Genomic DNA, 144179 nt, shown 5'->3' with positions numbered 1-144179 from the left:
TAGCTGCTAGGAAGCTCCAGGTCAGATTTGTGAATCAAGACATGCTATTACCCTAACTACATTCCATTCTTTCTTGCTCCAGTTTAACATTTAGTTATGTTTTTTCTTTTTTTAAATTTATTTATTTATTTTATTTTTGGCTGCGTTGGGTCTTCGTTGCTGCGCGCGGGCTTTCTCTAGTTGCAGTGAGCAGGGGCTACTCTTCGTTGCAGTGCGCAGGCTTCTCACTGCAGTGGCTTCTCTTGTTGCGGAGCACGGGCTCTAGGCACGCGGGCTTCAGTAGTTGAGCATGAGGGCTCGGTAGTTGTGGCTCGCGGGCTCTAACGCATAGCCTCAGTAGTTGTGGCGTACGGGCTTAGTTGCTCCGTGGCATGTGGGATCTTCCCGGACCAGGGCTCGAACCTGTGTCTCCTGCATTGGCAGGCGGATTCTTATCCACTGCACCACCAAGGAAGTCCTAGTTATGTTTTATCTTATTTATTTATTTATTTATTTATTTATTTATTTATTTATTTATTTATTTACTTTTGGCTGTGTTGGGTCTTCGTTTCTGTGCGAGGGCTTTCTCTAGTTGCGGCAAGCGGGGGCCACTCTTCATCGCGGTGCGCGGGCCTCTCACTATTGCGGCCTTTCTTGTTGCGAAGCACAGGCTCCAGACGCGCAGGCTCAGTAGTTGTGGCTCACGGGCCTAGTTGCTCCGCAGCATGTGGGATCTTCCCAGACCAGGGCTCGAACCCGTGTCCCATGCATTGGCAGGCGGATTCTCAACCACTGTGCCACCAGGGAAGCCCCATGTTTTATCTTTTTTATCCTATAAAATTGTGTACATTGCTAAAAATCCTTTATGTACGAGAGCATTTTGTACAAAATAAACATAGACATACACATATTCATATGTACAGATCTAAAAGTGCTATGGCCAAGTTGTAAAAACAGTGCAGGTACTAAGGGTTTCATGTAGCTATAATTGAAATTAGTGAAATTCCTGTCCCCTGTTAAAATTATTTATTATTAATATTATTGAAATTCCTGTCCCCTGTTAAAATTATTTATTATTAATATTACTGAAATTCCTGTCCCCTGTTAAAATTATTTATTATTAATATTTATAAGTAACCCACTTTCCCTGTTTCACATTTTTATTGAGGAAATCTATTTTCCACTTGCCAGAAACCTGGATTTCTTTAGTCTTCATGGAGAAACCAAGCATTCTGTTTTGTATGGAACAACTTCTCCGTCTATTGGTACAATTTAATATTGCAAATAATACCTTGAAATCAGATGCTCCCTTGTTATGTTATGGAAAGTTTTCCCCCACTAAGAATCTCAAGAAGTTTCCACTGTCAGTAATTAAATACATCTCCCCTGCTTTAAGCTTTTTGCTTTTAGGTGCTAATAAACCTATAGAAATTAAATTCATGGCACTATCGTTGGGCTGAGAGGCTTCCTGGATCACAATCCTCACCTCCTAAAGGAAGTCAAGCCAAATTTTCCAAAATAAGATGAAGAAGTATTATGCATAGACTTAGTCTAAACCAACATAGGATGTGACAATTATTTTTATATTTTTATTTATTTTTTTAAAATAAATTTATTTATTTCATTTATTTATTATTTTTGGCTGCGTTGGGTCTTCGTTGCTGCGTGCGGGATTTCCCTATTTGTGGCGAGCAGGGACTACTCTTCGTTGTGGTGCGCAGGCTTCTCATTGCAGTGGCTTCTCTTGTTGTGGAGCACGGGCTCTAGGTGCACGGGCTTCAGTAGTTGTGGCTCGCGGGCTTCAGTAGTTGTGGCTTGTGGGTTTAGTTGCTCTGTGCCATGTGGGATCTTCCCAGACCAGGGCTCGAACCCATGTTCCCTGCATTGGCAGGTGGATTCTTAACCACTGAGCCACGAGGGAAGTCCAACAATTATTTTTAAATCACGTTTAAAGGCTGAGTGAAATCTGGACATGACAACATTTCAATCCTCATTTGTTACACCTTATAAGTGACAAAGCACATGGGCATCCAAAAGGGCCAATCAATTTTGTAAGCATGTATCATAAACTAATACTAAAAATTGAGACAGAACCAGTATTACCATTCCTCACCCACCAACAGATCTCTACCTTTGAATAAGTCATTCCCTTCATCTGACAAAGCAATGCCACTTTCTCATAAACAAAAGTTTCCCTTAAAAATTTTTAAAGCATAAGATGTTTTCAAAATCCCTGTGATGTTGCAACATCTATATGACTATATATCTGCAGTGAATTTATCTATATGTACAGCTATTATATTATTATTCTACAGATCTCAGTTTAAAATCCAACTCTTCCACTTATACAAAGTGTGCAGCCTTGAGTAAGTTATTTTACCTCTGGAACCTTCTTTCCTCATGTATACATGAAACTAATACTAATTACCTTGTAGGACTGTTTTGAAGATTAAATAAGATATCTTTTTAAATACCTAGCACTTAGTAAATACTCAATAAATGGTAGATTTTAGTAATAGTTGCAGTTGTTGTAGGAAGAAGAAAAGGCTTTGTTAGATTTTTCCCACAAGTCCCTTGACCTCTCAATCCTTCACAAATTGAATCTCTGACCTGAAGAAACAACTTAAGAGGACCTAAAATCAGGGAGGTTCATAAACAGCAAGAAGTAAGAGCCTTAATGAAAACTATGAAGTTTCAGACAGGAAGAAGCAAATGGGAACAGAAGAAAAAATAAGAATTAGAACAGAAATCAATGAAATTGAAAATAGGAAATCAATAGAGAAAATCAACAAAAAGCAAAGTTAGCTCTTTGAAAAAAATCAGTAATATTGATAAGCCTCTAGCCAGGGTAACTAAGCAAAAAAGAGAGAAGACACAAATTACTAATATTAGAAGTGGAAGAGGGAACATTACTATAGATCTCACGGACATCAAAATGATAATAAAGGAATACTATGAACCTCTATGCCCACAAATATGATAACCTAGATGACATCAACCAATTCCTTGAATGACACAATATGCCAAAACTCACACAAAAAGAAGTGGAAAATCTGAATAGGCCTATAGCTATTAAGGAAAGTAAATCAGTAATTAATAACCTTCCAAAACAGAAAGCATAAAGCTCAGATGGGTTCACTGGTGAATTTTACTAAACATTTAAGGAAGAAATATTACCAGTTGTTCACGGTCTCTTTCAGAAGATAAAAGCAGAAGAAATACATCCTAACTCATTCTATGAAGCCAGCATTACCCTAATACCAAAACTAGACAAAGACATTCGAGAAAACCACAGATGAATATCTCTGATGAACATAGATGAAAAAATCCTTGAGAAAATATTAGCAAATCAAGCCTGACAATGTATTAAAAAAAATGTGGTAGGGACTTCCCTGGTGGTCCAGTGGGCAAGACTCCACGCTCCCAATGCAGGGGGCCCGGGTTTGATCCCTGATCGGGGAACTAGATCACGCATGCTGCAACTAAGAGTCCACATGCCTCAACTAAGAAGCCAGCAAGCCACAACTAAGACCTGGCATAGCCTAAATTAATTAATTAATTAATTAATTAATTAATTTAAAAAATCTTTACTCACACTGCAACTAGAGAGCCCATGCACTGCAACTACTGAGCCTGCACGCCACAACTACAGAGAAGCCTGCGTGCTGCAACGGAAGATCCCACATGCTGCGATGAAGATCCTGCATGCTGCAACTAAGACCCGATGCAGCCAAATAAATAAATAAATATTTTTAAAATAAATAAATTTTTATAAATAAAAAATTAAAAAAAAAATTTTTTAATGTGGTACACCGCAACCAAAAGGGATTTATCCCAGGTATGCACAACTGGTTCAACATTTGAAAATCATTTAATATGATCCATCACATCAACAGGCTAAAGAAGAAAAATCACATGATCATATCAATAGATGGAGACACAGCATTTCACAAAATCCAACACCGATTTATGATTAAAAAAAAAAACCTCTCAGCAAATGAGGAGTAGAGGGGAACTTCCTCAATTTGATAAAGAACATCTACAGAAAAACCTATTGCTAACATCAAACTTAATAACAAAAACCTTGAAGCCTTCCCCCTAAGATTAGGAACAGGTAAGAATGTCCCCTCTCACTACTGCTATTAACATATTATTGGAATTTTTTTTTCATTGAAGTATAGCTGATTTACAATGTTGTGTTAGTTTCAGGTGTACCACAAACTGATTCAGATATATATTTTATATATATATATGTTCTTTTTCAAATTCTTTTCCCATATATAGGTTATTACAAAATACTGATTATAGTTCCCTGTGCTATATAGTAGGTCCTTGTTGTTTGTCTATTTTATATACAGTAGTGTGTATATGTTACTCCCAAATTCCTAACTGGAAGCTTAAATAATTCAATAAGACAAGAGAAGTAAATAAAAGGTATACAGATTGGGAAGGAGGAAGTAAAACTTTGTTTACAGATGACAGGATGGTCTATGCCGAAAATTCAAAAGAATCAACAAAAAAACTCCTGAAACTAATAAGCTATTATATAATAAGCTTATATAAGCATATAATAAGCTATTATAGCAAGGTTGCAGGATACAAAAATAAAATATGAAAGTCAATCACTTTCCTACATACCAGCAATGAACAAGTGGAATGTGAAATTAAAAACACATTACCGGGCTTCCCTGGTGGTGCAGTGGTTGAGAATCTGCCTGCTAATGCAGGGAACACGGGTTCGAGCCCTGGTCTGGGAAGATCCCACATGCCGTGGAGCAACTAGCCCGTGAGCCACAATTACTGAGCCTGCGCGTCTGGAGCCTGTGCTCCGCAACGAGAGGCCGCGATAGTGAGAGGCCAGCGCACCGCGATGAAGGGTGGCACCCCGCTTGCCACAACTGGAGAAAGCCCTCTCACAGAAATGAAAACCCAACACAGCCATAAATAAAAAAAACAAACAAAAAAAAAAAAAACACATTACCATTTATACTAACACCCCCCCACGAAAATGAAATGTCTAGGTATAAATCTAACAAAATATGTACAATGATGAGAGAAATCAAAGAAGAACTGAATAAAATGGAGAGATATAAATGGACAGATTCAATATTGTCAAGGTGTCAATTCTTCCCAACTTGATCTATAGAATCAACACAATCCCAATCAAAATCTCAGCAAGTTATTTTATGGATATCAACAAGCTGATTTTAAAGTTTATATAGAAAGGTAAAAGACTCAAAATAGCCAACTCAATACTAAAGGACAGACTACCTGAATGCCTGACTTCAAGACTTACTATGAAGCTACAGTAATCAAGACCGTGATATTAGTGAAAGAATAGTCAAATAGATCAATGGAACAGAATAGAGAGCCCAGAAATAGACCCATATAAATATAGTCAACTGATCTCTGACAAAGGAGCAAAGGCAATACAATGGAGCAAAGAGAGTCTTTTCAACAAATGGTGCTGAAACAGCTAGACATCCACATGCAAAAAAAAAAAAAAAAAAAATCGAAACACAGACTTTACACCCTTCAGAAAAATTAACTCAAAATGGATCACAGACCTAAATGCAAAATCAAAACTAGACAACTAGAAGATAATGTAGGAGAAAATCTAGATGACCTTAGGTATGGCAGTGACTTTAAAAAAAATTTTTTTTTTATTTATTTATTTATATTTTTTATTTTTGGCTGCGTTAGGTCTTCGTTGCTGCACGCAGGCTTTCTCTAGTTGCGGTGAGTGGGGGCTACTTTTCATTGCGGTGCACAGGCTTCTCATTGCAGTGGTTTCTCTTGTTGGGAGCACAGGCTCTAGGCATGCGGGCTTCAGTAGTTGTGGCATGGGAGATCAGTAGTTGTGGCTCGCAGGCTCTAGAGTGCAGGCTCAGTAGTTGCGGCGCACAGGCTTAGTTGCTCCGCGGCATGTGGGATCTTCCCAGACCAGGGCTTGAACCCGTGTCCCCTGCATTGGCAGGTGGATTCTTAACCACTGCATCACCAGGGATGCCCTCCTCTAGAACTTTTATAGTTTTAGATTTTAGATTTAAGAATATGCTCTATTTTGAGTAATTCTTGAATATAATATGAGGTATGGGTTGAAACAGATTTTCTTACATATGGATATATAATTGTTCCTGCCTTTTATTCCATTGACTTACATTTGCACCTTTGTTGATAATCAATTTTCTTTGAAAAAGATACATATATATATGCATGTCTATTTCCAGACTCTGTATTCTCCTGCATTGATCTACATGTCTATTCTTTTGCCAATACTACACTATCTTAATTAAAATAGTTTTACAATAAATCTTGAAATCAGGTACAGTGAATGCTTCAGCTTGATTCTTCTTTTTCAAAATTGTTATGCATATTCTATTTCATTTGCCTTTCCATCATAGGAAATTTTAGAATTAGCTTATCAACTTCTACAAAAACAATCCTGCTGGATTTGATTGGTATTGCATTGAATCTACAGTTCAACTTGGAAAGAACTGATATCCCAACAATATTATGGCTTGAAATCCATGAACACTGTATGGCTCTCTATTTACTTAGCTCTTCTTTGATTTCATTCATCAGTGTTTTGTAGTTCCACATACAGATCCCTCACATATTTTTTGAGATTTATACCTAAGTACTGTATAATTTTCATATTATTATAAATAGTACTGGTCTTTAATTTTAATTTCCAACTGTTTATTGCTAATTTATAAAAACACAATTGAACTTTATATATTGACCTTGTACCCTAAAATCCTGCTAAACTTAATATTAGTTTTAGTAATCTTTTTGTAAATTATTTGGGATTTTCCTCATAGTCATTCATGTCAGCTACGAATAGAATACAGCTCTTTCTTTCCAGATTGTATACCTTTTATCCTTTTTCCTGGCTTATTTCACTGGCTTGTATCTGGAACAAAATCGAATAGAAGTGATAACAGTAGACATCCTTGCCTTGTTTCTGATCTTACAGAGAAAGCAGTCAGTCCTTTGCCATTAAGTATGACATTAGCTGTAAGTTTATCATAGATGCCCTTTATCAGGTTGAGGAAGTTCCCTTCTATTCCTAGTTTGCTGAAGTTTTTATTATGAATGGATGCTGAATTTTGTCAGATGATTTTTCTCCATCTATTGAGGTAGTTATAGTTCTTCTTAGTCTGTTGATACTGTGAATTACAGTGGTTAATTTTTGAATATTGTACCACTCCTGCTTTCCTGAGATAAATCTCTTTTTCATGATATACTATCCTATTTATTTAGTTGATAAACTTGATTGGTTAATATTTTGTTGAGGATTTGTCTGTTCTGGACATTTCATACAAATGTAATCATACAATATGTGGTCTTTTATGACTGACTTCTTTCATTTAGCATGATGTTTTCAACATTCATCCATGGTGTAGCATGTATCAATACTTCATTCCTTTTTATTGCCAAATAATATTCCATTATATGGATATACCACTTTTGTTTATACATTCTTTAGTTGACAGACGTTTGGGTTGTTTCTACTTTTGGCCATCATAAATAATGCTTCCATAAACATTCATGTATAAATTTTTATATGGACATATGTTTTCATATCTCTTGGGTTTATACCTAGAAGCAGAATTGCTGGGACATATGGTAAATATGTCTAAACTTTGAAAAATTTCCAAACTGTTTTCAAAGTGGCTGCACTGTTTTATATTCTCACCAGTAATGTATGAAGGTTCCAGTTTCTCCACATCCTCATCAATACTTGTTATTGTAATTTTCTAACTGTGTTTGGTTTTTAAATGTTTCTGCTTTAAATGCCATATATTTCTACCATATAGCCCATGTATTTCCAAGAGAATCTTTTATATTGTTTGTTTAATTATAACAAGGTCAATAAAGCCATAATCAGTGAGCGAAACAGTATAAAATCCAAATATAAATGTCTATAACCTGTGTTAAATAAATAAAATATTCTACTCAAAAATAGTTTTTTAAAATAGTCTCAAAGTTAAAGATCAGTGTGTCACTGGAGAACATCTTGCTGATAAACTAGCCAGATCCAAATTCATGATGACAAAAATATATTTATACATATATATATATATATAAAATTTGACTAGAACTTTATGCTCCAACCTAATTAATATTTATACTTCTTTTTCCCAAAGGGCTAAACCATTTTTTCCAGATGTACTGAGGTATAATTAACAAATAAAAATTGTATATATTTAAGGTATACAACGTGATAATTTGATATATGTATATACTGAGAAACTATTACCACAATCAAGCTAATGAGTACATCCAACACCTCACATTGTTGCCCTTTTTTTGTGTGTGGTGAAACACTTAAGATCTACTCAGTTAATCAATAAAACTATATGACATTAATGAAAGAAATTGAAGAAGACACAAATAAATGGAAAGATAGCCCATGTTTATGAACTGGAAGAATTAACATTGTTAAAATGTCCATACTACTAAAAGCAATCTAGAGATTCAATGCAATCCCTACCAAAATTCCAATGGCATTTTTCACAGAAATGGAAAAAGCAATCCTAAAATTCATATGGAACCACAAAAGACTCCAAATAGCCAAAGCAATCTTGAAAATAACAATGCTGAAGGTATCACACGTCCTGGTTTCAAACTATATTACAAAGCTATAGTAACCAAAACAGTGTGGTTCTGGCTAATATTACACTTTAAAAACATCAAGTTTTCAGCTTTTGCCCTCGTCTCCTTAATAGCATAAAATGACTCTCTCAGTGCTTTACACCTTCAAACCATCCTTGTCAACAATTATTTTTCTTCTCAAGATTCCTGCTACTGAAATGTGTGTCCTCTGGTTTCAACTATAATTTTGATCAAAGCTAAATCAGGAATATTTTGATCTTATAATTTTATTTATAAATTAATATTCAAGAAATAGAAATTTTTAACAAGTACAAATTATCAATTTCTCTCGTCAAATTAAAAAAAAATTAATATCCAGCATTATGAAGGATCCCAAAAGACAGTTATTCTGCCTCAGAAGGTGGAAATTTAAACTAATACAAGTTTTCTGGAGGATAATTTATAAACATAATTTAAAAGTTTTAAGAATGTACAAACCTTTGACCCAGCAATTCTTCTAGGAATTTTTTTTCCTATTTTTTGGCCATGCTGTGCGGCATGCAGGATCTTAGTTCCTCAACCAGGAATCGAACCTGTGCCCCCTGAAGTAGAAAGCATGGTGTCTTAACCAGTGGACTGCCAGGGAAGACCCTCTTCTTCTAGGAATTTGTGCAAAGGAAATAATTAGAAATGTGGTCAGAATTTTATGCATAAAAATGTTCATCTTTATAATGGAAAAATAAGGAAATTTTTACATAGATAAAAATGTAGAATGGTCAATGGTTAAATATTGGGTTGGCCAAAAAGTTCGTTCGGGGTTTTCTGTAACATCTTAATGGAAAAACACGAACTAACTTTTTGGCCAACCCAATGAAATACAGTCTATTTGTGTGATGCAATATTATGCAGCAATACAAAAATCATGGTTTCAATTAACTTTCAATGGCCTGAGAAAAGTTTTTGATGTTATGTTTTGACAAAAATGCAACATACAAAACTACCTGTTGTGTGTTCCCCACTACTGAGATAAGACAGAGACCAATAGAACTAAACATACTGCCAGTGATAAGTCATTCATGGTTGGTAGGATTATGGGCAGTTTTTAATGGAGAGTGTGTGTGTGTGTGTGTGTGCATGTGCACGTGGGTATATTTTCAAAGTTTTCTGCAGTGTACGTGTTTTACTTTTACAATGATAATGAAAGTGATGTACAGAACTCTTCTTAATTTCACCTCTATTTAAAACCAGTTTTTTATTTCACTGCACAGCCATAAATGTCTCCTTCAGGAATACCTCATTTTGCTTTCTCCAAAAGTTGCAAAAACAGCTTAGATAATGAGCAGTTTATTTGCAGTAATAATATATTGGCTCCACTTAGGGAACAAGCTCACAGAACTTTTCCCTATGGCAAAACAAAAATGTCACACACAGAGGCATTACAATGTTTATGCTAACTCTGGCATTTTACACGCTTGAGCTCATTATTATTCTCATTAATTTTGTGATTATTAATAGCACTGCTATTTATATGATGACTTAACCTTTACAGATTTCAATCAAAGATTTCAAAACTTAATGGAGAATGTGTCTAGAATGTAAGAGGATGTATCTCTGAGTGATTTTCCCCAGCAGGAGGCATATTTTGATCCTCAGTATACTTAAAAGACTGTGATGCCTAGCTAGGGAGAAGTCAAGAAACAATTATTTTATCAGTAAAGGTATAAAAATTGTAGATGAGAAATTGGCCTTCATAAAAATATGTATGAATGTCAAAATATACATGAAATGAAAACAAACTACCGGGGTAGTTTCTAAATGGTCCCTTTTATGTAGATAATCTTAAAATAAGCAAGGAGTAAAAACGTTTTTTAACAAAAAGCCTTCATTTATAGCAAAAGCTGTTCTAGGCTTAAATCTGAGCAGGATAAACTAACATTTCCAAGGGATAAAAATACAGAAGAGGGCTTCCCTGGTGGCACAGTGGTTGAGAATCTGCCTGCCAATGCAGGGGACACGGGTTCGAGCCCTGGTCTGGGAGGATCCCACATGCCGCGGAGCAACTGGGCCTGTGAGCCGCAACTGCTGAGCCTGCGCGTCTGGAGCCTGTGCTCCGCAAATAGAGAGGCTGCGATAGTGAGAGGCCCACGCACCGCCATGAAGAGTGGCCCCCGCTCGCCGCAACTAGAGAAAGCCCTCGCACAGAAACGAAGACCCAACACAGCCAAAAATAAAAATTAATTAATTAAAAAAAAATTAAAAAGCTTAAAAAAAAAAATACAGAAGATTCCACTGTTTGCTTTTGCCAACAGATGGTTTAGGCCATCTTGCACAATCATTTTATCCTTGGTCACAGACTTGTCCATTGTCCATTAGTCTGTGTCAGCTGTGTTTCTGTAAGTTGTGTAGTGTTTTACAAGCATTGTTAAATCCATTATACATGATAAACATAAAAGCAGTAAGAACTATTATATCTTCCATCTTTTTCTCTACTTTAAAACAGTTTATATGGCAGATAATTACCTGTTGTTTAAAAGAACCATATGACGGCAAAAATCTGCAAGTCTGACGAAATATTCTGTTGCTAAGGCTGTGGTGAAAAGGCACTGGTTAATTCAAATGCTTAACAGTTCTACCACACCTGTGGAGATCATGAAATTGCTGCCTCTCAGCTCCAAATCTAACCTTTCATATTCTGCTTTTTGATCCTGGGGCCAGGACTCTCCAACCACCTTTCTGCTTGGTCAGGTGGCTCTAAGTTAGGATGTGTCAGTGGGAGCCTGAGAGGCTACAGGAGGACAAAGGGACTTGCCTCTTCCTGTCTGCTTCCTGGGAGCTTCCTGTTTGTTTGCTGTTCCCAGGAGCCGGCCCTGCAGTGCCTTCACTCTGCAGCAGCAGGTACCTTTGCAGAGCAGCAGCCAAATTCAGTTTTCAGTTTTCCCCATACTTGCAAACCCCCATCTCCCACAGAGGCATCAGAATCAGCTGGCCCTCTCCTCCTGCAAGGTCTGGGTCCCAGGCCCATAAGGCTCCCCGTATCAGACTCAGAACCTCCCACCAGTCCAGCAGTACCATCTCCTCGGAGTTCTGAGTTGCAGCTCCATAGGACCTCTCCTCTAAGTTTCCTCAGCTGAGGGTTGGGAGCAGCTGCCTACAGTTGCTGCCTTTTGATACCTTAAAGTTCTCTTTTTACCTTCAGCTATTAATAACATTATACCTAGTGAACAAGCCTTTATATTAAATTCTTTTGGTTCACATAACTGGTGTGGTCTCTGTTTCCAAATGTGACCTTGTCTTAGTCAGTTTGGGCTGCTATTACAAGTTACCATAGATTGGGTGGCTAAAACAGCAAATATTTATTTCTCATGGTTCTGAAAGCTAAAGTCCAAGATGAAGGTGCTGGCCTGGTCGGGTCCTGGTGAGAGTCCTCTTCTGGGTTGCAGAAGAAGTTACAACTGCTAACATTGTATGTTCACATGGCAGAAAGAGACCTAGCTAGCTCTCTAGACTCTTTCTAAGGGCACTAACCCCATTCATGAGGGCTGCACCCTCATGATCTAATCATTTCCCAAAGGGCCCACTTTCAAATACCATCACATTAGGGGAGTCAGGATTTCAACATATAAATTTTGGAAGGACACAAACATTCAGTCCATTGTAGAACCTAACTAATACAGAAAAGAATTTGGCAATATCTAGCAAAAATGACATGGATTTACCCTTTGACCCATCAATACCACTGCTAGTACTCTATGCAGAAAGATATATGGTTTTTCTTTGAAATGCTATTCATAATAGCAAAGATTGGAGACAAAAATGTCTACCAATGGTACATGCACATAATAGGATATTATAAAGTCATAAAAAGGAATGGGAAAAGGCACTATATACAGCCATGGAGTGATCTCCATCATACGTGGTTAGGCAAAAAAAAAAAAAAAGGCAAGAGGGAGAAAATGTGTGTAGGATGCTGCTGTTTGTCTAAGAAAGGAAAGAATAAGAACACAGTCACATATTTATTTTTATTAAATTAAGTTGAAGGATAAACCAAAAAAAAAAAACAAGATACCCATTGGAGGTAGGAAAGAATAGGGTGAAGAAGATTGGGACTGAAGCTAGACTTCTCTACATTTACCTTGTTTTACAGATTTGACTTTAAGAGGTTCTGGTGAACAATTCCACCATGTAGGTGTGTATGTGGAGTGGGGGTCCCCACACCAACAAGCAATTCTTCAACACCAGCTAGGTGTCCTACAAATCAACTGAACACTGATAGTACCTGGAGATGGCATCAGATCCCACAGGTTAAGGGCTCCATGCTATAAGACTGTCCCCCTGACACCCCCAACTTTAGACACCAATCACAAGCCCAGGTTATCACCTGTGCTTCTGACCAACCAACAGTAGATTGGAGGCTCCAATGACCTTCAAATTCAATTAACTTGCTAGAATGACTCACAGAACTCAGAGGAACATTTTACTTATGAGACCCATCAGCCAGATGGAATAGACACACAGGGCAAAGTATGGGGAAAGGGCATGGAGCTTCTATGCCCTCTCCAGGCACACCAGTCTTCCCAAATCTCCACATGTTCACCAGTTTGGAACCCTCCAAACCCTGTCCTTTTGGGGTTTATGGAGGCTTCATTACATATACTGGGTTGATTAAATCATTGGCTATGACTGATTCAACCTCCAGCCCCTCTCCCCTCCCTAGAGGCCAGGGGGTTGGACTAAAAGTTCCAACCCTAATCACAGGTTAGCTCCTCTGGCAAAGAGGTCCCATCCTTAGGTGCTTCCCAAAAGCCACTTCATTAACATAACAAAAGACACCTTTATGCTCTTATCACTCAGGAAATCCCAAGGGTTTTAGGAGCTCTGTGCCCGAATCAGGGACAAAAACCAAACATATATTTCTTACTACAAATCACAATATCATAACTTTGCAACCATAAATATCATTTAAATAATCATAAATAATATTAAAATTTTTAAAATGATGTATTATATAAACAAATAAAAACTCTATCCACTGAAAAGACAGTGTTTCTACAAAGACCAATCCAACAGCAATGAGGACCCCTAGCGCCCAGGTTATGACTCTAAATACCATTTCCCACTAAGAGGAACCAGGGTTCCTTTGAGAAATGGCAGATTCTAGGTCAGGAGCAGAAAATGTACAAAGCAAGTAAGGAAGCTCTTGTTATACCAGAAAGCAAGAACAGTATCAAGGGACTTCCCTGGCGGTGCAGTGGTTAAGAATCCACCTGCCAATGCAGGGGACACGGGTTCGATCCCTGGTCAGGGAAGATCCCACACACCGTGGAGCTACTGAGCTCACGTGCCACAACTGCCGCAACTACTGAGCCCATGTGCCACAACTACTGAAGCCCACATGCCTAGAGCCCGTGCTCCACAACAAGAGAAGCCACCGCAATGAGAAGCCTGCGCACCGCAACAAAGAGTAGGCTCCACTCGCCGCAACTAGAGAATGCCTGTGCGTAGCAACAAAGACCCAACACAGCCAAAAATAAATTTAAAAAAATTTTTTTAATAATATGTTTTAAAAAAAAAAAGAACAGTATCAAGTATGACTGGGTTCTGTCAAAAGGACTCAGGAGTCAACTTGAAGAGATTCTATTAGAATATCTTCATTTGCAATCCCTAATGATTAATGAGTCTAAGCATTGATCATCAATGCCTACTCACATTCACAAAAAAAGAGAGACAGTCAGATACAGTAAGTCCTCTACATACGGACATTTTCTGTTCTGAGAGCAAGTTTGTAAGTCCAATTTGTTCCTAGGTCCAACAAAGTTAGCCTAGGTACCCAACTAACACAATCGGCTATATAGTGCTGTACTGTAATAGGTTTATAACACTTTTCACACAAATAATACATAAAAAACAAACACAAAAAATAGAGAAAACATTTTTAATCTTACAGTACAGTACTTTGAAAAGTATAGTGGTACAGTACAATAGCTGGCATACAGGAGCTGGCATCGAGTGAACAGGCAAGAAGAGTTACTGACTGGAGGAGGGAGAGGAGGTGGGAGAGGGTAAAGCTGAAGGATGGTCGGCAATAGGAGATGCAGGGCAAGCTGCAATTTCACTCACGCCTGACTTTGATGGAATGCATCTTTGAAATTTTGCAACTTGAAATTTCACAACTTGAAGGTTTGTATGTAGTGGATTTACTGTATTATATACCTCCTGATAAAAGTACACAATATCATCTTGAAGTATTGTGCAAAACATGGGAACCATAATCTAATCAAGCTTCAAGATACATGTATCTATTTGCAGGGGACAGAAGAACATATTAATGACATCGTGGAGATGCAATTAGCAAAATCCAGGTGGTAGAACACAATTATTTCTTCAACAAATAAGCTACAAGAAAAAAAATAGAGTGTAAATCTGTAAATTAACAGAGAAAAGATATGGGCCTGATTTAAACAAACAAATTGTTTCAAAAACTTTATAAGACAGGGAAATTTGAACATGGGATATTTTATGATTTTTGGAATTATTTTTAACTTTGTTATGTGATGATACTATAGTTACATTTTTAAAACAAAATATATAATACATGAAATTGCATAAAGACAGGTATTTACTTCAAAACTGTCAGGTTGGGCTTCCCTGGTGGCGCAGTGGTTAAGAATCTGCCTGCTAATGCAGGGGACACGGGTTCGAGCCCTGGTCCAGGAAGATCCCACATGTCGCGGTGCAATTAGGCCCATGCATCACAACTACTGAGCCTGTGCTCTAGAGCCCGCAAGCCACAAGTACTGAGCCCACACACCACAAGTACTGAAGCCCGTGTGCCTAGAGACCATGTATAGCAATGAGAGAAGCCACCGCAATGAGAAGCCCGCATACAGCAACAAAGAGTAGCCCCTCTCGCTGCAACTAGAGAAAGACTGTGCGGAGCAGCAAAGACCCAATGCAGCCAAAAATAAAAAATAAATTAAAAAAAATAAAAATTTAAAAATTAAAAAGAAAAACTAAAACTGTCAGGTGTGAGGAAGAATTGAGTGAGGATATAGAAGAAACAAAATTGTCCAAGAATTTATAATTGTAGAGTCTGAGTCATGGGTATGTTGACCAAAAAAAAACATATGATGTAAAAGTAGTAAGTTTCAGTTTTATTTGGAGACCTAACTGAGGACAATAGCCCAGAAGACAGCCTCTCAGGTAGCTCTGAGGAGCTGCTCTGAAGAGGTAGGGGAGGAGTTAGTTTATATATGAATTTTTTGGCTGGAAAATACATGTAGTCAAGCATACATCTTGGCGAAAGGTTACTGCTAATTACAAAAAAGATATCTCAAGCTAATGACTTCAGTGTTTTTCTATGAATGGGAAGATGCAAGAATCTGGGGTCGTTGAAATTCTTCCTTAGATATGCATCTTAACTATCCAGTGGCCCTATACCCAAAACACAGAATGTCATTTTCCCATTTTTCTCCATCTTGAATTCCCCTCAGGCGTGCTGTTGGTGGGAGACTGCAGTGGGTTTCCATTTGACCATTTGTATCAGGGTGACACTCTTTGTTCTTTTTGTTTACAGGTACATGGGGGTTCATTATAAAGTTTTTTATGCTTTTTTTTATACATTTATATTTTCCATAATAAAAAGTCCATTTAAAAGGCAAAATCATCTCACTTAAGAACATTTTTTTTTTTTTAATTTTTACACTTCATTTATTTATTTATTTATTTTTGGCTGTGTTGGGTCTTAGTTTCTGTGCGTGGGCTTTCTCAGGTTGCGGCGAGTGGGGGCCACTCTTCACCGCAGCGCGTGGGCCTCTCACTGTCGCGGGCTCTCTTGTTGCGGAGCACAGGCTCCAAATGCACAGGCTCAGTACTTGTGGCTCACGGGCCCAGCCGCTCTGCGGCATGTGGGATCTTCCCAGACCAGGGCTCGAACCCGTGTCCCCTGCATTGGCAGGCAGATTCTCAACCACTGCGCCACCAGGGAAGCCCAAGAACATTTTTGAATGTATCTGTTTGATAACTTTTCCTATTACTTGAGTGATTATTGTACTAGCCAAGTTTTTCATTTCTTCTAGAGTCAACTTTGGTAATACAATAATGTCAACTTCATGTGTATTTATGTAGATTTATTAAAATAACTAAAAAGCTTAAGCCAATACACTTACCACTATGTACAGCTTTGGTTACCTCCAAAATATTTCAAGTGTCAGGGAGAAGGAGAATTGTGATGCTTTTCTTATAATTATTATTAGTGGAGCAATATATCCTATGTTCACAAAATAGCTCTTGAGAAATTCAAAGAATACAGATACTTTAAAACAAAGCAAATTCCAGTCAATGATTTTAAAATAAAATATATTACAAATGAAATTATATGATTTTATAAACATGCTTCAAAATTATCAGGGATGGGAAGCAGATATACAAGTAAGAAAACTGGTTATGAGCTGAAAATTGTTGAACTGAGTCATGTCCATATGGGTGCTCATAATACTAATATCTCTACTTTTGTAAATGGCTGAGATTTTTCATTATTTTAAATCTTTTAAATAAAGCTGAAAAAGTGACGAAATTAAAAAGTTCCAAATTTCCAGCTTTGCAGCATTTGGCACAGCTGCAAGACAAGTTTAATAAACTGAATTTTTTTCCCTCAATGTAAAAACAAAATTACACAACTAAGTTTGTGTCTGGTGATTTCAAGCAAACACCAGAGCATCCCTTCACCCTCCCAAAAAACACAGATATCTGTCAGGGTTTGGGATTTTACCCTACTTACAAGCTAATAAGAGCCTGTTACTATTTTGTGAATATTGGCAGGAGACAGGAGACTCCTAAGTCAAAGAAAAATGTTATTACTCAAGGCACAGCGAGCAGCATGAGCGTCAAGTCCTTGCCTCGGGTCCCATGGGAGAGATGTGGAGGGTCCAGAAGGATGTAATACATACAATGGGTTCGTGCTGCAGAAGAGGAGCACTGAGCTTGGGAATTCACTGCTTTTATGGTGATAACAAAGTCTGCACTTTGAACCCACATGTAACCATGACCCAGACTCAACAATCATAAATTCTTAGACAATATTGTTTCATCTATACCCTCATTCAATTCTTCCCCCCACCTAGTAATTTTGAAGCAAATGCCTGACTTTATATAATTTCAGTGCTCAAAGCTGCTCTCTGTAATCACCACCCTAAGGAACGGCCTAGGTAAAGAGTAGTCAGGGGAGAGAGGAGAAGATGGCGGAAGAGTAAGACGCGGAGATCACCTTCCTCCCCACAGATACATCAGAAATACATCTACACGTGGAACTGCTCGTATAGAACACCCACTGAACGCTGGCAGAAGACCTCAGACCTCCCAAAAGGCAAGAAACTCCCCACGTACCTGGGTAGGGCAAAAGAAAAAAGAAACAACAGACAAAAGAATAGGGACGGACCTGCACCAGTGGGAGGGAGCTGTGAAGGAGGAAAGGTTTCCACACACTAGGAAGCCCCTTCGCGGGCGGAGACTGCGGGTGGCGGAGGGGGGAAGCTTTGGAGCCACGGAGGAGAGCGCAGCAACAGGGGTGCGGAGGGCAAAGCGGAGAGATTCCCGCACGGAGGCTCGGCGCCGAGCAGCACTCACCAGCCCGAGAGGCTTGTCTGCTCAGCCGCCGGGGCGGGCGGGGGCTGGGAGCTGAGGCTCGGGCTTCGGCCGGCCGGATCGCAGGGAGAGGACTGGGGTTGGCGGAGTGAACACAGCCTGAAGGGGTTAGTGCGCCACAGCTAACCGGGAGGGAGTCCGGGGGAAAAAGTCTGCAGCTGCCGAAGAGGCAAGAGACTTTTTCTTGCCTCTTTGTTTCCTGGTGCGCGAGGAGAGGGGATTCAGAGCGCTGCTTAAAGGAGCTCCAGAGATGGGCGCGAGCCACGGCTATCAGCGCGGACCCCAGAGACGTGCATGAGACGCTAAGGCTGCTGCTGCCGCCACCAAGAAGCCTGTGTGCGAGCACAGGTCACTCTCCACACCGCCCCTCCCGGGAGCCTGTGCAGCCCGCCACTGCCAGCGTCCCGTGATCCAGGGACAACTTCCCCGGGAGAACGCACGGCGGGCCTCAGGCTGGTGCAATGTCACGCCGGCCTCTGCTGCTGCAGGCTCGCCCCGCATCCGTTCCCCTCCCTCCCCCCGGCCTGAGTGAGCCAGAGCTCCCGAAGCAGCTACTCCTTTAACCCCGTCCTGTCTGAGTGAAGAACAGACGCCCTCAGGCGACCTACACGCAGAGGCGGGGCCAAATCCAAAGCTGAACCTGGGGAGCTGTGCGAACAAAGAAGAGAAAGGGAAATTTCTCCCAGCAGCCTCAGAAGCAGCGGATTAAAGCGCTCCACAATCAACTTGAGGTACCTGCATCTGTGGAATACCTGAATAGACAACGAATCATCCCAAATTGAGGAGGTGGACTTTGGGAGCAAGATATATTATTTTTTCCCCTTTTCCTCTTTTTGTGAGTGTGTATGTGTATGCTTCTGTGTGAGATTTTGTCTGTATAGCTTTGCTTTCACCATTTGTCCTAAGGTTCTGTCCATCCATTTTTTTTGTTTGTTTTTTTTTTTTACTTAAAAAATTTTTTTTTCTTAATAATTATTTTTTATTTTAATAACTTTATTTTATTTTATCTTACTTTATTTTATTTTATTTTATCCTCTTTCTTTCTTTCTATTTTTTCTCCCTTTTATTCTGATCCGTGTGGATGAAAGGCTCTTGGTGCTCCAGCCAGGCGTCAGGGCTGTGCCGCTGAGGTGGGAGAGCCAACTTCAGGACACTGGTCCACAAGACACCTCCCAGCTCCACGTAATACCAAATGGTGAAAATCTCCCAGAGATCTCCATCTCAACACCAAGACCCAGCTTCACTCAACCACCAGCAAGCTACACTGCTGGACACCCTATGCCAAACAACTAGCGAGACAGGAACACAGCCCCATCCATTAGCAGAGAGGCTGCCTAAAATCATAATAAGGCCACAGACACCCCAAAACACACCACCAGACGTGGATGTGCCCACCAGAAAAACAACATCCAGCCTCATCCACCAGAACACAGGAACCAGTTCCCTCCACCAGGAAGCCTACACAACCCACTGAACCAACCTTAGCCACTGGGGACAGACACCAAAAACAATGGGAACTACAAACCTGCAGCCTGCGAAAAGGAGACCCAAACACAGTAAGATAAGCAAAATGAGAAGACAGAAAAAACACACAGCAGGTGAAGGAGCAAGGTAAAAACACACCAGACCTAACAAATGAAGAGGAAATAGGCAGTCTACATGAAAAAGAATTCAGAATAATGATAGTAAAGATGATCCAAAATCTTGGAAATAGAATAGACAAAATGCAAGAAACATTTAACAAGAACCTAGAAGAACTAAAGAGGAAACAAGCAATGATGAACAACACAATAAATTAAATTAAAAATACTCTAGAAGGGATCAATAGCAGAATAACTGAGGCAGAAGAACGGATAAGTGACCTGGAAGATAAAATAGTGGAAATAACTACTGCAGAGCAGAATAAAGAAAAAAGAACGAAAAGAACTGAGGACAGTCTCAGAGACCTCTGGGGCAACATTAAACGCACCAACATTCGAATTATAGGGGTCCCAGAAGAAGAAGAGAAAAAGAAAGGGACTGAGAAAATATTTGAAGAGATTATAGTGGAAAACTTCCCTAATATGGGAAAGGAAATAGTTAATCAAGTCCTGGAAGCACAGAGAGTCCCATACAGGATAAATCCAAGGAGAAACATGCCAAGACACATATTAATCAAACTATCAAAAATTAAATATAAAGAAAACATATTAAAAGCAGCAAGGGAAAAACAACAAATAACACACAAGGGAATCCCCGTAAGGTTAACAGCTGACCTTTCAGCAGAAACTCTGCAAGCCAGAAGGGAGTGGCAGGACATATTTAAAGTGATGAAGGAGAAAAACCTACAACCAAGATTTCTCTACCCAGCAAGGATCTCATTCAGATTTGATGGTGAAATTAAAACCTTTACAGACAAGCTAAAGCTGAGAGAGTTCAGCACCACCAAACCAGCTTTACAACAAATGCTAAAGGAACTTCTCTAGGCAAGAAACACAAGAGAAGGAAAACACCTACAATAACAAACCCAAAACATTTAAGAAAATGGGAATAGGAACATACATATCAATAATTACCTTAAATGTAAATGGATTAAATGCTCCCACCAAAAGACACAGACTGGCTGAATGGATACAAAAACAAGACCCGTATATATGCTGTCTACAAGAGACCCACTTCAGACCTAGGGACACATACAGACTGAAAGTGAGGGGATGGAAAAAGATATTCCATGCAAATGGAAATCAAAAGAAAGCTGGAGTAGCAATTCTCATATCAGACAAAATAGACTTTAAAATAAAGACTATTACAAGAGACAAAGAAGAATACTACATAATGATCAAGGGATCAATCCAAGAAGAAGATATAACAATTGTAAATATTGATGCACCCAACATAGGAGCACCTCAATACATAAGGCAAATACTAACAGCCATAAAAGGGGAAATTGACAGTAACACAATCATAGTAGGGGACTTTAACACCCCACTTTCACCAATGGACAGATCATCCAAAATGAAAATAAATAAGGAAATACAAGCTTTAAATGATACATTAAACAAGATGGACTTAATTGATATTTATAGGATATTCCACCCAAAAACAACAGAATACACATTTTTCTCAAGTGCTCATGGAACATTCTCCAGGATAGATCATATCTTGGGTCACAAATCAAGCCTTGGTAAATTTAAGAAAATTGAAATCGTATCAAGTATCTTTTCCGACCACAACACTATGAGACTAGATATCAATTACAGGAAAAGATCTGTAAAAAATACAAACACACGGAGACTACACAATACACTACTTAATAACGAAGTGATCACTGAAGAAATCAAAGGGGAAATCAAAAAATACCTAGAAACAAATGACAATGGACACATGACGACCCAAAACCTATGCGATGCAGCAAAAGCAGTTCTAAGAGGGAAGTTTATAGCAATACAATCCTACCTTAAGAAACAGGAAACATCTCAAATAAAAAACCTAACTTTGCACCTAAAGCAATTGGAGAAAGAAGAACAAAAAAAACCCCCAAAGTTAGCAGAAGGAAAGAAATCATAAAGATCAGATCAGAAATAAATGAAAAAGAAATGAAGGAAATGATAGCAAAGATCAATAAAACTAAAAGCTGGTTCTTTGAGAAGATAAACAAAATTAATAAACCATGAGCCAGACTCATCAAGAAATAAAGGGAGAAGACTCAAATCAATAGAATTAGAAATGAAAAAGGAGAAGTAACAACTGACACTGCAAAAATATAAACGATCATGAGAGATTACTACAAGCAACTCTATGCCAATAAAATGGACAACCTGGAAGAAATGGACAGATTCTTAGAAATGCACAACCTGCCGAGACTGAACCAGGAAGAAATAGAAAATATGAACAGACCAATCACAAGCACTGAAATTGAAACTGTGATTAAACATCTTCCAAAAAACAAAAGCCCAGGACCAGATGGCTTCACAGGCAAATTCTATCAAACATTTAGAGAAGAGCTAACACCTATCCTTCTCAAACTCTTCCAAAATATTGCAGAGGGAGGAACACTCCCCAACTCATTCTACGAGGCCACCATCACCCTGATCCCAAAACCAGGCAAAGATGTCACAAAGAAGGAAAACTACAGGCCAATATCACTGATGAACATAGATGCAAAAATCCTCAACAAAATAGTAGCAAACAGAATCCAACAGCACATTAAAAGGATCATACACCATGATCAAGTGGGGTTTATTCCAGGAATGCAAGGATTCTTCAATATATGCAAATCAATCAATGTGATACACCATATTAACAAATTGAAGGAGAAAAACCATATGATCATCTCAATAGATGCAGAGAAAGCTTTTGACAAAATTCAACACCAATTTATGATAAAAGCCCTCCAGAAAGTAGGCATAGAGGGAACTTTCCTCAACATAATAAATGTCATATATGACAAACCCACAGCCAACATCGTCCTCAATGGTGAAAAACTAAAACCATTTCCACTAAGATCAGGAACAAGACAAGGTTGCCCACTCTCACCACTATTATTCAACATAGTTCCGGAAGTGTTAGCCACAGCAATCAGAGAAGAAAAAGAAATAAAAGGAATCCAAATCAGAAAAGAAGAAGTAAAGCTGTCACTGTTTGCAGATGACATGATAGTATACATAGAGAATCCTAAAGATGCTACCAGAAAACTACTAGAGCTAATCAATGAATTTGGTAAAGTAGCAGGATACAAAATTAATGCACAGAAATCTCTTGCATTCCTATACACTAATGATGAAAAATCTGAAAGTGAAATTAAGAAAACACTCCCATTTACCATTGCAACAAAAAGAATAAAATATCTAGGAATAAACCTACCTAAGGAGACAAAAGACCTGTATGCAGAAAATTATAAGACACTGATGAAAGAAATTAAAGATGATACATATAGATGGAGAGATATACCATGTTCTTGGATTGGAAGAATCCACATTGTGAAAATGACTCTACTACCCAAAGCAATCTACAGATTCAATGCATTCCCTATCAAACTACCACTGGCATTTTTCACTGAACTAGAACAAAAAATTTCACAATTTGTATGGAAACACAAAAGACCCCGAATAGCCAAGCAATCTTGAGAACGAACAATGGAGCTGGAGGAATCAGGCTCCCTGACTTCAGACTATACTACAAAGCTACAGTAATCAAGACACTATGGTACTGGCACAAAAACAGAAATATAGATCAATGGAACAGGATAGAAAGCCCAGAGATAAACCCATGCACATATGGTCACCTTATCTTTGATAAAGGAGGCAAGCATATACAGTGGAGAAAAGACAGCCTCTTCAATAAGTGGTGCTGGGAAAACTGGACAGATACATGTAAAAGTATGAAATTAGAACACATCCTAACACCATACACAAAAATAAACTCAAAATGGATTAAAGACCTAAATGTAAAGCCAGACACTATCAAACTCTTAGAGGAAAACATACGCAGAGCACTCTATGACATAAATCACAGCGAGATCCTTTTTGACCCAGCTCCTAGAGAAATGGAAATAAAAACAAAAATAAACAAATGGAACCTAATGAAACTTAAAATCTTTTGCACAGCAAAGGAAACCATAAACAAGACCAAAAGACAACCCTCAGAATGGGAGAAAATATTTGCAAATGAAGCATCTGACAAAGGATTAATCTCCAAAATTTACAAGCAGCTCATGCAGCTCAATAACAAAAATACAAACAACCCAATCCAAAAATGGGCAGAAGACCTAAATAGACATTTATCCAAAGAAGATATACAGATTGCCAACAAACACGTGAAAGAATGCTCAACAACGTTAATCATTAGAGAAATGCAAATCAAAACTACAATGAGATATCATCTCATACCGGTCAGAATGGCCATCATCAAAAAATCTAGAAACAATAAATGCTGGAGAGGGTGTGGAGAAAAGAGAACACTCTTGCACTGTTGGTGGGAATGTAAATTGATACAGCCACTGTAGAGAACAGTATGGAGGTTCCTTAAAAAACTAAAAATAGAACTACCATACGACCCAGCAATCCCACTACTGGGCATATACCCTGAGAAAACCATAATTCAAAAAGAGTCATGTACCAAAATGTTCATTGCAGCTCTATTTACAATAGCCAGGACATGGAAGCAACCTAAGTGTCCATCATCGGATGAATGGATAAAGAAGATGTGGCACATATATACAATGGAATATTACTCAGCCATAAAAAGAAATGAAATGGAGGTATTTGTAGTGAGGTGGATGGAGTTAGAGTCTGTCATACAGAGTGAAGTAAGTCAGAAAGAGAAAAACAAATACAGTATGCTAACACATATATATGGAATCTAAGGAAAAAAAAAAAAGGTCATGAAGAACCTAGTGGTAAGACGGGAATAAAGACACAGACCTACTAGAGAATGGACTTGAGGATATGGGGAGGGGGAATGGTAAGTTGTGACAAAGTGACAGAGTGTCATGGACATATATACACTACCGAATGTAAAATAGATAGCTAGTGTGAAGCAGCCGCATAGCACAGGGAGATCAGCTTGGTGCTTTGTGACCACCTAGAGAGGTGGGATAGGGAGGGTGAGAGGGAGGGAGACGCAAGAGGGAAGAGATATGGGAACATATGTATATGTATAACTGATTCACTTTGTTATAAAGCAGAAACTAACACACATTTGTAAAGCAATTATACTCCAATAAAGATGTTTATAAAAAAAATGAAAGAGTCAAATTGCAAAAAAAAAAAAAAAAAAGAGTAGTCAGGACCTTGCATACTTGGCATACCCAGCAAAAATGCGCAGGGCTGCTCAGGGCCCATGAAAGTTTGCCTTCCCCATCAATCTACCTGTTGTCCCTCCATGTCTTGGCTTCTGGCAAAAATCACAAATGTATGCTACTCTGTTGACCACTCTGATTAATTTAACCAACAGAGGCTAGAACTAAATCTGTTCAAATGGCTTCATACAGCATTTAATTAAGGTTACTATCAATAGGACTCCAAACAAGCAAGACAAAGTTAGCCTGCAGTATTGACCTCAAATATGCCTTTGGGGGTCCTGGAGTCAGACAACTGTCCCGGGGAGACCAGAGGATTTTATTTCAGACAGTCAGGATGTAGTCTAGTGTAATGCCAGTCCATTATCCATTACAAGCCATGAAACAGAGTTTACACGGACCTGGTGATCTTTGGTGTCATTGCCAATAATTACAGAAGGCAACAGATAATCCAAAAAAAAAAAAAAAACCCAAAACAAAACAAACAAAAAAAACATCCATCCCCAATGGACAGATATTCTATGGCCCATTTCCAGCCATACGCAAACCCAAACAGGCACAGGTAATTCTGATCAGGTTTTTCATTAAACTTGATTTGGATCAGCCTTAACATTGGTTAAGTCAGACGGGCAGTGTCACTGAGTGGTTGTAGCTGGCATAACCTAAAACCTCTCAAGCATCAGAAAAGCATGTGAATTTATAACAGTCAGAATGAAACAAGGTTGTGCCAGCCCGTGTGTTTGTACCTGCTTAAAGGGGGTCTATGTTGAGAGCTGCTGTTGATGGCATCAGGCACAGCAGAAGAATTAAGAATCAGCCATGTCCACAGAATGTCAGCTGCAGCTGCTATTTGACTCAAGTGGCAGTGGTGGATCTAGGGGACAAAGAGATTATTAATTGCCCCCACCCTTACACATTTTGGGTCTAAAGTGTTCCCATCAGAGGTGCCAGGGCTGTTTAATCTATGAGTCTATAGTATTCCAATTGGCAGACCAGATAGCAGACCAGGCAGCTAACTCATTGGCAATATCCCAAGAGTCAATTAAAAAATATCTTTCATCAAAAGGAGTATTGGCCAGAGTTATGAGAATGGCCTTGAGTTCTGCCCACTATGTGGACAAGCACACCAGTTTTCAAGATGGCATATACTGAGCAGCACTTGAACAGCTGAAGCAGCCCGGTGGACACTAACAGGCTCCAACTTAGCCAAACCATCAGTGAACAAGGGTTAGGATTTAAGGAGAACCTCTGTGAATCAAGGGCCCCACTGAACCAATGGATTTATTTCAGGTTGTATACGTAATGGAGAAGAAAGTTTCTCCAAAACAATGGCTGCCACTTTTTCATATGAACTGAGATGCTGTTGGGGCCAGGTCACTGTGTCCTTAAATATACAATCTCCAGTTGACAAGTAAGTAGACTGGACCTTTTCCTTATGAGTTGTCAAGTCTGAATTGACCCACCCAAAAATGGGGACAGCAGGCTGCAGAGTCCTAAGCCCTCTATGCATGGATCAGGCGTTCAGCTCGGCAGCACATCAATAGCCAACCCGCTTTTTAAAAGGGGTGTACTTAGCGCCTGCATCCGGCAGGTGGCGATGTTGTACTGGGAAAGTGTCTCTCCGAGCTGCCACCATTTAAGTCTTTAAAGCTGTGATTTCCATTTCTTCTCAGATTTTATATTCTTTTGGGAGACCGCCGGGAAGAGGACAGAGATTACCTCTCTACATGCCACAGAGCAGATCCTGAATGAAAGAATCCCTTCTGGACTTCATGAGCATTTACAATACAAGCATGTACAACATAAATATCAAGTAGATGTTCAGCAGTGAAAGACTCATTACCAAATCATTTTCCGGAAAAAAATATTAAATAAGTCAGTAGGAGCAGCCTCAGAACAGTAAAATTACTGCTCCTGATTTCCAACACCTCCGTCCCCAGGATGGGGAGTTTCTTTACCTGTGGGCACCTAAATCACAGGGCGGCAGCAGGGATCTCCATACTACCATAAAGGAGAAGCAGCCCTGCAAATTTGTGAATAAGAAATTCTAGACCATATGGGAACAGACCAAAGTTCCCTCCTAGAACACTTAAGCTCCTCTTCCTTTCTGCAAAGAATTAATAACTTATAATCTCACGGTATCCAACGATTTCATTTAAATAAAATTATATTTGCTTGCACAGGGTTTCAAGCACAAGCTCTGGAATTAGACCAGGCTTTGTTCAAATCCCAGCATCACCATTTACAAGTTATGTGACCTGAAGCAAATTACATAATCATTCTGAATCTCAGTTTCCTCCATCTGTGAAATGGTAACATGCCACCAGATACAAAGTGTTCTTGTAAAGATTCAATGGGACATTTAATCACATTTGGTTTTTATTATTAGCTTTGTTGAGCGGAATGTGCTTAATTGTAAAGCCGATGGCCAGAGGACCCTGGTTCCCCGGGAAGGCAGCTCAGGAATTCAGGCATTTAGGCAGTAAGAAAGCACAAAAATTAAGACTATGAGAGGCATGGAAGGGGATAGCAGTTGGATATCTGTGGGGGGCCAAGATAAGCCTAAGAACTGCCTTTCCTTTTTATGAATGTAGCATTTTTTTAATAGAAGAACAGAAAACATTTATCTCAAATTTCCTCTGGTATGAGGAAGAAATACATTCAGTGATGAACTTAGGCATTCTTGAGTCATATCAAACAGGAATTTCAGAAGGGACCACTTTATACTTCATTCATTGCCATACAGATATCTCCCCTCTACTATGCTAGAGAACACTGAATGTTTCTACTATGCTAGAGAACACTGAACACCAATGGAGAGCACAGAATAGAAGGCAGTAATTAGTCAGCAAACTTGTACCGAGCACCTTCTATGTGCCAGGCTCTGTGTTAGGGGTGATGAGCAAACTGACATTACCCCACCTTCATGGAGGGTACATTTCCGGCTTGCAGCTCCCTGGGGGCAATCTGCGGAACATGCGAGAGAAGAATCATCTGTAGTATTTAGAGTGCTCAGACTCTGAGCACAGATCCTACTCCTGAACTAATTCTAGGAGGTCGGGGCACAGGAGGCTGTATTTTTAATAAATTCTAACACCCAGTTTGGGAACCACCACTGGTGTTACTCAAAGGGGGGTCAGACCCTCACACTCAGTCTGTCTAAGAGTGCAGTATAGGAATGTGTTTTTTCAATGAACCTCAAGGTTTGAGAACTGCCATGCTAGAATGCCTTTCTCTCTCTCTCTCTCTCTTTTTTTTTTCCTTTTCAGCCACGCATGGCATGTGGGATCTTAGTTCCCCTGACCAGGGATCGAACCCATGCCCCCTGCAGTGGAAGAGCAGAGTCTTAAGCACTGGACCACCAGGGAAATCCCTAGACTGCCTTTCTCTTACACCACTTCCTTTCTATTAGATAGTATGTGTGAAAATGCATTATGAACAGCAAAGCATGATGCCAAGTTAGTGGGGTCCAGTTTATACAAGCAACTGAAGTCAATGTGGAGTATAATGAGGCATTCCTCAGAGCTTAACAGGTCTCTGACCAAAACCTAATGATTCTCTCCCTTTTTTTTTTTTAATTAATTAATTTTATTTATTTATTATATTTGGCTGCCTTGGGTCTTTGTTGCTGTGCGCGGGCTTTCTCTAGTTGCAGCGAGTAGGGGCTACTCTTCGTTGCAGTGCGCAGGCTTCTCATTGTGGTGGCTTCTTTTGTTGCGGAGCATGGGCTCTAGGCGTGCAGGCTTCAGTAGTTGTGGCACGTGGGCTCAGTAGTTGTGGCTCGCAGGCTCAGTAGTTGTGGCACATGGGCTTAGCTGCTCCACAGCATGTGGGATCTTCCCGGGCCAGGGCTTGAACCTGTGTCTCCTGGATTGGCAGGTGGATTCTTAACCACTGTGCCACCAGAGAAGTCCTCATGATTCTCTTTGTAAGGCTGATAGAACAGTGCTGTTACCTCACTGAAGGCCCTTCTGCCACTGGCCCCTGGAGCAGATCCATGGTACCTGAGCAGTTACCACACCTGGATGGCTTCCTCTCAGAAGGCCCTTAAAGTCTACACATTCCTCTGGGCCACTTGCAGAATCTTTTGTATCATGACAGAAATATTTATTAGGCGAAACTTGTATGAGCATAGTGATATGGTTCTAACCCCCTTAAATGCTTTCTCAATACACCATGAAATCCAAACTCAGGATGTGGGATTCAGGATGAGGAAGAAACTGGATGGGTTGGAGGGAACAGGCAGATGGCTAGAGAAGACACTGAACTGCCACTTTAGATGTGAAGAATGGCAAGTGCCTTGGGAATACCCAGGTGGTGATGCCCCACAAATGGCTGCTGACAAAGAGCATGGAGATCTGAAGAGGGTTAAGGTCAATGACAGAGGCACAGGGGACTTCAGATGGAAGTTTGCATAGAGAGAAAGTAAATGAAGAAGAATTCATCAGTGTATGGAGTCACATGTGAAGTGACAGGAGAAAGGGCAGTGAAAGAGCCTCAGAAAGAGGGACCAAATTAAGAAGAAGTGAATCATGAGAGCAGAAGGTTCTAAAGCCAAAAGGAGGTTAACATTTCAAGGAAAGACCTGTCACCAGTGTCAGATACCACAGAGCAGTCAGCAAGGGCAAGGACAGAAGAGAGGTCACTGGATTTGCAATCCGCATATCACTGGTGACATTCCCCAGAGCAAAAGAGCAGAGTGATGTGGGAACTATTTCCTTCATGGTTTTGGCCAGAGTGTTTACTAATAAATCTCAATTCCTTTTATAGTTCTGATTTAATTATTTCCTGTCAAGGATGACCAGTTCTCATATTATATGTATGTTATCACTGAACACTAAGAAACTTTGCTTTTTGAAGGGCTGCCTCAGTAAGAAACAAAATGTAGCTGGATGTCTTTTCTCCCTACCCCTCAGCTTTCCCTACACTCTAACTTCCAAGGAGACCCCAGTATTATTTTTCGGGGTTTGTGGTAAGCCTCTGGTATATGGTGGCCACTCAAGGAAAGTTTGCTCAATGAATGTGAATGCAAGGACTTTAGGAAGTGGGTGGGAAGAAGGTCTTCTCCCATACAGTAAATACGTAATATTTACTGTAGTAATATGAAATATAGTAAATATGTTCTCTTTCAAAATTAAATATAACCCTTTATATTTAAATATTAAATATAACCAGGGAATAGCTGTACCCTGCAGTGCAACATGATGAAGCGTGGGCTTAGGAGTCAGACAGAGCTGAGGACTGAATCCCAGCTATGGATGTCTGTAAGACGGGGTCACATTCCTCACTTCATGGGGCAACTGGAGGAACTGAACTAAATAACATATGTAAAGACCCCATCATCGAACCCTGCAAAGAGTGGGAGTGTGGTAACTAGTAGGGGTCAGTATCAGTATCAGCTATTAGTTAGTCATCTTATAAGCTGTTTATTCAGATAAGATAGAAAACGACAATAACTCTCTATATAAGTTGGGCAGGAAAACCTCACCTTTCATCTAGAAAGATCTAATCACCCACATTTACCTGAGCGGGCGCAACTCCAACCAACCTATGGAAAGTAGGTGCGGTGAAGAAGGCCCTCTCAGTGTCTGCTGAGCCATTTCTCTGACTTCTGACAGGTGAACAGCCTGCATTAGGAAGAGTTGTTACACGTTAAAAATAAGTAAGCTGATTAAACATTGAAACTTTGCACTCCTAGCCACGGAAACGTTGAAGTCCCGCCAGGTCACTCGGCACGCTTTGCAAGGCATTAAGGGGGGGATGGGGTGAGGGCAAAAGGGAGAGAGCGGAGGTGACCACACGTACCGGGGTGCCAGATACGGAAGCCTCCACCTTGACGGCCAAGTCATTTTAAAAAGCGGCATTTTCCCCTCGCCCCTTCGGCTCCCCTCCTAGAGAGCTGGACAGTCACACTCTACGCCCCAGAGTGAGCGAGTCCCAGGCCTGGGCCCGCAGGGGAGGAGCCGGGTCCCGAGCGGCTTCCTGCCGCTGGCCCCTAGCAACCCTGCCTCCCGCGGGGGGCGAGGTCTCCTCCGCCCGCAGACCCCGCCCCGCCCCGGCTCCGCCCCTCGGCCGGTGGCCCCGGGGCGATAAGGGGAGGAGCTCGGCGGCTGGAATCGCGCCGCACGGGATCGCGCCCCGCAGCCTGGTGCCCGGCAGCCGGTCGGAGCCTGCCGTGAAGTTCGCGGTGAGTGAGTACGTCGTGGCCCGACCGACGTCCGGCCCCGGGCGGGAGCGCCGGCCGCCCTGGCCCCGGCAGGGTGGGCGCGAGTCCGCGGCGCCCCGGGCACCTTCCCCGAGCCCGGACTGCCCGCACTGCAGCGCGCCGGGCGGCCCGGGGCGGGGATCCGGGGAAGGCCGAGGGGAGAATCGGGGACTAGTTCCTGGGGACTGACCCCTTCGCCCTGTCCCCAGCCTGTGCTGCGCCGAGGACAGGTCTCGGGGACTGGAAATGGCTCTCCTAGGCCTTCTTTGTCTGCGCTGTGCGGGCCGCCCAGAGTCCACGCTGAGGCTGTTCCGGCCGACTGAACTGGGGAGTCCTAACCTCAGGGAGGGAGTGCGGGCCTCACCGGGGAGTCCTCGCCGAGCTGGGGGTGGCGGGATAGGGAAATCCTCAGAGGTTCTGACAGATCGGGGAAAACACACCAAGTGGTAAGGGGAAAACGGAGTGTGGGGGAAGAGACCCTCGGTGGATGGGGTGGGGATAGAGCCCATCCTAATAGATTCAGAGATCCAGGAAGGAGCACGGGCTGCTTTTCCTAATTCAGCCAGCACACCAGAATGGCACATCTTCCTTCCTGCCACATACATAACCCTCCTTACAGCGGTGTGTGTGTGCGCTTGTGTGTGTGTTTGTCTTGCGGGGATGGGGGTAGGGAGTCGGGGACAGCCTCTAGGATAGCAGTTCTCAAACTTTTCTGGGGGGGGTGCTCAAAAACCCCTTTACACTCTTAAAAATTAGTCTACTAAGGAGCTTTTATATGGGTTATATATTTCAATATTTGCCAAATATAACTAAAACTGAGAATTTTTTACTATATTTAGTAATGCATTTAGACATAATAGTGGACCTATTATATGTTGACATAACATATCTTTATGAAAATAACCATACTTTTCAAAGCAGAACATTACTGAGAAGAGTGGCATTGTATTAATTATATTTTTGCAAATCTCTTTAATGTCAGGTTTAATAGACAGCAGCTAGATTTTATTTTGTTTTTCATTTGCTTTTTCATCAGCTAGATTCTTATATCTACTTCTGCATTCAGTCTGTTGCAGTATTACATGTCATATAGCCTCTGGAAAACTCCACTATGTACTCGGGAAAATGTGAGAGTGAAAATGTCAAATAGCATCTTGGCATTGTTAACGAAAGTGGTTTTGACCTTGTGGATCCCTAGAGTCCCCTGCACCACACTTTGAGAGCCACCGGTGTAGGAAATGCTTCAGAGGCTTAAATCATTGGGCCTGCTTCTTGTCTGTGATCCTTCCTCTGAATGGGAACACACACCACACCATGCATGGATGGTTAACCTCTGGTAGTTGCAACGTAGCTTGACCTCACTCTGGAAACCAAGAACTAGGTCCCCACATAAGGGATGATGAGCCCTGCTGGCTTCCTGAAAACTGGCAAGGCTCTCAGATGCCTTTGGTTATTTCTGTCCCTGCAGAGGTGACCTGTGCATGAGTCCAGACTGTAGCAGTGATGTGGCACACAGGACCCACACGTTCGGAGACGTGCCCATGGGGACCCCGTGCCAAGTGTGGAGGGGTTTGTGCGAGAGTTTGCAAGCATTTGAGAAGTGATTTGCAAAAGAACAGGGAGGCGTGTTGTTGCCTTCCTGTCTTCCATGATCATTTCTGTTTGTGGTTGAGCAGCCTTGAGTTTATTGGAATATGACTGGTGAATAAGAGCACCCAGTCTTGGTGCTCTTTTACTTTCCACTTTGAGAGGGGTGTCCCTGTGAGTGGCCCTTCCTCAGCCTCTGCCAGAGCCCAGTGTCCTGCATGCTGCTGTGTGGTAGGTGGGATCACTCACTGGGTTACTTCCGTGGCTCCTTGTTCTGTCAGCACAAATTCCAGATAGAAATTACATACATATTTAGCCTTATAAATGTTTGGAAGACAGACATAACAAACTATCAACAGTAGCCAGTTCTGGACAGTGGAGTCAGAAGGAAGGCAGGGAACTTATCTTTGTTACTCTTTGTGGTAACATATGTCGGCCTGCCTTGCAGCATTCATGTATTGCTTTTACAACCTGAAAACAAAACAAAAAACTAAAATCCCAACAACCTATACTTTTTCAAGGAAGATAGGATTATTTCTGTTAGACTGTTACCATCACTCCCTCTCTCCTGATAAAGCAAATTACTGCATCCCATTTCTAAACTAGTATATATGATACTAGTATATATTAACTCAAAATAATATTGAGAGAGAGAGCCCTCTCAGATCAAAGCATTTTACTGAACAATATTTGTTTTACGTAAGCCCCTGTCCAAGGTTAGAAGCACTGGATCAGACTGTTTTCTTTTCGAATTTTTGAATTTTATTTTATTTATTTTTTTATACAGCAGGTTCTTACTAGTCATCCATTTCATACACATCAGTGTATACATGTCAATCCCAATCGCCCAATTCATCCCACCACCACCACCCCGCCGCTTTTCCCCCTTGGTGTCCATACGTTTGTTCTCTACATCTGGGTCTCTATTTCTGCCCTGCAAACCGGTTCATCTGTACCATTTTTCTAGGTTCCACATATATGCGTTAATATACGATATTTGTTTTTCTCTTTCTGACTTACTTCACTCTGTGTGACAGTCTCTAGGTCCATCCACGCAGATCAGACTGTTTTTTAATGGACTATTGTGCAGCCCTTAAACTGATGTAAAACGCTGTTTCATGAAATGTCATGAAGCACAGTTTTAAAATCGAAAAACATGTTACCCAAGACTGTTTCTCTGTGATCCTACCATGACGAGGAGAGAAAGCATGTGCGTGTATGTACAGATGTGCACACGCATGGACAGAGGCAAAGGATGTGCCAAACGCTGGGTGGTTTTTCTCTTGGTGGTGGGGTACAGTGGGTTTTTAATTCTCTTCACTTTGCTTATTAATATTTTCTAGCAAGTACTAAACAAGTATTAAAATTGACTTGACCGGACTTCCCTGGTGACGCAGTGGTTAAGAAACCACCTGCCAAGGCAGGGGACACGGGTTTGAGCCCTGGTCTGGGAAGATCCCACATGCCGCGGAGCAACTAAGCCTGCGCACCACAACTACCGAGCCTGTGCTCTAGAGCACGCGAGCCACAACTACTGAGCCCGCGTGCCACAACTACTGAAGCCCTCGCACCTAGAGCCTGTGCTCCACAACAAGAGAAGCCACCCCAATGAGAAGCCCGCGCGCAGCAACGAAGACCCAACGCAGCCAAATATAAATAAATAAAATAAATTTTTAAAAAAATTGACTTGACCAAAAATAACCCCTACAGTTATTTGTACATTGAGGGCAACATAGTTGGCTTCGTTTTTCTTAGACTGACTTAACCACCGACTCGGCCAGTAGCAGACCCCTGCTACTCCCTTCCTCCCAGTGGGAAATGGAGAAAGAAGCATGGAGCGAGAGGCATGGGGAACCGAAAACAGCCCTCAGTTATGTTGTGCAGTGTCTACTTCCGCCTGTGGAGTCAGCTCCAGCCTCAGCCCTGCCCGCTCCCTCCAACTGACCTAGAGGTTAGAATGTTCTTATCTGATCAGCCCCATCACCTGAGAAGCCGTCAGCTGACCATCTCCACAGACTGAATGGCCTTCATTTCTTTTTTAGCCATTTTTAATGGAAAATTGCAGACATCCAAAGAAGTGGAGAGTATAAACCCCCCGCTTCAACAATTATGAACATTAGCATTTGACCAATCTTGTTTCATCTGGACCTTTCCTCAAACTCACTTCTTTTTTTCCCCTCTTCCAGGAGTTAGCATCTTCATTTTCAACTGTATAAACTAAGAAAGTATCTTTGTTGTGTCTTTTAGTAACAAGCATGTACTAACTGCTGTAACAAAATCTTAAAACTCTTCTGTCCTAATGTCAGCACAACTGAACCCCCGGACGGACTTTGAACACTTGCTGTGTGGTCCCCCTTCTCTGCTTCTGCATTTGCTCTCCTCTCTGCCTTCTGGGCTAAATCAGTCTTCCCTCTTTCCTTCTCCCAATTCTCCTCTGTTAAGCCTTTCTCAACTCCCTTAGTTATAGCTGTCACTTTCCTCTGACCTCTCTTATGACCCTTAGCATATTATAGTTCTTTGCGAGCTTATCTCAGTCTCCTTAGATCATAATCTTCATGTAAAACAAGATTTTCCTTATCTCCCTTTCTCCTATGCTACTTAAAAATGCTTAATGCAAAGAAGATGCTCAAGAAATAGATGCTAAATTAATTTAAATTGATTAAGTTCATTGGAGAAAAATTTTGATTACAAAAGAAATGCATTATGTTCAAAGGAAAAATTTCAGATATTGCCTAGGACCACGAACATTTTATCTCACCTGCAAGATTTTTAAAGATTTTAAAGTACTGCAACAAAAAGAATCTTCAATTTGAGCCAGTATAAAGAAGACTTTTTTTTTTTTTTTTTTTTTTTTTGAGGAAAATGGTCTTTCTTTATGGTCTGTTGTCATTTTTTTCACATATATCTGGAGCGTTTAGGTCTTCTCTTATTCTAGAATGCTTTTTTTCCCTTGGTAGGGAAGAGTGACTCTGACAACATTTTAGAATATCTATTATGTTTTAAGATGTAGGTTTAAATCTTCAGTAGAAGAAATTGGCTGCATTTAGGGTCCGCACGCCCCATGAAGTAAGTTGCTATCAATCTCATGAATAACGGCAGCTCACAGATATAGAGTTGCTCCCAGTGTACACCATCTCTTCATCTATTGCCTCCTTTAATTATCACAGTGGCCCTTGTGAGCTGGGCAGGGCAGTGCAGTGCAGCTCTTGTTGCCTTAAATCTGCAAAGAAGTAAACTGAGGCTTAGGCAGATAGAGTGAATCTTGTCTACGGCAGAAAGTGGCAGAGTCTGATTTTAAGTGTAGATTGGAAACCAAAGGGCTTTGGGATTGGATGTTGGGAACATGCAAAGACGGGAAACTCCCTCTCTCTAAGCACTACATATATTTGGGAGCCAGACCAGGTTCTTGAAGTAAGTGTGTATATCCTACTGCGTAGAACTATCAAAGTGATATCACACTCTCTGAACCAATCACTTCCCAGATTCCCCAGGTTCTGCTTTAGTCTTTGTCGTGGAAGTTAATCCACTTTCTGATGAATTGGCAAGGCTGCTGTGCGTGTGTGCTGCTGGGGTTCTCTCTCATTCTCTTTTCGTGACTTAAGGAGAACTCTGCGGAAGCCCATCTTTGAACAGTGTGAATTGCCTGAGCTGTTGCTCAGACTGACGTGTATGGAACACTTAATTATTCCTTAACCTCGTCATCCTTTCATGGCCATTACTGTAAAAGTACAAAGCAAATTATACACATTGTGGCCTAGTTCATGAAGAAGGCGTGTCGGTCGAAGAAAGTGTCCTTCTACAGGATTGCCAGGTTTGAATTTTTGGTTGAGAAGCGGAGAAGTGAACGAATCATTGTGGACAGTCGGTTACATGCAAGAGCTACGCAGACATGCGCAGGACAGTTCTATAATAGTGGTGGGATCAAGACCAGCCTCCAGACTGGTCTTAAGAATTGCTGTGTTTCATAAAAGCCTTATTTGCCTAGATAAGGAATCAGTTACATATTAAGGGTTGGTGAAGCCTGGTGATGGGTTTTTGACATCAACCCATACTTTAAAAGTTATCTGTCATACAAATTTTGCCAAAATCAAGGATATTTTAGGGGAAATTAGAGGTTGACTATCTAGTCCTCGCATATGTACCTTAGAGTTTGAAGATTGTTTTAAAGTGAGACTTAACTTTTTTAATCCATTTGGTTAATGTGGGTTTTTGGATGAGGAGTGGCTATAAGATGCTATGCCTGTTTGGAAGCAGCAGGGTGTGAGGAAGTTGGCCCTGACATCAGGGGCCCTGGGTTTCACTCCCAATCTGGCCACTGACCAGCCACAGGGCATTGGTAAGTTACCCTCTCTGATCCTCAGTCTTCTCATCTGTATAATGGGATGGTAGTCCCTATCTCACAGTTGCTGAGGGACCATATTAGACAATGTGGATAAGGTATCTGGCCCTCCACGGGCACTCAGCACATGTCAGCAGGCTGCAGTGCCCATGGAGTGATATAGCACTCACGGCAGAATGCCTGTCCAAACTTCTCTCAGCCCAGACCTCCTGAGCTCCTGGCGCATATATGCTGCTTCTTGCTGTTCCTCTTCATCCCAAATTCCCCATGTCTAAAACCGACATCCCGGTTCCCATTGTGGTCATTGGCTCTGCCAGTTTGCCCAAATAAGGAACACAGGAGCTATCCCAGATCTCTCTTTCTTCCTCACCCACCCTCAGTCCATTCTCCTTTCTTAACTCTCCCTGGGATCTATTGCCCCTGCCCCCTTCTTCCGACTTGATGACTGTAGTAGCACCATAACCTGCCTCCCTGACACCAATCTAGCATCCTTCCCCCAAGTCAGCTCTTACCACTACCAGAATGATCTCTGAAAATCAAATCAGGTCTTGAAGATTCCAGCTTACAATCTTTTAATGTGCCTCCTTGTCTTCAGGATAAATCCGAGCCTTTCTGCGAGGTCCCTCATGATGTGGGCCCCGCCCCTCCCTTTCCCTCTCCTCTTAGCCCTGCCTGTCGTGAACCCTGTCCTTCGTCCACATGGAACTGCTTTATGCCTCCCACAGGGTCACACTTCCGCACCTTTACATGTGCTGTTGCTGTTTTCTCTGCCTGGAATATTTTTTCCCTGACTCCCTCCCTCACTGTAGTTCTGGAAGGCTCGTGCATGGCGTGCCTGTCCCTGGAGGTCTTCCTGACCCCCTCCCATGCTGGATTAGGTGCTATCCCTAGATGCTTCTTTTTTTTTTTTTTTTTTTTTTGGCTGCACTGTGCAACGTGCAGGCTCTTAGTTTCCCAACCAGGGATCAAACCCGTGCCCCCTGCAGTGGAAGCTCGGAGCCCTAACCACTGGACCGCCAAGGAATTCCAGCACCCCTAGGTGCTTCTTTATCGCTCTCCATCCACTGCTGCAGTAGCACGGACTGCTTGATAGTCTAATAAACTCCTGACCGGTCTGTGTGTGTGACTGAAGAGCAAGGGGACTCATCTCTTTATCCCATCAATGTCAAATCAGTGTCTATCAATGTCAAATGTATGAATGAATCTGGGTCAGTCCCTTTCCTTAGACAAGCCAGCGAGGCCCAGGTAGTGGATGTGTCAGGTCGAACGCTGCTCTGTTACTTGTCACATCTTTGACCCCATGAAATGGCCATTGCGTGTAGATGCCATGCCACTCTGTGGGCCACTGAGATGGGACTAGAGCATCATTGCTTAAGAGCTGGGCTTAAGGCCAGATGGACGTTCCCTCCATCTGGGTTGAGTTCCCTCTCAGCACGCCTGCAGCCTGGCTGCAGCCTCCCAGCTCCTAACCACATGGCTATACCACTGCGGGCAAAGAACGTGCTGGTCAGAAAACAGGAGCTTCGCTTTTTTCTAACCTCCCCTTGCTTTTGGACTGTATGGCGGCGAGGGTTTGGACGGTCCCGGGCCTGTGGCCGCCTGGCCTCCGACGGCTGGGGCGCAGGGCAGGAGCGCGCGGCCGCCCTTAGTCTAGTGAGGCTGGCCCCGCGGCCGGGCCGGGTCCGAGGCTCCCGGTCCTTGAACGCGTGGAGGGCAGCGGCCTGGTCTGGCCTCCGCCACGTTGTCGGTTTTAATTTTCGTTCAGGTGAAAGATGGACGCTTGAAGCATAGACTGCTGCTAGCTGACTACTTACTATCTGGGAGCACAAAGATGACCTAAGGATGTCCTCGATGAGGAACTTGACAACTTGATCTTCGGGTGTTGCTTAGAGTATTTAAAATTTCCAGGATTGCTAAAAAAAAATATTGCTTTTGGATAGTCCATAAATGTACATCTAAAACAGTGGGTCTATAAATAAAATAATTTAATGTGCTTAAAAAAAAAAAAAAAAAAAAAAAGAAAACAGGAGCTTCAGGTCCTCCCGGCCCCTGCCTTTCTTCTCGAAAACCAAGAAACATAGGCTTATACCTCAAGCTTCTGGGAACTTTATTAGTACGAGTCATCATTCTTGGGTCTGAGCAGTGCTGAAGTGGGTTGGGGCAGATGACCTCAGAAACATGGTGAATTCATGGAGAGAAATGCTGCCCTGTGAGACCTCCGGCAGCCTGACACCCAGCCTTTCGTGGTGACACTCTTTCTAATTCCTAAAATTTGAGTTAGAAAAGTGTGTTATCAAGGATCTACGAAATGAGTTCGGAGCTTGAGGAAATCACGCCACTCTTAAAGGATGGCTATCGACCAGGCCTGCTCTGTAATGCTAGTAACAACTACAGTTGCTGCCCCCTCGCGCCCCCTACTCTCAGGACTTAGATGCAGTAGGACTTCCGGTCTCTGCAGGCATCATTTTTGAAGCCCTGCTGGCGATGGTGGGTTGCTGCAGGGTAGGGGACCCACAGTCTGAGAAGGGGCTGAGGACTGGCCTTAACGAGGAGAGGATGAGGTCAGGAACTGAGGACTGGCCAGGACACCTGCTTCTGAGGGGGTCCTGCCCTGCTTCTTCCTTTACTTTCTGGACAAATGTTTCATGACCCCACAATGACTTTCCTTTCTCAGTGTATCTCCGGAATAATAAATCTGAAGTTCACCAAGACTTTTTGTGAAACTCTGTTTATATTAGCCCATAGTGATACCAGAAAATAAAGGTAACTATTTCTGTTCTTTGGAGTTTGTGCTACTGCAGTTAATTTAAAATGAGCTTAAAGGATGTGTCAGGCAAGTTTTCTCTTTTGGGAATTTCATATGATGTTGTGCTGTCTTGGCCACTGAGCCTGGAATAGGGGAGCCCCAAAAGGGCAGGGGCTGCTTGATCAGTGCCGTGGTCACGGCTCTGGTCCCCCAAATCCTGACCATTAACTTTGGCAGTGGTTATGCACATCTGCTGAGTGAGTCATGATCATTTTTATGATACATCCTGAAAATTTCCAGTGTTACTTAATGAAGTTCAGAGAAACAGAAGGGTTAGATTTCAGGAAGTAGCTACTTTTTAAATGACAACCTAATGTTTTCATATTATGAGTTAATATCTTACCAAATCTAAATTCTGATGTTGGAAATGTACAATTTAAACCAAGTGTAAAGTTAGGAGAGTACTTTGTAGTTTGTCCTTAGTCAGAGTTCCTACAGTGGCTGACTCTGCTACTCCCCACCTCAATCTTTTCCTTTTCTGCCCTCGCTCACCCTGCTCTGGCCTCCTTGCCTTCCCTCAGACCCACCTCAGGACCTTTGCACATGATCTGACCCCTCCTCAAGATTGCACTGAGCTTGCCCCCTCACTTCCTTCAAGCTTGTTCTCAAGTGGCTCCATATCAGTGAGGCCTTCTTTGATCTCCTGATACCCTTCATGGCCGACACTCCTTAGTGCCCTGTCCTGCTTTATCCACAGAACTGGTCGCAGTCTGACGTTCTGCTTCTATGTTTGTTTATTGTTTAGTCTATCTCCCTCCACTGAAATGGAAGCACCGTGAGGGGGCTTTGTCAATTTTGTTCCCGGGTGCATCCCTGGTGCCTAAAACAGTTCCCGGCACATACTATGCAGTTAACATAAATATGTGTTGAACAAATGAATGAATGAAACATAGAATTTTTTCACCCAGAAGGGACTTTTTAGATCATCAAGTAACCTTATGTTACAGACTGGGAAACTGAGGCACAGAAAGGTTATGTGGCTTATTCAGAATGAAACTGAATCATTTAGGTTATAGCTCTTTTTAGAACTCTAGGAATATATGTGGAGCATTCTGGTCAGTGGTCCAGGATGAGACAAAAGAGTTAGTGAAAACAGACTGATAACTTAAATTTTAGCAAAAAGTGACAAATTATTGTGTGATGGCAAAGCTTTTTGAAAGCAGAGTCTTGTTGACTTTTGTGGTGTAAAGTGCACTTTGCATTAATTAGTGCCCAAGAAAAATGTGTTGATGGATTTGGTTATACTGTTATAAAGTCATTCTTTCTCTAAGACCCTCCTTCTGCACTGAGACAGGAGGGACAGAGGCAAGGCACAACCTTTAAAAGAATGACATATCCTGAGGATACGACAACAACTGGTTAGAACCAACTGGGTCCTAGATGGCAGAAGATTTAACTTCCCGTAGACCTTGAGCCTCATTGTACACTCATTGTAATATATTAGCATATGCTAAACAACACACCGCCAGGCACCATGACAGTTCTGAGGCCAACCATGAAAGGCCAAAAAGTGGGTGGTGCCCCAATTCCTGGAAATCCCCGCCCCCTCTCCAAGATAGAATATTCCACTCGTTAGCGTATGGAATTGCCCAGCCCGTAGAAACTAATCAGCCCCACACTTCAGGGGCTGCTCTCACTTTCCAAGAGGACCCCATCCCCTGGGGCTGCTTCTTTCTATGGAATGTGTACCTCTGTAAATAAACCCACTTTCACTTTACTATGGCTCACTCACTTGGCCAGCCATCCCAAGGACTCTAGGCCTGGGACATGACCGTTCTCTCATGCCCCATTTTTCCTACAACAGTACTACCCTTTTTCCTTTTTTTTTTTTTTTTTTTTTTTTTTTCATTCTCTCCCAAAATAGACAATTGCACTTATGGCTTTAAAATTCTTTTGGTTACAAGTATCACATTTAAGAGATTTTTGTGTGTTTTTGGTGTGTGTGTATTTTTTTTTTTTTTCAATACTTTTATGAACAGCTAAGAAGATCAAAGAAGTGACTTGGTCTCTGGGCTATTCAGAGCTATTCAGAGCTATTCAGCTATTCCATTTTTCCAGATGCGTCTGCATCAAATAAAGCAAAGAACTAATATTTCTAGCTCTCCGCTTCGTAAAAGAACCGAGTTGACAAGCCATGGTGGTTTGCTGGCCTGAATGGTTCTGACCTCAATCTTGTTTATAGACATCCTTGGAATCTCACTTTTGACAAGAAGTTGTTTATAAGTAGCATGATGTTTAGATACACAACAGTCAGTTTGGGGGTGCGGCCAATTAATTTCTCTTTAAACAGAAAAAAATGAAGCACAGCTAATCTTTTTAGTGAACTGAAGTAAACCCTAAAAGATGCAGTGATACTGCTTTAACTTTGGAGTTGGAAGCCATGAAAATTCAGGGAAGGTATATTTAGGAAAATGTGAGAAGAGAGGAAGAGAGGTGGGTAAACCACATGAATACAGAAGAAACCTCTTTCTGCTGTTAGCATAGATTTAAAAAATCTACTCTTGTGTGTCTTTAGATATCCTAAATAAACAATTCTGAGGGCGTGTCGTCTGTACATTAGACCACAGAGCAGTGATTCTCAACTAATCACCTGAAGGCTCTTTCAAACTATCCTAACTCTCCAGGAAACTGATTGCACACAATCTCCACCCCACCCCCTTAACTTTATTCTCCCCATCCCATTACTGACGGGAATTCTGCTGCTCACGGTTACGCCTCTGCTCTGCTCTTTCCCACTGATGCGTGGAAATCCTGTGGTTGGTGGCAGGGCCCATTCATATGCATGCCTCTTTCTCTATCATAAGACAACCTAAGAGGATTCAACACCAACAGCATAAGCAGCTAAATCTTAGATTTATATACTCCAAAGGCTGGAAAAAGACCCGAAAACGTGACTCTTATTTTATCTGATCGTTGGCATTTAGCTAAAATCAGTCGACTCTTCCAAACATCTCTACAAATCTGGCTGTACCAAACAGGCATCATGACTGTCAGCTGGGGTATAGTCCCAGGCGATCCTCTAGCAAGAGCAGTGGTTTAGCGTTGTACTATCCATATGCTGTACTCGGGCTCCCTCACAAAACCCATTTGCAAGACTGCTGCCTGGGCTTGGAAATGGTCTGGGTTACAGGTAGCAAAGCTCACTGACCCCAGTGGGGATTTTGCCTGTGAGGTAAGCTAATTGGTCACTTACTTTGCTATAACCAACTAGGTTCACAGTGCACCTGAGCATGGGGTCAAACTGTGCGTTAGATTTTAGGGCTCCCTTCAGGTAAAGGGGAATCTTACAGACTGCAAGTCTCAAGATCAGGTAGAGGCCACAGGCAGTCCTTGCCTCTCCAGGACTACAGAGCTGAGTCTCATCCGCAGGAATAGTTCAGTGAAAGATGAGAACATTTGGTCACCAGAGGCCATCTTAGTGACCCTCGGTTTGCCCTTTCTGGCAGACAGGGAGTTTACAAAAGAAGAAATTCAGATTCTAACAGAGGGATGGAAAGGTATTCACCTTCACTAGCAATTAGAGAAATGCTCAAGGTTAGCTTTTTAATCTCTCAATTTGGCAAAAGGTAAAAACCAATTATATTGCCTGGTTTAGGCACCTTCATTTACTCACTGCTTCAGAGAAGGGTCATAAAATTGGTACAGCCTTTCCCTGGCAACCTGGTGATGTGCAACCCAATGGAGATATCAAATCCTTTCACCCAGCTGTCCTACTTCTAGGAACTGAAAGGTACGAGTTTATTTTAGGGAAATGGATTAAGGACCTATTTGAAGAAATGTATACGAAAGTTGCAAGCGTTATTTGAATGTTAATACTTGGAAACAACCTACCTATTTTAATAATAAGAGATTTAAATAAACTATATATCTGAATGATAGATTTTTATGGGGTAGTTAAATGTGATATAAAATATCACATGATGGCTCTATAAAGATGTTTGTGGTCTACTGCTGAGTGGAAAAAAAAGCAACTTACAAAACAATGTGAGGTCTAATCATTTTTTTAAAATCCAAGTACATTTAAAAGTCATGTTAAATGAAACTCCAAACCATGGTATTACAGATGACTTTCATTTTCTTCTTTTTGTTCACTTGCATTTTCTTTTTCTTTTCTTTTTTTTTGTGAGTTGTGTGTGTTTTTTTTAAATTAGGTTCTACTTCTATACATAAGTGCGATCTAATCATACAGTATTTGTCTTTCTCAGACTCATTTCACTTAGCATAATGTCTTCAAAGTCCATGTTGTCACAAATGGTAGGATTACCTCATTTTTTTTTTAAGTTTTTTTTCTTTTAATTAATTAATTGTTTTATTTTTGGCGGCATTGGGTCTTCGTTTCTGTGCGAGGGCTTTTTCTACTTGCGGCGTGCGGGGGCCACTCTTCATCACGGTGCGCGGGCCTCTCAGTGTCGCGGCCTCTCTTGTTGCGGAGCACAAGCTCCAGATGCGCAGGCTCAGTAGTTGTGGCTCACGGGCCTAGTTGCTCCGCGGCATGTGGGATCTTCCCAGACCAGGGCTCGAACCCGTGTGCCCTGCATTGGCAGGCAGATTCTCAACCACTGTGCCACCAGGGAAGCCCCTTACCTCATTTTTTATAGCTGATTAATAGTGTTTCCACAATGAGCATCTATTTTTAAAATTTTCTTTTAGGGACCTCCCTGATGGTCCAGTGGCTAAGACTCTGTGCTCCCAATGCAGGGGGCCCAGGTTTGATCCCGAGTCAGGGAACTAGATCCCACATGCATGCTGCAACTAAGAGTTTGCATGACACAACTAAAGATCACACATGCCACAACGGAGATCCCAGGTGCCCCAACTAAGACCCAGTGCAGCCTAAATAAATAAATAAATACATAAAAATTTTGTTTTTAAAATTTTCTTTTAATGTATTTTTCTGATCTTTTTTCTAAGTATTTTTTTAAATTGAAGTGTAGATGATTTATAACATTATATAAGTTTCAGGTGTACAGTATAGTGATTCACAATTTCTAAAGATTATATTCCATTTATAGTTATTATAAAATATTGGCTATATTCCCTGCGCTGTACAATATATCCTTGTAGCTTGTTTATTTTATACATAGTAGTTTATACCTCGAAGTCCCCTACCCCTGTCTTGCCCTCCTCCCTTCCCTCTCCCCACTGGTAACCACTAGTTTGTACTCTATATCTGTGAGTCTTTTTTTATACTCACTAATTGGTTTTATTTTTTAGATTCCACATAGGTTATAACAGGTCTCATATTTTAATTGAGTTGTTCGTTTTTTTGGTATTGAATTGTATGAACTGTTTATATATTTTGGACATTAACTAACCCCTTATTGGTCATATCATTTGCAAATATTTTCTTCCATTCTATAGGTTGTCATTTTGTTTTGTTCATGTTTTCCTTTGCTGTGCAAAAGCTTTTAAGATTAATTAGGTCCCATTTGTTTATTTTTGCTTTTGTTCCCTTTGCTTTAGGAGACAGGTCCAAAAAAATATTGCTATGACTTATGTCAAAGAGTGTTCCATCTACGTTTTCTTCTAGGAGTTTTTTGGTTTCTGGTCTTACATTTAGGTCTTTAATCGATTTTGAGTTTATTTTTGTATATGGTGTTAGAAAATGTTCTAATGTCATTCTTTTACATGTAGCTGTCCAGTTTTCCCAGCGCCACTTTTTGAAGAGACTGTCTTTTCTCCATTGCATATTCTTGCCTCTTTTGTTGTAGATTAATTGAACATAAGTATGTGAGTTTATTTCTGGGCTCTATAGTCTGTCCCATTGATCTATGTGCCTGTTCTGTGCTGTTTCTGTTTTGTTATATTCATTCATTTGTTTTATTCTTTAGATTCCACAGGTAAGTGATAACCTTTCTCTGTCTGATTTATTTCACTAAGCATCATACCCCCCAAGTCCAGTTGTTACAAACGGCAAAATTTCATTCTTTCTTATGGCTGAGTACTATTTCATTGTATATATATACACCACATCTTCTTTATCCATTCATCTGCTGATGGACACTTAGGTTGCTTCCATATCTTGGCTACTGTAAAGAATGCTGCTTTGAACATCGGGATGCATGTATCTCTTCAGATAAGTGTTTTCGTTTTCTTCGGATATATACACAGCAGTGGAATTGCTGGATCATGTGGTAGTTCTGTTTATAGTTTTCTGAGAACCTCCGTACTGTTTTCCACAGTCATTGCATCAATTGACATTCCCACCAATAGCGTACGAGGGTTCCCTTTTCTCCACATCCTCGCCAACATTTGTTTTTTGTGGTCTTTTTCATGGTAGCCATTCTGACAGGTGTGAGACTGTGGTTTTGATTTGCAAAACTACTGACATTGTGGTTTGCATTTCTCTGACGATTAGCGATGTTGAACATCTTTTCATGTGCCTGTTGGCAATCTATATATCTTAACTTTACTGTGTATCTTTCTTTTTGTATTCATTTGCATATGAATGGTATGTGGGTCTGATATTTATATCAACAGAATTGATTTGTCATTCCTCTGCCTCTCTTGGAATAAACGAGTCATCAAGAGCAGACAGTTAAAAACTTAACCACAAGTTGTTTTCCCAAAGTTTAGCTGTCAGTCAGTTCTCTGGAATTTTGAACCACGGAAGGTTCAGTGAATGATTATAGAACTAACTCACAAAAGTGCCAGAAGACTGTGATATGCCTAAGTAGTACTTTTTTCAACTCTACTTACGAAGGATTTTAAGGTGTTTTTGTTTGTTTGTTTTCCCTGCCAGCAATTTGCTTTTTTACTGGAGGGAAAGTCAGCTATATTTTCTCCTCATTCTACCACTTATAATCCTGTGACCCCAGGCCGTCAACTTCTTTTTAGGGCCTCTATTTCCTCATCAGGGGAATGTTGGTCCCCTGATGTAGTCCTAGATAAGGTTCTTTAAGGTAGGCTCACCATTCTCTGATTTATCTCATTACCTCCTTAACATCTAACATCAAAGTGTCCCTAGCCTGTGGTGATGGATCAATGCCAAGCCACACATGTACAAGTGAAGGTGCCTCTCCAAGTCACATGCCAGTGTCCTAAATTGAGGCCAAAGGTCAGTTGGCAGCAACACTGTCTGTGGCTGGAGAGGATCCCCAGCACTGAACTCCCTCAACTTTTTTTACTGGGAGCGTAGTTCATGTGTTAAGTGTCTCAGATCTGCCTGCCTGTGCCTACTATTTAGTATTTTTAGTAATTTACTTTAAAAATCTGGTGTCCAGCACTCCCTTCCCCACCCTTACTCTTTGATGCACAAAATGTATCTGTAAGGATCATGCCAAGTCACCCAGCTGGTATTTCAGGATGGGTTAGCTTTGAGAGACACCGTTTCTCTACCAAATAATTATCTTTTCTTTGATAATTTTATAAAATAATCTTTTCTGTTCGAATGTGAACAGATGTAGTGAAGGGTTTCAGAGATGGAGCAAGTGTCTCTTTTTGGATTCCTTTTCTTTGAGAACTGTCCGTGGGTCCCACTTGATTCAGAGGCCAGGCAGATATCAGCAGTCCTAGCCTTCTCAACACAAGTGTTCAGGAAGGGCAAGTTCTGAATGAGCTGTAAACTCGCTGCTTAAAAGATATCGTTTCCCCTTCTTTCCTTTTCTTTTTTCTCTTTCTCTTTTTTATTTCCTTTGCCTCCATGCAGTACCACCTTATTCTGTGGAACACAAGAGGCAGCAACCCGAACATATTTCCATGCCTACTAATTCTTCCCTCTTCCAAAAGAGAAAAAACCTAGGATGACACTCCACCCTCTCCCCCCAGATCCTCTCTGTTTGCTCATTCCTCTCTTTTATTAGTGTTGAATGGGGATTAGACAAAACAGAAAAAAAGGCAGGAACAATGCAGATAAGAAAGGAATTGAAACAGTGGGGTCTGTGCTTTCTGTGGTTGTGGAAGTTGAAAGGATTCCCTGACCAGTTGGTGGCGTTTCTAGCAAAATCACAGATCTTGGGATAATTTGGGGTAATACTCAAGGTTTGGGGATGGGCTAGGATTCTGGCCAGGGTAAGGCAGACCTAGGTACATTCACAATGCCTAGATTCTACTTTGGATCTGGATTGTTTCCAAACCAGAGATCTTTCCCCTCACACCCTCCTTGGCATGTGGTTGTTTTGGCTCCCTCTTGGGATTACTAAAGCACTGGGAACTCCTATAAGGTCATTTGAAACAAGAGTGATAGAATGAGTGAAACTGTGGAGTGGCTCTGATTTCCAGAACCCTCCAGGCTTATAAGGGGGTGGTGGTGCGGGGGTGGGGTGGGGGGGGGAAGGTCCATTTCCCAACTTCCAAGCAAAACCAGTTTGGGGTTGCAAAAACACAGCTGCTGTTGCTTTCCACTGACCTGTGGCTCAGAGTGGCAAGGGACATGTGACAATCAATGCCTGGCTCAGGCCATTGTGCTGGGTGACCCCTAGAAAGAAGGAAAGGCAACTCTAGTATTCAAAACTGCCTCTTGTAGGAGGATTTCTCAGGCCCATGCGTCTCCTGGCTTTTTTCAGCGCTGGGGGTTGGTTGGTGACCTCCAGCCAGCACCATCTTCAAACCAGGAATTGCCACACCTGGAGAGGCAGCCCCAAGGGGCTGGTGGAAAAAGCCAGAGTTCAAAACCTAGCTCTGCCTCTTACTGGATGTTTGCCCCGAGGCGAGTTTTTCCATCTCTCCGAGCTGCACTTTTCTCAGCTGTAAAATGGGAGTAATGATAGGCTGGAATTTACAGAGATGTTGCCAGAGTTATAGAAGATGGTATGAAGCACTTGGCACGTGCTGACACTTAGTAATTAGTCATTGGCTCTTCTCTCTCCTAACTTCGGCAAGTAAAATTTCCTTCATTTATATAGTGAAACTACACAATTATCTAGCCTCTAAGGAAAAAAGGAGGCAGATGGAGAGTGCGTTATACGACACATTTTCTACAAGAGCCATACCGGTCACTATATCCATCCTGAAATACCAGCTGGCTTTGTAGGGTGGTAGGAACAGCAGGAGTCGTGTAAGGCTTCCAAAGTTCTGCCAGGGCATTTATAAGCTACGGGGAAGCAAACTGACACGTTGTGTCCTGTGTCCTCACTGCACCATGGCAAATATGGGTACAATTTGGCAACTGGTTTAACCACAGAATTTTGGCAGACTGAGCCCCTTTAGGGATGATTCAGTGACTTCAGGCTTTTGAAAGATATGAACAGCCCACCGTGCCCAGTTCAGCGAGGGGTTCCCACCACTTCCAGAGTTTCCCGCCTGAGTTTTCTCTCTGTGGTTACCTCCCATTCCTCCAAAACATCTGCCAGGCTAAGTTAGAACACAGGTCAGGTAGTGCCCTCAGGCGTGTTTGGTTTGGCCATTGTGCTGCAGGCCCACTCAGCAGTTTAGAAAAATCTAGTTACCAACATTTATAAATCAAGAATGTTCGTGTAGAGATCCAGATTGCCAGCCTCGCTTGAAAACTTGGCTCTGTCCACACTGGGCTGGCATATTCCTGCATGCAGCCTGCGGCTGGAGCCAAGTGGCTGCCACTCCCTTAGCCGGGCACACGTTGCCCCGGCTGCCAGGCCCCTGCGCTGCCTGCTTCACTTGTTCAGGCCCCCTTCCTGAACCGTGTGGTATTTTGCTTGCGATTCACTCCCCCTCTCAAACATATACTTTCCACGGTACCTCCCTGCTTTCTGAATCCAGTGTACCTTCCTCACCTGGCCCTCCACGGTGTCCAGCAATGATTCTCAAACTGGACACGTGCTAGAGACACCTGGGAGACTGTCGAATTCCTGCCGCCTCCCGCAGCCCCTTCTGATTCAGTAGCTCAGCGGCGGGACTCGGGAGCCTATTTTTAACAAGAAAGAGCCCCAGGTAATTCTACTGCAGATGATCTAGGGCACGCCCCAGCATCCCGTGCTAGGCTTTCTTTAATTTCAGTTCCGGAATTCCTAGAGAAGTCAGTTGGCCTTCCCTCTCCCCCACCAAATGGCAGCTCCTGCAAAAACCACGTGGGACTAGGGGAAAGAGGCGATTCCTAGTAAAAAGGCGCTCGGCAGACCACCGCACCCTTCCTTCTCATTCTCTCACGCCTGTTGCCGGTCCGTGCCCGGCTCACCCCATTGTCTCTGCACTCGCAGCTCCAGGAAGGCAGGGGTTGCTTCTCACTCAACTGCCTCTCCCCCGAACTGCCTGGCACTGGACTTTTAGACACGGTGGGTGTGCTCATCGTCTATCTCTTTTAAGTTTTTAACTAGTTTTCAAACAGTTATATTTGTACAGTTAAAAATGCAAATAATACCAAAGGATATACAACGAAGCTGAGTCTTTCTCCCAATCCTGACTTCTAGGCCTCTGTCCCTCTTAAAGGAACCAGTCTCTTTTGTGTCTGAACGAAGACATGGGCCTGTCTATGGAGACAAGGCCCACTTGTCACTTTTTATCCCCACAAACAGTTGTTTTCTGTACAAACGGTCCTCAACTTACAATGGGTTGACTTACAATTTTTTGACCACTTTGGTGCAAAAGCGATAGGCATTCAGTAGAAACACACTTTGAATTTTGAATTTTGATCTTTCCCCGGGCTGGTGGTATGCGGTACAATATGCGGTATGTGGTACAATACTCTCTTGTGATGAGTCCCAGTCAGCCACACGATCAGGAGGATGAACAACCGATACCCTTACAACCATTCTGTACCCAGACAACCACCCTGTTTTTCATTTTCAGTACAGTATTCAATAAATTACATGAGATATTCAGCACTTCGTTATAAAAGAGGCTCTTTGTTAGATGATCTTGCCCAACTGTAAGCTAACGTAAGTGTTCTGAGAATATTTGAGGTAGGCTAGGCTAAGCTGTGATGTTCAGTAGCTTAGTATATTAAATACATTTCAACTTACGATGTTTTCAGTTTACAATGGGTTTATCAGGGTGTTACCCAATCATAAGTTGAATAAGATATTGTACTTTGTTTTCATTTCATAGTAATATGTTGATCATTCCATATCAGTCATCCCAAAAATAGGTTTTATGAATATTTATTCATAAAAACCTTGGATTAGATAGGGGAATGTTACTATTATTATCTTAAAATTAAGACTGTTGGAGAATGGATCGATTAAAGGATTTTTGCCCAAGGGGTAGGACTAGAAAGCAAGTCTTCCAACTCCCACCCCGGAGTGTTTTGCTCTAAGTTATATAGTTAAGTTATTTGAAATCGCCGTTTATCTGTGTGGTGGAGGCCAGGAACAGTGTCCTTTCTTGTTCACCACTTATAATTTATAAAAAGATAAGGAGAAATTCTGCCCAGAGCTGGGGTAGAGGGTCCTCTCCAAACATATCTCGGGAGTTTGGGCCTTTATGCCACCACAGTGTATCTTAAAGATTACCTGATGTGAACTCACTCTTGCTACCAACTCAAAAGTGAGTGGGGAAGACTTCCAACTAACAGGTTTATTTAAAACGCTGCAGAGACAGTTACAACAGAAGACAGCTGCTTTCAAGTCCGCTCTTCCAGAGCTCAAGTTTTATACAGTTGCACTATGTTACCTGCTCCGGACCTCTTAACCTCCTATCAAGCAAAACATGAGTCCAGCTCAGAGGTCTGTTCATATATTCGAGATTTACCATGCAACACATCCTTCATTTCCCTTTTTCCTCATGACTTACCAGTGCAAGAAATTTGGAAAGTTGTATACAGATAAGGCAAAAGAAGTTTGGAATTGTATGTACTCTTGAGAGGTGAATCCTAGCTTTCACAAATAGCTTCACAGAGCCCACTTTCTTTGCTAAGGATATCATTTTTTTATTCATTTTTGTCCCACCTTTCCCCTACTCTGAGAAGATAATAAGTGATTTCTTGAAGTGAATGTGTATCAAAATTGTTAAAGAGGGCAAACACTCATTGAATAAATAAGGTCCAGCCTTGAGAGTAGAAATTAAATGTTCTCTGTCCTTTTCAGGGACACGTGGCCATCAGGAATCATGAGCAACCCATTTGCACACCTCGCTGAGCCTTTGGATCCTGCACAACCAGGAAAGAAGTTCTTCAATTTGAATAAATTGGAAGATTCAAGATATGGTAGGTACATGGCTCTATGATGTAAGTGCTCTGATAGTAATTGGAATATCATTTGCATAATAAGTTAGCTACTTAATAAATTAGCCTTTAGGAGAGTTGGAAGAGGGAGTAGCAGAGATGGCTGAATGGTCTTGGGTTAACCACACAAATACACACCTTTCTTACATTGCTCATTTTCAAGTAGATAATAATGATTATATATATGTAACATGTACATAACATTTAGTATAGAGAGTGTTTGTACATATATATTGTTTAATCTGAATAACAACCCTATCATGTTATGTTTAAAAACATAAGAAGTCCTGAGGAAGCTGAGGCCCAGAGAGAGTAAATGATATGATTAAATAACAATTATGTAGGTAGCAGAAGAGGATGAAAACACAAGCCTTTTTTATTCCAACTCCTGTGCTTCTCTACCTTTGTAGTCTTGCCTTTTCTGGATAATACTGGTAAATAATTCTCATGTATCCGGATGGACCATTTCTTTTATAAACAAAATAACTTTTCTTATGAATTACCATTGTTTTATTCTAGAAAACACAGTTACCAATGACCATACTATGTGGTGTTTAGGGGTTTATTTCCTTTGAAAGATGTATCTGACTATTCTTTAGTCTTATTATAATAATTGTAAAGGGGTTATTTTCTCATTTCTTAAACACTAGGTTTCATAAGAAATACTACTTGTGTATGTGTGTGTTACTTGCTAACAGTAATACAGTAAATTATCTAGACTGATGTCTTTCGCGATGACTTAAGGGAAATTCTGTTACTGGGTTCCAAGGCTAGGCAACCATTTATTATGAAAGATTTAACTGTAATATTTTCTTTTTGCCTAGGCTGTTGGTATTTTCTAGTACTGAATGTCTCCTAAATCCATTCAATAGTCTTGTATTTTAAACTGTTGAGATCAGTTTAAATTTACTCTCTTCCCCTGCTGCAAGAATAGTGTGATGCCTTGTATCAAGTTTGTATGGAGTTCGGCTTTAGAGAGCTCTTATAATAAGATGTCTCATGGGTTTTGTTTTGTTTTACTTTCTCTTTTACTCCTAGGACGACTACCATTTTCTATCAGAGTTCTCCTGGAGGCAGCCATTCGGAACTGTGATCAATTTTTGGTGAAGAAAAATGATGTTGAAAATATCCTAAATTGGAATGTCATGCAGCATAAGAACATAGAAGTGCCATTTAAGCCTGCCCGCGTCATCCTGCAGGACTTCACGTGAGCCTCATGTCACTTCACTCTTTCTCTGCATCCCTTGTCAGCCTTTAAAGAAAGCTTCTTAAAATCAAAAATAAAAAACACAGTGACTGTATAATTTTTCACTCAACATTCAGAGACGGTTGGAAGCAAAAGGGGGCAGTCATCCCAGACGGGAAGAGATAATCTCAGGCAAATCAGGATGCATACTCACTCCACCTTTTCCAGTGGCAAAGGTCTTTGTCCTTGGTCTTCAATATCCTAGTCCTAAGTGTACTAGCAAAAGCTGAAAGAAACAGCATGGAGTGGAGCTATCTCGGAATCTTTTCGCCCCTGTGTCCTATCACCCAAGGAGCCAGGTTTCAAACAGCTGTCCTTGGAATGTTGATATGTTTCGCCTGAGGGGAGATACGTAGTTCACAAGGCCTGTTGTGTTGCTGTTAAGCCTCTGCTCACATCCTGCTATTCCCAGGAATTGCTCCCCATCACAGCTTCATTTTGAGACATTACCGTTTCATTTTGAAATGATGTTATTTTATTCCTTCTGGAGAGCAAATTTCATTTTTTTTAGAGGAAGATCACCCAAATTTTATTCTCTAATAAAAAGGAAGCATTCACTTAGTATAAATTTGATTCACAGCCTACTTTTCTGAATTATATCCATTCCTTTAAATTTGGTCTGAAGTTGAAGGGCGTGATCCGTATATCTTGTCCAGGTCTTTGTCAGCCCACCATATGAATAGGGAACAGTGATGGCAGAAAAAGTTCCAGAGTTTTTAATTGCCAGCTTTCCCACAGTTTCTCTGTTTAGACCATATTGGCTGTGAACTTCAATGCAGGGATAAAATTGCATATAGAGGTACCACTCAATCGTGGCGCTTATTACTGATGTGATTTCTGCTGAAGGGAATGTGTTTAGACACTTTCACTTTTCTAACACATCCATTGTTAGCACCACTGATGAGACAGCCCCATTGCCAATATTATCAGCAGAGGCAAAAGCTGAAAAATCCCATGGCACTTGTTTAACAGATTTGTTTTCTGCTTAATCTCCCTTTTCTTAGGGGTGTGCCAGCTGTGGTTGACTTTGCTGCCATGCGTGATGCTGTGAAAAAGTTAGGAGGAAATCCAGAGAAAATAAACCCTATCTGTCCCGCTGACCTTGTCATTGATCATTCCATCCAGGTTGATTTCAACAGAAGGTGAGAGACTAGGATGAATACTTGGGTTTTCTGCTTTGTGCAAAATCGCAGAGTGTGAGTCTTTTTTGTGTGTAAAAGGAACCCTCCTGCACTGTTGGTGGGAATGTAAATTGATACAACCACTATGGAAAACAGTATAGAGTTTCCTTAAAAAACTAAAAATAGAACTATCATATGACCAAGCAATCCCACTACTGGGCATATACCCTGAGAAAACCGTAATTCAATAAGAGTCACGTACCAAAATGTTCATTGCAGCTCTATTTACAATAGCCAGGACATGGAACCAACCTAAATGTCCATCGACAGATGAATGGATAAAGAAGATGTGGCACATATATACGGTGGAATATTACTCAGCCATAAAAAGAAACGAAATTGAGTTATCTGTAGTGAGGTGGATGGACCTAGAGTCTGTCATACAGAGTGAAGTAAGTCAGAAAGAGAAAAACAAATACCGTATGCTAACGCATATATATGGAATCTAAAAAGAAAAAAAATGGTACTGATGAACCTAGTTGCAGGGCAGGAATAAAGATGTGGACATAGAGAATGGACTTGAGGACACGGGGTGGGAGGGCGAAGCTGGGGCGAAGTGAGAGTAGCATCGACATATATACACTACTGAATGTAAAATAGTTGGCTGGTGGGAAGCAGCAGCATAGCACACGGAGATCCGCTCGGTGCTTTGCGATGACCTTAGAGGGGTGGGATAGGGAGGATGGGAGGGAGGCTCAAGAGGGAGGGGATATGGGGACATGTGTATGCATATGGCTGATTTGCTTTGTTGTACAACAGAAACTAACACAGTATTGTGAAGCAATTATACTCCAATAAAGATCTATTAAAAAATAAAAATAAATTTAAAAAAGAAGAAAAATCTTTAAAAAGTATATTCAGGAAAACTCAAACTTAATAAATATTTTCCCCTGAAGTTTTTTTTTTTTCAGGGTTGGGGCAGGGGGGATTAAATCGTTTTTTTTTTTTTTCTATTTACTTCTTGGGTGGGAACAGCCTGTGTTTAAGCTTGAAGTCTGGGTGAAAAACACATACAAATTCTGCCATGAGAGCTTGTCAATACAAGTATGTGTCTGACTTTAAAAGAGTTTGGCTTTTTTTATTTTCAACCACTGGAGTCTTATTCCTTTTTGATTCCAAGTAACTATTTCATATCTGGCCATCTCTGCCTCTCCACGTGGGTGTCCATAAAGTCTATCCCTTTCTTTTCCTTTTTTCCTTCTATTGTTCAGGATATCCACTTCTCTCTTCCTGCTAAAATCCTATCAACAACCTACCAATCCTACCAATAAAATCTCAGTAGCAGAAGACAATAAGAATTTATTTCTTACACATCTACAAGTTGGGTGGGAGCTCAGCTGATCTCAGCTGAGTGCAGTTCGGCAGCTGTGCCTCACCCAGCCTTGGCACATCGGTAGGGCAGCTGGGACAGCTCCATTCTATGTGTGCTTCTTGGGGACCCAGGCTAAAGGAGAAGGCAGTTATGTGGTGATCACAGAGGCTCAAGAAGGCAAGCGGGAACCTGCAGCATCTCTTGAGGCCTAGATGAGGACTGACATAGGATCACTTCTATTCACAATCACATGAATCAAAGCAAGTTGCACAGTTGAGCCCAAAGTCAGGGGTGAAGGAGTACACTCCAGTAACTGCAAGATTATACAACGAGGATCTGGATACAAGGAGGGCAGCCAGGTACTACTAGAAGGCTGATATCTTAACCTAGAAGTATAACTAAATAAAATTATTTCCAACTTTAGATAGAACATTAGTTAGAAAGAAATAACTGTTCTGCATACAATGCTGGGAAAATTAATTATTTGGTAGAGAGAACAGTTCATATGATTTAAAGCATTAATATTTTAAAAATTAAATCATCAAAGATTTTGAAGAAAATTTAATTATATAGTGTCAAATGTCTTGATGAGAAAGACCTTTCTAAATTTAGAAGCAATGAATGAAACAAAGAAAAAAAAAACCTATAGATTTAATGACTTCAAAGTTACCAGGAGATAACTTGAAAAATATTTTCAATAAAGAGTTAATATCCCTAATATATAAAGAATATGTATAATCTATTAAAAAATAGTAAAACCCAGCAAATAAATGGGCAAAGGAAAGTAGACATTTCACAATAAAAGGAAATACAAATGGTAAACAGTATATAAAGCCTTTTCAACTTTACAAGTAATAAAAAGGTAAATTAAATCCTTGAGATACCATTTTCTCTTATCAACATAGTTTAGAAAATAAATGTTATTAATTATAAATGTGTCAGGAGGGAGACACTTTTATACACTGCTGATAGCACTACAAATCAGAAATGATGAAAGCAATGTGCCATATCCTTTGTCCTGGAATTTCCACTTCTAAACATACACTTTATAGATATCTGAAATTCAGCAAAAGCTTAATGACTAAATAGTGCTTATTAAAGTATTATTTATAATAGTGAAAACTTAAAAGCATTCTAGGTGTCCAACAAAGGAGAGTGATTTATTAAATTATGGTACATCCTTAAAGTGAATTATTAAGTAACCTTTACGGTTATATTTTAATCCTTAATAACATTTGGAACATGCTCATGTCTTGGCTCAATGAGCTAGATAAAAATTGCATGTATAGAGTGATCTCAGGTCGATGAAACTCTAGGCAAAGATTAAAAAATTGGAAAGCGAAGTGCCAAACTGCTAAGCAATTGTAACTGTTCTTTATTTTTACAATAAAAAGCTATTGTTTTTATAATAGAAAGTCATTTAAGAATATGAAACCAACCACTCAAAGGAAAAAAAAAGCAAAAACATTTATTTGCTTCCTTGGGGATTTAAGTGGGTTCCATACAGCCTCAAGAGAAATGTAGAAACAGGTCATTCTCAAATTAGTATTGCCAATATCCAAATCAGAGAAATTCAGGAATAGAGAGAAAACTGCTTTGTCCCCTGAATTGATGGTTCTTGGAACAAACAGACTGGATACTTGCTAGCTCTTCCCTTTTCTTTGGACTCTAAACCCATCCTTGGGCAACATGTCTTTTTTTTTTTTTTCCTTAAATCACATGAGCTCAATTTAATGTTTTGATTTTAAAGGGAAGAGTGAAAAATACACAAACTATTATCCTATTGGAGAGTAAGTATGTTTCCTAAAGTCCCACTTCAGAAATTATTAAAAGTAGCCTCACAAAATCATGGGCAACTTTTTCTTGAAGTCTCATTGGTGTTGACAGATTTATCTTCATTTCCCTGGCCTGGAAGGTGAAAGTACTGGTGGAGACAGAATTGTAATTGTTTTAATGTCTAAAGTTATTTGACTCAAAACTCAAAAGAGCTCCTGACAATTAAGCAGGTAAAGAATCTGAGTCAGCACCAACTTCATTGTGACTTGGTTTTCTCCTTAAACCTTGACATCCATCAACTCTGGTTTCAATTTTTTATGGACCTTTTTCATTTATATTGTAATACTGAAAACATTGTGATGAAAATAGCAAAGTCTAGGGGTGAACTTTGATCCAAAATGATATCCAAATCTAGCAAACACTTTTTTTTTAAATTAAAGAGAAACACTTCTATGAGAAGTATTTTCTTTTTTTTATAAATTTATTTATTTATTTATTTTTGGCTGTATTGGGTCTTCGTTGCTGTGCACAGCTTTCTCTGGTTGCGGTGAGCGGGGGCTACTCCTCGTTGCGGTGTGCGGGCTTCTCATTGCGGTGGCTTCTCTTGTTGCGGAGCACAGGCTCTAGGCGCGCAGACTTCAGTAGTTGTGGCACGCGGGCTCAGTAGTTGTGGCTCGCGGGTTCTAGAGTGCAAGCTCAGTAGTTGTGGCGCATGGGCTTAGTTGCTCTGTGGCATGTGGGATCTTCCCGGACCAGGGCTCGAACCCGTATCCCCTGCATGGGCAGGTGGATTCTTAACCACTGCACCACCAGAGAAGCCCGAGAAGTATTTTCATTGCTAGTGTTTTGTTTTTATTTCTTGAGTTTGGTTTTGCAATTTGACCTCCCAGTCTCTTTCCTCATTTTTGTAAGGAATTAAGTGTGATGTCTCAGCTTTTGTGGAACTGTGTGCTGTGGGCTTATTTCCAGCTACTTCCAGAATGAAGTAAGGAGTGGTGGGATGGTGAATTTTCTCAGTTAAGTATTTCTAAGCTCTTTCCCTGCTGTGAATAATAGTAATTGGCTTCACACCATCTTTAGGAATCGAGGATCTAACTAATGCATTATTGTAATGTTTTACAAAGTTATCTCAGAAATAACCTTTTTTAAAATCCCAAGAAGAATATCATAGCAATTTCTGACCAGATTTCATGAGTGTCAAAACTATCTTCTCTATAAATACTGTCTGTGAATTTCTGGAGTACCATTAAATGTAATACTCAGAAACTTTGAACTACATCCAAATCTGATTTCAACTTATGTAAATAAGGAGAAATTTCCTCTTTAGTGTGTGAGGCCATTCACATTCAGAGATCTTATTGAAAGTTCACCAGATTGGGTAAATCTAGGAAAGTTCTGAGTGGTGGAAAAATCTGAATTCTAGGTCTGTTTATTCATTCGAATAACTAGAACTAAGTTAAAGAGCCAAGGTTAGCATGAAAGATTTTTTGTTTTAGTGAGTAAATAGGGTTGTTTTTTTAATTTTATTTTTAATTTTTTTTTAATTTTAACTTTTTTTTACCTAGAATTTAACATATCTTAAAGCAGCCTAAGCATTTCTGGCTTCTGCTTGTCCTGTGACTATGTCATGTATATCGAACTGACGGTCCCAGCATTCTCTGGGGTAAATGGTCCTCTTCCAACCTTGCTTCTGTTGTGAGAAACTCTGAAATCCTTCTGGAGACAAGAGGACAAGGCATAATGACTGGGAGTCCACATGTGCTCAGAGCTCAGCAGAAGAGATGGGGCAGGGCCATACATGATTAAGAATAATATTCCAATATGCCTTCCCTTTTTTTGGTAAAATTAAATCCATTTAACAGACCTATTGTGTGCCAGTATTTATTCAAGAAGCAGGTTAGTCTAGAATAGTAGAGAGATTAGAGAATGCACAGCTTGAATGCAGTTAGTAAGTGTAGGAACCAAAGCACTAACTTGGAGAGTCAGGGGGGCTCTTCCAGGAGTGTCACTTAATCTGGGTCTCCAGGCATGTTTACCAAAGAGCGAAGAGCTGGAAAGGCATTCTACACAGAGAGAACAGAGCATGCAAAGGCATGAGGAAAGTGAGGTTTGAGAGAGTATGAGGGCCACAGTGCAGCTGAAACTGAAAGTTTGGACTGGAGGATGGGAGAGGGCTCTTAAAGGAAGTCTGAGGTCAGACTGAAGGACCTTGTTTTTTAAGGCAAGGGATTTGTACTTTATTTAGAAAATGGGATCCATTGACAGATTCAAGATGGGTTGTGATGATCTGTAGTTTGGAAAACTGATTCTGGTGACAGTACAAAAGATAGGTTGACTAGACTGACAGAGAAACTAGAGAGGAAGCTGTCTCTGAATTAATACTCTGATATCTGTAGGTACTAAGTGGGAGAAGAGGAGGTCATTAGATGAGAGATGGACAGGCAGAGATGAGGAAGAAATGTAGGAAAGAAGGTCACACATTAGGGTTTGACCTGCTGTGTTTGTGGTGCCCGAGGTGTTCCTGATGCAGGTGCCCAGGATACATTGGGACTGTGGATCTGGACCTGAAGAGACAGGTGGGGACCGGAGGGATGGAGCCCTTAGTGTACTAGTGCGAAGGTGGAGATGCGTACCTTCAAGAATAGCTGCATCGGGTCCAGAGGGTCCACAGGGGCTGCTGATCAGGGGTCAGGGCGGGGATCAGAACAACTGCCTTGTTCCACTACACTAGGATCTCTCCTTCTCCATTTCTTCTACTTTTCTCTAACACGTACACACATTCACAGACATTCATTCTTCATGTCAGAGATCAGCAAACTTTTACTGTAAAGGGCCAATAGTAAATACTTTAGGTTTTGCTGGCCACATACTGTCTCCGTTTATTTTTTTTCCAGCCTTTAAAAATATAAAAATTATTCGTTGCTTGACAGCCAAACATATACAGGTATTGGGCCAGATTTGACTCATGAACCGTAGTTTGTGGACCAACCCCTGCTCTAAGATACTCTCAGCAATTGATTCCATCAAAGCAACTGACACTTATATGGAAGAATATTCACATCAAGAGAAAAAGAAAAAAAATCCGCATGGTAACTGAATGTGTATTTGTAGAGTAAATAATAAGTGCCTCCAGTCTTTTTTTTTTTTTTTTTTTTTATTAATTAATTAATTTATTTATGGCTGTGTTGGGTCTTCGTTTCTGTGCGAGGGCTCTCTCTAGTTGCGGCAAGCGGGGGCCACTCTTCATCGCGGTGCGCGGGCCTCACACTATCGCGGCCTCTCTTGTTGCGGAGCACAGGCTCCAGACGCGCAGGCTCAGTAGTTGTGGCTCACGGGCTTAGTTGCTTCGCGGCATGTGGGATCTTCTCGGACCAGGGCTCGAACCCGTGTCCCCTGCATTGGCAGGCAGATTCCCAACCACTGCGCCACCAGGGAAGCCCAGAGTCTTTTTCTTCTCAGGGAGTGCCTGCCTACCCGTGTTCATCTGGCAGACTCCCCCTCGCCCTCCAGACTACATCGATGTCACTGCCTTCTGGAAGGCATCCCTGGCTCCCTGGTCTGAGTTGATGGCCCTTTCTGGGCGCTCCCCTGGCACCCTGTACTTCCCGTATCATGACATTGATAATCACACTCTCATGGTTGCCTGGTTGCTTCTCCGTGTCTCTCGCTAGGCTCTGAGCTCCAGCTGGGCAGCACACGTGCCCCTTCTGCACCTTTGTACGCCCAGCATGTGGCACCAGGTAGGCTCTGTAGATCATTAATAAATGACAGAAGAAAGTGGGTATAGTGGTTCAGGTAGAGGCTCCGGGACCGGTCAGACCTGGGTTCAGGTGACCACTCTGTAATTTACAAGCATCTGACCTTGGAGAAGTTAACTAATCTTTCTATGCCTCAGCTTCCTCTTCCATACATTGGGGTAATGGTAGTACCTACGTGAGGGGTTGTTATGATGACTGAATGAGTTCATGTGTGTAAAGCACCTGGAGCCTATGACGCATCGTGCAGTCTTGCACTTTGGCTCCTGCTGTTATTATTATTATGGTAGTTGTTGCTATTACCACTACCACCATTGCTGCTACAGCTTCTGCAACTACTACTACAGGGAGGCGGCGTAGGGATTCAGAGCATCATTCCTGAGTCAGACTGCCTGGGCTTCAATACCAATTCCATCATTTACTAGCTGTGAGGTCCTGAACAAGTTTCTTACTCTCTGTGTCTGTTTCCTCTTTTGAAAAATGTGGATATTAGTTGCCCCTAGCTCAAAGGGCTATTTTGAAGACTAAATTAGAAAATAAATGTAAAGCACTTTAGAGCCTAGTTCCTAGTAACGTCAGTAAGTGTTGACTATCAATTAGTGAAGTCTGACTTGGGTCTTAGCTATTAATTTCACTATCCTTTCCTATGTTCACTCAACCCATGACAGTTTGTAAGCGCTTCCTGCGTGCTAACCATGCCGAGTTGTCACTATGACGTACTCTACCTTGACTCAAAACAATGTAGTTTGATAATAAAAATTCTGGAAAAGCTTCCTGATGCCCTGAATTGTCCATGTCAGTCCTGATGAACTGAATGACTTTGAGCAAACCTCGGTATATAATCTGGGCTTTACAGATGTTCTTGAGTGGCACCATCCTCCTCATAAACCTCCTTTTGAAAGATAGGAGATTGTGATTCTATAAATTCCTGTGCCTCCTGGCATCACTGGTTCCCTACCTCCCAACATAAAACAGATGAAAATGCCAGCCCAGATATGGCTCAGCTCAGAGAGGTGTTGTAACAAGGTCATAGGTAAGAAAGGAGTACAGAAAGAAAGCTTCTTTAAATATCTAAGCTGCTGTTGTCATCATAAATGTCTTGAGTCTGTTCCTAAGAGTCAGACTTTATGATTAGAATAGTTTTAACTTAAATTCACTTAATGTTTTCTACCCACCATGTTTAAAGGCATTATAAAAATCACCTGAACCAAAAATAATTATTCTTTTTACTTTCTTTAATTACCTCTTTCCCCTGTGAATGAATGCATAATACCACCCAGCAAGCCTGCAGATGAAACTGCCATTTTCTTTCTTATCACCTATAAATTTGACCAGTAACATTTTACGCCTTAAAATTTATACATTTAGTTTTTCTCTTTGACAGGGCAGACAGTTTACAGAAGAATCAAGACTTGGAATTTGAAAGAAATAGAGAACGATTTGAATTTTTAAAGGTATGGGCAGAGTTTGGCTCCATTGGTTGATTCTTTATGTGTGTGGGGTATGAGGAAGAGGTGCCAAGGAGGTGAGCTGCATAAAGGTGTGTCTGGCATTCATAGTGTTCTCCCCATTTTTCAATCCTAGTGGGGCTCTCAGGCCTTTCGCAACATGCGGATTATTCCTCCTGGCTCAGGAATCATCCACCAGGTGAATCTGGAGTATTTGGCAAGAGTGGTATTTGATCAGGATGGATATTATTACCCAGACAGTCTTGTGGGCACGGATTCGCACACTACCATGATTGATGGTTTGGGCGTTCTCGGTTGGGGTGAGTGTTCTTCCAGGTTCCTATTCCACTTATGCTGTTCTATGTAAATACCTTGATTTACTTTGATGCCCTTACATCCCAGCAGCATGAATTTGAGTGACCACAAATATCAGAGAGGTTTTTTTTTGTCTGTTTTCCAGTAATTTCCAGTACCCGGAAAAGTGTCTCATGCCTTTTAGGCACTCAGTATAATGTTTGGAAGAATGAATTAGAATAAGCGAAAATCAGCTGGGGTGTTTGTTAAAAACAGCGACTCCTGAAGCCCACTCTCCTTTTTAGGGTGGAATCAAGGGGATTTTGACACAGGTGTTTGGGGGACCACACTTTGAGAAACACTTGTTAAAAATTCTACAGAGGGAAATAGAGAAAAGATAACTGTTCTTCATGGAAATATAACTCTATACTAGTAAAGCACTACAAGTGGGTTGACTACTTGTTAATGACACTGAACTATGCCTGAGGGATATCGTGAGGACTAAGGAAAGCATTATTCTGTCATGCCTTTCCACACAGGTGTGGGTGGTATCGAAGCAGAGGCTGTCATGCTGGGCCAGCCAATCAGCATGGTGCTTCCCCAGGTGATTGGCTACAGGCTGATGGGAAATCCCCACCCCCTGGTAACATCCACTGACATCGTGCTCACCATCACCAAGGTAACAATGTGCTGCCTCTTCTGTGGTCTGAGTCGTGGTGACAAATAGGAAGAAAGTCCATGATGGAGTCTCTCTTGGTTTCCATGTGCTCTAGAAATGCTAGCAAACAGTACGTTTATGACTTTAAAAGAGATGACATAAGGAGAGAACTCTGCGGTTAGGTTTCAGATCATTATGTTCATTTTACTCTTCTGTTGCTGCATGGATCTTTTTCTTTAAAAATTTTTTTTGAAACTGTGAAATAGTTTAAATACACAGAAGTTAAAATGACATTTATATGCCCACCATGTAGACTTAACAGATGGTAACATTTTGCTGTATTTGCTTCAGAGCTCTCTCTGTATGTATATTTTTTAAGAAGTGAAATGTAATATTTATGGCTAAAGCCACTCTCTTCATTTCTAGAGATAATCACTATCTTGAGGTTATAAGAAATCATTTCCATGTGTATGTTTATACTTCTACATTTTTTCCACATGGTTCTTCTTTATATGAAAATAACAAACTCTATGAATAATTTTTGACTTTAAAATTCCATTCTCTGTATTATAAGTTACATTATTGTAACAGATGTTTCTCCAAGCCGGAAAATATTAGTTTTGTTTTTTTTGTTGTTTTTTTTTCATTTGCCCTTGTCGGAAATAATCTTTTTTGGTGATTTGCTTGCTTTGCAAAAAGAAGGCAGTTTCATTTTGAAAGACTATTAGAAAAGTAATTTTTTTTTTTATTATCACACAGTTTTTTCTGGTTGTATAGTTTGGAGGCTTGGGGTATGTGGGATGGATACTATACTTTTGATTTAATAGTCATGGACATCGGAATGGGATTTATTTGAACACTATAGCTCATCAGAGATGTCCGCATCATTCAAGTGTGGAATAATATAGGCTCCGCCCACAAAATTTGGCAGAATTCCATGTAACCAAAAGAGCCTGTCCGTGTGGGTGTCCACACTTCATACAGCTGATTTCATGCAGGGCCAAGCCAGTCACTGAGGCTCCAGCCCTGGCTGATGGCTTGTATGGAAAAGGTGTGAGAGTCAGACTGCCTGGATCTTTTGGTTACATTTGACTTATACCTGTGTTCAGGATCTTTGTTCATTATACCCTTGAAAACAAGGCATTTGCTTATTCAACAAGTGCAAATCATAATTTATTCAAGTTGAAAGAATTTATTTAATTTTTAGAAAGAAGTTTTCTCATTTGGCAAAACTTTTCTTATTATCTGTGTTTTTATATTACTTTTTCTTTCTTTTTTAAGAAATGTTTCGACATAATTTTAGATTTACAGGGGAGTTGATGTAAAGGTAATACAGAGTTCCTGTTACCTTTCTCCCAGCTTCCCCAGATGTTAACATCTTACATAACGATGGTACATTTATGAGACACAGAAGTAGTTAACATCGGTGTGACATTTTTAACTAAACTAGAAACTTCACCAGTTTTTTCAGTAATCCCTTTTCTGTTCAAGGATCTACTCCAAGATACCATGTTGTATTTAGTTGGCTTTACTTTTTAAGTTTTATTTTTCAAAGTAATCAAACATATGTTGGGCTAATTCATTTTTTTGTGTTTACTCACAAGGCTACTTTATGAGAATTGCAAGGGGATAGTTCTGCATTTTAAATACAGGTTATCAAGTCTCAAACTCTGCTATTGTTCTGTTGCTCAGCACCTCCGCCAGGTTGGGGTAGTGGGCAAATTTGTCGAGTTCTTCGGGCCAGGGGTAGCCCAGTTGTCCATTGCCGACCGAGCTACAATTGCCAACATGTGTCCAGAGTATGGCGCCACTGCTGCCTTTTTCCCGGTTGATGAAGTCAGTATCAAGTACCTGGTGCAGACAGGTAAGTGCAGAACCCTGAAAACAGAAGGCTGTTTCTAAATTCATAGAATGCTGAGAATTGGAGCACTACCTTCTGCCTCTGTCCCTCGATTAAACAGCTGAGGCACTCAACCTAAAGAAGAGAAGAGAAGGGATGGTGGGGAGGGGAAAGCTGCAAAATACATCCAGAGATGAGATTAGTTTCTATGGCTCTAGAGGTGGCCACTGAACCTCTTACTGATCTGGTACCGAATTTGTAACATCTACTGAATTGAAACCAATGGTTTCAGAGAAGTTGAACACTTTCTTAAACTGAAACCTAAAAGAAATTTCTCCATCATGTCTTCGTGGAGAGGATGACAGGGGATGTAATGAACACTGGGGCCCAACAACAGGTCATGATAAATATGTTAACGAAGATCAGACAGTCGTCTGTTATAAGGTCCATGCTGAAAGCTGATGACCTTTACAATTCAGTTAAAATGAAGAGGCAAAAAAAAAAAAAAAAATGCTGATCTGTTGTGGATCCAAGAATCAAGCTCTCAAACAGTCTTAGAGAACTGGGAGAACTGCGTGTCCCAGTTTGTCCAACTGGGCAAACCGTGCGTATTATCTCCTGCAACCAGGGTCTTGATCAGAATGAAACAGCAGAGCTTTCAGGGTCATATTCCTGGTGATATAGCATCACGAGTTAGGACTTTGAACTCTGGAGTTAAACTCAGCTTCGGATCCTGGTTCTGCCATTTACGGCCTGTGTCCCATGGCAAAGTTATTTAATCTTCTTGAGCCACTATTTCCCCATCCATAAATGAGGATAATAACAGTACTTGTCTCATAAGGTCATGATAAAGGATTAGAGAGTGAAATAATGCATTTAAAATGTTTAGCACACAGTGCTGGGCACACAGCTGGTGATCTGTGGTGGGAGACTGCGGGGATTACTACTTTAACAAGAATAATGTGGAATGCTGAGGGTCTGTGGCCAGCTGAAGGCAGATGTGTCGGAGGTATGCTTTGACAATTCGCTGAGGCTTAGGATCCTCTTAATTAAGACCCATAACCAAAGAGAGAGGAGTGCTTATAAGTAAGAATCTTCTACAGAAAATGGTCACTTCGGTAGAACAGCAGATCAGTGAATGGCCCCTAGTAAACGGCAGCATCGGCTAGAGAGTCCGACTGTTCGCCTGAAAGCTGCAATATCAGCAGAGCTCTTGGTGTGTGTTTAAGTGAAATGCCCATTACTTGTATAGTTTCTGGTAGAGGCATTAGTTTAATCAGGAAATATTAACGTCTGTTACTTGTTACTTCTTAAAATGCCCATTAGGTCGTGATGAAGAAAAAGTAAAGCATATTAAAAAGTATCTTCAGGCTGTAGGAATGTTTCGGAATTTCAGTGACCCCTTTCAAGACCCAGACTTTGCCCAGGTATGAGAGTGCCTTTCACTGAACATGTGTTTCCTCTTTCTCAAGCCTGTGGTTTTAGTTGTGAATGTTTTTTCTTGGGGAGTGTATTTGTAGGATTAGTCATTGCCAAGTTATCGCAGAAGAACAGGGTGTTAAAAGGCTGAAAAATCAAAAAGATAAGGAATTGTAGACATAAAATAACATAACTTGTCCCATTCTTCCCGGCCATTAGGTTGAGTGTGCTCCCCCCCCACTTTTTTTTTTATAAATTTATTTTATTTATTTATTTTTTGGCTGCGTTGGGTCTTCGTTGCTGCGCGCGGGCTTTCTCTAGTTGCGGCAAGCGGGGGCTTCCTCTTCGTTGCGGTGCGCGAGCTTCTCATTGCGGTGGCTTCTCTTGTTGCGGAGCACGGGCTCTAGGCGTGAGGGCTTCAGTAGTTGCAGCACGCGGGTCCTAGAGCGTGCGGGCTTCAGAAGTTGCGGCGCGTGGGCTCATTAGTTGCGGCTCGTGGGTTCTAGAGCGCAGGCTCAGTAGTTGTGGCTCACAGGCTTATTTGCTCTGCGGCATGTGGGATCTTCCCAGACCAGGGCTTGAACCCATGTCCCCTGTGTTGGCAGGCGGATTCTTAACCACTGTGCCACCAGGGAAGCCCTGCTCCCCTTTTTTGATTTACTCCTCTTATGTGGAAGATCTTTGGAAAAGGAGTTTAGAAGGACTGGAGCTATTTAAAGGCTGATAAGCACATCATTATTATAGATGGGGAAAGAAATGGAGGTGCAAGTGAATCAATTTGTTCTGATTTACCCATCGACGTACTTATCTTCATTCACTTTCTAGGGTGCAAACTGAATCCACATTTTTCTCAGCAGCCAAGATCGGAGGGTAAACCAGATGTGGGATCCTTGTTTTGTTTCATATTACATTGAGGGAAGGAAATATTCAATTAGACTAGGGCCCGTTTCTTGGCATTGATGAGTTAATGGCTGCATTCCCCCAGTCATCTTAGAAAAATTACAATGGTTTATCTATCATTTCAGTAGAAAATCCATCTCAGACTAACTTAAGCAATAAAAAGGATGATGAGCTGCTTTGCAAAGATGGCCAAGTGAAAGACCCTGGCGGCAGCCACAATGCCCACCCTGGTCTTTCTGAGAGGTGGCAAGGCTTCTTCCTGTCCCACGCTATCGAAGTGCTCATCTGGAACTTTGGAAATTCATCCTTTCAGTGTAAAATGGACATTGACTTCCTTGGTTTTGAATGTGGTAGTTTAGTTTATTTTTATTGTTGTGGTGTTTTAAATTCTCTGGCATGGCTGTGTTTTTTTCTTTGTGAGTATAATGTCAGTTCCACGGTTCCTTTTCTCTTGGGTGCACAGGTTGTGGAGTTAGACTTGAAAACAGTAGTGCCTTGCTGCAGTGGACCCAAAAGGCCTCAGGACAAAGTTGCCGTATCTGACATGAAAAAGGACTTTGAGAGCTGCCTTGGAGCCAAGGTAGGGACCTGGGAGAGGTGGGTGGAAATCCTCCCCAACCCTGCCCCATGCCCGGCTTCTTTGTGCACAGGCTTCACCCGCCTCGATGATGAGTCTTCCTGAAGCCTGGTGCTGCGGGCGTTTCCTCTCCATCCTATAGTCCTCGATGCCTCCCTCCGTATTAGCTATGAGCCAGGCAGCTTCCTTAGAGCACTTGATTGCCTGTAAACACAACTCAACCCTCCTTTTCACATGACTCACCACAGTATTCACTCGACTTGCCCAAACTTTTCTGGCCACTGTACTTTTGTTCATGCCATCCCCTGCCTGCATGTCCCTTCCCCGTCTGCATGCCCTAATCTCTCAGCTCTTCCACAACGTGGCCTCAGATCTCATAGCACAAAGTCATCTCTCCCTCATTTGAACCTTCATGGCATCAGTCGGAAACCCTGTGATGGTGTTTCATAGCCTTTAATGTCATTGTTGGTACTGTATACTATTTGCATGTCTGATTTCCTTTACTAGACTGTAGATTTGAGGATAGGATTTATGCACAGTCACCTTTGTATCCCACAAAGTGCCCAGCATAGTATCTTGTACACAGTAGATTTTCAATGAACATTTTTCAAATGAATAAGATTTGGGATGGATTTTATCCACGGGATGCCGCCAGCATTTTACCAAATGTTCAGCTGCACTGTGTTAGCCTTATTGCTTATGATTGGTTGAATGTGGCCAAAATGGCACCTTTTTCTAAATTTCCATAAAGGTTAGTATCAGCGCCCTCAGTGCAGCCATTACATCTGTACTAATTAGCTCTAATTAGACTAAGCTAAATTTGTAGTTTTAGCGTTTCGGTATTTGAGGTGGGGAATAATTGTTAATAATTTCAAAGCAAAATCAGATTCAGAAATCATGACTCCCTTTTATAAAGATTTAAAAAGAGTAAAGGGAACTTCAATTTTTCTGTAGCACTTCAGAGTTTACCAGCTAAGATGTTTATGTTTTGTTAAGAATTGGCCTTTAAAACTATAGTTACCAAAGTATTTCTTTTTCTTCCAAAGTGAGAACTTTTGACCATATATATTTTTTTTCTTTTTTTCTTCCTATAGCAAGGATTTAAAGGATTCCAGGTTGCTCTGGACCATCATAATGACCATAAGACATTTATCTATAATAATAGCGAGTTCACCCTTGCTCACGGTTCTGTGGTAATCGCTGCCATTACCAGCTGCACTAACACCAGTAATCCATCTGTGATGTTAGGAGCAGGTAAGTGCCTTTGATGGTCATGTGGACGTGTGGGTGAAAATTTCCCAAGACATGACCCAGGGGCTTAACTGAGTTCTACATATAGTTCCCTGAGCCTTATCCTTTCCAGATGCAGAGATTAATTGGCCCAGAAATGTTTACACAATAAATAATGCTGAATGCAAAGCATTTAAAGTAGTATAGTCTTTAGAATCAACACAGAAAATAAGGAGAAGAGAGGACAGAAAGATGAATTTCTGGTAAAGCCTAGAATCTTATGTCAGACTTTAGAGGAAAAAAACTGTTTTCATTTCACAGACTGTTTTCTCCATAAAACCCCCGATAGGCCTTTTTGTACAGTAGAATTTAGTCTGTCTTAGATGCATTGTCAAGTGCATCTGAATTAGGGCACAGGGCACTGGTTGATAAAACTTATCTACCTATTATGCAATTCTGTTTATTTAATATTTACATGCAGAGTTTCATTACTCTAATGTCCCTTTAGTTTCCAAATTTTAAAATATCCCTAAGAGTTCCTCTTGTGTCCACAAACAGTTCTTTCTTTATGAATTGGACAAGTGCGTAAGGAAAACCTTCTTTGTCCAGGAATTCATCTATTGCCACCTAAGCTTTGGACAAACCAATTTCCTTAAGATAAGACACCAGCTTGTCTGTAGCTTTTTGTCTCTTTATACCCCCCACTCCTTATTTCTTTCCCACTTCCCTGATATGTCCTAAGTCAGAGCACCCAGTGTCCCTGTAATAAATAGTCTCTGTATTTGCCCAGAGTCAAGTGGCCCAAGAGCCCTTGATCTTCCACTTCAAGAAATATCTGAGGATTAGATTTTTATCTTCTAGGCAGACTGTATTCCTCACCAACAAGTACACAATTCACATACTTTAAGAAGGGGTCCTTCCTATTATTTTTCATCTAAATAAAATATAATTAGAAAGATTGCTTTCCCTCCAAAAATTAAATACTCATTCTATAATATAATCATGAATGGTTCAGGTTTATCTCTTTAAAAAAAAAAAAAAAGGCACAGCTCTTTTTATCTTTTTCTTCATGTCCATGGCTAATTTTGAGTTTACTGAATACATGTAAATGACTTTGGGCCAGCGAGCTTTTGACTTCTGTCAGGCAACAAAGATGGCAGAAAGCACCAACATGAATGGGGCTCTGTCGAGCAGTGCAGGAAGTGCAGACTGAAGCCAGTCTCTTTCCTGAAATGTCCGTGGCACCTAGAGTGGGCAGCCCCACACACCGTGTCTGTGTTTACCATTTCACAGGCTTGTTAGCAAAGAAGGCTGTGGATGCTGGCCTGAACGTGAAGCCTTACATCAAAACTAGCCTATCTCCTGGAAGTGGTGTGGTCACCTACTACCTGCGAGAAAGCGGAGTCATGCCTTACCTGTCTCAGCTTGGGTGAGGGAGAAATCTCTTACACCATTGCTTTTGTTTTATTGTATTCCACAGGTATTTTGCTAAGTCACCTTGTAACGGATGTAAGCTTATCTGATGGTGTCTAATTGCATAGTCTTCTGTCAGATGGTAAACAGACAAACCCTCACATTCCGACAGAGCAGGGCCCTCCTGTACAGTTGTACTGGTTGTTCATCAGACAAGGGTGTCTGTGAAGAGAGCAGGGGCTGATATCAAGCCCGTGCTCTGCTGTAGCGCTGCACTCCTGGGGCAGGGGGCGTCTTTTCTCAGTTGCGTGAAGGTGTGCTATGGGCTAGTGTTGGCTCTGCAACTGAATCTGCCCTTTGGTATGAAAATAATTATTTCCCATGCCTAAAAATGTTCTGATTCCTTGAAGTCAATTAGTTATTTGTTGCCAAATACAGTTTCTCCAATTAATCCACTATTCCTAATTTGGATGACAAAGATTTTTGTCATGTGCCTCATAAAAGTCAGAAGTCCTCGGGATTATATAATAAGAGTAGTGAATAAAGACATCAAATGGCATATCTGATTTCAACTTTTAAAAATTCCAGATCATTCGGATAGACTCCTTATAATTTTCTTATAAATTTAAAAAGTAAGTTACTTATAAAAGTAAATTATATGGAACAGAATAGAGAGACCAAAAATAACCCATACAGCTAGGGTCATTAATCTTCAACAAAGAAGGTGAGACTATGCAATGCAGAAAAGACAGTCTCTTCAGCAAGTGATGTTGGGAAAGCTGGACAGCCTCATGTAAATCAATAAAATTAGAATACTGTCTCACACATAATAAACATACAAAAATAAACTCAAACTCAAAATGGTTTAAAGATCTAAATGTAAGACATGACACCATAAAACTCTTAGAAGAGAACATAGGCAAAACATTCTCTGACATAAATTGTAGCAATATCCCAAGGCAAAAGAAAAGCAAAAATAAACAAATAGGACCTAATCGAACTTAAAAGTTTTTGCACAGCAAAGGAAACCATAAACAAAACGAAAAGACAAGTTACAGAATGGGAGAAAATATTTGCAAATGATGCAACCGACAAGGGATTAATTTCCAAAATATACAAACAGCTCATACATCTCAATATCAAAAACAAACAAACAAACCAACAACTCAATCAAAAGATGGGCAGAAGACCTGAATAGACATTTTTCCAAAGAAGACTTACAGATGGCCAACAGGCACAGGAAAAGATGCTCAACATCACTAACTTTTAGAGGAATGCAAATCAAAACCCAATGAGGTACCACCTCACACCAGTCAGAATGGCTATCATCAAAAAGTCTACAAATAATAAATGCTGGAGTGGGTGTGGAGAAAAGGGAACCGTCCTACACTGTTGGTGGGAATGTAAATTGGTGTAACCACTATGGAAAACAGTACGGAGGTTCCTTAAAAAACTAAAAATAGAGCTACCACATGATCCAGCAGTCAGTGGAATATATCCAGTAAAGACAGAAACTCTAATTTGAAAAGATACATGCACTCCCATGTTCATACCAGCACTATTTATAATAGCTGAGACATTGAAGCAGCCTAAGTGTCCATCAACAGATGAATGGATAAAGAAGATATATATATACAATAGAATACTAGTCAGCCATAAAAAAGAATGAAATATTGCCATTTGCAGCAACATGGATAGACCTAGAGAGTATCGTACTAAGTGAAGTGAGTCAGACAGAGAAAGACAAATATTATATATTACCACTTGTATGTGGACTCTAAAAAAAATAATACAAATGAATCTATTTACAAAACAGAAACAGACTCACAGACATAGAAAACAGACTTATGGTTACCAAAGGGGAAAGCAGGGATTGGGGGGAGAGGTGGGATTAAGAGTATGGGGTTAACAGATACACACTACTATATATAAAATAGCTATGGGACTTCCCTGGTGGTCCAGTGGTTAAGACTTCGGGCTTCCACTGCAGGGGGTGCGGGTTTGATCCCTGGTCGGGGAACTAAGATCCCGTATGCTGCGTGGCGTGGCCAAAATAAAAAGTATATATAGATAAACAACAAGGATTTACTGTATAACATAGGGAACACTATTCAATATCTTGTAATAACCTATAGTGCAAAGTAATCTGAAAAAATATGTGTGTGTGTGTTTGTATATGACAATCACCTTGTTGTACACCTTAATATTATAAATCAACTATACTTCAGTTTTTTAAAAAAGTAAATTATAAAAAGGACTCTTAATTGAATGATTTAGAATGGATGAATAGTAGATCAAAATGTTCCCAAGAATGAAAGCTGTATAGAAACAGCCGTGTACTAAACTTACTTAGGTCAGTGGTCTCCAGGAAGTGAGACCAGCAGGTGAGCCCACTGAGAGCCGTTCTCCATCCTGTGCTTCTCTCTCGCACCTAGGTTTGATGTGGTGGGCTACGGCTGCATGACCTGCATTGGCAACAGTGGGCCCTTACCTGACGCTGTGGTAGAAGCCATCACGCAGGTGATTACAGAGGAACTTGTGGGTCTTCAGAGCTGTTGTCATGTTTCATATGATGTGTGATCAAAAGGCTCCTAATTTTAAGAAGGTCCAGGGAAGCATGGGATGTGGTTAAGAGTACGGTCCTTGGAGTTGAGCAAAACTTCTTAACTGTATATGTTTGAGCAAGTTAATTAACCTCTGTGTGCCTCAGTTTTCACAACTCTAACTGGAGACAGTAATAGCACCTGTTTCATAGAGCTGTGAGCATTAAGGTGATAGTGGACACGAAGGACTTAGTGCAGCGCCTGGCACACGCGTGCTCCACAAACGTGGTTTTGACTGCAGAAGGCGCCAGAATCGTTTGTTCCTGTTGTCTGAAAACTGGTTCCAAGTCAGACAAATGAATGTAAACTAAATTGCATTGGCTTGACTTTTGTCCCATAAATTCTGTAGCATTACTATAGCCAATACTATTTGGTTTGCTTTGCATTAATTATAGAATCCCTGTCAGTCACTGTGGCTTCCTTTAGCTTTCAACTTGCAGTCTTCCCCGCCTGTTCTCAGGCCCCAGCAGCAAGATAACCAGGACGCTGCCTCCTGACCAACCTGCGATTTTCTCATGAGCAGAAACCACTGAATGTGTCTCTCAGCTGCTTTTGACCCAGAGTGTCTCCCACAGGGTCTCCCTGTGTGCTCTTCTTCCCAGGGAGAGGACCAGTGAAGGGGAAGCTTAGAGGGAAAACTTTGACAAACGGAGCCTAAGCATTCTCTTCTCTTTGCGACCTGCTTTTCCCCTTGCCTCACACAGGGGGACCTTGTTGCTGTTGGAGTACTGTCTGGGAACAGGAATTTTGAAGGGCGAGTCCACCCCAATACCCGGGCCAACTATTTAGCCTCTCCGCCTTTAGTAATAGCGTATGCAATTGCCGGGACCATCAGGATCGACTTTGAGAAAGAGCCACTGGGTAAGATCTTATTTGGGGGGTTACAGTTTTTCCAACGTATTTGAAAACATCACTGGGAGAAAGTTATTGCTTTCCTTAATAAATAATGAAGGCTAGACCCTCCAGAGATCAGAGGAGGAGTCTTTTCTTTATGCCCCAGTACACAGCTAAGACATAACTGAAATAGTTAAACAAGAATTTACTAAAGGGGGAGGGACAACAAAAGGGAAAGAAATACCCAAAGTAATGGAGATCTTGCCATTCTGGCTTCTTCTCCAGTCCCTTCCTTTCCAGCTCCCGCTTTAATCTAATGATAGGCACTGTTTTAATATCTCCTCTGTAAGAACACGTCCACATAGGTGCAGCTTCTCAAAATTCTGGGGACAGGATGCTTTGTTTCCTTTCCTCTGGTCTCTTTGCTGTACCCTCCTCAACCCATGCTAATAAGCAGATTAGATAATATGAAAATGGTGCCCTGGAATTTACTTTTAGGAAATCATAGCTTTAGACATACAGTTGGTCCTCATTATATAGGGATTCCATATTTGCAAATTTGACTACTCATTAAAATGGATTTTAACCCCAAAATCAATGCTCATCACTCTCCCATGGTCACTCACAGATGTGCATGGGGCGGGGGCAGGGAGGGGTGCAGGTGTGAAAACCTTGAGTCCCTCACCGTGCCTGCTCTCAGCTGAGGTCGAACAAGGCAACACTCTGCCTTTTTATTGCAGGTCTTATACTGCAAACAAGTGTCCTGTTCGTGCTCTGTTTCGCACCATGTTTTTCACATTTTTGTGTTTTTGTTGGTGATTTCACTGTTTAAAATGACCCCCAAGAGTAGTGCTAAAGTGCTGTGTAGCGTTCCTAAGCCCAAGAAGGCTGTGACGGGCCTCGTGTTAGACAGGCTCGCGAGTTCAGTGTGAATGCATCAACAGTATGTATGAAGTAAGGTGTCATGAAACAGAAACACACATAAAACAGGGTTATGTCTTGATCAGTGGATGACAGTGTTGTGGATGGAGGCTCTTGGGAGCCTAACCCGTGTGTCCCCTGGGGGCAGTGACCGAGTATTCTCATAAGTGTGCACGTAGGATTTACAGAACGTAACTACCCTGAATGAGACTTGACTGACTGTATGTGGTGATGAAAACGGGGTATGAGATGAAGTTTTTCTCACTAATAAACATTTTTTTCCCCAGGGGTAAATGCAAAGGGACAACAGGTATTTCTGAGAGATATCTGGCCAACCAGAGACGAGATCCAGGCAGTGGAGCGTCAGTACGTCATCCCTGGGATGTTTAAGGAGGTCTATCAGAAAATAGAGGTGAGGTCCCAGCCCACCTGTGAGGGAAAGCTGCTCTTGTGCATCATCTCTGCCAACCTTGAGGCCAGTGGCGGTGTCAACTATACAAAGTAACGTTTCTTCAGATGATTGGGGAAGTGGTTATCCATCATTTTTCTCCTAAGACTCACGTTTTTCCAGACCCCACACTCCCCAGATGTTCCCAGAGTTGGACAAGTGGGCGGCAGCCTCAGGAGGAAAGGCCTCAGCTGTGTGTGGTTCCTGGCCAGCTCTCCACAGCTACCCCCTTCCTCAGGCAGCCTGGGGCATTCATCAGCTATGGTTGAGGACCCCCTGATGTCACTGTAGTGTGTCACTGAGGCATCAAATGGTTGAATGCACCTCTCAGATGTACTTGCATGCTTAGAAAACATAATAAAAATAAAAGCCACTCAGTAGGAAACACCATCCTAACAAACTACCGAAATAAAAAAAAAACTTGCTGTGCATTTTACAAATACAGGGAAAATGTATGGGGCTCAGCGTCATTTTCTGAGCCCCTTGAATGTTACGCCTTTCCCTAGTCTCTGATAGGCTGACCCAAGGTCTTCAGCCTGGGGCTGGTGGTTTGAAACAAGAGGGCAGACTGGGGAGCAGAGTCACACGGGGGTCATATTCATGCACTGTGAATCCCACAAGCTGCTCATTGGGAAATGGTACAAGGGAGTTTGGTAGATATTGGGTTAAATGTATTTCTCCAAAGGCTGAGTCAATGGACATGTAGAGCTAATTCAAGCCCATTTGAATGCATAGCAGCTGTCTTTTACTAGCTAATGTCCTTATGACCTGGAGGTCTACTTCCCAGAATCTTCAGAGCATACATAATTTCCCCTGGGGTACAATCTGGATTATTATTTCATAAATTATATTTATAAGTATACGTATTAGTTATCTATTGCTCTGCAACAAATTATCCCCAAACTTAGTGAGTTAAAACAGCAAGCATTTTTTTTTTTATCTCACAGTTTCCATGGGTCAGAAATGGAGGTGCGGCTTAACAGGGTGTGTGTGCCTTCACAAGGCCCCAGTCAAGGTGTCATCTGGGGCTGCAGTCTCACCTGAAGATTCAACTGGGGGAGGATCCATTTCTAAGACCACTCATGTGGTTGTTGGCAGGATAAAGGACCTCACATGCTGTGGGTGAAGGTCTCAGCTCCTCACTGACTGTCAGCTAGAGGCTGCCCTCAGTGCCTTACTAGTGGGTCTCTTCACAGAATGGTAGCTGGCCTCCATCAGAGCAAGTAAGCAAGCAAGCAAGAGAGGGTAAGAGGGTGAAAGTGACAGAAGGCAGAGTCTCTTGATAACCTAATCCTGGAGGTGAGTCACTAGGCTCAGCCCTTACTCAGCAGGAGGGGATCACTTAGGGGTGTGAATCCTAGAAGGCAGGTCCGTGGGGGCCATTCCAGAGGCTGCCTATCACAGAGCACATGTATTTTTAAATTACTTAGCATGGTGTTGTCTTAGTATAGAGGAACTCTGTTGTGTGACCATTTAGAATAAGAATAGTTTTTCCTGTGCTCTTGGCTTGAATATGTGTTTGTGTTTGCGTGTTCAATTTTCCTTAGGACGGACTGTGATTACATCTGCCTTTCCTTGTTTTCTTTTTTTCCCAAGACTGTGAATGAGAGCTGGAATGCCTTAGCAGCCCCGTCAGATGAGCTGTATTACTGGAATCCCAAATCTACATACATCAAGTCACCACCATTCTTTGAAGACCTGGTAGGACTTTTTATTTTTTAACAAAATGAGTTCTTCAAAAAGTTTCTTGCCTTGTAAAATCTACTTGACTACCCAATACCCCTGCTTTGACTACCCCTTTCATTAAAACCTTTACAAACCCAAGCAGATAATACTGGGGAGAGTTTGGGGAAGCTGAGTTACTTGGCTGGAGTGGGCCTACAGCTTCTCTGTCCAAGGCTTCTGTGTGGCTCTGTAGAGACCCCCTGGTGATCAAGTACCGCCTGGACAAAGACTCAGTAAAGTCTGAGGGACTGTCCAGGAGAACGTCCCCTGGGACCTGCCGTATTCAAACCTTATACCCATAAAAACAAGGGAAATCTTCTCTGAAACTGATGATCAAGGAGTCTGCACTGCCCTGGGTGGGACGGGGAGGACTCCTGCTGTCCTCAGCATCTGAGGCTTCTCAGCCTTCTCTGGATGTGGAGAAAGAGAATGTCATTTGCAGCAGCATGCCTGTTGCTTTTGAGGGGATGGTGCCAACACTTCACCTCCCTTCAAGAGTGAGATAGGAATATTTTGCGTAGATTCACCTCGCTTTTCTAAACACCCCTGATAAGACCAATAAAACTAGAATTTTCTATGCGCTGATATAGGGCTGTCATCTGGTTCAGGTCCATGGACCGCTACTGTTGGGGTTCCCCCTGGTGACATGTTGGAGAAAACCTGGGCAAACACTGACTTACTGTGTTCTTTGGTAGACTTTGGATCCTCAGCCCCCTAAATCTATAGTGGATGCCTACGTGCTGTTAAATTTGGGAGATTCAGTAACAACGGACCACATCTCTCCGGCCGGAAATATTGCAAGAAATAGCCCTGCTGCTCGCTACTTAACTAACAGAGGGTAAGTAATGAATAAGGGGAGGAAGGCCTGAAGGCAGAAATGGAGAGAGTGAGGCCAGTAGTGCTCTTTTCATGAGGTCTCCTTGGAGTCAGACTTTGGTTTTTCACTGAACCCTGGGGCTTGAAAACCAATTGCTCTTTCTGTTTGCTGCTTCGAAGCTTCCCTGGGAGAATCCATCAGCACGTGAACCCCAGCGGGGATGAGGGCCTTCTTTTTGAGCAGGTGTACTCATTAGACTCAGCTGTCATCCCTACCCCCCCAGCGTGGCTGATTGTTAAAGTACAAGGCTCTGCTCTCCACCTGTGGCAGAGCCTGGTTACCCCTGAAGCACTGGACAGGGATAGAACTGGAAATGCATTGATATTTCCTGCTTGAGAGACATATTCTTTACAGAGATCCACTTCAAGGATTTGCAGTTTACACATCCATTCAGCAATCCTTCAGTCACATACCGATTTTAACAGGCATTACACCAGTATTATCCACTGTTATTTAATATACCACTATCAATCAATGTCGGTCCCAAATGGGACTTTCCATGAGAGTCGTCTGGGGAGATCAAAGTTCCTGGTTCCCGTCCCCACCTCCTGAATCAGCTTCTTCAGGGATGGGGCCCAGAGCCAATTTGAGGAACAAAATTCAACACCTTTTTTTTCCCCAGTGGGAGAGGACAACTGCCTTGCCCCTAATCTCACTTGCCTGGTGGCTAACCCATTTTCTTCATGAATTTCCCTTTCTATCCTGCTCACTCATCTCTGCCTTCTCCTAGTGCACCCTATGGGACAGTCTATTCATTCAGACCAAGAATATTTCATATTCCCCAGAAATGTGAGTGTTGTAAGTTTAAGAAGATAGCCCACATCTAGAGGAGGTGATGCACAGTGGTCTGTGTCCAGATTTTTCTTTAACGCAGGGCAACTACTTTTTTAAATGTATGGGAACTGCCTATACACAGATACATATTGTGAGATTTTAAAGGGATATGATTCTGCTTTGAGTGGGAGACACAAGTCCATCAGCAAGTAGAAAAGGGCAGGTGATATTCAAGATGGGTCAGTGAGTCCCTGCTTTTCCACTCACCCACACTGCTCGGGACACACTGCCCATCACCTTGTTCATTGAATGTTCCAAGCAAGGCCAAGTACCCTTCTGCCTGAGAGCCTTTGGTTGAGCTGGCTGTTTTTTCCTCTTGAATGCCCTTCCCCAAGATACCCTCTTAGCTAACTCTCTCGCCAAGTTCAAGTCTTCCTCCATGAGTTCACTCCCACTATACTCCTGTTCTCCTTGCTCTGGTCTACCTTTTCTTTTTTCTAAGGTATTAACCACAATCTAGTAACACTTGCGTAGGATGCTCTTTAAAAAAATTTCTTTGTCTCCAGCTTCTAGAATGTAAGCCCTGCAAAGGCAGAGATCTTAATTGGTTTTGTTCATTGTTCACCCAGAACAGCTCCTGGCACATAGTTGGTGCTCAATAAAAAGTTGTTGAGTGAATGAATGGGAGAAAAGGCTTCTAAGAACAAACAGAGAAACTAGAGAAACACAAGATTGAGGCTGGAGGAAGAAACTAGAAAATGAGCAGTGACCAACACCTTTTTAGATTGGTGATTATTGATACTCTAGAGAATTGAATGAAAGGAGATATACCTTCCCATAAAAATGCACATCCACACTTTGGGCATAATTTCAAGGGTTCATAGACACACTCACATACTCCTGAAGCCCATTCATAGACTCTCAATCTTCAAATTAGATCTAACTAATAAATCATTAACACACACACTTCCTAGCATTATAAGAAACAGCCCAGTGAACTGGTCACCATGTTCATTTTAAGATGTTGTTACTCACTTTGCAAAGTGTCCTTTCATTGGGACCCACAGACAAGATTCTTCTTTGATTTTAGGACCACCGATAGCTATTCCTGTCTGCCTCTTTGGCACTGCCCTGATTTTGATCTTATGAAAATTCTAAGTCATGTCGCCAGTTATGTGTCTTTTCATTGCATTGAGCTCTTGGTAACTCGGGGACAAATTTGAACCTACTTCTGTTTAGTTTATAGAATGTATTTTATGTGTCCCCATTCTTGGCTCCACCTGACTGGCCTACCCTGAGTATTCCCTTTGCTTCCTTTGTTTTTTTACCCATTTTTAGTATTTTACCTTTTGTGAAGCTTTATAGGCTACCCTACTGAATCAATAAAATAAATACTCTTATTAAAGTCCCTCCCGATTGCTCTACTCAGATTTATAAGACTGTAGGTTGCTGCTGGGAGCATACTGATTCACCATCCCACCTGCCACCTCTCACTCTGCCCTCAGTTGAAGCTATGGGAACAGCTTTTCTGCCTTGGAGAATAATACTTAGCAGACTTAGGGTTTCCCTGGTGGTACAGTGGTTAAGAATCCGCCTGCCAATGCAGGGGACACGGGTTCGAGCCCTGGTCCAGGAAGATCCCACATGCCGCGGAGCAACTAAGCCCGTGCACCACAACTACTGAGCCTGCGCTCTAGAGCCTGCGAGCCACAAGTACTGAAGCCCGCATGCCTAGAGCCTGTGCTCCGCAACAAGAGAACCCACCGCAGTGAGAAGCCCGTGCACCGCAACGAAGAGTAGCCCCCGCTCGCCTAACTAGAGAAAAGCCCGCACACAGCAATGAAGACCCAATGCAGTCAAAAAAAAAAAAAAAAATACTTAGCAGACTTAGAGAAACACCTAGGTTTGTGGGTTTTCTCTTTTCTTGGGGTAAGCCAAGTGTAATCGTCTCTCAGTTCACTAAACCAGCTCCTCTCCTGCTTTCGTTATCAGCTTGACTCCACGAGAATTCAACTCCTACGGCTCCCGCCGAGGTAATGACGCCATCATGGCACGGGGGACATTTGCCAATATCCGCTTATTAAACAAATTCTTGAACAAGCAGGCACCACAGACTATCTATCTGCCTACTGGCGAAATTGTGAGTATTGTGTCTTCTACTTCATTAAGAAGCCAGAGTTTCTCAGGCTCTGGGTGGTTGGATGTTTGCACCATCACTTTCCTTTTGGTCTTATTTTTATTTCACGGCTCATCCTACCTCTTGCTTTGTACAGTCACTCTTGCCAGGTGTCCATGTATATAGAGTTCATCCCTGATGGAGAGGCCCTTTAAACTGGGAAACCTTTTCCTGCTTAGAGATTCTGCTTCATGCTTTAACCAAGTCTAGTTTCCTAGGAGTTGAGCTTAAAAACCTCTGAGTGAAATTTCGTCAGTTCAGAGTACTCGAAGGGGAAATTCCAGGTTAAGGTGGAGGATATTTATTAAAGAAGTGCTATTTTATTGGGTTGGCCAAAAAGTTCGCTTGGGTTTTCGGTAGCCTCGTATGGAAAAACCCGAATGAACTTTTTGGCCAACCCAATATAACTTTAATAGCATTTAATTAATTTACCATATCACTAGGAAAAGAAGGAATGTAGAGGATTCTGCAGGCCTGCTTGGGTCCTAACGGGAACCATTTGGAGTTGGCGTATTACAGCTGGAATTGTCTGTTCACAGATGGCAGGCATACGAGAGGTGGGGAAGCCTGCACTTTAAGTCAGACAAGCCTGGGTTCAAGTCCCAGCTCCACCTCATATCAGCTGTGGAGCCCTCAGCAAGTTATCTCCCTCTCTGAGCCTCATTTTTCTTACTTGAGAAGTAGAAATAATATCTACTTTTTAAGGCTCTGAGGCTTAACCTTGAATGGAATGACACATAAAACACCTAGCCCAACATCTGGCACAGCAGCAGGTCCTCAGGGTCACTTCCCTTCCCAGTGAATGCTGTGAAACCGCATGAAAACTGGTTAAGCTACTTAAGAAATAACCCTCACAAATTATTTTAAAATGATAATGGCTAATACATCTGTGGAACTTACTCCATCCCAGGTGCTGTTCTAAGCTCTTTGCATATACTGACTTGTTCAATCCTCATAACAACCCTTTGAGGAAGGTACCATAATTCTCCTCGTTTTAAGTTGGCAAGTGGAGCCTAGAGAGCTCATGTAACTCCCTAAGGTCACAAGGCTGAGGAGCTGAGATTAAAACCCACGGAGTCAGGCTCTGTCCGAAGTCAACGCTCTTTACCACCAAACACACTGTCTCACTTGTAACTGGTTCTATGTTTGTAAAGCAAATTCATCATAGATACTCTGATCACCAGGATCCAGCACAGAGTCAGTGCCCAGGAGATATCTGTTCAGTGAATAGCAGGAATGATGATAAACTATTAAGTGAAAAAGATACAAATAAATGGTAAAATCCCCAAGAGATGAAGGGGGAGGACTTGAAGTTACAGACTTTGGAGGCCTCCAGGGTACTGACTGTCACAGTGAATCTCCCTCATTTACAGCCCTGCCGTAGCACAGAACTCGTAGTCGGTTGCTTAGTGCCTCAGCGTAAATAAGGAGACAGAATGAGAGATGAAGAGACATTTGAGTCAGGCCTTGAACTTGGAAGACAGACCTAGACAAAGAACAGAGGAATATAAAGGACAACAGATAATGCAAAGAGTAGACGAAAACTAAGGAAAACAACTGTCTCCTCAGAGTGATAAGAGATGATTTTCTGTTGCTGTAAAGTAATCAGAAGACAAGAAAGAGCTCCTTAAAAAAAAAAAAAAAAAAAAGCCCCGAAAATTTCACAGGAAAAGTTGATTAGTTGAGAGTATCTTTCAGAATATAGAAAGACAAAGGGGAAATTAGAAAATGTAAGAAAATTAAAGACTGAACTGAGGAGGGCCAACATCTGACTGAATAGAGATGCTAAAAAGAACAGACAAGATCTGAGAGGAAATTATTAGAGAATTAACACAAGAAAATTCCTCAACTGCAAAATCTGAGATTCCAGATTGAAAGGTCCACTGAGTGCCCAGCCACATGATTAAAGAAGGCCCACTCCAAGTGACATCATTGTGAAATTAAGACAGCAAAGTTGGGAATTCCCTGGCGGTCCTGTGGTTAGGACTCTGCGATTTCACTGCTTGAGGGCCTGGGCTCGATCCCTGGTTGGGGAACTAAGATCCCATAAGTCGCATGGCACGAACAGCAGAGGTAAGGAGATCTAGAAACTTCAGAGAGGGAAAAACAGCTTATGTGCATTGTCCTGGGGATCAGATGCACTCAAAGCAACCCAGGAAACAGACTGAGGAAAGTTATTGGGACCCTAAAATCTGTGTCCCTCATACTTCCAGCCAAGTGAGATTAAAGTAATAACACAGTCAGATATTCAAAAGCTTTAAAAATACCCTCAGTCCCAGTCTCAAGAAGCTACTTAGTAAATGTATTACACCAAAACGAGGGAATAAACCAAAAAAAGAGGAAGATGTAGGATCCAGGAAAAAGAAATACAGGAAATCGACAGGATGTTGGGGAAAGAACAGGAATGCACCATGTCCTCAGAGAGCCATCAGTCCACACAGGAACGCTGGGCTCCAGGAGTGACACCCCATGAAAAAGATTTTTAAATTCGATTGCCTGACAGATTTGAATGTCTTTAGAGAAGACTCGTATTGATACTTTAGGCAGTGCATTTGGGGATTAATTAACAGGTAGGGACACAGAAATAGGTGAGCACACACGCAAAAATTTTATTCCAGTGGAAAAAAAATTTTTTAATTGCCAAGAGAAGGAAATCAGAGTATATTATGTGACTCAGCTATAAATGGCATTTACATAATCAAAACGTATGACAATGATATTAGAAGGCCGCGGAGAGTAGGGGGTGGGGGAGGGGAAGGAGCGCGGTGGTTAAAAGAACTAAATCATCAAAGTAGGAAATTAATAATAAAAAAGGAGAAATGAAGAACTGGCCGATTAAATATAATACTTAGGGATACAGAGGCACAATAACAGAAGAAACCACTAAATTTTATGTTTTCTTCAGAAGAGCGGGAGAGTACAGGAGCTGATGCTTTATAAGCTGCTTGCTACTCTCAGTTTGGCTCACGTATGAGAAAAGCCAGGAGCTGGGAACTCTAGACCTGCTTAGTCCCACTCATCTTGGGTTCCAAGACCTGCTTTGCCATGGGATTGTCAGCTTTGCGGTAGTTTTGAAAGCACTTTAAAAAACACACACTCCCACAGTCTTAATATACAAAGCTACTAATAGATATCTCTGAAAATATCAGGTAGGTTGTTTCTTTCTGGTCTTTGAAAGGATCCAGGCTATTTGGTTAGGGCAGGCTTTCACTGGTTTTTTTTGTTTTTGTTTTTTTGTTTAACAGTTTCTATATTCATGAGCTCTATCCAGCTGAAGACATACAGAATCCTACCCAGATTTAGGCAATGCCGTGTGACATCAACCACAATCTCCATCCTTTCACCGCAATAGTAATTTGTGAACGCCTACTTGAGAATTTGAATAGACACCTTTCTAGAGCTCCTTTCAAATCAAATACTCCTTTCGGACAGATCTTATTTTCTGACTTAAGTAACCAGGAGAAAACAATGTTTTATTACTCACCAGCAATGATATCATCTCTTTGTGAAGTCTCAGCTCAGCAGAATATTCAGAGTTCCTGTGAGAAACAAATGAATCTATTTGTGTAAGGTGTTTCTCATATATACTAAAAGATCCGTTCATCCTTTCCTGTCCTTTATTGATTGGTGCTTCCATCAGTGTTTCTACTGTCTCTACCTTGACCTCCATGTAGAAGGGTGACAAATAACAGTTTGCATTTTATGTAATTTCCGAACACATGACCTTCTTTCTGTTTGGCTACCCTTGACAACTAGCTATCACTGAGTTTCTGGTACTCAGTCAAAACCCAGGTTTAGGTGGGATTCTCCGCTTTAGCTTTAAAATATTTTAATCAATGGAAGAGTTTAAAAAAAAAAAAACTGATCTAATTTCCTTTTTTTCCCGATGCCCTAGGATTTGAATGTTTTTCTAAAACTAGGACAATTAGGCATTTCACTTAAGAGTATAAGATTCAATTTGATAGAGGTACGTAGATGGAGTTAACTGGAAATTTGTAGACCAGGCAACTGACTGGTTGAGTGTTCCATTGACTTTACGTTGGCTTGGCCGACTACAGACACTTCTGCCCCTGCATGTCCCACCAGGACTCACTGCCCTGTGTCCACACTCTGTGCCTTTACTGTGTCGGTAAAACCTTCCTCTTCTCTTCCTCAGCTTGATGTGTTCGATGCCTCTGAGCGGTACCAGCAGGCGGGCCTTCCCCTGATAGTTCTGGCCGGCAAAGAGTACGGCTCAGGCAGCTCCCGAGACTGGGCGGCCAAGGGCCCTTTCCTACTGGTGAGTAGGAAGCAGAGACATCCCAGCAGGCAGCTGCCCCTCTGAACCGGGAGGGAAGCTGGGAGGGAGGCCAGAAATAAAATGCTTTGCTTTACTTTCCAAGATGTTGTAGAAGAGCAAAGCAAGCTCGGGAAAGCATGGAATGTTTATTCATCTCCCGCTTCTTGGTAGATCGGGATTTACTTCACTGAGTGAAGGGTAATCTAGAGTTCACCAGGTTCCCTTAGATCAAACATTGCTATCCTGGGAGCTGTGGGTCTTTGGGGGTGTCTACAGAACAGTTGGGGGGAGGGTCCTGAAGTCTATCCATCCAGAAGTGTGTAGTATGTGTCTTTTTTTTTTTTTTTTAAATGGGGAAAGTTTCATGGTTTTCATAACGTTCTCAGAGGTTAACACCTGAAGTTTATTCAAGGCTCTTGTCCCAGGTGAATGTGAGGAATAAGCTACTGCTACTGTATCGTCAGGTTCACAGAAGGGAAAAAGTAAGGAGCCTGAGCTTTGGATAAGCTCGGGGAATGCACTTTTTACAGTTGCTTATCACTGCCTGTGAAAAGTCTGCATACAGGCTCAATAGAAAAGGAAGCCCCCTCTGTATGTAGACAGTCAGCTCTTTAAACCTTCAGCCATTTCAGGGCTTGACCTGCGTCAGGTGTCCCTGTGGGACGGGCCATGCAGGAGCTTTATACCTCTCTAGCATTTGCTTGCTCTGAAAGCAGGGCACACTCCTGGTGACTGACTTTAATCCTCAGGATAGGGTAGAATAGCTTAGCTGATACCAATTTAAATAACGATGGCCCGAGCAAATCAACACACTTGGCAGACGCTAAGTAAGTTGATATCCACAAGTACAGTAAAAAAAAAAAAAAAGGCTGTCTGGCAGGCAGCCCTTCAGACGCCCAGGCTTCTGAAAAATGTCTTTGAACATCACACCTATTTTTTTTTTTAGGCAATCAGTTTGCAGTGGGTTGGGGGAGATGTTCTTATTAGTTGGTAATTTGTCAAAGGCCTGCCTTTTCTAGAAACTGCTGAAAAGAACCTAAGAAATTACAGAAGAAAGGATTTTAGGAAGGGAGCTGGGCGCTGCAGGGGGCAGTCAGGTGGGGACAGTGAGATCTGGGGAATACGAAGAGACCTGGCACCGCGGGGCTCTCTAGAGGCTCCTTGGGCTGCACCAGCCAAGAGACTAAAGAAAGAGGCCGGATACAGCGACAGAGACATCAGTGGTTTAATAGAGCGGGGGGGCTCTTACACACCTGAAGCAAGGTCCTGGGGCGACAGCCCACCGTGTGCAGCAAACAGCAAGCAGGACACAGCAGCAGTCTTCCCTCCCCTGGGCGGGGAGGAGGCTACCATTTATAGGGCGGATTGATGTCAGGTTGGCTCATCAGTTACCAGGGAAACCAGCAGCCGGGCCTGACCCTCACAGCCCCTCAGGTTAACCACCACCACTAGGGCAGATGTTTCCCTTTAATAAACTAGCAGGTGGGGCCGTTCTGGCCTAAGGGGCAGGGGGCAAGCACATCCATGTGAGTAGGGCGGAGGTGAAGCAGGGACTGGTCGAGCAGGGGATGTACAAAGAGCAAGAGAACAGCCATCTTGAGGGGCCTGACCATACGCGTCTAGACTTCTCTACAGAACTGCTCCGAGTTCCGTCTGCCCAGACAGCTGTACACACTTCATTCTGTAGCTGTCCAGCCTCGGCCACTAGGCAACCCCGGGCTGTCCTCATGCAGAGAGGGACAGGCAGCTGTGATCTGCAGTGCTGCACGGCCCTTTACACAGAGATTGAGACGTGAATGACCTGTGTTTACAAAGATTGCCACTTCCCCCAAAATAAGTATACAGTACATATATACATAAACCCATACAAAATATCTACTGTCCTAAAGAATCTGCCCTTCCTCTGTAAATGTGCTTTTAAATTTGGAAGCACCTTGGGATTTTTAAAAAAACACCTGTGCCTGGATCTCATTCCGAGATTCTCGTTTAATTGGTAAGGGGTAAGGCCAGGACATCGGGATTTTAAAAGTCTCCCCAGTGATTCTAATAGTCAGCAGAGTTTGAGAACTGCTGCTCTATAGCCATGGTTCTCCTAACTTAAAAGAATCACTATCTTCTCCCACCCATGCTCCCTGTTAGAGATTCTGATACAGTAGACCTGGGGTAGTACCCATGAATCTACATTTTTTTAAATTAATTTTTATTGGAATATAGTAGATTTACAATGTTGTGTCAGTTTCAGCTGTACAGCAAAATTAATCAGTTATACATATACATATACATACGTATAACTCTTTTTAAGATCTGTTCCCATGTAGGTCATTACAGAGTATTGAGTCGAGTTCCCTGTGCTATACAGTGGGTTCTTATTAGTTATCTATTTTATATATAGTAGTGTGTATATGTCAATCCCAATCTCCCAGTTTATCCCCCCCCCCTTCCCCCTTGGTAACCATAAATTTGTTTTCTACATCTGTGACTCAAGAATCTACATTTTTAACAAGCTTCCTGAGTAACCCTGATTCAGGGGATCTTAAAAGTGTACCCTAGATATTGAGACCTTTTAGGGGTATCTTACTATTATATTACAGTTAACTAATATTTGAGGATGGGGTATTTTAGTTAATCAAGTATCCTAGTTTATTGATCATTGCTGTACATTGCCAGTTATAGATTACCAGTAAAATGTAGTTTATAGGAAGCTTTATATCAAGATTATATTCAATGTAATTTGATCCCTGAAACAGCAAGTATAAAAGCAGCACACAGTAGGTAATCATTTACTTTCTCTGTAGTATGTTCTGAAAGTTGCGTTTTTATTAAATATTCGGTGTCTGCTGATGCACCTACAATAATAGCAAAATTCAAGGGGAAAAATGAATTTTCTTTATGTTTCTTTGTGCTGAGGTTTCCAGATACAGTGGAAGTTTGCTGAGAAATGTATCACAAAGTGGCTAAGTGTGTGGTTAGACTGCATGGGTTCAGATATTGGATAAACCACTGACTACTAGGGTACAGGGGCACAATAATAGCGTCTACATCGAGGGTTGTGGGAGGGTGGGAGGAGAGTTCATTTCAGTGCCTACATGCTGCCTACACAGTGCAGGCAATCAGTTAAGCCTGGCTACTGTGTTATTTATAACTAGGGGGCAACATTTTACTTAAACGATTAATTGGTACTTATGAAGAATTTAGGTGTGAGAAGAGTTTTGACTTAAGAAGCCTTTGTAAAGTGTCTGTGTAACTAAAGAAAAACTGTCCAAACTACTCTGTTGGCTCATCAGGGAATCAGAGCTGTCCTAGCTGAGAGTTACGAGCGAATTCACCGAAGTAACTTGGTCGGGATGGGGGTGATCCCCCTCGAATATCTCCCCGGGGAGAATGCAGACACCCTAGGACTCACAGGGCGGGAACGATACACTATCAGCATTCCAGAAACCCTCAAACCACGAATGAAAGTCCAGGTCAAGGTAAGTCGGCGCCTTTCCATGCCAGGCCCAGCTCAGAGGCCCTGTGTTCGTCATCAATCTCGTTAGAAGGAAATCAATGGGATTTGGAAGGAAAAAAAAATCCCTCAGTAGACGTGCTTTAGACTTAGGAGTTCTACTAGCACCTTTCTGACCTGCCAGCACAGTGATGTCACACTATGTCGGTTTATTATTTATTCTGTTTACTCATAGAGTTATCAGTTCCATCCTTCCTCCCAAACCCACCAGCCCCACTGTCTCCTGTTCCTCCCACTCTCAGCCCAGAGAGCAGTGATGAAAGCTCAGGGATAGGGCATTGTCACATTACCTTAAAAACACCTTTTTATTATAAACCTGTGAACAGACACACTCACCCCATCCCTGAGCCTCACCCCAGGCGGCCGACTTTGATTAGCCCAAAGGTGAAAACGACAGTGCCCTGGATGAGGTAAGGGTGAAAAACCAGCACCAAGGTCCCAGGGTGACCTAGCTGCCCAGGCAGACTAAGCTGCTGAGCTGTGTCCCAGGGTGAGCAGCTGGGCCACTGCCTAAGGGACAACCTTAACGAAACTTCTGCTGACTGCCGACCCTTCCATCCTCGGGCAGTCCCTGGAGGAAGTTTAGAAAATATCCCAAACGTCACTACTAGCTACTGCCCTGAGAGGCTATTTCTAATTCTCAGGTGTCTCTCACTTCCATCACTTATTCTCTGCAGTGCTTGCTTTACCGTGTAGATCAGTACACTGGGGATCTTGTTAAATAAAATGCAACTTACTGCTCAGCAGGTCTGGGCTGGGGCCAGCGTGCCCCTGTTCCCGGCACTGCCGGGGTGTGGACCACACTTGGAGGGGCAGCCCGAGGGCAGGCCGGGCAGGATGCCTCTGGAAAGGGCTGGCTCGCCTCCTCCCTCAGCGATTCTTCTCTGCTTCTTCGTCCTCCCAGCTGCATACCGGCAAGACCTTCCAGGCTGTAATGAGGTTTGATACCGACGTGGAGCTCACTTATTTCCACAACGGGGGCATCCTCAACTACATGATTCGCAAGATGGCCAAGTAGGCCCTGGTTTCCTCGGAGATGGGCATCCTGGCCGCAGTGGGGAGCAAGCGCAGTGCCTGCAGCCCGCGGGCCCTGGCGTGATAGTCTCTCCACCCCAGCCTTTCCCCGCCCCGCCCCTCCCCGCCCCTCCCCTCCACGCAGGGGCGCTTCCTGCCCAGAGCGCCCTAAGGTTCCGGTGCCGATCCTCCGCACACAAAATCAGCAGTTTCTACATGCTCTATTTTTGTTAATCTTTTTATCTTTTTCTAGAATTTGGAAGCTTAGAATGGTGGGATTGTCAGTTGTGCCAGGAAGGGAGAGCTGAGCCCTTTACAGTTACTGATCACAGAATATGTTGATTTTTCACTCTTAGCCTCTACTGTTCAGCTGAACACAAATGTCTCCTGCCCGATTTTGGGTTCCTCTGTTACCCTCTGCTCGATGAAACCTTTCCCTTGAGAGTCCTTTGCCTCTGCATACCGTCCCAATGTTAACTGACAAGGCAGAGAAGAACTTTTTCACACTTCAAATCCTAGCCGTGACTGTGATCCCATCGCCCCTCCTTTTCCTCCAGAGTGACTGATTCAGACACCTCGTGGATGGCTCAGAGGTTGAAATTTTTTGATTATGTACCTTTTGATAGATCAACACTGAAGAAATATGGAGGTTTCTTTTACTATATTCAAACATTTTCCCCAGAAAATTTTTCATGTATCAAGAGAACTTTGGATGTGGTTTTGGAGAGAGATGCAGAACATTTCTAATTTGAATACGATTAAATCTGTTTTCAAGGAAAACTTTTTGACTTTGATACTGAATTCTGCTGTGTTTGTGGCCCTCGTTTTGGGATATGTAGAGCAGAGCAATCTCAGACTGCAGGATCCTGAAGCCTGGATGACCTTCAAGTTCTCCTCTTTTTGTAACCACGTCAGTAATATGCAGGTTAAATGGCCGTGTTGAACCTCATCTGGGAGCAAACAAGAAGGTAGCAATAGCCTGGTAGCAGTAGCAATAATGTAGTCTGGTGAACGGATCATAATTTTTTTTATTTTCATCTAGGTTATCTGCTCATTTTCATCACTGAAGTCATTTCAGGGCACATGTCTTGGGCTACTCCAGCTGCCATAATGAAATATCAGAGACTGAGTGGCTCAAACATCAAAAATTTATTTTCTCACCGTTCTGGAGTCTAGAAGTCCAAGATCGAGGTTCCAGCAAATTCATTTTCTGGTGAGAGCTCTCTCTCTTCCTGGCTTACAGCCAGCTACCTTCTCACTGTGTCCTCACATGGCCTTCCCTTAGTGCGTGCGCACGGAGAGAAAGCACGAATGAATGAGCTCTCTGGTGTCTTCGTCTTACAAGGGCCCTACTCTCGTGACCTTTGTTAACCTTAATTACTTCCCTAGAGGTTCCATCTCCACAGAGTCACAGTGTCGGGGAGGACTTCGACGTTATGAATTTTGGGGGGACAACAAACATTCAGTCCATAACAGGGCACCTTACAGCTTACAAATTAATCTTCTTGTAATGAATTTTAAGTCTCAACTTTAGCACTCAGGGTTTGTGGGCTGGTCAGTAGAACACCTAGGATCAAAGCCTGTCTCCACCTCTTCCCAGAGGACGGACAAGGCAGGTTATTGGGTATGCTTGCCTCTGACGTCCTGGGATCTAGCTTCTGTTCGTGAATAAAAATTACAAACAGAACCCTGTTGCACAAGAAAAGCCTGTGACCCTCAAGTTAAGATCAGTCCTAGGATAAAAACACTAAGAAGGGCTGAGAAAACAGCCGTCCACCCCTTAGCCCTCCGTTGCGGAGCATGGGAGCAGCCTGGACCCCCACAATCAGTGCTTATGAGGAAACAGATTCCTGCAGCTATGACTTCTGGAATGGGGTCCCTTCACTTCTGGACTCCCCTCCTCTACCTCCAAACACACTGTCTTGTTCATTAATAAAATGTCTCAGCCAGTGTCCCATCCTTGCTCTCCACAAGGCTGAACAAATAGACCCCTTTTACGTGGTTTCTCAAGAAGGCACCGGGCTGCTCACCCGCCAGATTAGAAGTGTGCTGCCTTGCTAGACCCAGCCCCTCCTTCCTCTCCATGGGGTTCCCACCTCCTTTGTTCTTAGTTTTCTAAATCCATTCCTGCCTGATCCCTCCTAGGGAAACAAGCGCTCCTTGGTGTGCACAGTGAGTTCACTGACCAACTTTTTTTTTTTTTTTTTTAATTAATTAATTAATTTTTATTTATGGCTGTGTTGGGTCTTCGTTTCTGTGCGAGGGCTTTCTCTAGTTGCGGCGGGGGGGGGGGGGCCACTCTTCATCGCAGTGCGCGGGCCTCTCACTATCGCGGCCTCTCTTGTTGCGGAGCACAGGCTCCAGACGCGCAGGCTCAGTAGTTGTGGCTCAAGGGCCCAGTTGCTCCGCGGCATGTGGGATCTTCCCAGACCAGGCTTCGAACCCGTGTCCCCTGCATTGACAGGCGGATTCTTAACCACTGCGCCACCAGGGAAGCCCAATGACCAACTTTTTTAATGCAGCAAATAAGCACATGTGTCTTTGGCTATGGGACAGCCTTCGTGTTAAGTGGAGAATAATCTAGGGGAAGGATATATTAGTCATGACTCTTAGTTGTAGTATTAGAAGCACAATTCACACTGCCTAAAGCAAAAAAAAAAAAAAATTGGCTCATAGAACTTGAAGAACACGGGTGGCCATGGCGGCAGGCTTGATTGGATCTATGACTCAAACTCAGGTTCCTTCCCTATCATTTCCCCTCTCGCCCTTCATTTGTGACGGCCTCTCTCTGGGGCGGTCCGTGTGCGGGGGGATGTGGCCACCGGCAGCTCTGGGGGTCACAGTTAATAATTTGTGGTCGTAGAGATTTGTCTCCCAGTATTCCCTAGGCTAAACATACTGGAAGTTTGCTAGTCACCTAAATGAAGAGCCTTATTTTTGGCACAGTTGGCCTTTCAGGGTTGAGTTAGGACAGTGTGGCGTACCCTGCAGGGTTATGAGGAGCAATGGAGAGCTGCTTCTGAAAAATAGGAACCAAGGTTCCACTGGCTGCCTTCTTTGGAAGTTGTTAAATGTCATGACCACAAACAGAATTTAACATCCAAGTAGTTTTTGTTCACCCAGACAGCCTAATCATTGTGCACAAAGATTATATAATTACAGCTGATATTTTTTAACAGGTTTAATAATTTGCATCCCCAAAACTGAGATCTACTTTTTAAATACAGATTTGTTGAGTGGAATTTATAGTTTTATTACATAATATAATAAAACAGAGTTACTGGTATGATCCTGAAATTAATACTCCAATTTGGTTCTGGTTGTCTAGTCAGCATCAGGGCTGAGTATCTGCTACTGTGCTTCTACAGGATGTTAACAACGTCCCATGAATAAAAGGGGTCCAGGGTCGGGGTATCTGGGAACCACTGGGTTAAACGGGCCTTATTACCGCAGAATTGACATAAGGACACACAATAGCAGTGTGTACTGGAAATCGCTCATTTGAGGGGAGAGGGGGCAGCAGACAATATAGAATCCTATCTGCCCACAGAACTGCTTTCTTCAGATCATCTCACAGCACCTGGGTTTCACAGGACACACTTGAGGAAACACTGACCTGATGGCTTGTTTTTAAATTCAAATAATGTCAGTTTTAAGGGTGGGAATCAGTTTACTGGCCTTGTGACACAATCAGGCACTTGACTGAAGGTGACTTTTCATTTCAGGTGAAAATATCACAAGGTGAGCACTGGTGGGGACCACAGAGTTAACAAGATGGAGTGGTTGTTATCAGATTAGATCAGAACCACCTGAGGAACTTCAAAACTTACACGTGGCTAGACACACCCTGGCAGGATGTTCTAAGGGGGCTGGGCATGTGCCCATGAAAAAGACTCCCCAGGTGGTTCTGAAATGCAGCCTTTGACCTGGAAATCCAACGACCAGCATTTGGACATCAGTTAAGAGTGCGCAATTCTTAAAACCCTACCTACTGGTTTCTTTCATTCAATAAATATTAACCAAATGCCTACTCTGTTCCATGCTCTATGCCTGCGATGGCTTGACTCCAGGCTAAAGTCAAACACGAATATTATTTTTCTTGTTTCAGCTTTAGACTGCATTCTTCTGTTGGCTGTACTATTCACCTTCATCCAAACTGAATTATTTAGATACTTGCAAGAACTTTTCTCAAATAGATTTCCAGTGGATGTTGTATACATCCTATTGGAGTCCTTAAATAGCAGCATCCAAAAAGGGCAATCACATATAAAAAGAGATACTTGTTAGATTGGGATTTATAAGAAATATATATTTGGTCTTTGTCCCTAGTTTCTGGCACAGAGCTCCTAAAACCCTTGGAATTTCATGATAAGAGCAACAAAGGTGTCTCTTGTTATGTTAATGAGTGACTTTTGGACCGCCCCTAAGGATGGGGGCTGGTTACCGGAAAACCAACCACGTGATTAGAGGGTTAGACCTTTCAGTCCCATCCCCTGACCTCAGGGGAGGGGAGAGGGGCTGGAGGTTGAATAAATTACCAATGGCCAATGATTTAATCAATCATGCTTACGTAATGAAACCTCCATGAAACCCAAAGGACAAGGTTCAAAGAGCTTCCAGGTTTGTTCACAAACCTGGAGAGAGATTCAGAGAAGACACAGAAACTCTGAGCCCCTTCGCCAAACCTTACCCTATGCATCTCTTTCACCTGGCTGCTCCTGAGTTACTTCCTTTTATAATAAACCGATGATGTAGTAAGTAAAAGGTTTCTCTGAGTTCTGTGAGCCTCTCTAGCAAATTAAGCCCACAGAGGAGGTTGCTGTAACGTCTCATCTGTATTCAGTTGGTCAGAGGCACAGGTAATAACAATCTGGCTTCTGAAGTAGGGAAGAGGCGGGGCAGTTTTGCAGGACTGAGCCCTTAACTTGTAGGGATCTGACGCCATCTCCAGGCAGATAGTGGCAGAACTGAGTTGAACGGTAGGACACCCCGTCGGTGAATTGCTTGGTGGTGCGGGAACAAAGCCCATAGTAAAACTGGTGACCAGAACGTTAATACTCTAATAAAATATAAATGGAAAATGAATAAAAATCAGCAAGCAAGTTGGCCTAAATAACCCATTTTACTGTGTCTTACTAAGAATACTATTAATAACCATCATCAAACAACTACTATGTATATCAAGTACTTATATGTTATTTCAGTTAAAAACTCTCCACTAACCCTTACAGGTATGTATTATCCTTGTTTCACAGATGAAGAAAATTAAGCCTAGGAGAAGTTATGTAACTGGCAAGTTCTCTGACTCTCGTCAGATCAAAAGGAGGAAGAGGTGGCTGCAGCAGGTCACCCCACTGATCTCCAGGACTGATCTGGGGGTCTGGGTGGCCTCCTGGACACCAATTAGCCTTCAGATTTAAATAGGTGCTATCTGAAAAGAGTAATGCGACCCCTTATGTTGAGCATATTAACATTTTATGATGTTTGGAGGTTTGTTTAAGCCATTGATGGTCCTAGTGAATTACAAACAACTAATCTGAATCTGTTTTAGGAAGATGCTTAAATTACTATAGAGGCTATCCTGAGCAGAACATAAAATACCTTGGCCGGGATGGAGACAGTAAAACTCAGGTAGTTGTCTCCATGTCTGGAAAACCCCAAACTAAGCTCTGGAGCATCAGCAAACCTTGTTAAATGACACAGGAATGCCATTTGGATATGTATTCTAAGTTTTTAAATAGAAAGGACGGCCAAATTAAACTGCCCCTTCAGTATCATCCAAGGGACCTACCTGAGAACAGAGTCCGAATGTTGACCATCAACTGTTACTGGAAAATGGCTTGAAATGACCATTCGAAGGGAACAGCACAGGTTAAGAAAACAAATTAATCGGTCAAGATGTACAATAAACTAAAAGAACAGAAATCAACTTCTCAATGAGTACTGTATTATTTAAATGCCCCCATTACTAAAAATTGTCCACTGTAGAATTTTAAGATCAGATGCCACAAAGAGAGAACACAAGTGTATGTGACTATTATGCCTATGTATGTGTATATATATTGAACCTTTGGAATTACCAACGTGTAAAGGATCAGCAAAAAGGAGCCAATAGAAAAGACTGGGGTAGAGTTAGAAGTGCTAGTGGCCAAGAGGGAGTTCCAAGAAAGGAGTATTCAACAGGGCCAAAAGCAGCAAAGAGGTCAAACAGAGGGAAGGACTAAGACGTGCCCAGTGGATTGGGCCACCAGAGTCGCTGGTGACCTTGACAAAAACAATTTCAGTAGATTATTAAGGGTAAAAGCCAGTTTACAGTAGGTTAAGGAAAGAAAGGGAAGCATGGAAAACCTTTCAACATTCCATTCACTCATTCATTTACCTCAATGTGTACTGAGTAGCTAGCGGTGCACACTGGCAGTGGGTTCTGAAGGGAAGAATGGCAATAAGTTAAGCCTTTTTCATTTTTCCCAAGCTCTACTGACCTACAAAGTGATTCACTGAGTGCTGTGATTCATTCACTCGTGTTTTATGAAGTGATACAGTACAAACTGCTAAAAACAACAGAAGTTAAATGATATATACTCAGTACAGTACCAGCCTTAGGGAAAATATCTTGACAGTGGTACAAGTGATCTGTGATTCACCCACTGGTCTAATTTCTTCTTCACTCAAGGTCACCCATTCCCTGCAGACTGAGGTCCTGAGCTCAAGTGGACATTTCTGCAGCATCAAATGGGATGGTCTCAAAATGAAAGTCCTTCCACTTTGCATACAGTGTCTGAGCTCCAGTTGCAACATCTTCCACCACAAAACTTTGAATCTTTCTCAAATACCTTATACTTCCCATGGATTCCCCAGTCATAGCTGCAGTCCTCCCTGGCACAGAAGATCTTTGCTCTCTTCTCAAAACTCCCAAAGCTCTTTGGTCTGGGGTGTAACTTACTCACAAAGTGCTCCCTGAAAGCAACTCCAACCACAGTGAAATGGCATTCCTACAGATGAAGGGATCGAATAGCATACAAAAGAGAACGTTAGAACCAGAACATAATTGTGATTTAAAAAAAAAGAAAACTCCACAATAATCAGAGATGATGAGAAGGCGGAATCCCAATTCTTTTACAGATGGAGTAAGAAGGAAATGTGGATTTGCCTCAAGGCCAGAGTAGAATCCACGCAGCCTGACCCCCAGTGACACAGGTGGAGGTGAGGGTGGAGGTGGAGGTGCAAGTGAGGGGACAGGGGACACCTCATGAAGGGGAGGACTAAGAATTTTCCAGGCAACCTGGCTCCCAAAAATAGATACTCCTTATTAATTCAGAGACAAAGGGGTATTTATTGAAGATCTGTGAAGCCTGAGTTCACCAGTGGCCCTGACAGGAAGAATCCAAAGGATACTGAGAACAACAACAAAGGGTCAATGTGTATCTGAAGAGGCTCAGGGACTAATGTGTCCAAGGGCCCCACCCCCAGTCAATGTTAGAATAAACCTGAACAAACGCCACAGTGCACAGAACAAACGCAGATCCTACATACCAGTCCCTCGGGAAAACATAGTCTAAAAGGGCCATTTCAACAGAAGATCACCCAAATTGGAGCTGAAAGGACCTTCCTTTTACTGCTAAAGAAAAAGACTCAGAAAGGTATGGGAACTTGCCAGTATTACCCCTAATATGCTTCTTGCTCCAATGTTGGACTGATTAGAGACTCAGCTTTCTGAAGACTAAACAGAACCCTAAAGTAATGACTCATCATCTGACCCGGCCCAGGCCCTCCACCCTCCCCAATCGGCAGCAATAGTTACATCCAATTTTTGTCTTTGGAGATTTTTCTAACCCTTTATCTAAGAGTTTTAAGAAAGAAAAATAGAAAGCTAACCTGCAGATGTCATGTTTTTAAAATAAGGAGATTTTGCTTCCATTGTAAAAGTGATCCATATCCCCAAAAGAAAGTTTAGAAAACATAAAATAGTAGAAAGAAAAAATCATGGTGTCTCACTGCAAAATATTAATACATTTTAGTATACGTCCTCTAGCCTTTTTTTGTACAAACGTAAGTGTTTTTTTGGTGGTGGTGATGGTGGTATTGCTGCTATTATTTTGCACTGCTATGATCATAGCATATTTACTACTTTGTATCCTCGTTAATTTTCCCACTTTACCATTAGTTTGTAAGAAGTTTTTCATTATACTATATAAGCTTCCTAATCATTTTGTTTAATAAACTTTATTTTGGAGTAATTTCAGATTTACCCTGAACTACAGGTTTTACCACTTTTTCTAATAATATCCTTCATCTGTTCTAGGATCTAATCCAGGATACCATGGTGCATTTAGCGTAACCATTATTTGTAATGGCTACGTAATATATAATGAAGTAGCTGTGCAGCAATCTTTAAGCTATTTCTTTATTGTTGAACATCAAGGGTTTCTTTTAAACTTTTTAGCCCTTTAAAAATACATGGACCATGGCCATGATAACAACAGAATAATAGTATTCTTACTATAAATATCTCACTGATAGATAATAAGCTTTAATGAGTGCTAAAAAATGACCCAGTGCTATTTGTTAAAAAGGCTGCCTACCTCCATCACTCTTACATCAGCTGTATAACATGCAAAGGTTTTGCACTTTCTGCAGAGCAGTTTTTTATTTTCCTTATCAAGCACAGGTTTTGCTTTTCCTTGATTATCCCTGATGAATTTTTCATGAATCTGTATCTGGCAAACCTAGATGCAAAAAACCAAAACAAACAAACAAAAGAACCTCCTCAAATATGTAATTTGACTATAACTAGGATATATACACACACACATATATATGTACATAATCATTCATTCCTATACAACTTCCATGAACATACATGGCTTTGTTCATAAAAATCTCATAGGTAATTTTATTGATTCTCCTAATAGGAGAATTCTTTGTTAGTTAATGTTTAATTGTGGCCTCCAATTAGTCTTTTAATATCAAAGATGCCCATAAAAGCACTAAAGATGTCCATAAAATAGTCATGTGAACCATGCTTTCTACTTTAGTAGTTGGTAAAACTTTAAAAATCCTTCACAGGGACTTCGCTGGTGGCACAGTGGATAAGAATCCACTTGCAATGCAGGGGACATGGGTTCGATTCCTGGTCCAGGAAGATCCCACATGCAGTGGAGCAACTAAGCCCGTGCACCACAACTACTGAGCCCACGTGCCACAACTACTGAAGCCCGTGTGCCACAACTACTGAAGCCCACACACCTAGAGCCCACGCTCCACAACGAGAAGCCACCGCAATGAGAAGCCCGCGCACCGCAAGAGTAGCCCCCGCTCACCACAACTAGAGAAAGCCCATGCATAGCAGCGAAGACCCAACACAGCCAAAAATAAAATTAAATTAAATCTTTTAAAAAATAAAAAAATAAAAATCCTTCACAAACAGACATATGATATGCATTAACTGTTTCAGGAATAATTACACCCACTCGCAAGGCATAAACCCACTGAATGGAACAGTAGGCAGAAGAGTCCCTCACTGCCTAAAATCTTTTTTCTCTCTTCCTTTCCAACCACAGAGAGTATTGTTGAATTACAGTAAAATTAAATGTCTGTATAGGATGACCACATTCTATCTCAAAATTTAGGCCTTGGCTAAGTACAACTAAGAACCCTGGACATTATATATAAAATAAACATAAGATTCTATAGGGTGAAGAGAGGAAGGCAGACCAGCTAGGAACCTTGGGACCCTAGAAACAACATGGTAGTGAGTTTCCTGGGTTTTCGTTTTGCCTCGTATATCCCAGACATGGAGCTGAAGAAGCTGGCAACCAGAAATGACTATGGGGACAGACAAAGAAATCTCAACAAAACCCTATCTCTCTAGCCAAAAGACCAGGACAGGGGCAGCCAGCAAGACAGAAAATTTTTAGACAACAGCTGTTCTACCAAACCCCACAGGAAAAAACAGCAACAACAATAACAACAAAAACAACAAAAAACCCTGAACCCTGAGGCTAAGTGTGGAACCTAGATTTCCACTCTGCAGGGCTGTTACAAAGCACCTCAACACTCCCACCTGGTGGTGTCAGAGAAAGCCAGGATTTTCAGTCCTGCCAAATGGTAGCCCCCCTCACCTGTGGTGTCCATGGAGACCACATGGGGGGCCAGAACTCCCATCCCCACACAGCAGTAACAAGGAGCCTCCCCTTGCTGGTATCAACAGAGGCTGAGTAGGAAACCGAGACTTCTACCTTTAACTGACAGTGATGAAACAATATCCCCCATCTCCCCTGCCAGAATGATATCAGAAAGAAGCCAGCTGACACAGAAGGTTAAATAAGATCCCAAGTCTCATCATATAGTATGAAAATCTCTGGGTTTTGATTAAAAATCACTCTTCGTACCAAAAACCAGGAAGATCTCAAACTGAATGAAAAAAAAAGACAACCAACTGAGGCCAACATGGAGATGACAGAGATGTGAGAATTATCTGACAAAGATTTTAAAGTAGCAATAATAAAAATGCTTCAATGAGTCATCATAAACACTCTTGAAACATGAACAAATATAGAGGCTCAACAAAGAAACGGAAGATATAAAGAAGAACAAAATGGAAATTTTAGAACTAAAAGATACAATAACCAAAATAAAAAGCTTAGTGGATGGGCTCAACAGCAGAATGGAGAGGAAAAAGGAAAGAATCAGTGAACTGGAAGACAGAACAATAGAAATGACCCAATGTAAACAAAAGAAAGAAAATAAACCGAAATAAATGAATAAATAAATAAATAAACAGAGCCTCAGGGACCTTTAGGACTATTTAAAAATATCTAACATTTATGACACTGGGGTCCTGGAAGGAGAGGGGAAAGAGCAGAGCTTAAAAAGTACTGGAAGAAATAATGACGGAACATTTCCCAAATCTAACATAATGTAACATAAACCTACAGATACAAGATACTGGACAAATCCAAATAGGATAAACCCAAAGAAACCACACCAAGACACATTGTAATTAAACTTCAGAAAACTAAAGACATAGGAAAGAATCTTGAAAGCAGCCAGAAAAAAACTGACACCTTACCTATAGGGGAAAAACAATCTGGATGACACCAGATTTCTCAGCAGACACTATGGGAGAGCAGAAGAAAGTGCCACAGTAGTTTTCAAATGCTGAAAGAAAAACCTGTCAACACAGACGCCTATATCCAGCAATATATCCTTCAAAAATAAAGAGGAAATCAAGACATTCTCAGATGAAGGGAAACTAAAAGAATTTGTTCACCAGTAGACCTTCCCTAAAAGAAGAGCAAAAGGAAGGTCTCTCAACAGAAGGATATGAAAAAAGAAGAAAACTTGAAACATCATAAAGGAAGAAAGAACATGGTGATTTTCACAGTATCAGCTGTAGAAGGATCCGCTCTGTCCCAGTGGTTTGTGGTGCTGCCTCTCTTTTATCAAGTGTTCCAGGTGGAACCAGATAGCCTAGGTGCAAATCCTGTTCCTAGCACTTAGCAGCTGTGTGATTTAGGGCAAGTGCCTCAGTTTCCTCAATTATTATACAAAATGGGAATAATAATAGCATTTACTCTGTGGGCTGTTGCGAGGTAAGATGAGTTAATAATTGCTCAGGGCTGCCTGGCACAGCTTTAATGCTCCTTGTTGTTAGCCTCGGTCTGTTAGGCTAGTCTTTTGCTAAGAACCATGAAAATGTTAATGATGGTGATTTGTACTTTAGTATTGGGTAGGGCAATACCCATTCATGAGTTATTTTTTCAGAAATGTCATAGCTATTTTCATTTATTTATTGTTCTGTATAAACTCAGGAACCATTTTATCAAGCTAAAATATCATTTAGGGCTTCCCTGGTGGCACAGTGGTTAAGAATCCGCCTGCCAATGCAGGGGACATGGGTGCGAGCCCTGGTCCGGGAAGACCCCACATGCCGCGGAGCAACTAAACCCGTGTACCACAACTACTGAGCCTGCGCTCTAGAGCCCGCGAGCCACAACTACTGAGCCTGCGTGCCACAACTATTGAAGCCCGCATGCCTAGAGCCCGTGCTCTGCAACAAGAGAAGCCACCACAGTGAGAAGCCCACGCACCGCAATGAAGAGTAGCCCCCACTTGCTGCAACTAGAGAAAGACTGCGCACAGCAACGAAGACCCAATGCAGCCAAAAATAAATAAATAAATAAATAAATAAATAAATAAATAAATAAATTTAAAAAAATATATATATCATTTATACTTTGATTATGGGTTATGATAAACCTATAAGAGAATTTGCGGCAAATGCACATCTTTAAAATATTCAGTAGTTCCATTCAAGAGCATGGCATTTCTTTTCTTTTGTCTTAATCTACCTTCTATCTCTAAGTAAAATTTTTTTAGTTGTCCTTATTTACACTCCAAACATTTCTGGTTAGGCCAATAGATGTAGTAGTTAAACAGATGGGCCCTGCCAGCTCCACCCCTAACTAGTTGTGTGGTCTACTGACACTGAAAACTTCCATGCCTCAGTTTCCCTCCTGGAGCATGATATAATAAGAGGCTCTACCACATGGAGCTCTGTGAGGCCCGTTGATATAAATAAACAAGCATTTGCACGGCTTGGTGGAGAGCCCATGTTCTGCATGTATGAGTCACAGTTATTGCTGTCACTGTGAAGGGAAATGTCCCACCCCCGTATATCTTGTATTTGTTACTGATCATCCATAGAGAATCCATTGATCTCTAAAGCACTTCAAATTCAAATAAAATTTGATTTATATTTAAAAATTTAGGCCTGGAATACAGGTTAGGAAAACAATCAAAATAAGATTTTCTCTCCCCCAACTCCCCACCCCATCCCACTTGAAATTATCTTCACTGTTTTTGTAAGAATAAAGGATGCTTAATGCTTCCTATTTTCAATTCAAGTTTTCACTGCCGTAAAACTGTTGCATTATGTATATTTAATCCCGTTATTTCCTTTGGGTAAATTTCTAGAAGTGAAATTCCTGGGTTACATGATATACACTTCCCTGTGAGAAATTTTAATTTCTTTTTCTCAGACATGGTTCTGATCACTACTTAATGCAGGCTCGGGGTAGGGGGGGATTTGATAGGAAAGAGGGTAAAAATATAAACTTGCCCTTTGGGCATCCAATTAAAAAAATTCACTTATATCTAATGATATTCAATTATATACTAAAATTCAATTAAATATTAATAACCTCAAATATTTTAAATGTCACTAAAGGCAATAAATATAAATCCTATTAAATTAAAACTAACTATTACTGCTATACTGAAAACTAAGTAAAACTCAGTAACTGGATAAAGAGGTTCAACCAAAGCCACAAATTAAGTCTAGGGCACACTGCTTCCCCATCGCCCACCTGGGGTTGAGAAGCAGCCTAACTCCCTGCACTGAGGTGGAAAAAGCGAAACTATGAAACCCCGATTGTGTGCAGTCATGGGTACACATCACGTTGGAAGTTCTTCCGTCAAATTGAACTTTCAACCCATATCTTATCCTCTACTCATAAGAAAGGAAAGTAGGCTTCCTCATTTTGATTTCAAATGACCCTCCACAACTAGAACTGTGAAAAATAGCCTTTATACCTTATTCCTCCAGAATGAAATACTACTACCAGACCCTGAAGCTTCCATCATAGTATTAAGTTCTTGGATGCTTCTGAGCTCTCTACATGTTCAGATGGCTGGAGAGTAACCAGAGATTCCCCAAGGGCCACAGTGCTCTGGTGACGGTCAGCCACACGTAGACAATGGACAATGCAGCTGTGGGTGCGGAGAAGAAAGTGTACAGTCTCCCTCCCCCCTACCCAGGAATTACCCTAAAGACCTCTGAACTGGTTCCCTCTCTTCTGCAGAGTTTCTTTGATATGAAGGGCCCAGGTGCTCAGATCCAATGCCCAACCCTTAACAAAACACCACAGAAAGGGGGCTTACCCCAAGAACCATAATTCCTTTTAGTTTTAAGAGCATAAGGTTTTCCCTACCTTATTATACTTCTCCTAAGCCTTTGAAAGCAAGGTCTTCCTCTTTCAACAGAGCAGTGGAGGCTGGTCACCAGGATGGGACAGGGACGACACCAAGACTCTGAGCTCCCAGCTGCCATGGCATTGCCAGCTGCCAATGGCTCGTGGCCGCACCTGTGCTGGGCCCTTGCTGATTCTTTACCACCTCTGCCCGTTTTTGATCTGTGGGTGTTAGGGGAATCCCAAATGCTATTAAATAGCCTAATTCAACAGATATTTAAACCATTTTCTCCTCACCCCACTCTATGGCCTGGTGTGCTGCCTACAAAAGAATGTCTATGTGTTTGTTCCAGCCTCCGTCTTCCTCAAGACTTTTACTCTATTGCTTCTGCCACATGTGAGTGTAAGCACCTTGTTACTCAGTGGGGGAGATAAAGAATTATGCCAAAGCTAACATGGTTTTAAAGTCTTTATTAGCAGTGTCCCTGTATTCTACAAAATGGAGAAGTGGCTCAGTGAAAAAACCCTATCCTAAGTAAAAGTAAGGAGGGAAATTAAGAGGAACTAAAGAATTGCCCTTCAATTCTGTTCAGTGAAAGTGTGGAAGAGGTATTTTTAAATATCTTGTTCTCCAAACTTTAGGAAGAAATGTTCTTTAAAATGAGTCAACGCTGACATAGCACTGTAATTTTTTCCTAAAATAAGTATTAGTTTGCTTTAGATCATTCATTGCTTCTCAATACTTTTTTGAGCATACAAATTATGACTTTTCAAAATTATGAACACTATGGAATCGGTCTACTAAATTGTAAGACTCACCTTCATGAAGTTTTAAAGTAGGCCTCATGCCTCTGTCCAGTAACAGCTCCCATTTTTGAGCACTTATTTTATACCACGCACCGTAGGAAGCAATGCATATGTCTCACTTTATCCCCCAAACTGCCCTGTGAGTTAAATACTGTTATTTTCCCAACTTTACAAACAAGGAGAATGATGATTTCAAAGAGGAACTACCTGAAGTCACACATTTTGTTAAGTGGCAGAACTGGGATTGGAACCACTGATTCTAATGTTAAAGCTCCTGCCCCAGACCTGCAGAGTTCAATGCTTCCAGAGAGTCTGAGATAAAATCTCTGCAAATGGTCTGCAGAAAGTATGGGTGTATGTGTGTGTGTGTGTGTGCATGTGTGTGTTTCCCCAATCTGCCCCCCATTTTTCTGTGTTATAAAGGAAATTACAACTAAACTAAGGTCACTACCGAGATGCTGGACTGAATCAGTGCGCCACTCCAGAGTTCACACTATTATCCATACCTACATACTTCCCACACTGGGCACACCTCCCAGGCACAGTGCACTGGAAGCTTTTCCCTGAGGACTCTGGATGTTACAGAGAGAGAGATTTGAGGAAAAGACTAAGAAGAGCTGTGTCTTGCAGTGTTAGGGTGTAGTGCTCATAATGAACTGTCAACTTAAGGGCAAGTCTAGCTCAGTTTGCCTTTTAGATCTAAAAACATAGTTTCAGGTATTAGCACTAATACAATATATTTTAACTCACTGAGACTCAAAGCAGAATGAATCTGACGCTCACTACAGGGTGAAATTTTAAGCATAAACTTATGGTTCTAAAATAACACTCTGGGCACTTCCCTGGTGGCACAGTGGTTAAGAATCTGCCTGCCAATGCAGGGGACATGGGTTCGAGCCCTGGTCCGGGAAGACCCCACATGCCGTGAAGCAACTAAGACCATGCACCACAACTACTGAGCCTGCGCTCTAGAGCCCACGAGCCACAACTACTGAGCCCACGTGCCACAACTGCTGAAACCCGTGCACCACAACTACTGAAGCCTGTGTGCTGCAGTTACTGAAGCCCATGTGCCTAGAGCCCGTGCTCCACAACAAGAGAAGCCACCGCAATGAGAAGCCCGCACACCACAACAAAGAGTAGTCCCCGCTCGCTGCAACTAGGGAAAGCCCGCACGCAGCAATGAAGACCCAACACACCCAAAATAAATAAATAAATAGAAATGTTAAAAACATTTTAAAAAAGTAAAATAAAATAACACTCAGGGAATTCCCTGGCAGTCCAGTGGTTAGGACTCCACTGCCAAGGGCGCGGTTCAATCCCTGGTCAGGGAGCTAAGATCCCACAAGCCGCACAGTGCGGGGAATGGAATAGTAAAGTAAAATAACACTCAGAGCAATACGATAACAGGTACCAGCCATGCTCACAAACAGGGACTGTTTGTGACTAACAGTCAGATTCTGAAAGAGTAACACAGATACAAAGACTTAGCTTTTCTTTAAATACTGCTTCATCTCACGTCTGCAGGCTTAAAATGGAGTCATTCATCATTTTTTCTTTGTATATGTTTATTTTTTCTTTTTCGATTACATCAGCATTACTAGTCAGAAGGAAGCACTTGCTCCCTCTTGCTCTTCCTCTGCCTATTAGAAAATAACTATTTTATTTGGTGTCTTTGACTTAAAACTCTGATAAATCTGAGAATATGAGAGAAATAGGGGTATTCCTAAAATTCATCTTTGGTTCACTGAATCCCACTTTCTAGAAAAGCTGAGCTGGTAGGGTGTGAAGTCAAACTCAGGTGTGCACCTGCACATTAGACATTCGGATAAACAAGGAGCCCACCTTAGGCAGGCTTCCTTGGGGTCTCCATGGTACAGTGTGACTGGACAGGCACATTATTAGAAATACTGCTTAAAGACAATCTGGCATGAACCCTCAGGATGACACGGTGAGGGCCCCAAAGATGAATAATAAACAGATGGGGAAATCGGAAATAAGATATGTTCACAACCACTGGAATATAGATGGAAAATGATAACTGCTATAAGAAAGATGGATAGGGAGGGTTTCCCTGGTGGCACAGTGGTTAAGAATCTGCCTGCTAATGCAAGGGACACGGGTCAAGCCCTGGTCCGGGAAGATCCCACATGCCGCAGAGCAACTAAGCCCATGTGCCACAACTACTGAGCCTGAGAGCCCGCAAGCCACAACTACTGAGCCCATGTGCCACAACTACTGAAGCCTGTGCGCCTAGAGCCCGTGCTCTGCAACAAGAGAAGCCACGACAATGAGAAGCCCGCACACCACAAGGAAGAGTAGCCCCCGCTCACCGCAACTAGAGAAAGCCCACGCACAGCAACTAAGACCCAACACAGCCAAAAAATAAATAAATAAATTTATAAAAAAAAGAAAGATGGATAGAGACTTCCCTGGTGGTCCAGTGGGTAAGACTCCATGCTCCCAATGCAGGCAGCCAGGGTTCGATCCCTGGTCAGGGAACTAGATCCCGCATGCCACAATTAAGACCTGGCACAGCTAAATAAATAAATTTTTTTTTTTTTTTTTAAAAAAAGAAAGATGGATAAAAGGGTCACAGGCATTCAAATTAGAGATTATTGCCAGCTGGGAGAATTAGGGACAGGTGATGTGGAGGCAGGAGAAGAGGAAAAACAAAGGTCAGCAGGAGCAGTACACGCACAATTCCTTCAAAAAGGAAGAAATGATAAAGTCAGGTAGGCTGAAGTGGCTAATGAATAAAATGGAAGAATGGGGAATAAGGTTGGAAAGATAAGTGGATGCTGGATTTTGAAAATGCTTTAACATCAAGAAAATTGGGGAAACACTGGAGTTTCTAAACAGGCAAGGGACATGCTCAGAGCTGTTTTTCTGGAAAAAAGATGTGGCAGCCGTTGTTATGGAAATTAGAAAAAGTAAGAGAGACCAGTTAGGAGACTGTCTAGTTCAAGTGGGACACAACTCCTTGGAGTGTCTCTTCTGGAATACAGGGAGCCCACCAGCACCTAAGCACAACCAGGAAAGGTCCACACATGACTGCCAAAGCCTCAATCAAAGTTGGAATTATCCTTCCATAAGTACGTCAGCCAATGTCGGTCAAGTAATCAGTATTCATTGTGAACAAGAACCAAAATAGAGTATATGTTAGTGGACAAAACTGTAGCCACCCAGTCCTGACCAAGTAAGCCGCCTTTAGGGCCAATGATACCAGGGTCCACTGTGCCATTGGTCACAGTGAAGGAGAAAGGCTGGAATGACAGACACATTCACAAATCAGATAAAATGGCAGCCTTTTAGTAATGGCATGAAAGCTTTTCTTACCTCTGGTTTGGATCATTTTGATGACATTGCCCACATACTCATATAGGAGGACCAGATTGCACTGAGCAATGTCAATGCCTCCATCAGCAACTGAGGTGGCAATCAGAATCTTGTTATCTCCGTCAGTTCTGAATGCATTCAATACACACTTCTGTACTGGGAGGGTCATTCCTGTGTCAGAGTCAGAAGGCAGGTATAGCTCACCAAGAGGGAACGTTACCCTTGAAAAAATAGCTATTAATTATGGAATGCTTACGACATGCCAGGTACTGTGATAAGTGCTTTACATTCGTGGTCTTACAACAACCCTTAGCGATAGGGCCTATCCTTGTCCTTGTTTTTGAGAGGATATTTAAGGTGGGGTCCAACAACTTGGACTCTGCCACAAGTCTGCCTGACCTAAACTCCCAGCTGTGGTACCTACTAGCTATGTGGCTTTGGTCATGGTGTATCAAAACAAATACTGATTTTTTTGCAAAAATATCAACAGCTAATTTTAACACATTTGCACACGCACAGCAGTTTTCAGCTAACAAGACCGTTTCACATCTACTTACTCACTGGAATTTCACAAGGCCCTTTTAGGTTGATGTGGCAAACGTTATGATTCCCCTTTGTTATAGGTGAAGATCTTGACGTTTTGGAGGTATGGCAAAATGACAGCTAGCTAGCAGCAGAATCGGGCTTTGAATTTAAGTCTAGGATCCAGCAGTATGCAGTTCCCAGCCACTGATACACTGAGAAGGAAAGAATTTCAGTGGTCTCCACCTCAGAGTTAACAGAATTTATATATATATTTTTAAATTTTTGGCTGCGTTGGGTCTTCGTTGCTGCTCACGGGCTTTCTCTAGTTGTGGCGAGCGGGGGCTACTCTTCGTTGTGGTGTACATCTTCTCATTGCGGTGGCTTCTCTTGTTGCAAAGCATGGGCTCCAGGCACGTGGGCTTCAGTAGTCATGGCGCACAGGCTTAGTTGCTCCGCGGCATGGGGGATCTTCCCGGACCAGGGCTCGAACCCGTGTCTCCTGCATTGGCAGGTGGATTCTTAACCACTGCGCCACGAGGGAATTCCTGAATTTATAAAAGTTCCATGTTTTCCCTAGTATATTGGCAGCCAAAATCTTGAGATATATTTTGTGGAGGCCAAAACAATTTCTTTCCACCATCATTTCTACTGAACAATGAACATGCCCAAGACAGACACCATACTTCACTAATTTCTGAACTTATCCATTTGTTCATCAAATATTCATTCAGCAGTTATGGTCTGTCAGATAAGGCTGGAATGGTGAAAAGTTTCATTTTTATCTACAAGGAGCTCCTAGGTTGTGGAAGAAGGATATAAATAGGAAACTACAATTCAATGTGATAAACAATGAAATGGGGGCGGAACTGGGAGATGTGGGGTCTGGAGGAGGGATACCCCTCCCTGGTGGTCTAGTCTTAGGAGGAGGGGAAGGCTGCTTGGCAGATACACAGTGACTGGAACAGAACAAATGCGGGTGGGGGGATGGATGGACGGACGGACGGATGAATGGAGGGACGGACGAACAAACAAGTATGAAAATAGTTTCTGGGTGCTTATGTGTGGAGGAATAACAAAGTTTGAAAATCAAATTAGACTCATGCTGGAGTCACATGGCAGAGAACTCTGAATTCCAACCACAGTAATGTGGTGTTGGACTTCATTTGGTAAGCCAGCTTTTCAAAATCTGACTTTACTTTTTAGACTCACGAAGTTTAAATTTTGCATAAGGGGAAAGTGCAAGGGTGATGACCGAGGACTGGCAGCAAGGGGACTGCTTATTATAAATAACACTAAATAAGAGATACGGTAAGGACCTGCCATTGCCGCTCACTGAGGCATGGGGAGCACAGCTGTGAGAATGTCAGGATGAGGACCGGCCACCTAGAATCCTCCTGGGTGACAACAGAGGCAGCCTTTCATCCTTTAACCCCCCTACCTAGATTTCAGGATTATCTCTAGGACTTTTTTAAAAATTACAAAATATATAATATTTTATAAAGTATCTATAGTTTAAAGAATAACAATAAAATAGAGAACATTTCTGTTTCCAGTTAATCTTAATCTATTGGCTGAGAATTTGAGCAAGAGAGTAACATACTCAAACAATATTAAAAAAAAAACTTTGGTTTTGTCTACAGGACCTATGGAAGGAGGCAAAGTCTACACATTTCTGGCATTTGAGCACTGTGATGGCTTTTTGATGTGTCCACTTAGTTAGGCTGAACTGCAGTCCCCAGATAGTCACCTAGGCGCTTCTGCGAAAGGAATTTGCAGATGTAATTAAAGTTCTTAAATCAGTTGACATTGTTACTCAAAAGGGACTTCATCCTAGGTGGGCCTGACTTAATCAAGTCAGCCCTTTAAAAGAGAGCTTAGATGATCCCTGAGCTCAGAGACTCCAAACAGCTCATGCCTGTGGGGGTCCACCTGGTCCTGCACCTGCCCTATGGACTTCAGACTTGCTTTGCCAGTCCAAGTGTCTATGTCAATTCCTTGTAATAAATTCCCGTGTGTGTGTCTGTGTACAACATATATATGTTGCAATATATATATATGTACGTATATATGTATGTATATATAATCTCCTACTGGTTTTGCTTCTCTGGTTGAACCCTGACTGATACAAGCAATAAGAATTCAAATATATTATATATGTTCTCATATATATATAGTATACTAAATCTAATCCACTATATATAAATACCTATTTTCTGATTTGTTCTGCCACATCCAGTCAATATGCCAGGTTTTAGAAAGCTGAGCTTAGGATTTTCTTCAATCCATTTCTTTAAAGCCTGAAAATACAAAGCAATTATCAGTTGGATACTATTTGTATACTATCTGTATTAATTCAATATTGAATATACGCAAGAAGAAGGAAAAAAACTTAAAGTAAACCGTAATGGAAAAGAATATAAAAAAGAATGCATGTATATGTATAACTGAATCACTCTGTTGTACAGCAGAAATAAATACAACATTGTAAATTAACTATATTTCAATTAAAAAAAAGTATACAGACAAGTATACTTAAGTAGTTTTCAGACTAATAAACCTGAGGGAAAAAAGCTTCTTGTAATTGAATTCTATGCAATAATTAACTATAATGGTATAGATCTTTGTAATCTGATATGGTTTAATCTCTTAGATATTTTTTAAGTGAAAAAGGCAAGGTTCAGAACAGTGGGTATGTAGAACTAATAAGTGAATTTAGCAAGATCTCAGGACACAAGATCCATATATAGACATCAGTTGTATTTCTATATACCAGCGTCAAACAATTAAAAGTACCATTTATAATAGCATTAATACTTAGGTATGGGGCTTCCCTGGTGGCGCAGTGGTTGAGAATCTGCCTGCTAATGCAGGGCACACGGGTTCGAGCCCTGGTCTGGGAGGATCCCACATGCCGCGGAGCAACTGGGCCCGTGGGCCACAACTGCTGAGCCTGCGCGTCTGGAGCCTGTGCTCCGCAACAAGAGAGGCCGCGATGGTGAGAGGCCCGTGCACCACGATGAAGAGTGGCCCCCTCTTGCCACAACTGGGGAAAGCCCTCGCACAGAAACGAAGACCCAACACAGCCGTAAATAAATAAATAAATAAATAAATTTTAATAAATAAATAAATAAATATAGCAGTGTGTCTTATCGACTTGCTTCTAATGAATAAAATATGGCAGACCTGAGGGGAATCACTTCCAAGTTGAAGCTATAAAATGACTGTGACCTCCATATTAGATGCTCTCCCTCAACCTCTCTTGGCTCACTCACTCTAGAGGAAGCCAGAGGCCATGTTGCGAGGCCGGCCTGTGGAGAGGCGCCCGTGAGTGAGCTAAGCACATCTTTTGCCAAAAGCCACACAGCAGGGCTGGAAGTTGGTCCTCTGAGTCAAGCCTTGAGATAACTGCAGCCATGGCCAGCACCCTGACTGCAGCCTCATGAGACACCCTGAGACAGAAACACCCAGTTAAGTTGTTTCCAGATTCCTGACCCATACATATTAAAAGATGACAGATGTCTGTTGTTTCCAGCTACTAAGTTTTGGGGTAATCTGTTATCAGCACTAGATAACTAATACAGAAGCCCTCTATAAATGAAGAGATATACTATGGTCAGGGACTGGAAGACTCAATATTGTTACAATGTCATTTCTCCCCAATTTTATCTATAGATTCAATGCAATCCCAAATGAAATTCCAGCAGACTTTCTTGTAGATGTGGATGAGCTGATTCTAAAATAAAAATGGAAAGGTAAAGAAAGATAGCTAAAACAATTTTGAAAAGAATTAAAAAGTTGGAAGACTCATACTACCTGATTTCAAGACTTACTATAAAGTTACAGTAATCAAGACAGTGTAGGATGGGTGAAAGGACAGATGTATAAATGAATGGAACAGAATAGAGAATCTAGAAATAGACCCACATAAATACAGTCAACTGATTTTTTTAAGTTACAAAGGCAATTCAATGGAGAAAGGATAGTCTTTTCACCATATATGCTGAAATTTGATGCCCACATGCTAAAAGAAAAAAAACTCAACCCACATCTCAAAATGGACTGTAGACTTAAATATAAAATGTAAATCTATAAAACTTCTAGAAAATAACATAGAAAAAATCTTGGTGCTCTTGGGTAAGCAAAGGTTTCTTAGACACAACAGCAAAAGCACAATCCACAAAAAGAAAAAAATGATAAACTGGACTCTGTCAAAAGTTAAAACTTTCAATCTGTAAGAGATACTGTTAAGAGAATGAAAAGATCAGAAGAAAATATTTGCAAATCACATTTTGACAGAGGACATTTTTGTCAGAAAAAAGAACTCTCAAAAACTCAACAATAATATGATAATTAACCCAATCAAACCCCCTTTTTAAATGGGCAAAAGATGTGAACAGATACTTCACCAAAGGAGATATATGAATGGCTAATAAGTGTATGAAGAAATGCTCAACCGTATTAGTCATTAGTGAAATGCAAATTAAAACCCTACTGAGGTACAAGTAGGTACCCATACACTAGCTAAACTTTTTTAAATTGATGAAAATAATTAAAAAGTATGAAGTGCTTTCTCTATGGGTATTAAAACTTACTATAAATCACAGTGATTGAGACAGTGAGGTATTAGTGTAAGGATAAACAAACAGAAAATCAGAATAGAATAAAGAGCCCAGAAATAGACCCACACATATATGGATGCTTGATTGCAAAGCAATGAGGAAAGGACAATCTTTTCAATAAAATTGTACTGGGCCAATTTGTTATCCACAAGGAGGAAGAAGGTTACATCCACGAGTGCTTTGGTTTTCCCAAAGAGGATGATTCTGGTCTCTGGGCTTAAGTGGTACTCTTCTTGCAAGATGAAGCAGAGATCTTTGAGTTTAGGGTTCTCATTGCTGGGATCCATGGAAATACTTTCTAGTTCCTGCAGCTTTTCTGCAAAAGGGGAACATTTTACAAAAGGTTTATAAATTCTAGCAATGTAGAACACACTGTGACCTTTAGCTATAGTTCAAACAGTTTATCTCCCAATCTCTGACCAGAATTTTATGAGAAATAACCATCAATTTAATGCATACATTAAATATACTGATAAATGCATACATTTTTTCCCCCAGAAAGCTGGTTGTTCAGTGTTTAGCAGAACACATATGTATAGTTAATACTTTGGTACGCAAAAAAAACTAACAGTAATTACCTTTGGGAAAAGCATTTGAGAGAGGAAGAAGAGAGACTTTTCATTTAATATTTTCCTATATTTTTCTTAATATGAAGGCAGTGGGATTATGAGCCATGTTGGTTTTCTTCTTTATAAAGACGTATATATAATTACAGCCTTAATATCATTAAAACACTTTTTAAAAAATTTTTAAATCTTTATAAAATTACTAAAAGTTAAACCAAAAAATGCTACTATCAATTGACTATTTCAACGGGATGTATCCTTTGCAAATCCTACTATTTTTTCCTTCTTCCAAACAAGAAATAGTATAAGCAGCAGATTCTTTTCATAAGCCCCAGATTTCCCTGAAGCATCATAGTCCTGACATGTATAATACCTTCTTAAGCCCCGGACAAGTCCCTGGGCATAACCACGTGTCGCTAAGGGTGACACAATATGTGTAGGCTGTCCCTGGAGTCCCCAGGCTCCACTGGCTTCCTCTCCTGGAAACGCCACCCACCTTCAAATCTCTGAGTGAGAGCTTGCTCAATCTCATCAAATTCTGCTGCTTGGACATTTCTGAAGAAGTCTTTTAAGTAATCCAGAGCATCTTTCATTCAAGCATGCTCATTGATAATGAGGGCATCATTGTATCTCTGCTGAAAGTGAAAACAGTTTCAATACGTTTCCAATGTCTAATGCATTCGCTGTACTCAAGTTCAATTTGCTGTAATTAACACAGAATTAATTTTAATAATAAACTTGTCTCAAATCTATTCCAACTTAGTTTTTTTTAAGATGAATGGTCTCTAACAGTACTATAATAAAACCTTAGAACCACACTATAAAAAAAAAGCCCCTCAATTAGCTAGACTCATTAATTAATTAGGATCACTTTGGATTCTAGAATTCTACCTTAGAAGAGAAAGAAAATTCCAAGAAAAATGCAAGTCAAAGATTAAATCACACAAAAATGTAATTCAGACATTCAACTTAACCTTTTTATACACCCAAAGCCATCAATGAATTGTAATTTCACCTGTTCAGAATGATGGTGCTGACCACTTACACCAGATAGTCAATTAAATTCATTAAAATTCTACAAATTCAAACTGACTGAGTGCATTTTAAAATATTTTCAATGGCACGACAAGCAGAGGTGATGGTGGTTGTTGTTGCTTACCTTCTTGATTAGCCAGCCATCAACCAGAGACTCTGGATTCTCAGCATGTGGCTTGACCAAAAGCAGGAAAACATGTGCTTCAGGATATGGCAACACAACCCACCTACTGAACTTTAAAGATGGCTGTCACTGGTCACGTACCTACAATAATGTGCATCACCACCCAGTGTTTTCCAATTATGCCAATTATGGGAATTCTGAGGCACGGCATACAAGCTCGGCCTTTGTTTCTGTCCCGTTGCCTCTAGTGCTAGGTTTCAGAGAGCAAAGACGCTGAATGGGATAACTTGTGGAGTTTGCTTCATAAGAACCACCTGGCAAGTTCCTAAGTGATGCTCTCTCAGCTGCCACAGTGCAGCTCCCAGTAGGTGACACGACTGAAATATGCTTTTCCAAAGAAGCCACATACCCACAAATGCGACGTGTAGAAAAACAGTGCTTTACAAATCCTTCTCTCTTCACCTTTGGCATCTGAAACACCATGCACACTTTCTGAACTGCGATAATCCACTGTTCATATCTCTGTGTTCCAAAATTCCTATTTTGAATTTGAGATAACTTTTCTGAAAAAAAAAAAAAAAGTTTTTCATTGTGGCCAGTCATTTAAGGTTCTAAGCATGCCTCGCCTTCTAATTTTCTTCCTTACTCTCTGTACACAGATATTCCTCTTGAAACAGTTTTCAGTAGTGTGTCTGTGTACATATATGATTGTTTACTGAATACCTACTATGTACCAAGAATTAACATGTCTTACATTAAAATTTCACTTCATTTCACAACCCCATGAGGTAGATATTACATTTTACAGATTAGGAAATGGAAGCTCAGAGAAGCAAAATCATCACGCCAAGTCACACAGCTAGCATACAGGGGGAAACCTGGCAAGAGAAGCAGAACCAGATTGCACGAGCAGGGCGCAAACGGGCAGGTTAGAGCTCGGCCTGGAAGAACAAGGATGCCAGCAGGACACTGACGAGATAAAACTGGTAATTTCAGGCAGACGAGCCAGGTAATGGGGGTTCAGTGGGAAACAGAGTAGAGGTGGACAAACGAGGTGTTAGAATAAGTCTGAAATCAAGCTGTGAAAGAAAAGGAAAGAGAAAAGCAAATTAAGCGTGAGAGAAGGCGAGACACCAGGAGTTACGTTGCAGACATCAAGAATTCAACGTCTCCAAAATTCTAAACTCACCTGCCAAAGCTGTTCCTAGTGCTAGAACCAGTACCACCTGCAGGCGCACACACAGGTGCCACGCCACCCCGGCCCCCCGCCCTCTCATTCCCACCCAAACCCAGCTAGCCCTTAAAGCTGAACACTTCCTGTCTGCACAAGTCTCCTCCCTTCACCACCCCATTTCCACTGCCTCTGTTTGGCTCTCTTCATTCACTGGTATCCTCATCTCAGGACTAATCAGTTTAAAATCACCCGTTGCTTCCCATTGCTTTTAGGCTAAAATTCAAACTCAGCTTGGCCTACTGGGTCCTTCACTGGTCCCTGCCTCTCCCATTAGCCTCACCCCTTTCTACTACTCACTTGTTGAATTATCACGAAATCTTGCAGGTCCTAAAATTCACTGCACTCTCTCCTTCCTCCTGCCATTCCTCCTCTGATGCCATTTCTCTTCTTTTTGTTATAAATTTAATTTTTTTAGTTATTTATTTTTGGCTGCGTTGGGTCTTCATTGCTGCGTGTGGGCTTTCTCTAGTTGTGGCGAGCGGGGACTACTCTTCATTGCGGGTGCATGGGCTTCTCATTGTGGTAGCTTCTCTTGTTGTGGAGCAAGGGCTCTAGGTACACAGGCTTCAGTAGTTGTGGCTCGCGGGCTCAGTAGTTGTGGTGCACGGGCTTAGCTGCTCTGCAGCATGTGGGATCTTCCCCAACCAGGGCTCAAACCTGTGTCCCCTGAATTGGCAGGTGGATTCTTAACCACTGAGCCACCAGGGAAGTCACTCTGATGCCTTTTCGACCTCACTTGATTACCTCTCCGTCTTAACTTGGCTGACTTCAAGATCTGTCTCAGGCACCACCTCCCCCGGGAAGTCTTCCCTGCAGCCCAGTCCATGCCTAAGCTCCCATATGCTCCCATGACGCCCAGTGTGTAACTCTGCCCTATACGGCATGGCAACTATTCGCGTCTGATTCGCATTGTTTGACTGTGAGTTCCTTGAGGGCAAGACTGTCTTTAATCTTGGTGTTTCCATTACCTAGCATAGTACCTGGCACAACACCTGGTGAATTAATTAATTAATTAACTTTAAAAAGGAGAACAGAACTTGGTGACTTCATGAGAGCCTCAAAAGAAGAAAGAATCAAAGATCACCCCTAGGTTTGAATCTGAGCCTTCATGGGAATGGTGGTTTCATTCATATAAATAGGGAGGTCAGGATGGAAAGCTAATTTGGAAGGCCACGAAAGCAATAAATTGATTTAAATACAGTATTTTTCAGGTGTGCGTGTCCAGATGGATTACTTTGGATTTAAAAAGAGAAAAAAAAAGCAAGAGAAAATAAAGGAGGACTAAGAAGGCTCATGAATAACCTATAATCAAGAAAGTCAGCCTCTAGATATGGTCTTGACATTGTCTGAACTACGGAGAGTGCAAGACACCAGTGAACAGCAGATGGCTATTCCCAAATGGAGAGAATACAAAATGAGGTTATTCTCACCGAGAGTTATGGTACCAAGTTCTTCAAAGATACTCTTTACCAGACTCTGTCTCTATCATCAACTGAGATATGTTGCATTTAAATCTGTCGGTGGTCCGTGATTCCACTTTCCTGAAAACTAGAGCCATCAAAGGAAAATGAGTATTTTCCAGGAAGCACACTTCATACTGCAAAGCATGCCTCTCCAAACCTTTCTCTGCCTTTGTTACTTCCTCTGTAAAACCCTAAGCCCCAAGCTCACAGGCAAGTCATCTGAATGATAAAACAAATACTCAGAAACCTTGCAGCGGCTCCCTAGTGTTTAATGCACTGATTCTAACATCTCTTTCACTGTCTGGGTCTAATTCAACTTCTTACTCAGGCTTTCCTGTTACTCAACACATAGGCCCTGCTCTGACAAGGCTGATATCCATCTTGTTCCTGCAAATGCCACATTTTAAACCCTGTCTGTTCTTTGATCTTCTCCCTTCCCACCCAACCCCCAGGAGTGTTCACAATGTTCCTAACATTCATTTTTGCATTGTATCCACAGAAACTTATTATTAATCATCTACCACATGCCGTGTTCTGGTGATAGCTGAAAAGAACAGGCTCTGTGTTCCAGAGAGGTCTGTCTTCTTAGGGGAGAGAAAGATACACAGCCAAATGACCACACAGAGTGCTGTGACACAGTATGTGCAAGGTGTCATGGAGAATGGGAAAGACTCTCTCATTCTTCCCGGGGAGGCAGTGTCGTGGGATAAATAGGGGAAGAGGCAAGAAGGAGTGAGCACAGTCATGTGCAAATGCTCAGATGGACAAAGCTTAGAGACAGAACACACCACATGACCCATTCGAGGAGCCCAAGGAATGCGACTTGGTTGGGCTTATGGGACGTGAGAGGAGATGAAACTCAGGGGGCAGGGGGGACCGGACTATAATTTGTACGTGATATTAAAAGGTGTCGATGGGGTACCTTCTGTACACTCCTTACAAGCAGCTCCCTGACTATTTCAGGTATGTATGTTCTGCCTTTTACTCATTCAGTCATATGCTATTCAGAGAGCAAGGGGATGAAGTCATATGCATCTTCTGTACCCGTCTCCCTTGCTGGGTTAATATAGCGTTCGTATTCAAGAAACATTTGTTAGTTGATCTTACTAATAAAATCATATTCTAGTCTTTTGAGGGAAAATATGATGAGTCCAGATAATTTCACTTCAACCAAAATTACCAGATACAGATTCAAATGATGAATGGGAACTCAGTGTCCGCCCCAGGCACGGAAAGCAGGGAAGGACTGAGCCATCTACATGATTTTCTAAGCACCCCTCTCTCACTGCCAGTACGTTTATAAGAGTTTTGCAGAAATGAAGAGTAAGAATGTTTGCTTTCTACAGGCCACTCCTGAACTTCGCTGGGGAAAGAAGCTGGAAATGTGATTACTTCCCAAGTTTGGGGTTAAATATTTTCCACTAAACAGAGGAAGGGTAAAAATTCAGGGTTCATCTAAATGGCCCTGAACTAAGAATAGCAGAGAGTAACAAAGTCCCAAAGGGCTTGTTACTGGATCCCACTTACACTTCTGGGGCTTATAAACAATCTCCTCCAGTTCCTCCAAGTTGTCTTTGACTGTTGCTACCACTGATGTGTCAAGAGAAGCACACAATTTGCAGATATATTCTGTGGCTTCAGCTGTATTTTTGGCATCCCCAGTGCCAACCGAGGCAGTCAGCCCCATGACCTGCGAGGTGCACTCCAAACCATTAGATGTCTGGGAAATAGCATGATGTTTCCACAACCCTTCATGTAACTCTTTCCTGCTAAAGTAGGTTTTGTTCTGTCTTTTAAACTAACTTCAGATAAAGAGCAAGAACATTATTTTTTTTTTCTGACATTCTCCATGACATCAAAAATGGAAAGGTCCCCATTAGGCAAAGCACTGAATAAATGCAGGAGTCACTACTCAGCAGCTAAACACAAATCAGCATAGAAGCCAAGAGAGGAAACCCTTTCAAGGCAGGACTTTTCTTTACCCTTGTTTCCCCCATGATGTGTAGAACAACATACTGAAAAGGAAAAGGACTAAACTCAGACACGCTTGCATTCCAATCTCAGCCATGTCACACTGTCTGTGTGTCCTTGGACAAGTATCTTCAGCTGTCTGTAAAGTTGGGAAACAACAGCCATTTAAAATGGTAGCTGTGGCACTTCCCTGGCGGTCCAGTGGTTACAACTCCATGCTTCCAATGCAGGGGGCATGGGTTCGATCCCTGGTTGGGGAACTAAGATCCCACATGCTGTGTGGTACGGCTAAAAAATAAAAAACTTTAAAAAAAAAAAAGGTAGCTGTGTGACATAGAGAATCGACTTGTGGTTGCCAAGGGGGGGGGGGGTGGGGAAGGGATGGATTGGGAGTTTGGGATTAGCAGATGCAAACTATTATATATAGAATGGATAAACAACAAGGTCCTACTATATAGCACAGGGAACTATATTCAATAGCCTGTGATAAACCATAATGGAAAAGAATATTAAAAAGGATGTATATCTATGTATAACTGAATCACTTTGCTGTACAGCAGAAATTAACACAACATTGTAAATCAACTATATTTCAATTTTTAAAAAAGGGCAGCTGTGTGAATTCAGTAAGATAACATTTGTAAAGAATTTAGTTTAATGGTCTCTTAATAAATATTTATTCCTTCCTCTCATAGCCACTCAAATATTGAATGACTGAATCATTCAATCAAGCAAGGAATCTAGTTAACTACCAATTTTATTCTAGAAGAAAAATCTGTAAGAAATGTGATTTCTACTGAATTTTGTCTATGGGCACCATACTGAATTTCTTTTAACCTGTGCTTCCTAAACGGGTAATTATTAAGGTTAGAGAACATAACTCAAATGTAAGATCAGTAAACCATAGTCATGGTTTCCAACCTCATTTGGCCCCAATATGACCAGGCGATTCTTCTGTGTTCCTCTCAGTTCTGTCTCCCATTTCAAATCCTCTCCGTACACCCTGAGCTCCCTCCTCCATTCCCATCTTGATTATCCTCAGTGAACGATCGATCTCTCTCTCCTACATTCGAGAGAAAAGAGAGGTTATACGCCAGGGATTCCCTACCCTTCCTGCCTCCATCTATTCTCTGTCTTGACTCTTCTCAGCCACTCCTCTCTGATGACACCAAAAATGGTGTTTCATCTGCTCTCCCGTACTAATGCATCTACTTGCCTACCTATCCCATACCCTCTGGTCTCTCCTGGAATCTTGTTCTGTCAGTCATTCCCTCTCTCCCATCTTGCCTCACCAGCTGCTATTCACTACTTCACGCTCTGCACTCAGGCAATGTCAAGAACCTCAATATTTTTGGGAATTCCCTGGCAGTCCAGTGGTTAGGACTCAGCACTTTCACTGCCGTGGCCCAGGTTCAATCCCCAGTCAGGGAGCTAAGATCCTGCAAGCCGTGCAGTGCGGCCAAAGAAAAAAAAAAGAACTTCAAGCTTCTTGAGCACCCCATGCTCTTTCATAACTCTCTGCCTCTGGACACACAGTAGCCTTTACTGAAAACCATCTAGCTATCTACCTTGTAAACTCTTGTTAGTTTTTGCCTATCTTAACTTCTGTTAGGTCTTGCCTTACTTTCATAGCACATTTAGGATCTCTGTCATTTCTGTTCTGTACCACTCCATCATGTGCCATCACCATAAATTATAACATAATTCTCATATATTTTTCTCCCCACAAAACTTAAGCCGTTTGTGGGCAAGGACTATGTCTTTTTATATTTATACCCTAGCGCCCAGCACAGTGCATGACACATGGAGGCACCTAATACGTATTTGTTAAGTGAATAAATGAATAAATGAATCAAAATTAACGAATGAGTTGTACAATGTGCACTCAGGATCTCAGAAGGATATCCTCAATATGGTGACAAGAGTAAATAAACAGGATCTAGGAAGGTTAGAACTCTTCTGAGAAATCCATCTGACTTTAGAGATACCTGGGGCAGTGAGTCTGAAGATCCTCCAAGTTTCTGATCTAGATAATTAAACATGATCATATTATAAGGATGATGTTTACTAGTGTTGTGGCATTCATCAAATATCATCAAAGTAAAGACAGAGAGTGACGGAATCATCTCATTTTTAAGGCTGTTCACAAGAATCTGTGGAGTTAAAATGATGATGTCATTGTTCTCAACAGTCTGTTCCACTGAGACATTGTCACATGTTACTCCAGAAATGCCTCCAACTTTGTACCTGGAAAATGACAGAAATTTCCTATCACCAACCATGATGTGAATGAGGAACCACAAAGATATGAAATACCAGGTCAGAACATCGAGGGATTAAATTCTCCCTAAGTCCAAAAGGAACAGATCTGGAGAAAAGTGAAGTGCCAGCACAAAGCCTGACACATAGTAAGTGATCAATAAATGTAAGCTAGGAAGAATTGCTAGTAGAATATATTCCATGTGGCACCTGCAGATACAGAGGGCTGACTGTAATTCTTGTAAGCCACTGAGAAAGAAAATAGTAAGGAAAAGAGTAATATTAAATAAATTATAAAATCATTAAAAAGTTAAATGTGCCATTTAAATATAAAAGTTATCTTAAGTCATTTACTCATTCGACAAGAGCTAATCAAAGGAATTTAGGATTTCAGGTCTACCTAACAAAAAAGACTTGAATCCATGAAGGAACTACATCTAGATTATATAAAAGCTTAATCTACTATAAATTTTTTGAATCATGGTTTTCCAAAAGCAACACAAAGCAGAAAACACATCAGTTACATGAAGCTAGAGAAAAAGAAGTTGGACCAACTTATACCTACCCAAGTCTTTCAAAATGCTTTGAGAACACAGATTTCTGCTGCTCATACACTGGGAGTTGAATAGCAAAAAAGACAACTTTCCCCTTTTGTCCTTGTGGAAATTTTTTAAGATGATGTTCACATATAAGAAGTGAAACAAAGGTTTTTCCACAACCTTTTAACATATAAAGAGAAAGACAACATGTAACTAATAGTATACTAAAATGCTTCTGTAGAAAGGTCATTATTTTAGGCTCCCCTAAACCCAGAGAGCTGACTAGTAAACTGGTGATGTGGGCAGGTTAACAACTGCAGAATTTACACTATGACTGAAAAACCAAGCTACGTCCTAGTTAACATGCATTTAGACAGTCAGGGCCTGCAGGAAGCTAAACGAGGGCATTTTTAGGGGGCTTCCCTGGTGGCGCAGTAGTTGAGAATCCGCCTGCCAATGAGGGGGACATGGGTTTGAGCCCTGGTCCAGGAAGATCCCACATGCCGCGGAGCAACTAAGCCCGTGCGTCACAACTACTGAGCCTGCGCTCTAGAGCCCACGTGCCACAACTACTGAAGCCAGCGCGCCTAGAGCCCGTGCTCCGCAACAAGAGAAGCCACAACAATGAGAAGCCCACGCACCGCAATGAAGAGTAGCCCCCGCTCGTCTCAACTAGAGAAAGCCCGCGCGCAGCAACGAAGACCCAACGCAGCCAAAAATAAATAAATAAATAAAATTTAAAAAATAAATAAATAAATAAAAGAGGGCATTTTTCTTTCCTCCCTCATGTTCCTTAAAATACCTTGAGACTATATTAATAGAATGGTTGTCTCAAAAGACAAATGGAACAATCAAAAAACTGAAACTTGCCCATTGTGTCCCAGTGTTCAATAAAGGGGAAAAAAGGAAGCAAATAGAGAAACAAACTATATCAGTAATGGCAATTGGCTTACCAGTAGGAGCACATATTATTGTGTTTTTTCCTTTCTGAGCAGGTAAAGCAAGCTCTAGTTGGTAATTTCTTGGCTTCAATGGGCTGCAAGTATGAGGCACTTCTGTAAAACAAAAGAAACTAAGTTACCAAACAGTGACTGCTCCGAGGAATCAAGGCAACAGGTATTGTCCAACAGACAAGAATTCTGTCTCTAGAAAGAAAGGCCTCATTCAAGAAAGTTTAGAATCCTTGTCTCTAATTAACCATTCCAGCTTCTGCACTGATTTGAAGTATAGAATTCTCCCCCAATGACAAAGTACCAATGGCAAAAAGGAAAAAAAAAAAAAAAACCCCACAAAGATTTCTTTCTGAAACAATCATGGAAGCCTAATAAGGAGAAACTAAAGCAAGAATGGCCTAATTCAGGGCAAGACAGATGGCCATCAGTTAAAGGAAATGCTATATGAGACAAAACAACCGCAAACCCCTCCAAGATCTTTGAAAAACACCTAACTGTGAATACTGAACTCCCAAAGTGATCTCTTATTGACGAACAACCATGCTTTGTAATTCTGCAGGCTCTCACATGGTATTCTCTCTTCATAAAATCAGAAGTTTTAAAAAATAATCAGAGGCTTTTCTCACTAACAGATAAGCATACAGACTATTAAGAGCTAGAAAAGACCTTGGAAATCATCTATTGAGTCCAACCTACCCATTTTAAAGAAAATGGGAATTTCTAAAAGGTTAAGTGAGTTCACTAAGGACCTTTACATGTCAGAAAAAATGAAAGCAATTTACATTCATTGACTTTATTCTGGAATAACAAAAAATGTGTATCATTCGGTTGCAGAAGTAATCTATAAATTTTCACCTTATGTTGTTATCCCCAAATCACATCTTTCTTCTAACACTATTCATTATAGATCCTAATTGTTTCCCTGATGTCCTTTTATAAATAACTCTTTACTATGGCTTATTATGCAACTTTCTGGTCTCCTCATGAAAATATGCTTCAAGAAACATAAAGTGGGCCTTATAGGGCCATAGCTAACTTATGTGAGAATTAGAGAAAGAAGCCCCTTTTGGAGGACACAGCCCCTCAGTGTATTGTTTGCCAAACAACACAGGCTGGATCTCAGCCCCACTCAACCTCTCAGCTCCACACATCTGTGCAGGGCACACACTTCATCAACATATACTGCAGCCCTGAGATCTTGAGAGGAAACTGAGCAAGTGACTCACAAAGAGTAGAAGTATTTCTTTAGAAAGCAGGGCTGATTTTGGATTTCATAGACATTGAGTTTCTGGGAGGACTCTATCATGCAAATACTTAGTGATAAAAGAAGACAAAAAAAGAAGAAAAAAAAAGGAAGAAGCTAGCAATAGCTATGGAAGGGAGAGAATGACATTTCTAGTTACAGAGAAAGTATCCATTTTAATATAAATTCTCTTTTCTTTCTTACTTTTCCTTAAATACCTTTTCATTAGGCTATGACTTCTGGCACTGCAAAACATGACCCCACACAAAATACCTAAAGAGCATCATTATGGAAAAGAACAAACGATGCTGAGTACCTGAAGAAGGGCATGAATTCTGACTAAGATTCTGGTTTTCTGGTTCTTCCCTGTAGAAAATCTGTACATCCAAAGTTTTCATTTCATCATCCTCAAGATCTTTCATTTTGACATCTTTTGCACCTTTATGAGACCAAAACACATCTTAGAATCTTTACATTATTTGATTACGATCTTGATGGTGAAAGCCCTACAAAGAGATCATAATACAAAAATTTTAAACTTCCATTAAGATTTCTCACTACTACTCCCTCCACCTTTTAAAACAACCAAAGGAATCTTTTTGATTTCAAATTGAAATCTCAATTTGGAGTTTGAACTCCAGTGTCATTTAGAACTTTATTATTCAAAGTGTGAAACACGGACCAGCAACTTCTTTAGGCGCTTGTTAGAAATGCAGAATCTTGAGCCCCAAATGAATCAGAATCTGCACTTTAGCAAGCTCCCCCGCGATTTACAATCAAACCAAAGAGAAGCACGATTTAGCAGACACTCATGTCTTCCATTCCTGACCCGACCCAAGAAATCAGATGTGTATTTAGACAGATAATTTCTGGAACAATTTGTGATCTTAAAGAAGCCCACAAAAGGCTAAAACCAGACACTCAGATGGTTTACCAAACTCAGCCTTTAAAATAATGCTCTGAGAAGATGTTATTAGATTCAGGAAGCCAAATGATGGCTCAGATACTTAATCACAACAGATTCTTTTTTCCAATCCTGTTCCAGTTCAGTTCCAGATGGCTTCCAGGCAAGAGAATCAGGCAATGTCCATCATGATTCTACTCTGAAAAGGGGGTGAGTCCTGGAGTTTGAACCTTTAACTCTAGAATTTTCAAGCTATTTCTCTGATAATCTAAACCCAGACGGCGAGCTCAGACTCTGCCATCCCCAAATGCTTTGGGCAGGATGGGCTAATTCTGGATGAGAGTTGTTTGTCCTGGTCCATTTTTAGGGGTTATATACAACCTAACTAATTCTGTAGATTAAAAAACCACCTGCCTTCCAGAACTCAAATTCATGCTGGTCTCTCACTAGAGATGTAACCATGAGTATTTGCAGGGGAAAATGCCTGTGACAGTGAGAGAAAAACAGGCAGGACTGAAGGAAGCCCTAAGGAGAATTATGAGGAAGGGCATGTTTTCAGACCCTCCCACCCTTCCAAATATCCTACCTTTCTCTACCATCCACAGTTCACTGAACTTGCTCTCTTCTTTCTCCAATGCAAGTTTCAAAGTTTTGGGCCAGTTCTCCTTGTCTGATCTGAGAAGGCATTCAACCATTTTCTCTGCACCTGCCATCAGCCCCTTGATGGAACAAATCTAAGCAAGACAAATGCAGTTGATTGATCAAGTTCAAAAGTTTTCATTTTATGAGTTTTTACTGAAGAAATATCAATTCAAGTACTATCTGATTTAAAATCATTGTGTACTTTGGTTCACTAGGTCTCCTTCATGACCGTTCTTGACCCATCCAACTCAATCTTTTGAGATACCCTTTCCTTCATCCTTGTCCTCTACATGTGATATCGACATGTCAAGCCATGTGTTCTTACCTCCTCTGAGATGTTATATGTATCATCATCAGCTATATTAGGAAGACAATGAACCTATTTGACACCCCTTCAAAATACGGGTATATTGGCATAGGTATATTTGGAAGGATATGACAAAATATTAACAAATGCTTTTTTCTGGGTAGTGGGACTTACATGACTTTTATTATTAATCACAATAATGAAAATTTATTGAGCACTTATTATTATGTGCCAGGGATATGTAGGCACTTTACATATATTATCTCATTCAATTCCTATAAAAATACCATATTAATAAGGTACTATTATTATTTCTATTTTATACAGGAAGAAACAGAGGCTTAGAGAAACTAAATAACTTGCCTAAGATCACACCACTAGTAAGTGGTTGAGCTTGGATTAACAAAATTTATTTGTGTCCAGAGCCTGAACACTTAACCACTGGAGTCCATAGCCTTTTTTCTTTTTTTAATTAATTAATTAATTTATTTATTTATTGGCTGTGTTGGGTCTTCGTTGCAGCATGTGGGCTTTTCTCTAGTTGCGGCGAGCGGGGGCTACTCTTTGTTGCGGTGCACGGGCTTCTCATTGAAGTGGCTTCTCTTGTTGTGGAGCACGGGCTCTAGGCGCGCAGGCTTCAGTAGTTGTGGCACACGAGCTTAGCTGCTCCATGGCATGTGGGATCTTCCTGGACCAGGGCTCGAACCCGTGTCCCCTGCATTGGCAGGTGGATTCTTAACCACTGCGCCACCAGGGAAGCCCCCTTTTTTCTTTTTATTTGCTAAACTGTTTGGTTGTATTTAAGTTTGCATAAAATATTATTCCCAAAAGTAATAAAATAATTTTATCTGAAAATAGGGCAAACCTGAAAAAAACTTGTGACACAAAAATTACTCAGATCACAATTAAAAGTACTCTTCTAGGTAATTATGCCTTAGATTTGAGGACTTTTGTAGATTTCAATGATCTTGCTCAGGTCTAAAATAGCATAGAAAATAGAAGACATTCCCCATGTTCAAATTTTTCCCCCAAATTCAATACTTAATATTAATTAAAATACCTGAATAATTTCTTCATATTCCTGATTAATTAAACATTCAGATATTTCAGGAAGGATACCTTTTGGATTGATCGTGGATTTAAATTCTGGTTGTAAACACTTTGAAAGTAATCTATACTCCTCCAACCTTTCAATTTTTTGGAAATCCCAACTTTCAATGGCATCATAAAGTCCAGAATAACCTGAAAAGTAGGAAGAAAATGGGGCTTTTAGAACACCAACTAAAAAATACTTTGAGATTAATATCATAGAAATCATGTTTGAATATTCAGTGAAAGAACTGAAAACATATCTGTAAATCACCTCCATTATTTATGATCTTTCAAAAAGAAAATTCAGTATTCATTTTAGGCACCCCACATTTCAGGTCCTCTAACAACGTTTACCATCTCTTAGGAGAAAGTACTAAGGATAAATTTGAAGTCTTACATTTGGTCTTAGTATGAAATCTTCCTTCCGAGGTACCCCATGGACTTCACCTCAACCTCTGATTTGCCTTTCAAATGAGTCAAACCTTCATGCTATTAAGTTATCTCCTCAGTGCAAAGTAGTAAAAAGGGCAAAAAGAAATAGAAATTTTAATTCCTGCCCCTCAGGGGCTTACCTCCTACATTATTCCAAGAAAAGAATAGTAAGTATAATGGGAAATTTGAGGGGAAAAAAATTATTTTCAACTGTAATAATCCAAGAATGCTTGGCCCTAAGATTCTCTTACCAGAATAACCAGGCTTGTCTGACTATAAGGCCCACACTCTTTTCATTAGGCTATAAAGACTATAACCAAAAAATGAGCACAGATGAACCTACTACCAGACTTAAGAGCTAGAATATTCCAGTACCTTTGTGGGTGTATGCCTCCTCTCTCCCACCCTTCTATCTTCCTGCAAAGATACTACCATCCTGTATTTGATTTATCACTCTTGATTTTTTTTTGAATAGTTGCATGGCCTATGTTCAGTTCCCTATACAATACATGTTTAGTTTAAGCTTGTTTGAAACTTTATAATTATATCCTACTAAATGCAATTTTCTCTGACTTTTTAAAAAGTTTAATATTACATTTCTAAGTTTCACCTGTGTTGTCGTCTGTAGCTATGTTCGTACATTTTCATTGCAGTATAATAGACTCTTATGAATATCATAAAATTTATTTATCCATTCTCCTCTTGAAGGATACTGGGGTTGCTTCCAGTTTTGTTTGTTTGCTTGCTTGTTTTTGGCATCACAAATTGATTATACTATGAACATTCTTATATGTGTATTCTGGAATATATGTGTTAAGAGTTTTTCTAGGGCATATATCAATACTTAAGAGTGAAACTGCTGGACAGAAGGATACAGGAGAGTTGAACCATACAAGATGATGACAATTGTTTTTCAAAACAGTTGTAGCATTTACACTCCCTATTGTGATCCTTAAGATTTCCCATTATTAAAAATCCTCTTCAAAACTTCACACTGTTGGACTTCTTAAATTTTGCTATCTACCACTTATAAAATGCTATTTCATTGTGTTCCTAATTTACAATTTCCTAATTGCTAACTGGACTGAGAATCTTTTCATATGTCTATTAACCTTTCATGCTCCCCATTCTTTGAAGTGTCAGTTCACATCTTTTGCCTTGTAAATGTTTTCTTTCTTTTTCTAATTGATTTTGAAGCCTTTTAAATATATTATGGATACTAATTCTTTGGTGATTATATATTTTGAAAATACCCTCTCCCAGTTTGTCACTTGTTTTTTCACTTTCTGTATAGTGTTTTTTGATAAACAGATGTTCTTAATTTTAATGTCATCAAATTTATCAATCTTTTATAGTTAATGCTTTAATGTCTTATCTCATAAATCCTGCCATATCCCAAGGTCATAAAAATGCTCTTCTGTATTCTTTTCTAAAATTGTAAAAATTTTGTAAAGCCCCTATCACCATGTCTAGCACTCAGTAAATAGTAATTATTATTTATAAAGCAGAAGGATTATATCCACTTTTCCATTCTTTTGTTCTTACAGTTAATAATAAATGTTGGCTATTATAATCAGAGGTTAATAGGTACCACTGAGAGTCAGTGTGGTATAGTAAAATGAGCACAGAATCTGAATTCAAATCCCAGCTCTGCCCTTACAGGCTATAATCACAAACAATTCACAATCTGTGAGCCTCAATTCCCTATCTGTAAGATGGGAATGAAAACAGTACCTACATCCCAGAGTTATGAGAATCAAATGAGATAATCCATTTAAAGGACTTGGCATGCAGTAAGCCCTTATTATACAATGCCCAAATCTGTCTATCCACTCATTCCTCCTGACTGCAGTAATCAAAATGATTGAGTGCCTAGGAATGATATTGGTACGGCCTATGAAAAATTCTGTTAGAAGTCTAGGTTAGTCATTTCTACCCAATTCACACAAATATTTTGCTGTTTATAATTCCCTGAATGGAAACTTGGATCCTTTTACTATATGGTCCCATCTAACCATAATTTCTGTGTTTGCAAATCTCACCATATGCCTGTTTATTTAAAAAGAAAAAAAAATAAATAAAATTGTTAAAATTTTGCCATTAGGAAGAATTAAGTCTTTAATTCTTTTGATTTATTGTGTGTGTGAGAGTGGGTGTGTGTGCATGGAATGAGGTAAGGAATACAAATTTACTTGTACCCACGTGGATACGAAAGTTAGGGTTTGCCTGGTTTTTAACATTATCCTGTTTAAAATGGCCCATTGTAATTTATCAAAAAGCCCCTCCTTTCCGAGTGATCCCCCTTTCCCAGTGATCTTCAATACATCGGGTTTCTATAAATATATGAGTCATAATATATAAATATTAATATATGAGTTTCTATAAATATGAGATAATAAACTCATATTAATATATGAGTTTCTATATATAATATATAATATATAAATATAACATATAAATATATATTATATATAAATATATATAATATATAAATATAAATATATGAGTTTCTATAAATATATGAGATACTTTCATGGTCCTTTTTCCAGGCTTTTGCTAAGACATGTAAAAAAATTAATAAACAGAAATCTCAATTAAATAGAGTCAGGAGACCAGAAGGGGGCGCTCTCATGCCCTGTGAGCATAGCAGAGCCCAAGAGGAAGAAGACAGGCTCTTCTTTCCTGGCAACGACTCAGCCAATGAAAAGCCATGGACTCTTTGTTTACTACAGCCCTCCCAGCCTCCTTTCCTCTTTATAAAAGTGTTCTCCTTCCTTTGCCCTGCAGGGACTTGCACATGGCTGCCATGGTTGCAGACCCCAGATTGCAATTCTCTGCTGACCCTGAAAAAACCCATCTTTGCTGGAGAAATACCTGGCAGTCTATTCATTCCAGGTCAACAGACAGTAGGAAATATAGCAGAAAAGCGAAGGCAAAAGAAGCTAAAGAGAAACACAGTGAGGTCAGGTAACAGAAAACTATCCACCAACCAGCTGGTGGTCATACTGATTTTGTACACTAACTCCACGTCTGGGCTGGTGACCAAACCTTTGCCTTCACATGACCTGACATTTGATAATTTTCCATTTTTTCCCCATTGTCAGTGGAATGTAAATTCCAATGGAGTAAGCCAGTTGTCTGGCTGGTTAACCTCTGTATTTTCAGAGTTTAGAAGAAGACCTAGTACTTAATATACACTTAACAAAGGTATGCTGAATGAATGAAAGAAGAAAGGAAAGAATGCATTCCTTCTCTGCAACACTAAAACAAACCCTTTTAAAGTGTGAAATTCTTCAATAGTTTTTAGAGTTTTAAATCTAATTTTAGTGCCTTTTCATTACTATCTAATTCTAGTGCCTTTTCATCACTGTAAAAATAGATCTTGTACCCATTAGCAGTCATCCCCATTTCCCCTCCCCCTAGCCCCAGGTAACCACTAATCTTCTTGGGTCTCTATGGATTTGCCGGTTTTGGACATTTCATATGAATGGAATCATATAATATGTGGTCCTTGTGGTCCTTCACTTAGCATAATGTTTTCAAGGTTCATCTATTGTGTATCATTTATCATTCAATCCTTTTCCTTGCTAAATAATATGTCATTGTACAGATACACCACATTTTGTCTACCCATTCATCAGTTAACGGGCATTTAGGTTGTTTCTACTTGTCGTCTTTTATGAATAGTAATGCTATGAACATTCATGTACAAGTTTTTGCGTGGACAAATGTATTCATTTCTCTTTAGTATACACCTAGGCATGAGATTGCTGGGTCCTATGGTAACTCCATGTTTAATACCATAAGGAATTGCCAACCTGTTATCCAAAGGAGCTGCACTATTTTACAGTCCTACCAGAAATTTATGAGGATTCCAATTTCTATACATCCTTGCCAACACTTTTTACTACCTTTTTAATTTTAGCCATATTAGTTTCCTGTGTCTGCAGTAACAAATTACCACAAACTGGGTGGCTTAAAACAATAGAAACTTATCCTCTCACAGTTCTGGAGGCCAGAGTCTGAAACCAAGGTGCTGGCAGGGCCACACTCTCCCTGAAGGCTGTAAGGCACAAGGCATTCCTTGCCTCTTCCAGCTTCTGGTGGCTGTTGGCATTCCTTGGCTTGAGGCCACATCACTCCACTCTTTGCCTCTTTCTTCACATTACCTTCCCCTCTGTTTGTCTGGCAGCCGCATCACTACAATCTCTGCCTCTGCCTTCACGTGCCATTCTCTTTGTTCCTCTATGTCTTCACATGGCTGTCGTCTTAGGAGGGCACCAATCACATTTGATCAGGAGCCCAACCTACTCCAGGATGACCTCATCTTAACTAATTACCTCCGTAAAGATCCTATTTCCAAATAAGGTCACATTCTGAAGCCTGGGGTCAGGACCTCAATGTATGTTTTCTGGGGGATAATTCAATCCATAACAGTAACCTATCTTGTCACCTATCCCAGCATCCTTGGGCACACAACCCTTTGCAATAGTTAATCCTTTTCCTAAACCTAGTCCTTACAGCTGGGTTCTTGTTCCCAGGCTTCCCTGCTGTTTGTTCTTCCGCTAGACGTGCTACCTACGAGCCATTACGGATAGTCCACGTGGAATTCCAGATTCGTCTAGTCACAACTGAGACCTTCCCAGGTAAACTGCCTCGCCATATCCTGGGCAGTTTAGTTTTACTCTGCACATGGTTGGGCCCACTGTGATGCTGCCTGGCCCCAATATCTGCTGCTACTAGGTAGTGTTACTTTCCTCAAAAGCACTGGGAGTTCAATGCATGGAAACTCACATTTTTGGCAGGCAGTATCTCTCACTCCTTTTGCCATCCTGGCCACTGTTGTGATGCTATCCTCAGCTCCCCAAGGCAGAATTTCTTGGTCTTTCCCTGTGCTTTCTCAGTTAATTTACATGCCTCTGACTGGAGCGCTGACACTGCATAGCATATAGTAATCATTTGGGGGCCTGTCTTCTCCCTTAGACCGTGACCATGAGCATGTTGTACGCATTTTATCTGCATCTTTGTCTTCTAATCATCAACAAAGTGCCCGGCTCATGCATGTGTCCAGAATATGTTACTGAAGGAATGGACAAATGCTTAGAATATTGCCCACCAGCACCCTTCCAGGATAAGGGTTAGTCTTGACTCCAAAGGGATATTGCAAAAAACCTGTAGCCCACACCCAGGTCTACCTTGAAACATCCTGGATAACTCGTGAATAAGCAAAGCCTTGAGGTACCCCAGTAACCAAGCAAGCTCTCCAGAAGAAACATGGCTGCAGTGCTCCTTTCACAAGAGGCAAATCATGCACAATATCCAACATGTGGAGAGAAGGATTATAGTAAGAGATAGTGGATGTTGCTAGTGTAATTTAAGCATACTGGTGTATTTGTGTGTGTGTGTATGGGAAATGTATGGGCATAAGGAGAGTATGGATAAGCTCCCACTGCCTTCTAATGAGGGCAAAAAAAATGAGTCTAAAAGCTTCTATCCAGCCATAATGCTCTTTAGTGTCTGTGCTCCTTCACTGACTCCTGATGATAAAATATATTTGTCACAGTTAAGGTTAACCAATAGAATCCAGAGCTTCCAAAGCAGCCAAGAAAAAAAAAAAAAAAAAAGGGGATAGAGAACTTTATCAATCTAACAGAAAACAGAAAAAGATGGGGAGAAAGCAAAGAGTTTATGTGATAAAATATAAAGAAATGAACAGGAAAGATGTAAACCAGCTAAATGAAAACAGCTGCCTCCAGGGAAGGGCTCGAAATAAAAACTCTATGGTATCGTTAACAGTCAAAAATAAGAAAATATTATACAGTGTTCTTCAGCCTGCTTTTCTAACTTACCTTTTGGTATTTTTATTGTGATTGTATTGTAACTATAAATTAAAACTAATATATATTAAAAGCTATCCCACTTATGTGCTCCCTTAGCACACTACGGTTTTCCATCAAAGCACTCACCACACTTTATTACCATTGTTCTGTTACTTGCCTTCACATGTGCACTCTAATCCCTTAGGGCAGGAACCATTTCTATGGAGCTCACCAGTGGACCCTCAGTTCCTAACAGGATGCTTCCTATTAGATAATATGTGTAGTAATATGTGTTAATTGTCTCCAATGCTAGCCTAATGCCTAACTGGGGTTAAGTTGCTGGTAACTGAATCAATACATGAGTGTATGAAAGAATGGGATTCCTAGCATTGTTAGGGTTTCACTCATCCCAAGGATTTCTTGAAGAGACAGATGTCTTGCATGGCTTACATTCTTCAAGGGCCCAAGCTACTCTTTTGTTACTTTTCTCTGAGCACAACTAGAAAGTAGGGGTCTATTTGTGTTGGTGGCATTCTTTCACTCCTCACTCCACAACTTGTGCTTTGGTTTTGCACAGCAATTATCACTCAAGTTACCTGTCTGCTTTAATGCAATTTCCAAAAACCACCTCACATCAGGAAAGCTACGTAGGCACTTGGAGCAGATTCCTTCTCTCATCTCAACCCTTCCAGGCACCACCTCCCTTCTCTTCTCCCCAAGCGTCTGCTCACCTCTGCCACAAAGCACTTCAATACAAATTTGTAAAATGGCCATTATCCATCATCAAGGGACTTATAAACCACATGGAAACACCTGAATTGAAGCCTAAAGCCATTCACTCCAGGGAGTCTTGCTCCTCTCATAATTCAAAAAGATTCATGCACCCCAGTGTTCACAGCAGCACTATTTACAATAGTCAAGACATGGAAGAAACCTAAATGTCCACTGACAGAGGAATGGATAAAGAAGATGTAGTACATGTATACAATGGAATATTACTCAGCCATAAAAAAGAATGAAATAATGCCATTTGCAGCAACATGGATGGACCTAGAGATTATCATACTAAGTGAAGTAAATCAGACAGAGACAAATACCATATGATACCACTTATATGTGGAATCTAAAAAAGTGATACAAATGAACTTATTGACAAAACAGAAACAGACTCACAGACTTTGAAAAGAAACTTATGGTTACCAAAGGGGAACCCTAGGGGAGAGGGATAAATTAGGAGTCTGGGATTAATGTATACACACTACTACATGTAAAATAGATAATCAACAAGCACCTACTGTATAGCACGGGGAACTCTACTCAATATTCTGTAATAACCTATATGGGAAAAGAATCTGAAAAAGAATGGAATATGTATATGTGTAACTGAATCACTTTGCTGTACACCTGAAACTAATACAACACTGTAAATCAACTATACCCCAATATAAAATAAAAATTAAACTTAAAAAAAGTTTCCAGTTATTTGGTAGTGCAAATAAGATCCAGATCCGGCAGAGTAAGCCTCAACTTCCTTTGAGTTCTGACAGCACTTTGCAATCATTTGTGTACTTCTGTCCTCAACCGTCTCCCATCTCCAAACCCTTGGACTTTAAAGTATTTTAAGGAAGGGCTTGTATCTTATTCTGAATCTCTGATGTCAGCCCAAAGACAAACACCGTAGACGTTAAGTATTAGTAGAAATAAATGAAATGGACAGCGACTTGTTTCCCCAGCTTTAAATCTAAATAGACGTGCACCCCTAAGCAAGTCATTTCACCTCGCTGGGACTCAGTTTCCCCATCTGGGTCTCCAAGTGCTCCTCAAACTCTGACAATCTCCAGTCTAAAACGCTGTGGAGATCTTGCCACAAACCCGGTGTTCCCAGCAAGCTACCTGTATTGATTGAAAGACCGGGGAAAAGCAAGGCGGAAATAAGTCCTGAACTGTTTTCTTGCCCCAAAGGGCAAGCGCCGCTGGGAACCACTCACCGTCCCTAAACCAGGGCGTCACGTAGCTCAGGACGTAGGTAGAGTCCACGATGTTCCTGACATGGTCCCGGAAGGCGTGCAGACTCTGCCGCTGCTCGGCGGTCATGCCTGCGGCTCCGCTCCCCGCGAGGTCCTCGCCTCGCCTGCGCTCCGCTCCCTGCGCTCAGCTCCCAAGAAAGCCCCGCGAGCCGGGAGGGATTGTCCAAGAAAAGCACCCAGCACCGAGAGGCGCAGCTGCATGGAAACCAGGACTGCCAACGAAAAATCGAAACTGCAATCAGGTGGGGGAGGCGGGGGCCGCCCAGTCTCCGCTCGCGCAGGTCCCCTGCGCGGTTTCGTTTCCTCTCTGGCTGCCGGGCCCGCCCACCCGCGGGCGCACGCTGATCCAGAGGGACCCAAGAGGACCCCTGCGAATTGCTTTCTGATGTTCATTTTATTCATCTTACTTTCTATTTTGCGTTTACAGCGGTAAAATTTAGTTAAAATAAAATGCACAGATTTTAATTTACAATTCTGAGTTTTAGAAAATGTATGCGGGTGTAACCACCTTCCCCAGGTTGTGTGGGTCCTGTGGCCAAGTGTCTTAACTTTACAGGGAACTGTCACCTGTCTTCCAAAATGGCCGTCCCATGGTCCCTTCCCTCCTGGAGTGTGAGACAGCTCCAGGTGATGCACCTCCTGGAAATACACGCGTCGGTCAGTTTTTTTGTTCGCTTGCTTGGTTTGGTTTGGTTTTTTGCCAGGTGTGAAATGGTGCATTATTGTCAAATATATGTACTCCAGATATCTTCTCCCAGTCTGTGACTTATCATTTCATTTTCTTCAAGGTGTCTTTTCAATACAAATCTATTTTGGTGCAATCTAATTTATAGGGTTTTAAAATTTTTTGTTTACTGCCTTTTGTGTCCTCTTTAGTAAATCTTTGCCTACTCCAAGGTCATAAATATATTCTGTGTTTTCTTTAAGAGTCTTTGTGCTTTTAGCTTTTACGTTTAGGTTATGACCATCTCAAATTAATTTTGTTGTGGTGTGAGGCAGAGGTCAAGGTTTCATTTTATTCCTGTACTTCCAATTGTTCCACAGTTTCATTTGTTGAAAACTCTTCCTTCTTCCATTGAATGGCCTCTGGCACCTTTGGCAAAAAAAAAACAGTTGACTGTATGTGTGCAGGTCTATTTCTAACTCTATTCTGATCCACTTATCTAGTTGCTGATACTGCTTTATTCTTCTTTGAAAAGATTATATTGACTATTCTGGGATTTTGACTATATTGGGATTTTGATCGGAATTACATTGAACCTACAGATGAACTTGAGAAGTGACATTTTTAACAACGTCAAGCCTTCGAACCCATGAACGTACATTTTCATTTATTTAGGTCTTTAATTTCCCTCAGCAATATTTTATAGTTTTAAGAGTACAGATCTTCTACATATCTGTTAAATTTATTCTTAACTATTTTATGTTCTTTGATGCTACTGTAAATAGAATTGTTTTTAAAGTTTCATTTTCAAATTGTTTGTTGCTAGTATATAGAATTCACTAATTCACTTATTAGTTCTAGTGATTATTCTATAGATTTCTTAAAAATCTCTAGGTAAACAATCATGTCATTTTTGAATACATGGTTTTTACTTCTTTTCCAATGCTTATGCCTTTTATTTTGTTTCCTTTCCTTATGGCACCTCCTATGGCTTCCAACAGAAAGTTGAATAAAACTGGTGAGAATTGACACCCTTATTACTTGTCTCAGCAGGGAAACAATGTTTCACTTTAATTACAAAGTTTGTAACAGAGAAGAACAAACCTGACTCAATACTGAATCTATTCCTTTAGCTCTAACCTTTGTGCTCTGTTGCCTGTGCTTAGTCATGCTGGCTCTGCACCAAGGGCTCCTCAAACTCAAAAGAATATTGCCTCCAGCCTGAAATATACAGGATAGCCCATTCTCAAGGCTCTGACCTTTAAAGGTATAACACTTTTCCATTCATATAGAGATTAAAAGTTGCAGAACAGAGAATAACATTTGTCTTGTTGGAGGTTTATAGGAACATGTGACCAGACCTACCTTGACAGCTGCAAGAAGGAAGGATTCCTGCACCAAGAAGTCTGCAGCAACCAGCCACACCCCCTCCCATTTTAGTATAAAAGAAGCCTGAATTCTGACTCAGGCAAGATGGTTCTTTGGTACACTAGTCCGCCATCTTCACAGTCCACTGGCTTTCCGAATAAAGTCGCTATTCCTTGCCCCAACATCTCATCTCTTGATTTATTGGCCTGTCGTTCGGTAAGCAGTACAAGCTTGGACTTGGTAAACAAGTTGGCTGTTGTTTTTTCGTAGATGCCCTTTATCAGATTAATGTTTTCTTGTATTCCTAGTTTGCTCAGAGTTTTTATCGTGAATCGGTGTTGAATTTCTCAAATGTTTTTTTCTGTCTATTGAGGTGATCATATATTCTGTTAACATACTAAACATTGATATTTATTTATTTATTTATTTTGGCTGTGTTGGGTCTTTGTTGCTATGTGCCGGCTTTCTTTCTAGTTGTGGCGAGCGGGGGCTACTCTTTGTGGTGGTGCGTGGGCTTCTCATTGCGGTGGCCTCTCTTGTTGTGGAGCACGGGCTCTAGGCATGCGGGCTTCAGGAGTTGTGGCACGTGGGCTCAGTAGTTGTGGCTCGCAGGCTCTAGAGCACAGCCTCAGTAGTTGTGACGCACTGGCTTAGTTGCTCCACGGCATATGGTTTCTTCCCGTAGCAGGGCTCGAACCCGTGTCCCCTGCATTGGCAGGTGGATTCTTAACCACTGTGCTACCAGGGAAGCCCCACTGATTGATTTTTGAATATTAAACCAACCTAGAACTCTTGGGATAAATCCCATCTGGTCCTGATGTAGCACCCTTTTTAAAATTATTCTTTTCTCCTACTTCCTTTGGGTTTAATTTGTTCTTCTTTTACTAGCTTGTTAAGGTAGAAGTTTAGATCACTAATTTTATACATCTTTCTTTCCTAATATAAGCATTTAAGGTTATAAATTTCCCTTTTCTCATCTAAGTTCTAACATCCCATCAGTTTTGATACATTGTATTTTCAATGTCATTCCATTTGAAATAGTTTCTAATATCCCTGTGATTTCTTCTTTAACCTATGAGTTAATTAGAAGTGTGCTGTTTATTTTTCAAATATTGGGAATTTCCTAAACAGCTTGATGTTATTGACTTCTGATTTTAAACTGTTGTGATCCAAAAGCATACATTGTAAGATTTCAGTCTTTTGAAACTGAAACTTGCCTTATGGCCCAGCATATAATGACTATCTTGATATATCAAGTATCTTCTAGATACACTTAAGAAGAATGTGTATTCTGCAGTTCTTGAGTATAATGTTTGATAAATTTCAATTATGTCAGGTTGGTTTATTAGTGTGGTTCTAGTCTTCTATACCCTTACTAATTTTGTCTACTTGTTATATCAAGTAGTGAGAGGGGGTGTTAAAATCTCCAACTATGATTATTGATTTGTCCATGTGTCCCTTTTATTCTATCAGTTTTTCCTTCATAAATTTTGTAGCTCTGTTATTAGATTCATACACATTTAGGATTGTTGTTTTCCTGATAAATTATGTCTTTATCATTATGAAATGTCTTTTTGATACTTGTTACATCAAAGTCTACGTCATGTGTTATTACAAAACCTATAACAGCTTTCTTATGCTTACTGTTTGCATGGTATATCTTTTTCCATCCTATTGCTTTCAACCTCTCTGTTAATATTTAAAGTGCACCTCTAGTATATAGCTTATAATTAGGTGTTCCTTTTTTATCCAGTCTGACAATCTCTGCCTGTTAATTGGAGCATTAAATCTATTTCCATTTAATTATTATATGGGTTTAAAACTGCAATTTTGCTGTTCGTTGCATCTGATTTTGTCCCTCTGCTCTATTCCTCTGGGATAATAAAATATATATTTTACTTTTATCTTTCTTAGCTATAAATTCTTTGTTTTCTTTTAGCTTTCTCTTCCTCCCCCCACCCATATATGTGTACACATAGTGGTTGCTCTGTTGTTCACAACATGCATCTTTATATCAGTCTACTTTTTTTTTTTAATTTTTTTTTATAAATTTATTTATTTATTTTATTTTTGCGTTGAGTCTTCGTTGCTGCACGCGGGCTTTCTCTAGTTGCGGCGAGTGGGGGCTACTCTTGGTTGCAGTGCACGGGCTTCTCATTGCAGTGGCTTCTCTTGGTGCGGAGCACGGGCTCTAAGCATGCGGGTTTCAGTAGTTGTGGCTTGCGGGCTCTAGAGTGCAGGTTCAGTAGTTGCGGCGCACGGGCTTAGTTGCTCCATGGCATGTGGGATCTTCCCGGTAATTCCATCCACCCCAGCCCATCATTTGTGCTATTGTCCTTTTACTCTTCTATATATTATAAACCACATAATACAATGTTATAAGCTTTATTGTAAAAAGTCAGTTGTCTTTTAAATAAAATAAGAAAATGAGAGTCTTTTCTATTTTCCTGTGCTTTTTACCATTTCCGATGCTATTCATTCCCATTTGTAGATACTGGTTTCTTTCCATCTGATGTCACTTCCCTTCTGGCTCCTCCAATATGTTGTTTAGGCTTCCAGTGAATTTTTCATTTCAAGTATTATTTTGAAAAGTTCTAAGAGTTCTACTGGTTTTTTCTACTTTCAATTTCTCAGCTGAGAAACTCTGTGTTCATTATAGCTATCTTCTCTTTAAGTTCATGTATATATTTCTAATAGTGTCTTTAAAGTCTTTGTCTGCTAATTCCATCATGTGGATTATCTCACAGCATGTTTTTTTTTAATTTTTTAAAAATTAATTATTAATTTATTTTTGGCTGTGTTGAGTCTTCATTTCTGTGCGAGGGCTTTCTCTAGTTGTGGTGAGCAGGGGCCACTCTTCATCGCAGTGCGTGGGCCTCTCACTGTCGCGGCCTCTCTTGTTGCGGAGCACAAGCTCCAGACGCGCAGGCTCAGTAGTTGTGGCTCACGGGCCTAGTTGCTCCGTGGCATGTGGGATCTTCCCAGACCAGGGCTCGAACCTGTGTCCCCTGCATTGGCAGGCAGATTCTCAACCACTGCACCACCAGGGAAGCCCCTCACAGCATGTTTCTGTAACTGTTTTTTCTCTTGCCTATGGATTCCTTCACATCTCTAATAATTTTTATTTTACACTGGACATTACAGATATGCTGTAGAATTTCTGAATTCTATTATTTTCTCTGGAGAATGTTGCTTTTTGTTCTAGCATGCTAACTTATCAGCTATTCATTTTGAAATTACAGAGGCCTTGTTTCACACATTGGGGTGGGTTTCACACATCTGTTAAAGTTTTGCCTTTAATGAAAGATGACTCCCTTATTCAGGGGTATAGTCTTTTCTGCTAAGGCAGGGCCCTGAGGGGTTTCAAGTGAAAAGCGCTACATGTTTCCACTGCCTTTCCAAGTTGGTGGGACCCAGACTCCAAATTCTGCCTTCCCTTCCCAGCTGAGATATCTGTTGAGCTTTTCCAGCCTTCCAGCTATTGCTTACCTGGGCCCCTTGGATTCTCCCCTGCATGTATACATCTCAAGGACAGCTAAGGATTTGAGTGAAGGTTATATACGAATTCTAGGGGTCCCCCTTTGTGTTTCCTTTCTTTCAGAATTTTCCCCCTCAGTATCGTCACTTTGGCAGCCCCAGGGTTCATCTCCTAATTCAATGCCTGTGATTTTCTGCTTGTCTGCAAACCTCCATGTGGACTTGGAGGGAACCCTTAGAAGAAAAGCCAAATAAATGCAGTTCTCATGCAGTACAGCTCCTGTCTTTCAGTAGTCTAATTCCCTCTAGTTTTTGCTTTTTGATTTTTTTTTCAGTGCCTTCAAGTACTTGTTCTTTATATTTCGTCCATTTTTATCACTGTTATACAAGCTATTCTGCCACTAGTTGGGTTTAGATTTTTAACTGAGAAAAAGAAATCAGATCCAAAATTCCTTAAAAAAAAAAAAAAAAAAAACACGCTTCCTTTTATGCTACCAGTAGGAAACAACAGAGCTTTGAATAACAGTGGATTTATTAAACATCAACAATTATAGTGTAGAATCTCAAAGAACTGAAGTCCCAGAGATAGAGTCATGTGATAGATTTGTACGTAAAATCTGACCAAGGTTGGGGAAGAAGGGAAGTATCACAGAATGGTGAGAAGAAAGGATTCAGCAGACTCTCTACCTCACCTGGGCATTACTTCATCCAATGCATTTACAGAGTATCTACTGTATGTCATGCATTTACAGAGTATCTACTGTATGTCAGGTATTGTGAAAAGAACTGGGTATCTGGAGATATGTGAAAAACAGTCTCCCTCAGAAGCTTAGAGTCTGATTGGAGGAGGGAGCAGACAATAAAGATGTAAAAGTGTAAACAATTAAGAAATTGCCAAATGTGAAGTAATACAAAGAAAGCAAGTAGAGTCATGAGATGGAAAATAATGGACATTGGAAAAAACTATTTTAATACAATGGTAAGAGAATATTTTTCTGAGTAGGTCACATTTCAGCTGAATCTTTAAGAATGAGAAGGAATCAACTATTCAAAAAAAGCCAGGACGGGGGATTCCATGCAGGGGGACAGAAACAGAAATAGGTCAAAAAGAAAAAGTGAAAGACACTTGTAGCTGGAACTTCAAGAACAAGGGGTTAAGTGGTAGGCAGTGCTGCTGAAGAGGTAAACGGGGCCTTGTAATACAAGGAATGAAGTGCACTGGGAACACCTTGCAGGGTTTTAAGCAAAAAATAACATAGTCTCATCACATTTTTTGAAAGAACTCTCTGGCTCCTACACAGAACGAGTAGTTCGGTTGGGAGGTGACACAAGTAGGAGATGATGAGGGCTTAGATAAGGACAGTGGCAGTGGGAGTAGAAGAAGAGATATATTTTAGTGATAGGATTGCGTGAACGGCAGCAGAAAAGAAGAGGAAAAAGAATCAAGGCTACAGTCCAGGTATCTGGTTTGAATCACTGTGAAAATGGTAGCACCATGACTAAAGTGGAGAAGTTAAGTTTAGAGCTTATGACATTCTAGTGTGGGAGTCGGATAAGAAAGTATTGGTAGATGTCAGATAGTAGTAAGGGCAATGAGGAGAAATAAAGCAGGATAAGGGAATAAAGAGTAACGGGGGCTGCTTATCCTACATGAGTTGATCAGGGAAGACACAAACGAAGTGAGGGCATGCCAACTGGGTGAAGAGCATTCCACTCAAAAAAAACAGAAGGTGCCAAGGCGGGAAGGCAGTAGTGAACTGGGTCCGCAAAAGAAAAGGAGGTGCGCAGCGTTGCGGGGTGGAATGGGTTGGGGAGAGGGAAGACAGAGGTGGCCAAGTCCGTTCATGTAAAGCCTGACAGACTTATCAAGATAAGGACAACGGTTTTGATCCTAAATATGCTGGGGTACCACTGCAGGATTCTGAGAGGGAGAACAGAAAATAAACTGCAAGGGGGAAGGGGGAAGCAGTGACCTGGTAAGAAGCTACAGCACTAGTCCCAGTGCGAGACATGGCATATCGGACTAGGATCAAAGCAGTGGAAGTGGTGAAGTTGCTGGATATATAACCTTAAAATCCCACACAATTTGCTGTTGAACTGGATGAAGGATATGCGAGAGAGGAGTCAAGGAGAGCTCCCATTTGTTTAACCTGAGGCGCTGCGCGAATGGTGGCGCCAACTATTAACAGGGACGCTGGAAGAGAGGCAAGCTTGGAGGAGGAAATCAAGAACATGCTCGCTTGCTTGCTGATGAGAACTATCCACAGGCGGTGCTTCTCAAACATGAATGCGCACACGAATGACCCACAGGTCTTGTTAAAGTGCAGGTTTTGATCCAGCAGACCTGAGACTCTGCATTCCTACCAAGCTCTCAGGTGATGCTGACGTTGCTGGTCCACAGACCTCACTCTGAGTAGCAAAGTCACTGAGAAACAAGAGATAAAGGAGGAAGCAGGATAACTGAGACATCAAAATTGTGATTAAAGTGAAGGTAAGTGAAATCCAGAGCACACAGGGAGGATTAGCCTCCATCAGTGGTTCTCAAGCTGCTTTGCAGGGCAGCAGCATCAGAATCACCCGGAAAC

At 41.3% G+C, this 144179-nt stretch overlaps 2 protein-coding genes across 3 annotated transcripts; one reads left to right on the top strand and one right to left on the bottom strand.

Moving 5' to 3' along the window:
- Positions 1–31086: 31086 nt before the first annotated feature.
- ACO1 (aconitase 1) lies at positions 31087–91379 on the top strand. 2 transcript variants are annotated; one of them, XM_036854392.1, is made up of 21 exons: positions 31087–31184; positions 51871–51989; positions 53046–53214; positions 54258–54395; positions 62662–62731; positions 62862–63045; positions 63559–63698; positions 65370–65541; positions 66844–66944; positions 68300–68416; positions 69508–69667; positions 70937–71072; positions 73492–73576; positions 74364–74520; positions 75702–75826; positions 77459–77563; positions 78283–78425; positions 81231–81378; positions 85571–85693; positions 88978–89163; positions 90103–90992. In XM_036854392.1, exons 2-21 carry the CDS (start codon positions 51893–51895, stop codon positions 90214–90216), a joined length of 2670 nt encoding a protein of 889 aa, XP_036710287.1. In that variant the 5' UTR covers positions 31087–31184; positions 51871–51892; the 3' UTR covers positions 90217–90992. The 2 variants fall into 2 exon arrangements, with proteins under 2 accessions (XP_036710287.1, XP_036710288.1); XM_036854393.1 differs by lacking the exon at positions 31087–31184 and adding an exon at positions 50003–50121 and having other exon boundaries at positions 90103–91379.
- A 4513-nt stretch (positions 91380–95892) lies between these two features.
- DDX58 (DExD/H-box helicase 58) lies at positions 95893–136315 on the bottom strand. Its single transcript, XM_036854395.1, is given in 21 exon segments — positions 95893–97036; positions 97038–97204; positions 98795–98929; positions 103332–103336; positions 106480–106635; positions 108332–108502; positions 111063–111153; positions 113643–113791; positions 114538–114673; positions 115610–115665; positions 115668–115763; positions 117865–117914; positions 117916–117982; positions 119425–119587; positions 121857–122115; positions 122693–122846; positions 123620–123721; positions 125179–125301; positions 126353–126500; positions 127776–127957; positions 136047–136315. Coding segments are annotated over 21 exon segments (2676 nt in total). The 5' UTR covers positions 136153–136315; the 3' UTR covers positions 95893–96876.
- Positions 136316–144179: the final 7864 nt, after the last annotated feature.

This window comes from Balaenoptera musculus, chromosome 6 (assembly GCF_009873245.2).
Source record: "Balaenoptera musculus isolate JJ_BM4_2016_0621 chromosome 6, mBalMus1.pri.v3, whole genome shotgun sequence".
NCBI classification, from domain to species: domain Eukaryota; kingdom Metazoa; phylum Chordata; class Mammalia; order Artiodactyla; family Balaenopteridae; genus Balaenoptera; species Balaenoptera musculus.
Note: the sequence above shows the minus strand (reverse complement) of the source record. Positions and strands in the feature narration are given on the sequence as shown.

What these genes read in the sequence shown, in the direction of transcription:
- ACO1 (XM_036854393.1), top strand. Translation starts at nt 51,893, where the DNA reads ATGAGCAACCCATTTGCACACCTCGCTGAGCCTTTGGATCCTGCACAA. An exon ending in CCTTACCTGTCTCAGCTTGG is followed by an intron (nt 71,073 to 73,491) that starts GTGAGGGAGAAA and finishes TCTCGCACCTAG; the next exon opens with GTTTGATGTGGTGGGCTACG. An exon ending in ATCTGCCTACTGGCGAAATT is followed by an intron (nt 81,379 to 85,570) that starts GTGAGTATTGTG and finishes TCTCTTCCTCAG; the next exon opens with CTTGATGTGTTCGATGCCTC.